The sequence below is a fragment of the Leiobunum rupestre genome, chromosome 2 (assembly GCF_980474605.1).
Source record: "Leiobunum rupestre chromosome 2, qqLeiRupe1.1.hap1, whole genome shotgun sequence".
Lineage (NCBI taxonomy): Eukaryota > Metazoa > Arthropoda > Arachnida > Opiliones > Sclerosomatidae > Leiobunum > Leiobunum rupestre.
In genome coordinates, this window is record NC_143385.1 from 59,365,781 (window position 1) to 59,509,959 (window position 144,179).

The 144,179-nt window shown below is 42.3% G+C and overlaps 3 protein-coding genes and 3 long non-coding RNA genes across 10 annotated transcripts; 1 reads left to right on the forward strand and 5 right to left on the reverse strand.

The window, feature by feature from the left end:
- Window positions 1-17,509: 17,509 nt before the first annotated feature.
- Window positions 17,510-78,506, reverse strand: LOC149958559 (uncharacterized). Of its 5 annotated transcripts, XM_090165919.1 has the most exons (9): window positions 24,385-24,478; window positions 24,057-24,143; window positions 22,010-23,397; window positions 21,100-21,138; window positions 20,969-21,039; window positions 19,342-19,480; window positions 19,202-19,279; window positions 18,681-18,754; window positions 17,510-18,460 (listed from the first exon to the last, which is right to left on the reverse strand). In XM_090165919.1, the coding sequence occupies exons 4-9, from the start codon at window positions 21,131-21,133 to the stop codon at window positions 17,882-17,884; spliced, it is 975 nt and encodes a 324-aa protein (XP_090022045.1). In that variant the 5' UTR covers window positions 21,134-21,138; window positions 22,010-23,397; window positions 24,057-24,143; window positions 24,385-24,478; the 3' UTR covers window positions 17,510-17,881. The 5 variants fall into 5 exon arrangements, with proteins under 5 accessions (XP_090022045.1, XP_090022042.1, XP_090022043.1 ...); XM_090165916.1 differs by lacking the exon at window positions 24,385-24,478 and adding an exon at window positions 78,486-78,506 and having other exon boundaries at window positions 20,969-23,397; XM_090165917.1 differs by having other exon boundaries at window positions 20,969-23,285.
- LOC149958560 (uncharacterized) lies at window positions 34,138-35,970 on the reverse strand. Its single transcript, XR_016478304.1, has 2 exons — window positions 35,717-35,970; window positions 34,138-34,350 (listed from the first exon to the last, which is right to left on the reverse strand). It is a non-coding gene; the product is annotated as an uncharacterized LOC149958560 (long non-coding RNA).
- Window positions 36,969-37,568, reverse strand: LOC149958561 (uncharacterized). The gene is made up of 2 exons (XR_016478305.1): window positions 37,394-37,568; window positions 36,969-37,154 (listed from the first exon to the last, which is right to left on the reverse strand). It is a non-coding gene; the product is annotated as an uncharacterized LOC149958561 (long non-coding RNA).
- LOC149958562 (uncharacterized protein F54H12.2-like) lies at window positions 59,756-61,048 on the reverse strand. The gene has a single exon (XM_090167217.1). It carries the CDS (start codon window positions 61,046-61,048, stop codon window positions 59,756-59,758), a length of 1,293 nt encoding a protein of 430 aa, XP_090023343.1.
- LOC149958563 (uncharacterized) lies at window positions 72,044-73,207 on the forward strand. Its single transcript, XM_090167218.1, has 6 exons — window positions 72,044-72,273; window positions 72,339-72,407; window positions 72,466-72,558; window positions 72,628-72,963; window positions 73,025-73,102; window positions 73,162-73,207. The coding sequence occupies exons 1-6, from the start codon at window positions 72,245-72,247 to the stop codon at window positions 73,205-73,207; spliced, it is 651 nt and encodes a 216-aa protein (XP_090023344.1). The 5' UTR covers window positions 72,044-72,244.
- A 4,701-nt stretch (window positions 78,507-83,207) lies between the features above and the next one.
- On the reverse strand, window positions 83,208-83,811 carry LOC149958564 (uncharacterized). The gene is made up of 2 exons (XR_016478306.1): window positions 83,608-83,811; window positions 83,208-83,399 (listed from the first exon to the last, which is right to left on the reverse strand). It is a non-coding gene; the product is annotated as an uncharacterized LOC149958564 (long non-coding RNA).
- Between the last annotated feature and the right edge of the window lie 60,368 nt (window positions 83,812-144,179).

Sequence of the window (144,179 nt, forward strand, 5' to 3'; positions counted from 1 at the left end):
CACCACCTAAATTAGAGCTTGCACCGGTTCAGTTCAAAAGTTACGGCGAAAACCAAACTGGGGGGCCAACTTCATAGCCAGCCCGCCAGTTACCCGATACGAAAAATTTAATTATTTTCTATACGCAACGAGCTTGCACCTGCTTGCACCACCTAAATTAGAGCTTGCACCGGTTCAGTTCAAAAGTTACAGCGAAAACCAAACTGGGGGGCCAACTTCATAGCCAGCCCCCCAGGTAACCAATACGAAAAATTTAATTATTTTCTATACGCACCGAGCTTGCACCTGCTTGCACCACCTAAATTAGAGCTTGCACCGGTTCAGTTCAAAAGTTACAGCGAAAACCAAACTGGGGGGCCGACTTCATAGCCAGCCCCCCAGGTACCCGATACGCAAAATTTAACTATTTTCTATACGCACTGAGCTTGCACCAGCTTGCACCACCTAAATTAGAGCTTGCACCGGTTCAATTCAAAAGTTACAGCGAAAACCAAACTGGGGGGGGGGGCAAATTCATAGCCAGCCCCGCAGGTACCCGATACGAAAAATTTAACTATTTTCTATACGCACCGAGCTTGCACCAGCTTGCATCACCTAAATTAGAGCTTGTACCGGTTCATTTCAAAATTTACAGCGAAAACCAAACTGGGGAGCCAACTTCATAGCCAGCCCCCAGGTACCCAATACGAAATATTTAACTATTTTCTATACGCACCGAGCTTGCACCAGTTTGCACCACCTAAATAAGAGCTTGCACCGGTTCAGTTCAAAAGTTACAGCGAAAACCAAACTGGGGGGCCAACTTCATAGCCAGCCCCCCAGGTACCCGATACGAAAAATTTAATTATTTTCTATACGCACCGAGCTTGCACCTACTTGCACCACCTAAATTAGAGCTTGCACCGGTTCAGTTCAAAAGTTACAGCGAAAACCAAATTGGGGGGCCAACTTCATAGCCAGCCCCCCAGGTACCCGATACGAAAAATTTTACTATTTTCTATACGCACCGAGCTTGCACCAGCTTGCACCACCTAAATTAGAGCTTGCACCGGTTCAGTTCAAAAGTTACAGCAAAACCAAACTGGGGAGACAACTTCATAGCCAGCCCCCCAGGTACCCGGTACGAAACATTTAACTATTTTCTATACGCACCGAGCTTGCACCAGCTTGCACCACCTAAATGAGAGCTTGCACCGGTTCTGTTCAAAAGTTACAGCGAAAACCAAACTGGGGGGTCAACTTCATAGCCAGCCCCCCAGGTACCCGATACGAAAAATTTAACTATTTTCTATACGCACCGAGCTTGCACCAGCTTGCACCACCTAAATTAGAGCTTGCACCGGTTCAGTTCAAAAGTTACGGCGAAAACCAAACTGGGGGGCCAACTTCATAGCCAGCCCGCCAGGTACCCGATACGAAAAATTTAATTATTTTCTATACGCAACGAGCTTGCACCTGCTTGCACCACCTAAATTAGAGCTTGCACCGGTTCAGTTAAAAAGTTACAGCGAAAACCAAACTGGGGGGCCAACTTCATAGCCAGCCCCCCAGGTAATTAATACGAAAAATTTAATTATTTTCTATACGCACCGAGCTTGCACCTGCTTGCCCCACCTAAATTAGAGCTTGCACCGGTTCAGTTCAAAAGTTACAGCGAAAACCAAACTGGGGGGCCAACTTCATAGCCAGCCCCCCAGGTACCCGATACGCAAAATTTAACTATTTCCTATACGCACTGAGCTTGCACCAGCTTGCACCACCTAAATTAGAGCTTGCACCGGTTCAGTTCAAAAGTTACAGCGAAAACCAAACTGGGGGGGGGCAAATTCATAGCCAGCCCCGCAGGTACCCGATACGAAAAATTTAACTATTTTCTATACGCACTGAGCTTGCACCAGCTTGCACCACCTAAATTAGACCTTGCACCGGTTCAGTTCAAAAGTTACAGCGAAAACCAAATTGGGGGGCCAACTTAATAGCCAGCCCCACAGGTAACCGATACGAAAAATTTAGCTATTTTCTATACGCACCGAGCTTGCACCATCTTACATCACCTAAATTAGAGCTTGCACCGGTTCCGTTCAAAATTTACAGCGAAAACCAAACTGGGGGGCCGACTTCATAGCCAGCCCCCCAGGTACCCGATACGAAAAATTTAATTATTTTCTATACGCACCGAGCTTGCACCTACTTGCACCACCTAAATTAGAGCTTGCACCGGTTCAGTTCAAAAGTTACAGCGAAAACCAAATTGGGGGGCCAACTTCATAGCCAGCCCCCCAGGTACCCGATACGAAAAATTTTACTATTTTCTATACGCACCGAGCTTGCACCAGCTTGCACCACCTAAATTAGAGCTTGCACCGGTTCAGTTCAAAAGTTACAGCAAAACCAAACTGGGGAGACAACTTCATAGCCAGCCCCCCAGGTACCGGGTACGAAACATTTAACTATTTTCTATACGCACCGAGCTTGCACCAGCTTGCACCACCTAAATGAGAGCTTGCACCGGTTCTGTTCAAAAGTTACAGCGAAAACCAAACTGGGGGGTCAACTTCATAGCCAGCCCCCCAGGTACCCGATACGAAAAATTTAACTATTTTCTATACGCACCGAGCTTGCACCAGCTTGCACCACCTAAATTAGAGCTTGCACCGGTTCAGTTCAAAAGTTACGGCGAAAACCAAACTGGGGGGCCAACTTCATAGCCAGCCCGCCAGGTACCCGATACGAAAAATTTAATTATTTTCTATACGCAACGAGCTTGCACCTGCTTGCACCACCTAAATTAGAGCTTGCACCGGTTCAGTTAAAAAGTTACAGCGAAAACCAAACTGGGGGGCCAACTTCATAGCCAGCCCCCCAGGTAATTAATACGAAAAATTTAATTATTTTCTATACGCACCGAGCTTGCACCTGCTTGCCCCACCTAAATTAGAGCTTGCACCGGTTCAGTTCAAAAGTTACAGCGAAAACCAAACTGGGGGGCCAACTTCATAGCCAGCCCCCCAGGTACCCGATACGCAAAATTTAACTATTTCCTATACGCACTGAGCTTGCACCAGCTTGCACCACCTAAATTAGAGCTTGCACCGGTTCAGTTCAAAAGTTACAGCGAAAACCAAACTGGGGGGGGGCAAATTCATAGCCAGCCCCGCAGGTACCCGATACGAAAAATTTAACTATTTTCTATACGCACTGAGCTTGCACCAGCTTGCACCACCTAAATTAGACCTTGCACCGGTTCAGTTCAAAAGTTACAGCGAAAACCAAATTGGGGGGCCAACTTAATAGCCAGCCCCACAGGTAACCGATACGAAAAATTTAGCTATTTTCTATACGCACCGAGCTTGCACCATCTTACATCACCTAAATTAGAGCTTGCACCGGTTCCGTTCAAAATTTACAGCGAAAACCAAACTGGGGGGCCGACTTCATAGCCAGCCCCCAGGTACCCGATACGAAATATTTAACTATTTTCTATACGCACCGATGTTGCACCAGCTTGCACCACCTAAATTAGAGCTTGCACCGGTTCAGTTCAAAATTTACAGCGAAAACCAAACTGGGGGGCCCCCAGGTACCCGATACGAAAAATTTAACTATTTTCTATACGCACCGAGCTTGCAACAGCTTGCACCACCTAAATTAGATTTTGCACCGGTTCAGTTCAAAAGTTACAGCGAAAACCAAACTGGGGGGCCAACTTCATAGCCAGCCCCCAGGTACCCGATACGAAAAGTTTAACTATTTTCTATACGCAACGAGCTTGCACCAGCTTGCACCACCTAAATTAGAGCTTGCACCGGTTCAGTTCAAAAGTTACAGCGAAAACCAAACTGGGGGGCCAACTTCATAGCCAGCCCCCAGGTACCCGATACGAAAAATTTAACTATTTTCTATACGCACCGAGCTTGCACCAGTTTGCACCACCTAAATAAGAGCTTGCACCGGTTCAGTTCAAAAGTTACGGCGAAAACCAAACTGGGGGGCCAACTTCATAGCCAGCCCGCCAGGTACCCGATACGAAAAATTTAATTATTTTCTATACGCAACGAGCTTGCACCTGCTTGCACCACCTAAATTAGAGCTTGCACCGGTTCAGTTAAAAAGTTACAGCGAAAACCAAACTGGGGGGCCAACTTCATAGCCAGCCCCCCAGGTACCCGATACGCAAAATTTAACTATTTTCTATACGCACTGAGCTTGCACCAGCTTGCACCACCTAAATTAGAGCTTGCACCGGTTCAGTTCAAAAGTTACAGCGAAAACCAAACTGGGGAGCCAACTTCATAGCCAGCCCCCCAGGTACCCGATACGAAAAGTTTAACTATTTTCTATACGCACTGAGCTTGCACCAGCTTGCACCACCTAAATTAGACCTTGCACGGGTACAGTTCAAAAGTTACAGCGAAAACCAAATTGGGGGGCCAACTTAATAGCCAGCCCCACAGGTAACCGATACGAAAAATTTAGCTATTTTCTATACGCACCGAGCTTGCACCAGCTTGCACCAACTAAATTAGAGCTTGCACCGGTTCAGTTCAAAAGTTACAGCAAAACCAAACTGGGGGGCCAACTTCATAGCCAGCCCCCCAGGTACCCGATACGAAAAATTTAACTATTTTCTGTACGCACCGAGCTTGCACCACCTAAATTAGAGCTTGCACCGGTTTAGTTCAAAAGTTACAGCGAAAACCAAACGGGGGGCCAACTTCATAGCCAGCCCCCCAGGTACCCGATACGAAAAATTTAACTATTTTCTATACGCACTGAGCTTGCACCAGCTTGCACCACCTAAATTAGAGCTTGCACCGGTTCAGTTCAAAAGTTACAGCGAAAACCAAACTGGGGAGCCAACTTCATAGCCAGCCCCCCAGGTACCCGATACGAAAAATTTAACTATTTTCTATACGCACCGAGCTTGCACTAGCTTGCACCAACTAAATTATAGCTTGCACCGGTTCATTTCAAAAGTTACAGCAAAACCAAACTGGGGGGCCAACTTCATAGCCAGCGCCCAGGTACCCGATACGAAAAGTTTAACTATTTTCTATACGCACCGAGCTTGCACCACCTTGCACCACCTAAATTAGAGCTTGCACCGGTTCAGTTCAAAAGTTACAGCGAAAACCAAACTGGGGGGCCAACTTCATAGCCAGCCCCCAGGTACCCGATACGAAATATTTAACTATTTTCTATACGCACCGAGCTTGCACCAGCTTGCACGACCTAAATTAGAGCTTGCACCGGTTCAGTTCAAAAGTTACAGCGAAAACCAAACTGGGGGGCCAACTTCATAGCCAGCGCCCAGGTACCCGATACGAAAAGTTTAACTATTTTCTATACGCACCGAGCTTGCACCACCTTGCACCACCTAAATTAGAGCTTGCACCGGTTCAGTTCAAAAGTTACAGCGAAAACCAAACTGGGGGGCCAACTTCATAGCCAGCCCCCAGGTACCCGATACGAAAAATTTAACTATTTTCTATACGCACCGCGCTTGCACCAGCTTGCACCACCTAAATTAGAGCTTGCACCGGTTCAGTTCAAAAGTTACAGCGAAAACCAAACTGGGGAGCCAACTTCATAGCCAGCCCCCCAGGTACCCGATACGAAAAATTTAACTATTTTCTATACGCACCGAGCTTGCACCAGCTTGCACCACTTAAATTAGAGCTTGCACCGGTTCAGTTCAAAAGTTACAGCGAAATCCAAACTGGGGGGTCAACTTCATAGCCAGCCCCCCAGGTACCCGATACGAAAAATTTAACTATTTTCTATACGCACTGAGCTTGCACCAGCTTGCACCACCTAAATTAGAGCTTGCACCGGTTCAGTTCAAAAGTTACAGAGAAAACCAAACTGGGGGGCCAACTTCATAGCCAGCCCCCCAGGTACCCGATACGAAAAATTTAATTATTTTCTATACGCACCGAGCTTGCACCTGCTTGCACCACCTAAATTAGAGCTTGCACCGGTTCAGTTCAAAAGTTACAGCGAAAACCAAACTGGGGGGCCAACTTCATAGCCAGCCCCCCAGGTACCCGATACGAAAAATTTAACTATTTTCTATACGCACTGAGCTTGCACCAGCTTGCACCACCTAAATTAGAGCTTGCACCGGTTCAGTTCAAAAGTTACAGTGAAAACCAAACTGGGGGGCCAACTTCATAGCCAGCCCCCCAGGTACCCGATACGAAAAATTTAACTATTTTCTATACGCACCGAGCTTGCACCATCTTACATCACCTAAATTAGAGCTTGCACCGGTTCCGTTCAAAATTTACAGCGAAAACCAAACTGGGGGGCCGACTTCATAGCCAGCCCCCCAGGTACCCGATACGAAAAATTTAACTATTTTCTATACGCACCGAGCTTGCACCATCTTACATCACCTAAATTAGAGCTTGCACCGGTTCCGTTCAAAATTTACAGCGAAAACCAAACTGGGGGGCCGACTTCATAGCCAGCCCCCCAGGTACCCGATACGAAAAATTTAACTATTTTCTATACGCACCGAGCTTGCACCAGCTTGCACCACCTAAATTAGAGCTTGCACCGGTTCAGTTCAAAAGTTACAGCGAAAACCAAACTGGGGGGTCAACTTCATAGCCAGCCCCCCAGGTACCCGATACGAAAAATTTAACTATTTTCTATACGCACTGAGCTTGCACCAGCTTGCACCACCTAAATTAGAGCTTGCACCGGTTCAGTTCAAAAGTTACAGTGAAAACCAAACTGGGGGGGGGGAAATTCATAGCCAGCCCCCCAGGTACCCGATACGAAAAATTTAACTATTTTCTATACGCACTGAGCTTGCACCAGCTTGTACCACCTAAATTAGAGCTTGCACCGGTTCAGTTCAAAAGTTACAGCAAAACCAAACTGGGGGGCCAACTTCATAGCCAGCCCCCCAGGTACCCGATACGAAAAATTTAACTATTTTCTGTACGCACCGAGCTTGCACCACCTAAATTAGAGCTTGCACCGGTTCAGTTCAAAAGTTACAGTGAAAACCAAACTGGGGGGGGGCAAATTCATAGCCAGCCCCCCAGGTACCCGATACGAAAAATTTAACTATTTTCTATACGCACCGAGCTTGCACCAGCTTGCACCAACTAAATTAGAGCTTGCACCGGTTCATTTCAAAAGTTACAGCAAAACCAAACTGGGGGGCCAACTTCATAGCCAGCCCCCCAGGTACCCGATACGAAAAATTTAACTATTTTCTATACGCACCGAGCTTGCACCATCTTACATCATCTAAATTAGAGCTTGCACCGGTTCCGTTCAAAATTTACAGCGAAAACCAAACTGGGGGGCCGACTTCATAGCCAGCCCCCAGGTACCCGATACGAAATATTTAACTATTTTCTATACGCACCGATCTTGAACCAGCTTGCACCACCTAAATTAGAGCTTGCACCGGTTCAGTTCAAAATTTACAGCGAAAACCAAACTGGGGGGCCCCAGGTACCCGATACGAAAAATTTAACTATTTTCTATACGCACCGAGCTTGCACCAGCTTGCACCACCTAAATTAGAGCTTGCACCGGTTCAGTTCAAAAGTTCCCGCGAAAACCAAATTGGGGGGCCAACTTAATAGCCAGCCCCACAGGTAACCAATACGAAAAATTTAGCTATTGTCTATACGCACCGAGCTTGCACTAGCTTGCACCAACTAAATTAGAGCTTGCACCGGTTCAGTTCAAAAGTTACAGCAAAACCAAACTGGGGGGCCAACTTCATAGCCAGCCCCCCAGGTACCCGATACGAAAAATTTAACTATTTTCTATACGCACCGAGCTTGCACCATCTTACATCACCTAAATTAGAGCTTGCACCGGTTCCGTTCAAAATTTACAGCGAAAACCAAACTGGGGGGCCGACTTCATAGCCAGCCCCCAGGTACCCGATACGAAATATTTAACTATTTTCTATACGCACCGATCTTGCACCAGCTTGCACCACCTAAATTAGAGCTTGCACCGGTTCAGTTCAAAATTTACAGCGAAAACCAAACTGGGGGCCCCCAGGTACCCGATACGAAAAATTTAACTATTTTCTATACGCACCGAGCTTGCACCAGCTTGCACCACCTAAATTAGAGCTTGCACCGGTTCAGTTCAAAAGTTACAGCGAAAACCAAACTGGGGGGGCCAACTTCATAGCCAGCCCCCAGGTACCCGATACGAAAATTTTAACTATTTTCTATACGCACCGAGCTTGCACCAGCTTGCACCACCTAAATTAGAGCTTGCACCGGTTCAGTTCAAAAGTTACAGCGAAAACCAAACTGGGGGGCCAACTTCATAGCCAGCCCCCCAGGTACCCGATACGAAAAATTTAATTATTTTCTATACCCAACGAGCTTGCAACTGCTTGCACCACCTAAATTAGAGCTTGCACCGGTTCAGTTCAAAAGTTACAGCGAAAACCAAACTGGGGGGCCAACTTCATAGCCAGCCCCCCAGGTACCCGATACGAAAAATTTAACTATTTTCTATACGCACTGAGCTTGCACCAGCTTGCACCACCTAAATTAGAGCTTGCACCGGTTCAGTTCAAAAGTTACAGCGAAAACCAAACTGGGGGGCCAACTTCATAGCCAGCCCCCCAGGTACCCGATACGAAAAATTTAACTATTTTCTGTACGCACCGAGCTTGCACCACCTAAATTAGAGCTTGCACCGGTTCAGTTCAAAAGTTACAGCGAAAACCAAACTGGGGGGCCAACTTCATAGCCAGCCCCCCAGGTACCCGATACGAAAAATTTAACTATTTTCTATACGCACTGAGCTTGCACCAGCTTGCACCACCTAAATTAGAGCTTGCACCGGTTCAGTTCAAAAGTTACAGTGAAAACCAAACTGGGGGGGGGGCAAATTCATAGCCAGCCCCCCAGGTACCCGATACAAAAAAAATTTAACTATTTTCTATACGCACTGAGCTTGCACCATCTTGTACCACCTAAATTAGACCTTGCACCGGTTCAGTTCAAAAGTTACCGCGAAAACCAAATTGGGGGTACAAATTAATAGCCAGCCCCACAGGTAACCCATACGAAAAATTTAACTATTTTCTATACGCACCGAGCTTGCACCATCTTACATCACCTAAATTAGAGCTTGCACCGGTTCCGTTCAAAATTTACAGCGAAAACCAAACTGGGGGGCCGACTTCATAGCCAGCCCCCAGGTACCCGATACGAAATATTTAACTATTTTCTATACGCACCGATCTTGAACCAGCTTGCACCACCTAAATTAGAGCTTACACCGGTTCAGTTCAAAATTTACAGCGAAAACCAAACTGGGGGGCCCCCAGGTACCCGATACGAAAAATTTAACTATTTTCTATACGCACCGAGCTTGCACCAGCTTGCACCACCTAAATTAGAGCTTGCACCGGTTCAGTTCAAAAGTTACAGCGAAAACCAAACTGGGGGGCCAACTTCATAGCCAGCCCCCAGGTACCCGATACGAAAATTTTAACTATTTTCTATACGCACCGAGCTTGCACCAGCTTGCACCACCTAAATTAGAGCTTGCACCGGTTCAGTTCAAAAGTTACAGCAAAAACCAAACTGGGGGGCCAACTTCATAGCCAGCCCCCAGGTACCCGATACGAAAATTTTAACTATTTTCTATACGCACCGAGCTTGCACCAGCTTGCACCACCTAAATTAGAGCTTGCACCGGTTCAGTTCAAAAGTTACAGCGAAAACCAAACTGGGGGGCCAACTTCATAGCCAGCCCCCCAGGTAACCGATACGAAAAATTTAATTATTTTCTATACGCAACGAGCTTGCAACTGCTTGCACCACCTAAATTAGAGCTTGCACCGGTTCAGTTCAAAAGTTACAGCGAAAACCAAACTGGGGGGCCAACTTCATAGCCAGCCCCCCAGGTACCCGATACGAAAAATTTAACTATTTTCTATACGCACTGAGCTTGCACCAGCTTGCACCACCTAAATTAGAGCTTGCACCGGTTCAGTTCAAAAGTTACAGCGAAAACCAAACTGGGGAGCCAACTTCATAGCCAGCCCCCAGGTACCCGATACGAAATATTTAACTATTTTCTATACGCACCGAGCTTGCACCAGCTTGCACGACCTAAATTAGAGCTTGCACCGGTTCAGTTCAAAAGTTACAGCGAAAACCAAACTGGGGGGCCAACTTCATAGCCAGCCCCCAGGTACCCGATACGAAAAATTTAACTATTTTCTATACGCACTGAGCTTGCACCAGCTTGCACCACCTAAATTAGAGCTTGCACCGGTTCAGTTCAAAAGTTACAGTGAAAACCAAACTGTGGGGGGGAATTCATAGCCAGCCCCCAGGTACCCGATACGAAAAATTTAACTATTTTCTATACGCACTGAGCTTGCACCAGCTTGCACCACCTAAATTAGACCTTGCACCGGTACAGTTCAAAAGTTACAGCGAAAACCAAATTGGGGGGCCAACTTAATAGCCAGCCCCACAGGTAACCGATACGAAAAATTTAGCTATTTTCTATACGCACCGAGCTTGCACCAGCTTGCACCAACTAAATTAGAGCTTGCACCGGTTCAGTTCAAAAGTTACAGCAAAACCAAACTGTGGGGGGGAATTCATAGCCAGCCCCCAGGTACCCGATACGAAAAATTTAACTATTTTCTATACGCACCGAGCTTGCACCAGCTTGCACCACCTAAATTAGAGCTTGCACCGGTTCAGTTCAAAAGTTACAGCGAAAACCAAACTGGGGGGTCAACTTCATAGCCAGCCCCCCAGGTACCCGATACGAAAAATTTAACTATTTTCTATACGCACCGAGCTTGCACCAGCTTGCACCACCTAAATTAGAGCTTGCACCGGTTCAGTTCAAAAGTTACAGAGAAAACCAAACTGGGGGGCCAACTTCATAGCCAGCCCCCCAGGTACCCGATACGAAAAATTTAATTATTTTCTATACGCACCGAGCTTGCACCAGCTTGCACCACCTAAATTAGAGCTTGCACCGGTTCAGTTCAAAAGTTACAACAAAACCAAACTGGGGAGACAACTTCATAGCCAGCCCCCCAGGTACCCGGTACGAAAAATTTAACTATTTTCTATACGCACCGAGCTTGCACCAGCTTGCACCACCTAAATTAGAGCTTGCACCGGTTCAGTTCAAAAGTTACAGCGAAAACCAAACTGGGGAGCCAACTTCATAGCCAGCCCCCCCGGTACCCGATACGAAAAATTTAACTATTTTCTATACGCACCGAGCTTGCACCAGCTTGCACCACCTTAATTAGAGCTTGCACCGGTTCAGTTCAAAAGTTACAGCGAAAACCAAACTGGGGGGTCAACTTCATAGCCAGCCCCCCAGGTACCCGATACGAAAAATTTAACTATTTTCTATACGCACCGAGCTTGCACCAGCTTGCACCACCTAAATTAGAGCTTGCACCGGTTCAGTTCAAAAGTTACAGTGAAAACCAAACTGGGGGGGGGCAAATTCATAGCCAGCCCCCCAGGTACCCGATACGAAAAATTTAACTATTTTCTATACGCACTGACCTTGCACCAGCTTGTACCACCTAAATTAGACCTTGCACCGGTTCAGTTCAAAAGTTACAGCGAAAACCAAATTGGGGGGCCAACTTAATAGCCAGCCCCACAGGTAACCGATACGAAAAATTTAGCTATTTTCTATACGCACCGAGCTTGCACCAGCTTGCAGCAACTAAATTAGAGCTTGCACCGGTTCAGTTCAAAAGTTACAGCAAAACCAAACTGGGGGGCCAACTTCATAGCCAGCCCCCCAGGTACCCGATACGAAAAATTTAACTATTTTCTGTACGCACCGAGCTTGCACCAGCTTGCACCACCTAAATTAAAGCTTGCACCGGTTCAGTTCGAAAGTTACAGCGAAAACCAAACTGGGGGGCCAACTTCATAGCCAGCCCCCCAGGTACCCGATACGAAAAATTAAACTATTTTCTATACGCACCGAGCTTGCACCAGCTTGCATCACCTAAATTAGAGCTTGCACCGGTTCAGTTCGAAAGTTACAGCGAAAACCAAACTGGGGGGCCAACTTCATAGCCAGCCCCCAGGTACCCGATACGAAATATTTAACTATTTTCTATACGCACCGATCTTGCACCAGCTTGCACCACCTAAATTAGAGCTTGCACCGGTTCAGTTCAAAATTTACAGCGAAAACCAAACTGGGGGGCCCCCAGTTACCCGATACGAAAAATTTAACTATTTTCTATACGCACCGCGCTTGCACCAGCTTACACCACCTAAATTAGAGCTTGCACCGGTTCAGTTCAAAAGTTACAGCGAAAACCAAACTGGGGGGCCAACTTCATAGCCAGCCCCTCAGGTGCCCGATACGAAAAACTTAACTATTTTCTATACGTACCGAGCTTGCACCACCTAAATTAGAGCTTGCACCGGTTCAGTTCAAAAGTTACAGCGAAAACCAAACTGGGGGCCAACTTCATAGCCAGCCCCCCAGGTACCCGATACAAAAAATTTAACTATTTTCTATACGCACCGAGCTTGCACTAGCTTGCACCACCTAAATTAGAGCTTGCACCGGTTCAGTTCAAAAGTTACAGCGAAAACCAAACTGAGGGGCCAACTTCATAGCCAGCCCCTCAGGTGCCCGATACGAAAAACTTAACTATTTTCTATACGTACCGAGCTTGCACCACCTAAATTAGAGCTTGCACCGGTTCAGTTCAAAAGTTACAGCGAAAACCAAACTGGGGGCCAACTTCATAGCCAGCCCCCCAGGTACCCGATACAAAAAATTTAACTATTTTCTATACGCACCGAGCTTGCACTAGCTTGCACCACCTAAATTAGAGCTTGCACCGGTTCAGTTCAAAAGTTACAGCGAAAACCAAACTGAGGGGCCAACTTCATAGCCAGCCCCCTAGGTACCCGATACGAAACACTTAACTATTTTCTATACGCACCGAGCTTGCACCACCTAAATTAGAGCTTGCACCGGTTCAGTTCAAAAGTTACAGCGAAAACCAAACTGGGGGGCCAACTTCATAGCCAGCCCCCAGGTACCCGATACGAAAAGTTTAATTATTTTCTATACGCAACGAGCTTGCACCTGCTTGCACCACCTAAATTAGAGCTTGCACCGGTTCAGTTCAAAAGTTACAGCGAAAACCAAACTGGGGGGCCAACTTCATAGCCAGCCCCCCAGGTACCCGATACGAAAAATTTAACTATTTTCTATACGCACCGAGCTTGCACCAGCTTGCACCACCTAAATTAGAGCTTGCACCGGTTCAGTTCAAAAGCTACAGCGAAAACCAAATTGGGGGGCCAACTTCATAGCCAGCCCCCCAGGTACCCGATACGAAAAATTTAACTATTTTCTATACGCACCGAGCTTGCACCAGCTTGCACCACCTAAATTAGAGCTTGCACCGGTTCCGTTCCAAAGTTACAGCGAAAACCAAACTGGGGGGCCAACTTCATAGCCAGCCCCCCAGGTACCGGATTTAATTCTGATAATAATCATCGACTATTAAGACCTTATTACTGCGTTATGTAGCGCAGGTCGATGGGTAGTGACCAGCCCTTCTAGCTCTGGGAGAAAACTGGCAATTCCTGGCCTTACATTGCCGTTAACCTCAGCAATTTTTTTATGTGAAAGGAAATATAATTATATTTTACATCAACTTTTTTACGAAGATATATTATAAGAAGGAGATCAGCTAGAAATCTGATAAATAATATTTCACATATAAACTGATAGAATGAATTGAAAAAATTGCATTATATTAATATTCATATAATATAAATTATCTAGGGCTCGGGTATTGGTAAACTTTTATCCATAAATAAAATTTTCCAGTTTATTCGATAAATTATTATTTGAATAAAGATTTTCTTCGTATTATTCGATTAATTTTATCCGAAAAAATTAACCGGTTCCTATTTTGATTAATTTTATCACCGTTTATTTATCGTTTAATACTTTTAATTACGAGTATAGAATTCCTTAGATAAACAAAAGTTATTTATGTCAATCTTATTTTTTACAGTTAATTTTTCAACCAAATAAAAACTAATGTGTACACTCATTTTATTTCGTTAATTAAATTAACTGTTTTATGATTTTCGGTCAAGTTCTTTATTTCGATAATATAGCTATTTTTCGATAAAGAGAAACGGCAATCGTACAAAAATTATATAAATTAGCTTTTGTCGGAAAAGGGACTTTTGAACTTTTGTTTCTTATAACCTTTCGAAAATCCGTAATTCGAACAATATAACTACATTTGTCAAACGCTAGAATTATTTAGTTTTCGGCAGTTAACTGCGCGTTACGATGGCGGAAGCTTCGGTACAAGATATAGATAAAGCTACCGAGGAACTGGCCGCAACCTGGTTTCTTCAACCGGTACAAGTACCACCTGGTTTCTTCAACCGGTACAAGTACCACCTGGTTTCTTCAACCGGTACAAGTACCACCTGGTTTCTTCAACCGGTACAAGTACCACTTGTTTCTTCAACCGGTACAAGTACCACTTGTTTCTTCAACCGGTACAAGAACCATCTGGTTTCTTCAACCGGTACAAGTACCATCTGGTTTCTTCAACCGGTACAAGAACCATCTGGTTTCTTCAACCGGTACAAGTACCACCTGGTTTCTTCAACCGGTACAAGTACCATCTGGTTTCTTCAACCGGTACAAGTACCACCTGGTTTCTTCAACCGGTACAAGTACCATCTGGTTTCTTCAACCGGTACAAGTACCACTTGTTTCTTCAACCGGTACAAGAACCACCTGGTTTCTTCAACCGGTACAAGTACCATCTGGTTTCTTCAACCGGTACAAGTACCACCTGGTTTCTTCAACCGGTACAAGTACCACCTGGTTTCTTCAACCGGTACAAGTACCACCTGGTTTCTTCAACCGGTACAAGAACCATCTGGTTTCTTCAACCGGTACAAGTACCACCTGGTTTCTTCAACCGGTACAAGTACCACCTGGTTTCTTCAACCGGTACAAGTACCACCTGGTTTCTTCAACCGGTACAAGTACCCCTGGTTTCTTCAACCGGTACAAGTACCACCTGGTTTCTTCAACCGGTACAAGTACCATCTGGTTTCTTCAACCGGTACAAGTACCACTTGTTTCTTCAACCGGTACAAGAACCACCTGGTTTCTTCAACCGGTACAAGTACCATCTGGTTTCTTCAACCGGTACAAGTACCACCTGGTTTCTTCAACCGGTACAAGTACCACCTGGTTTCTTCAACCGGTACAAGTACCACCTGGTTTCTTCAACCGGTACAAGAACCATCTGGTTTCTTCAACCGGTACAAGTACCACCTGGTTTCTTCAACCGGTACAAGTACCACCTGGTTTCTTCAACCGGTACAAGTACCATCTGGTTTCTTCAACCGGTACAAGTACCACCTGGTTTCTTCAACCGGTACAAGTACCCCTGGTTTCTTCAACCGGTACAAGTACCACCTGGTTTCTTCAACCGGTACAAGTACCATCTGGTTTCTTCAACCGGTACAAGTACAGATGCCCACACTCTCGATACATTTATATTTGACTCCAGGCCCTAGGATATGATAGGGTCTCTAATTTTCAGGTCTGCAGATCTTCCAGACCAGTTCAGCCCCTTTAGCCCGACACCTGCTTCATTAATTTGGTGGGTGTTCAGTTTTTAAAACTGTAGAAAGTTCTAATGTCTCCAAAGACTTTGTTTTCATAACCCAATATTTAAGGGGAATGTGTCAAAGTACATACATCTTATTTCATTTCTAGCCTTTCTAATTGGAATTTATGTTATTTGCTTTCAGCCGAAGAATATTGAATTTAGATTATTATTACCCGACTTATCCGATTTATTTGAAATAAATTTAGTCGAGTAATACAGAATTTGGATAATTACATATGTTTTGTTGTTCGTTTAAAATAGCTTTCTTTCTATTTGATTTGAAAAATATTTTTGATTAATTAATGACGGTAAAATTTGTTCAAAAAGACGATGTTTTATTTTCTCGAAAATATGTTCAATTTCTTCCTATTACGAACCTATAATCTGTTTGGTTATTTCTAAAAAATAAAATAATAGTTACAAAATTAAATATCTTAAGCTCTTCGTGGTTTTTCGGGTAAAATATATTTTCGAAAACATAGGAAATGATAAACTTATTATGTTTAAAAAACCAGTTATATTTATATACATAAAAACTTAATCAGCTAAACAATATGAAATTTATTTGAACTAAAATGTCATCGGAGAAACGTGCGAGACATTTATTCGGAAAATTATCTGTAAATTTTCCGATTATTTATAGTTCACTGAATTGATCAGAAAACCCCGAGCCCTAAAATTGTCAATATCTGTCCCTTCTTAGCCATAATATTTAAAAGAATAAACGGAGTTTTTTCAGTTCAAATAACTGTTTTTGATATTAATGTCGACTATTTGTTTATGTAATTGATTCATTCGTAGTCACGTAATGGAATGAGTCCTCTTTTACCGACTCCCTGTTATTCCTAAAAAAAGCCCCAAGTAGAGTGGAATTTATAGCCGTTATCAAAAAAAGGTCTATATTTATTCTAGTCTAACTACCAAAATAAGTTTCATCTCGACTCCTATTTTATTTCATTACCATTTTACTGAAGCCTTTATAATTATGTAATAATAATTAATGGAATTTTTCTTTGTTTTTATGGGCTGAAGTACGGGCCGGCGTGCTAAAAGCGAAAGGGCCCGAGCGGCCGATATTTTTCTCTCTTAGACAAGTATTCTCCTCCCCTTTCTCCCGTCCCGAAAGCTTCCTATCTCTCCAGCCGGTTGGTTTTGAAGCGAAGAAATTATTAACTAAATTTGTATTCGATTAGTTATTAAAATTAACTGGAATTAGCTTGAAATATAGCAAAGTCTGAGGATTAAAATGTCAGGATAAGTAGTGTTTTCTCTAGACCGTGCATAAAAAAGTGTCAAATGCGAGCTTTTCACAAATTCCAAATGTAAAATCGGGTCTTAGCGATAGAATATAGCCCAATGCTACACGAGAGGGTACGAGATAAACAGTCAATCAAGGATGGAATAGAAGGTAGGTGTCGAGGGTAAGAATAAACAGTAAACCAATCGGTTTACTTTAATATTCTAGAGCTTGAACCGCTTTACTTTATTTTTTATTTATAAATAATTAATGTATTTTTGCGCACAAATATTTCCAAGAAAAACAAAAGATTGATAAATGACAAAGTTTTTAATAACACAAGCATCTGAAAGCGTCTGATTTATATCAAAATTACTTAATAAAAGGTGATAAGTCAGAAATTAAAATTGCAAATAGTAAGCTTAAATTTTGAGCGAAAAAATGTCTACCGTTTAGAATTATGAAGCGATTCCCATTTTCGGTGTCTAAGGAGAAAGCTTTTACATAAAACTTCCGCAAAAAAAAGATTTTTTTTCGCGGATATACGACTAAACGATTCTTTATAACCAACAACACCTCTAAGTTTCATATTCAAATTTTTAATGTTTAATGAACCGGGAATGTCATTTAAAGTTAGATCAGTTAGATCATAATCGCCTTCGAAATCATCATCTTGAATATTATTTGTTAATTCGACTAGATTTGTTAACTCGATGAAAGTGTAATATTGCCAATTTGTGGTAGAAAATATTCTTTTCCCTCTGCATTTAGGACATTCTATTTGAACGTTATCAATATTTTTAGCAACTATATCCTGTAAGTATTGAATTTGATCGGGCGGACATTCAAGAGATAAAATTGCGTGATCTGTTTCAATTTTGGGCTGGGCGCAGGTAGTGTTGCAACAGAGGCTATGGGAAGTATAAATGGGATACTTTTGAAATATTTTACTTATTAATAAGGTCACCGAAACTTGACAATTGAAATATTTCAGTTTGTTGAATATCTGGTACAAATAACAGTGATAGAATTTCTGCCCTTTCTCTGTATGTATTCGCCTTTATCCCTTCGGTAACTATCGAATTGGATAAATCGAATATGGGAATGGTTTTGAGCTGCTCCAAGTTTTCTCTTATTTCGTGACTATCACAAATGGATGTTACTAAACATTGAACTACCGAATCGAAGGCGCAAGTGTTTGAAAAACTACAGCTTTCTCGTCGAATCTTCGGTGGTCGAAGTTCAGTTCGGTTAGCATTTTTCAACAACCCAATTGGCATTATTTTCTTCAGTGATGAAAAATCCGCAGTAGCCATTTCGCTAATTGGATTCAAGTAGGAATCACGACGTCTTTTTTTAGGAGGTAAATCGCCTAATCCTCTCCAATTTTCATTCGTAACCATTTCTACAGCTTGCAACTTTTCGTCGTTTGTAGCATTAAAACATTTGAGACAAAAACGTTTTTGTTCGTAGCCTTCTTCCTTGTCTGCCGGAATGGAAGAAACTGTAATTGCATGGACGCATTTCTATAAAAACAAATATGGGGTTTAAATAGTCCAGTACTTTCAGAGAGTGGTGTAGAGGTTAGCGACCAACGAGAATCGTTAAGCAAGTACATTCTTTACTGTGAAGAAATTTTGTGTAAGAGTTTGTATAATCTACTCCTTGGTTCTCTTTTTTTTTATCGAATTCAATTTCTAGTGACTAATTTCTTAACTTTTGATTTTAAATAAAATTGTATTATACCTTGCATATGACACATTTGTGAGCGCCAGAAGTCTCACTGCCACATGAAACGCAATTCATCACTTCGTTAGATCCTTAAAAATTCCCAAAATATAAATGGCAGTATACTCCAACCCTTACCTAGCTACTTAGTAAGTTTGAGGTTGTTCACAAACAACATAATGCAAAAAAAACGTTTTGACAATTTGAATTTAGTTAATAAACTCATATATAAAATTAAGTAACGATTGCCTGTAATAGACACGTTAAATAGGCACTAGAAGACGTTTATAGCAAGAGAGTAGACGTAGCTTTACCGTGCACACTCTTGGTCCTATGTGTTGTCTTGATATGGTTTTATCTATTCAATATTACTGGCTTTAATTTGCATTTCGTTAAAGTAATTGACACTATTAACCAAATTTCCACACGAGAACGAATTACACGCAAAGGATAGGAGGTGAGAGAAAAATAAAAAATGCTACGTGCTAAGGGTATTTCTGCCCATCCATTAACCGGTAAAAATAGAAAGCTTTGCATACCTGTACAAAGTTTAGTATCAAATGATGGCATAACGGGTGGCGTTAATGGGCCCTTATCGATTTCGTTAGTGTCACATTCTGTAAGAAGATAAATAGCATTATCAGTATGTTATTAAAATGGACGGCTTTTGAAAAAGTACCTTCGACTGCTTCAGATAAAGTACATGTACCTTGGACTGCTTCAGAAAATGCACTTTGGTGTACTTCTTTGGCAATGGCTTTTCTGGCCTTAGCGCAGTTCTTGCAAGCAGGTTCTTCACACGTTTCATCATCTTCGTCCTAAACACATACTCAATAATAAATAGCAGAATCTGATATTTTTCACGATCCGTGCATTTTTCTCAAAACCAATAGAAGTCTGATATTTCCAGGATACCAGAAGTTAATGAAAAAAGATATCGGATTCATTACTCGGATGGAGAGGGTCGAGTTTTACTGTGCTGTTTCATCTCCCACCCTTTCTTTCGCTAGGTGGTTCCTGCGCGTAAAACCTGGTTTTCACTTGGCGGAAAATCACCGACAGAAAGTTCGACGTCGGCGATATGGTTTTCGACGTTTCGCTCACTGTCGGCGTTTTAGCATTTTCAAAGAAATATGAGTTATGAAAAATCGGTTTGTGTGAAAGAAACATACTGGAAAAGAAGGCAACAAGGGTATCAAGAAAAAAAAACACGTTCAAAAAATTCACAGAAAAGCACGTGGCCGAGTTCCGGATGCAAGAGGCAGGAAATTAACCATCCCCCCTGACGTCACAGTCACCTTTCGAAAATGGTTTTGATTGGTTGAAAAAGAGCGATATCACCCAACTGAGCGAAAAAATAGAAATGAAAATCGCCACACAAAACCGAAAACCGACGGAATTTCCGCCCGGCGTCGACGGAAATTTTCGCCCATTTTCCGTCGACACCGGGCTTTTTCGCCCAAAAACCGCCAAGTGAAAACCATTCTTAAACCTTTCGCCGCTGACGGGTTTTTTCCGTCACCATTCTCTAATAGCACAGCACTTTAAGGTGAGAGTGGCGTAGCCAGAAATTCGTCAATGGGGGTTTAAGTATGTGAATGTTAAGAGGGGGTCAGAAGGGGGTTAAAATTTATTACAGGAAAAGGTGGACCCGGAACCCCCCTGGCTACGCCACTGTAAGGCGATGTTTTTCAGCTTTGGGTGCGGGGATTGAAACCGAGTGAGAGGGGGACGCGAAGAGAAATGCCCTTGATATTAAAGCTATTACTTTTCAATAACTTTGCATTCACTTCTGATTAAACATATTTAGTAAAAGAATCTTTAGCTTCAGAAATATACGATTTTATAACCTAAGGGTATTGAGCGTTCACTTCAGAGTAGTAGCAAATTTATTCCACTGATATAAGTATCGACCTACGTTCCAGAATAAGCTTTAGAACTCTTTCTTTGCTGGATTTTACCTGGCGCGTACCGGAAAAATAATTAGGTTTTCAAAATACTAATTTCCGATTTTTTACCCAAAAAAGTCAAATTTCCCATATTCAGTCTTTGTTTTTTATAGGAAATTCCTGCATCGAGAAAATTGGTACACCATATTTAGCTTATTTTTCATACATTCAAAATAAGAATAAGAAAGGTCCGACATTCGTAAAAATACGGTACACTCTACAGACGATTTTAGAAATCTACATGAAAATCCCAAAATCTCTAAAATCTGTACGGAAACCAAAGTTAAAATCTCGAAACCAGCGTGAAAAATCGTAGTGTCGGACCCTATTAAAAATATAAACCAAATATAAACTTACTAAATTCCATTCGCAGTAATGGCACTTTCGATTTACTTTTTCTTTTGGGGACACGTTTTCTGTTTTCGTTTCTATATTAAGGAAACTTATTAATAAAACGTTAATGGTAACTTTAAATAAATTGATTTTACCTGATAATGGTGTTGCATTTACAGCAAGTTTCATTGTACCTACAATAGATTTTATGTAGTCCTCGACAAATTCATCAACCCGTAGAGGTAGTTTTTTATGTCGAAATATAACGTGTTTAACATCGTTAAAAAAATGGTGTCAGAAATGGATCAAAATGGTCGAAACTCAAAATAAATCCCAGAAATGGATCAAAATGGTCGAAACTCAAAATAAATCCCAGAAATGGATCAAATTGGTCGAAACTCAAAATAAATCCCAGAAATGGATCAAAATTGTCGAAACTCAAAATAAATCCCAGAAATGGATCGAAATTGTCGAAACTCAAAATATATCCCAGTATTGGATCAAAATGGTTGAAACCTGACAGCTGAAGTAATTGTGGGCTGTTAATGGCCCCCGTGAAGAGTATGACCTCGACGTTGGCTTTGATACTACATCGCCATCTCTAGATTGGGTTTTAAACCCTCATTTAGAAAGTCTAATTAATAGTTCAGCAATGAATCTAGAGATCGGCAGTCCTATGACAAAGCATAGTATACGCCATTTATTTTGGAATTTGAGATAGCTAATTTTTTGTTTTGAGTGACGTGACTTCTAACGGTAATGTACGTTACTTACTGGTAAGTCTCTTCGAAGATTTTTTCGTGGGGTTGGAATTGTTTCAGTAGGTGTACAATTCGCATTTATTCTTAAGACTAACTCAAAATTTTCAAAATTAGCGTTTACTAGGATTGGCCATGAGACAGAGGGTCGTCGCTATGACGGGCAGTGAAATCATGTTGTAGACGCTTTTGTTTGCACTGGAAATCAGTTATTTGCTTAGAAATAACTTTTTTCATAAGTAACATAATATTATGAAACTTATGCTTGTTTAATAACTTAGCCAATAAGAATGTTAAAACAACTTACTCTCGTAGTGTCCATTTGGAGGAATAGTTCATGGAACACTTCAACGTATCTATTTATACGGCTTAACGGACACGTATTATTTTTAAGCATTGAATATCGCTTGATGACCAATTAACCGTTGCATTTATATCAAGGTGCAAACAATTGTAAATTAATTTCATTTTGAATTTTTCGCGAAATTGCCTCTCTTCCGTGTTGGAATTATAAATCAAATTGTTCTTCCTAATGGACCGATTGTATTTCAGGTGTGGCGATAAATCCTCGCTGTTTCAATTCACTCATTTGTTTCAAATCGAAATAAAGTTGAAGGTTTTAAGTGGGAATTCGATCAAATATTACGTATTTTGTTTTCAAATGTCGATATAATTGAATTTGGTCATTTGGCCATGAATCAGGGTCAGGGAAAGGTCAGGGAATTCAAAATTTCACTTGAAATGTTCCAAGAATTGTGAGAATTTATTTAAATTTAATGGATTCAATGTTATCTCGAAACATCTTCGAAATAAATTTTATTACAATTCTGTGCCAAATTATCTTATTTCTTTTAGTTTCATTCTTTAAACGTGGGAGTAAACTTTTTTGTTTAAACATAAATTATTTGATGATAATATGATGATAATTGTGTCCTTAAAAGGTCAGAGAAAATCTCCATAAATGGTCAGGGAATCTGAAAATGTTGTGGCATTTTGTTCTCGCTGGAAAAGCTTATCCTTTTGGCTAATACGTCACTTCCCACACAGCGATCTCAGTAACTATTTCGAGTAAGAGATGCACTTATGGAGCGTGATTATACACTTACGCTGGATAGATGAGCTCGTGGCATATTTAAATGCATTGTTTAGGTTGATTAGTTTCTGAGTTTATAATCCTCTCTAATAAAGGAACAATTTTTGTAACTGTAGTTTCGTTTGACACCATTGTCAAAGGTAAAACGCCCCTTCGATATCTGGAAACCCACTGGCAGGCTATAGAGGGAGAGTGTATGTAGAGCTATTCGGTGCGCTTCGTCGTTGTCTGTTCTAGGAATTAGTTGCCCCTCTACCTAATGTCACTGGAGGTTCAACTTCAAACGGTCATTTTAGATATAAATAAAAGTAAGTACTAAATTAGATTAAAGAATATTATTTTTATTCCATATATATTTCGTCATTACATTATTAATCGCGTATTCATTTTGGGGTTTATTTTTCATCATTTCCATGTAGCCAATAGGGATCCTGATGCCAATGAGAATCACCAGGGTCTCCATGCCTCCACGTCTTCCATACCATACGAACTAACATAAAAAACACAATACGACCATTCATATGGAACGTTCCGCAAATCCCGGCCGCTCTCATAGTTACAAATATAATTTTTTCCACAGTCACTGTCTTTTCTACATTTTACTACGTCAATGGTGTTTTGTCATTAGTATAAATTAAAATTATGGTTGAAAGATAACCGATATCGTTATGCGAATTAAATTAATGAACCGCTATTTTTAAAAGGAGCAATTTAGCGCTAAAACGTGGACCACGCCATTTCAAACCAAACATGATAGGCCCCACTGCTATAATTGTTGGTAATTTGTTAGTAAACAGTGTTATTTTATTTGCTTGTAGCAACGGTAAAAACAATCTTAACGTAATATTGCCTAGATATTTCTTCAATTCAGTAATTGTTTCGGTGAAAGCGAAGGTTATATACAACTCCGTAACCTAGTTTCGGGTTCAGAGAGCTTTCCGATTGGTGGTTTTGTAACGAAGCGCGTACCCACTACTGATACCTGACCTCCGAAAAATGGGCTTCGATCGCTGTTGACGAGGCAGGAGGCTGGGATTTCGAATCGAGGGCAATTTATTCTAAAGACTCAACCGTAAATAAAAGATATCTTTCTTAGATCAACGTTTGTTAAATTTATAGATAAAACCACGTGTTGGTTGAGCTATCGGTATCGGTTGAAATTCTGGACTATAGGTATCGGTTAGTTTATCGCCCGCCGGTTTTAGAGATAATCGGTTTATCGTTCAACCAAAAATATTGACCAATTGTAAAATATACTTACTATTCGGATTATCTGATGCCTGCACCATACTGTGACAGATGGCCAACAAAATCAAAGCATTAGCCACGACTGAAGATTTCATTGTATCTGAAACAATGGTTTGTTAAAGAAAATGATTATCCTGCCAACGTCCAAAATTGTGAATGGCAGACACATGCGTTTGTATTAAATAATTTTGATCAAATCAGGATCAAGTTTAATTTCGTAGCTTTCGAATATTTCACATTTTGGATTCCAATTCGATCCTCGCAATTCGTGATCCTCATAAGATTATGTTACTTATGCTTCTTGAATAACTAGGCCAATAAGAACGGAAAAAACAACTTACTCTCGTAGTGTCCAACTGGAGGAATAGTTCATGGAACATTTTAACATATCTTTTTATACGGCTTTAAGGACACGTATTATTTTTCAGCATTTAATATCGCTTGATGACAAATTTACCGTTGCATTCTTATCAAGTTGTAAACAATTGTAAATTAATTTCATTTTGAAGTTTTCGCGAAATTTATAATATTTTTCGAGATGGCTAAAGGAGGACTCGTGACGCTGGTTATTATAAATCAAACTGTTCTTCCTAATGGACCGATTGTATTTGAGGTTTGGGGATAATTATCGCTTTTTTTAATGCAATTGAAAAGGAGACCCATCTGTTTCAATTCAATAATTTGGATCAAATCGGAATAAATTATAAACTTTTACGTGGGAATAATAATCTTATACCCTTGGCACCACCTTAGGCCCAAGTCATCTAGCGACTTGTAATGCCTTTGAACTCGTGGCCGGGTTACAATGCGTAAGAGGGTGGTAGAAAGCCCTACATGCCACGCGAGCCAATAGCTCGCTACACTAACTATTACCGTTAACCTCTACAAGTTTTTATGGAAGGGGAATATTAACTATTTTGAATTCAAATGTCGATATAATTGAATTTGACCACGGGTCAGGGTCAGGGAATGGTCAGGGAATTTAAAATTACACTTGAAATGTCCAGATAACTCAAGGGATTCAATGTTATCTCGAAACATCTTTGAAAGAAATCGCACTATAGTTCTGTGCCCAATTCAGTTATTTCCTTTAGTTAAAAACTCGTTGTTCTTTAAACGTGGTAATATATTTTTTTGTTAAAACGTAACCTGTATACTAAAAACAAAGTTGAAGTTAATTTTTTATCCTCTAATAAAAGTAAAATATAAAATCAAAGGTTTTCTCATTTTTGGTCCTGAAAAGTTCAGAGAAAATCTGAATAAATGGTCAGGTAAAGTCAGGGAATTTGAATCTGAAAATGTTTGGCAACCCTGGCATGTGGTTCTCGTTGGGAAAGCATATACTTTTGGATATTACGTCACTTCTCACACAACGATTTCAGTAAATATTTCGAGTAACGGATGCACTTATGGAGCGTGATTATAGACCAGTGTTCAGCGATTTGGTATCTAGGTAAAAGATAAAAGATACTAGGTAAAAAGATATTTGTATCTAAGGTTAAAGTATCTAGCGTATCTGTTGATTGTTAGTGGAAAGATATGCTTATGGCATTGGGTGAAAACTCGGAACAACTCCTTCCGCGCCGGGAGTAGTGGCTCACTCCTGTAATCCCAGGCGTCCGGGAGGCAGAGTTTGTGGATGGCCGTATGAGGACGACCACCAATCCCCCAACGGGTGGTCGGAATACTTCCGCCACGGGTGTCCCCACCCCTGTCACCTCGTATCCCCCCGTTGGCGTGGCCGTTACACATATCTCGCCCTGATTAATCAGATGGTATCTTCGCCGGGCTCGCGGTCTTCTCAGACTCACTCAGCCCTTTCTTCTTTGAATAAAAAAAAACTCCTTCCGCGTATAGTTTGCAAGTTCTCTCCCCACTAGATAAAGGGGTTTTCCCCTGAGATCTTTGGTTTCCCCTTCCATAAAAACTTGTTGAGGTTAACGATAAAAAGTTAGTGTAGGGAGCTGTTGGCTCGAACGCGTGGCATGCAGGGCTAGTCACCACCCTCCTACGCATTGTAACCCGGCAACCTGAATTAATGGCTTCAAAAGTCGCTTGAAGACTTAGGCCTCAGGTGGTGCCTTGGGTATTAGCTTAGCTGATTATTATTATTATTATTATTATTATTAATATTATTTTATTTTTTTTAGATAGGAATTTATATCTTTATTATTATATTTATTTACATCATTATTATTATCTTTATTTATATCTTTTTTTTTTTTGGTTAAGACGTCTTTTATTTTACAATGAAGTTTTACAAATGGTGGAAGAAAGAAACATTATTATACGTGTGTGGTTTTTTTTTTTAAGGAATTTGAATCCGAATCTTTGGGTCATTTTTGACAATGGTAGCTTTTGGAAGCGGGGAAATTAACATTTTACAAGTTCAGAGAAGTATAAGATTTTACCTTGGAAATAGCTTGTTGCAATCTGGAAATTTTTTTAGTAAATTAGTATTCATATGGGTTATCAGCCTGGGTCAATATCACAGATGTTTACTTTATTCAGGGTATGCGCTATGTTTTTTAGGTTTAAGCCCTGTTTGCAGTTTTCAGTTAAGACAAATTGTTTGATTTTTTCATTGAATCGTTTTTTCAAAAAATTTAGAGGGTGTTGCAAAGCGTCGTGACACAGAGAGAGAGAATAAATTGATAATTTTGCTGTAGTTAGAATTAAACATTTGACAAAATAGAAATCATCTTTAGTTAGGTCTAGAACCCAATAATTTTTTATATTTAATGAGAAGGTTTTATCAAAGTCTCGAATAGTTTTTTCAATGAAATTTAGAAAAAGAATGACAGTGGGGCACGTGAAATATATGTGGGAAAAGTCTGCTGGGGAGGCATTACACAGGGGACAGTTTTTATTAAAATTTGGAAAAGCGTGGGAGGCCGAAGCTGGAGTTAGTATTTTACCGAAAAATAATCTATAAATTAAGTTGTTTTCCTGGGCGTTGAAGGTACTCGACCAGCAAAAGTTCCAATTTATACCGGACGAGTCCTCACATTGAATAATTTGAGGGATATTCTCGAGTGGGTTTACGCTCTTTGGGAATAACTTCGAAATTACATTTTTGGAGATGGTTTTTATTGGGACGATTTTTTTATTTTGAGTGTAGAATAGACGGTCTGTCATGTTAAAGGGGTTTGGGATAAGGGGGTGTCGTTTAAACAGCGTTCGAATATTGGGAAAAATTTTGGAGATTTGAGTAATGATATTATCTAATTGGTTTTTAGCGTGTCTGATTCTGGGTGCGTTATTAGGAAAGATTTCTTCTATTGTCTTAAAGTTTCGGTCAGTAGTGTTGATGATGTCTTTGACATATCGGAAATCCGCCAATTTCCAGTACGGTTCAAGGTGGGTGTTTATGAAGGGGTTGTCAAATAATGGTTCACTTAGTAGGTCTTTAAATGAGGACGGGGGCTCCATCTTGTGATCTAGAGAGTTCCAGGTCTCGAGAATGGAGCAATAAAATTGTTGCGTGTTAAGTTTGGTGTAGTTCATTTTATACGCGAGGGCCTCTAATCCGTAACAGTACGGGTTCGATCGTTTTATATTGTGAAGAAAGAATTCGGTTTCAGTTAAATTTTGGATGTTAGTAATTGTTTTGATGGTTTGAATGTGAAATTTTTTAAATTGAATGAGTGGATCGTATAGACCGATACCGCCGTTCTTGCACGAATTGAAAAGAATATCAAGTGGGAGCCAATGCTTTTTACTATTCCAAATGAATCGACTGCAGGTGGATTTAATTTTTTTAATGTAGTGGTCTGGTAAAGGTATGCATGGTAAGAAATACCACAATTTTGATAATTCATTGTTGCATAATAACGCTCTGCTCTTGTACGAAAGGGTCTCCAGGAAACTAGTCTTGGACGATAGAGTGATTTGGAAATTGTTTAAGAAAGTGTACAATAAGCGAGATTGCCAGTTCTCGTTAGGGGTGAAGTCGATGCCTAAAATTTTGATGCCGTCGCTTGACCATGACAGACCCAGAGGGGTGTCCGTTCTACCGGACCAAGCCCCAAGCCACAGCCCATTACTCTTGCTCATGTTGAATCGCGCGTTACTGACTTCGCAATAACGAGCTATTTCCACGGCAAGCAGCTCAAAGGCCTCGTTAGCCGACAGAAAGATGTTGAGATCGTCGGCAAAACAGAGGTAAATCAGAGCAGCGGTAAGTAGCGATGGCCTGAAGCTAACGTCCGTCAGGGCCACTCGACAGTGGCGAAGAAAGGGTTCTAAAGAAAGGATGAACAAAAGGCTGGATAAGGGGTCTCCCTGTCTTATCCCAGAGTTAACGGAAAATTTCGCGGAAAGGGTACCATTAATTTTAAGTCGAGCAGCGGCGTTATTGTAACTTAATTGAATGTACTGGAAAAGCTGACCTGATATACCGATATGTCGAAGTATATCAAGGAGGTAGCCATGGTCCACGCGATCGAAAGCTTTGGCCTGATCAAGTGATACTATCGCCAGCTCCTGGTCAGGGTGGTCCGATACGTAATCAAGGATGTCTCTTAGGGTGTTAATGTTGCTATGGATCGTTCTGCCCGGTAGGGAGTAAGTCTGGTTCTCATCAATTATAGATTGCAAAGCTGGGGATAATTTTAACGCGAAGCATTTAGATAGAAGTTTAGAGTCATTATTTTGTAGATAAATTGGACGAAAGTTTTGCAGGCAATGCGGATCGCCTTTCTTATAAATTAAAGTAATGATAGAAGTGGTGAAGCTATCGGGCAATTTATTGAACTTTATAGAGGATTTGTAGACAGTAAAGAAGAAAGTACGAATTTTGGGCCACATAAACTTTAGTAACTCGTTAGTTATACCGTCTGATCCGGGAGACTTATTGTTCTCCAGAGAAGCTATTACCTTGTCGATATCGGCTAACGTTAGGTCGCTGTTGCAAATGCTGTTGTTTGAGTTGTCTAATGTTGGTAAGATTTGGATGTATTCGGTTATCTTTTCCGGACTCGGTTTAGAGGTTTTAAAGAGGTCACTATAGAATTTTGAAGCTTCGCGTAAAATTTCTAAATGATTCGATGTTAATTCACCGTCAGATTTTCTAATAGTTTTAATGCAGTTAATGCTTTTTCTAGCGTATTCTAAATTAAATAGGTAGTGTGAGGCAGTATTAACGAGAGTTTGGTGATTAATTTTGCTACGCAGAAGAGCGGCTTCTGATTTTTTGGTCTCCAGGGAGTTTAGATGCGTCTTTATGGTGGAACGCTCTTCCTCGGTCTTATCGTGGTTTAATAGTTCGTTTTGTAGTTTGATAATTTCGTCGTTATCATTTTTGCTATTTTTAAATGAGAACTCTTTGACGAAGGTTTTAATTTTGGTTTTAAAAACGTCCCACCATTTGATGCTCTTCTCGCTTAAGCCAGGAAAGTCGCTCAACTGTGAAACTAAGAACTGGTTAAATAGATTATGAAAAGTTTTGTCAGCTAATAATGAATTGTTAAAAGCCCATAAGTCAGACACGTTTTTGAAAACTGGTGCGGTAAATGGGATTTTTAGATCTAGAATGACTGGTCTATGGTCAGAACTGGACCCACCGTCTAAGGTCCTCAGCCCATGTACGAGAGGTACAAGAGATGAAGACACATAGATACGGTCGAGTCGCGCCTGTTGGGACGCATTTGAGGAGCTTGTCCACGTCATATCCGACACCCCCTGTACGACCGAAGCGTCAAACAAGTTGAGGGCCATTAATAAGCTCTCCAATTCGCAAACAAGAGACGGACGGTGTTCTCTAGTGTTCTTCTGGTCATGTATGGGTAGCAACACGCAGTTAAAATCACCCAAAATCATAAAATCGCGGGTTTTGTTGGCCAAAACGTCAGATTTTATAGCGTATAGCGCATCTATGGCTCGTGAGTTAGACTGACTTACGTAAATGTTGAAAATGGTTAGAGATAAATTTGAATTTAAAAAAGATATTACGGATTTTTGAACATAACCACAGATTAAGTCGAGAACGGCTTTCACGGTGTATTGCTCGCTTCGCGTGGTATTAACGAAAGTCGAAACTCCAGCTTGGTGGTTGGAATTACAAGAATAGAAAGGGGTGAATGGGTGACTTAGATCCCTAAGGTTTTTACAGTTATTTGTTAAGTACGTTTCCTGGCACATGGCGATGTTAATTTTGTTTAATTTTAGGAAATTTATTTCTTTTATGTATTCGATCGGGGTACGCAATCCCCGTACGTTATGTGTGCAGAGACTAAAATTCATAATTCATTAAAATTTAGAAAGGGGGTAGAAAGAGGGAAAGTTTAATATTTACGTTTAATATTGTAGATCAGAGTAGTTAGTCGTCTCGACTCATAAGAAGAGACAACCTTTTGGCGCTCCATGATCTGGTTGACTAATCCAGGAATGTTCTGAGTGTAAGAGAGCGCAAAGTCGCGTATGTATTTTTTTCGCCTTTTCACAGACTCGAGGAAGTCCTCAAAGACGTCGTCTTCAAGGTCGTTCTTTTTTGATGGTGAGTTTTTCAGTGGTGATCCAATTTGCGTACCAACAGTGGGCTCTTCGGTAGGAGACACAGTTGTCTGTGGCTCGGGGAGTTGATTGTCAGTTGGTCGTGGCAAATTGGACGGCGAAGGATGCGGCGGGGATAGAGGGTTAGGCGTTGTTTCCTTTACGGAGGATAGGATCTCGTCGGAGGGCTTCGTAATAAGATCCCTCTTTCCTGTGATGCAATCCCCTGGCGGTAAAGTTTTACACGAAGGGTTCACAGGGGGGGCGGTTGACTGCGGTGGTGAAAGGCGGAGCTGGTTATTATCGTTAGAAGAAGTAGTGACTTGTTGATGAGAGTCCACTTGTAGGTTAGGTTTTTTGGCAGGTGAGCGAAGTGGTGTCGTCGCAGTAGAGATTAGTAAAGTATTCGGGGGGGCAGAGTTGCTAGTTGGCGCCGGTAGAACATGTATAGTTTCTTGGTGGTTGTCTTCCAAGTTAGAGAGCGGGCCAAAGGGGTTAAACGTTGGTTCATGTACGATAGTAGATTTGGTTGAGGATCGTGGGCTTTCACGCAGCGGAACAGTTATCCAGTCGGAACTGTCTCTAGTTTCATTATTGTGAGACTGTTGTTGTGTTTGGTGCGTGAAAGTTCCTGTTGAAGTGGTGAGAGGGATTTTAACATGGGTGGTATCGTCCTGGTGTTTTTCGTTATTTGAAGGTTGGGCATAGCAACGATCCGAGGTGTGGCCTTTTTGCTTACAGTTTTCGCATACTTCGTCTCCCACGAGAAGGAACATAGTATACGGGTTGTTGTCAAAGTCGAAGGATATTTGTGCAGGTAAAGGGTTGTCTTGATCCTGTATGAAGTAGGTTTGTCTCTTTCCATTGAAAAAATAGGAGCCTGACGTCTTGGATGTTATTGGAATGTAGGTAATATCTGAAGTTAGTTTACCATGGTTTTCTAGCATTGGCTTAATGAAGCTGTGCGGAACTTCGGGACAGAGACCCGAGATGGTAAGTTTCTCTGATGATCGAATTAGACTCCGACACGATGTGTGGATGCCGTTGATATCGAAACCGGCGGTTGTGAGATCATCAACCAGGCATTCACTAGATAAATAGGCCCAGATTTTGTTATGCGATTTTTTGTGAACGAAAACAGCGGCTCTATCTTGATGTAGGGCAGCGTCAATAGCACACCCGTAGTCAAAGCTGCTAATACCGGGAATCCCTTCAAAGACGACTGCTTGACGACGAGATACTGGTTCTGGTTGGGGAATTTTAGGTCTTGGGTTGATAATCTTGTTTACATATTTATTTGTGTGGCGTTGTTGGGGTTGTGGACGGTTTATATTGTGGTACCTTTGATTTATGTTGAAATTTGATGGAACCTGGTGGTGTTGGTTGCTGAAGTTTGGTGGAACTTGATGATGGTAGTTGTTGAAGTATGGCGGAACATTTTGGTTATGGTTGTTGAAGTGTGATGGAACTTTCTTGTTTATGATGGAGTGCGGAGAAATAGTAGGATTAAGTTGACAAAGTTGCGGTTGAGTTGATTCGGGGATAGTACCCGATGATTGAGCAGCGTCGGAATACGTAGCCATGATTGGAACGATTCGCAGCACTTCAGACTTGATATTGTTGTTGAGAATGAAGCATTTTAAGGTAGAGATATACGGCGTCGCGTATCCAGTAACACTTTTAAGATTTTAAGACGCGGACTTTGAGAATAAAACGACGTTTAGCGCGAGAATTTAAAAAAAAAAGAGAGAGAGAGAAACAGTTCTAAGCGCCCGCGCGCTCGCGAGATAAAAAAGACTTTTCAAAAGCCGTCGGGCCTAAATACCCGAAAAAAAGTAAAAACTAATAACTTTAAAGTTGATGATACTCGCTCAAGAACCAATGCACACGAAATAAAATGCACTCTCCGAAAGCACGGAAGTTTCCTCTTTCGAAAGATATAAAATTCAGTACTGTACACAGGAAAAATGCTAGGTAAAAGTGCAAGAAACGCGGAGCGAAGAAGCGACTTTATTATGCCACTTATCCTATTATAATTATAATTATTATTATTATTCAGAAAGTCCAACTTCCCAGTGGCGTAGCTAAGGGGGGCGGTCCACCCCAGGTGCCACCCGTTTGGGCGAGATTTGGGGGTGACACCCGACCGTGAAAACACAAACTATAGAGACTAGTAAGTAGCCCACCATGATATCCGCCCTAGGTGTCACCCATGCTAGCTACGCCACTGCAACTTCCCCCCTCAGGCCCGCCATTATAGAGAGTGCGGGGCCCTAAGTAGTGAGAAGGGGCCCCTTCTCTCAACGAAATTGAAGGAAAAAAGAGGGGGTGCACCAATAAGTGCCGCTAAGTACTGGGGGAACCAAAAACCCCCGCTAAGTGCGGGATACCAATAAGTGTAGCTAACTGCGGGATCTCAAAACATGTCGCTAAGTAAGAGCAAGTGGCGTAGACCAGGGGTGTTCCGGGTCCAGACTTCGGCCACCCCCGTTGATGGATTTATGCTGGCCCCCAATAAGTGCCGCTGAGTGCGGGGCTCTAGGCGGTCACGTTTGTCGCCATTCCCTAGCACCGGCCTTTTTTCCCTTACGTCATATCGTCGACTGCTACGTCGTCTTCCTTTATGATAGGATAGCCGAAAGATGGAGAAACACTGTACTCAGCGGTAGTCACCATACTTTCCGTATTAATAGTACCGACACATTTATGCGAAATACTAATTAAGTTACATTCATCACTGCAAACGACGATGTCCGTCATGTTAAGAGTAGGTGTTTCTTTTAAAGTCTGACCAGGGGCGGATTGGGCAGGTGGGCTGGTGAGCGTTATCTCACGGGGCCGCGACCAAAATTACCCATTAGTTCGACTTGGGACCGCAAGTCTTCAGTACCCACTTCACGAAAAAGACGCCTGTCCGCCCCTGAGTCTGACTCTTGTACGCTATAAACGTTAATAATGCTCAGTGTTTCTCTCAGAAACGTTTCCTCGGTTGAAGGTAACTAGGCTCAGGGTGGTTTTTACCAGACAAACGTGTGTGTGATGTCCATTGGCAAGCTCTTAACGCCCGGGAGGTAGACATTTCCCCCGGAGATATGCCTGAAAGAAACCTAGATAATGCTTATTCAAACTAAATACATAATTACCTTCGTTTTCACTCTTGGTACCTGGTATATCTTTTTATCGATGCTTTAAAATAGAACTACCAAAACAAGAAAGATACAGATAAGGAAAGACGCAGATATAGTCCCTCAAAAAAAAGAGATACCAAAGGGCAATAATTTAGATACATAAGATACATTATTTGCAAACAGATACGGAAAAAAAGGGTATGTGTAAGAGTTTTTTATTTATCTGTGTTTGCCTGAAAATTGGTAATATCTTTTACCCACAATTGTATCTTGTACCTAAAAAAAAGTACCTAAAAACGTAGCTAGATCCGTATCTAGATATCGTATATCTAGATATCGCTGAACACTGTTATAGACTTATGCTACGTAGATGAGCTCGTGGCGTAAACAATTGCATTGTTTAGGTTGATTAGTTACTGAGTTTATAATAAATTATATTTAATTTAATAACTTGAATAATTGAAAAAGGTCGCATCAATGCTACAAAATTTCTTTATTTAATAATTTGAAAAATTGGAAATAGTCATGAAGCTAATTTTTCCGGAACCAATTGAAGCGCATTTCCCTGGCCCTTCTCTTTGCTTCCATATCCGCTCTGTATTCTTCTTCGACGCATACGCAGCTGTGTTTTATCATGTGGCAGAAACAGAAATCATACGCAAAGTAATAGATACGGGCCGTCGCAAGCTAAATCAAGAGAAAACGAGATATGTTAGAGGGAGTATAAAGTATAGGATTTCCAAACAACGAATTTCGCTTATTTGCTACTAGAAGCCTTTTTTTACTTTTAAGATTTATTCACACACATGAATCAATATAATTGCCAAACATTGTTGGTGAGCTCGAGTCTGTGTGAATGGAATAAAAAATATTTCCACAACGTGTTGGCCAGGTTTTGAAGAAATACAGTTTCTTCTGTCCGAGGATTAGCGGCCAATATCTACCTTTATTTATAAATGGACATATTTTGTAGTAGAAGATACTCTGCAAATTGGAAATATAGGTGAAAAACCGCCAAATATTCCCACACAATAAGTCGGTGAAAATCTTCGAGGATGATAAGGGAAACCTGGAAAAATCGGTTAATTATTTTGGTGCCAAATAGGAAACCTTTACTAAAATGCCGGTTAAAAAATCTCTAGAGATGATCAGGGAAAACCGGGAAAAGTCAGGGAATTTGAATCTGAAAATAACTGTGGCGACCCTGAACAAATTTGGACAAAAATGTTGGCTCGTGTAAAAATAGGCCATTAGAGTCACAGCTTGGCATCTAATCTCGGCGCTTCGTGACTCCAATATCTTCATGGTTATTTCTAGAAATAACTAATTAGAACAATTTTTAAAAAATTTGCCGCGTGCGATAATTCCGAGTTCCGATTTCTATGGTATCGACTATCGATTGATCTGGCAACACTTGAACGTGGGCTTAATATTTCGTCGTCTTAAAGCAAAAACTACGTAACGTTAGCTTTTAATTAGTATAAAGTTACATGGTTTTCGCTTTCAGGTGACGTTTTTTTTTTAAATAGAGCTAATACTCTAGGCACCACCTTCGACCACATAAGCAATGCTGCTTGTGCGTATTATATTCATCGATGTGGAACTAAAAATTGGCTCAATAGAATCATTTTCCCGAACTACCAACACAAATAGCAATAGCCTTCCACTATAGCCATGACCACGTCACGAATATTGTCACTAATTAAATATAAACTTATTGGTCGAAATACTTCGATATTTCAAGTTTAGGGAAAGTGTTAGCTGATTAGATTGTGGGTTAATTAGTTCTTTTCTACGAAATAAAATCAATGGATTAAAAATATTTGGCAAAATAGATTTTAATCTGTACTTCATTCCGTAGCGACAGTAGATTGTATGTTTCCAACAGCTAATTAACTAAGAATTCCCTTATTAAACTATTCTTTATCCCAACTAATATTTGGTGTTGCACTGCTTGTGTCGTTTCTAGAGCAAGCTGGTTAATTTCTAAATAATTATCCGAAATAAATTATTTAATGCTGTGAAAAGTAAAAATTTGAAATTGGGTTCTTACGAAACGTAATCTCGAATGGAAGAGCACTTGAAAAATATCGAAGATTCTGAGCTGCCGTAGCTTGGTTGCGTACTGATTGTCTGGAGCCTGTTGATCACACGACTCGAATTATATGCCACGGAGAAACTGTAGTGACACCTCGCTATTTTATTTTATCATTCACATGTTTATTATTTTAGGGTTATTGTATTTTTGGACCGATTGAGTTGTGAAACGTTGCTTATTTTCAAACAATTGGTATTAGATACTGCACGTTAAGGGCGAATTGTTCACGCTTTGAATGGATCGTTTCTCTTTATGGCAACTTTATCGTTGTGTTCAAACCAACCAAGTACGAGTTAATTAATTTGAATATTAATTTTGTATCATGAGAAAAACTATAATCGTGTCATTCTCATTATTTCGACCGATTTCATTTATTCGGAATACAAGGAACCGTTTGAACAACTGAATATAATTGAAGACATTATTTGGTGGGTCTACGAAGTGTTTGGCCACTTGGAGCGCTGTTAAAGGGGTGAAACATCTTTAGCCGCCTCTTAGCTGTCTCGTCCCTTCTTAGTTAGGAAATGATAAGGGCGTGGTTTTTCATCGGTAAATCACCGCGTGCCAAGGGTTCTGCCTTTTAATTCTCAGTTGATGGAAGATGATTAGCTCAAAGATTGTTCTGCCAAACCACTCGTTGCGGAAACGTGCTTATAGAGTCAATAACGGGGTGCAGATTAGGCGCACTAGGAAATGAGGCTTTAATTAAATTTCCGCCCCCCACAGCTACTACCTCTAAATGTTCAGGACCCATGATAGACCCTTAGCACCGACGCGACCAAATTTCATTGGCTGCAGATAACGTAATCAGGACTCTGAAGTTCCCACGTAGTTTTGTTCGTGTTGTGTTTTAGAGAAGTTAGGATAGTTTCTCTTAGATTCTTAAACTGTTGAATTTGATGGTTAATTGTTTTATTTACTATTCGGAAATTGAGATTGAAATATTTGCTTTCAAGTCTTCTCTAAACCTGTCCAACGAAAGCCTGAATAACTAGTCTGTAACCCAGCTGGAAATTTTCCAGAACTTTTGTTTTCAAATGAAAGTCAGCTGTTCGTGTGAATAATTATCTTTTACTTGGAAAGTATGAAATTTAAAACCAATATTTGTGAACTTGTGGAGATAAAATCTAAAAATAGGTTCCAAGTGCAGAAGTTTCTACATTACCGAATAAAAAGATCTTAATTAAGTGAAATATACGAGTCTTGATTTCAGTAATTCAGTAAATTTTATTTCATCCTATGGTCATTTGTATTGTGCTATTGTTTAAGGCCAGCGACTCATCTTCCGCTTCAGTTCGGTTTCGGCAACTGCAGGACCAGGCACTATTTATTGTTCCGCAGATGCAGTACATACTTTCATCGAATTTCCAACACTCACTGGTATTTTTGCACTCTATTAAACGGAAAATGAATTAATTTAACTTGTTGGTTTATTTTTGTAAAACTGGGGTGGCGCCGTCTATTCAGCGAAATTGAAACTTAATAATTACAACTTGGAAAAGCAAATTCTAGATATACAAAAAATAATATATATGATATATATTTATGTATAAATTCATACATATATATTTCTAAATATAGATAAATAATAAATTATATTTTCATTATAAATATGTAACGAAGTATATTTACTTGTGCCAAATCCTTTTGGCATTTTTCCGTACGCATCAGGAATTATTTTACTGTAGGCAATGGTGGCCGAGGTAAGAGCGATTGCCAGACAGAACCAAATTCGCGAGTAGGGACTTTTATGTACGAGAAATTTAATTTTTTTTTTCAATAACGACAGTTGTAGTACCAATTAGAAATTTGAATGGTAAGGGGGCGTACAAACAAACCCTATTTATACGGATCGCCACGTGTTACTTCGAACAATCACTACATAAATAATCTTTTCAACTTGTGAATTCCACGTTATTACTTTTTCGCACCAAATTTAAGTTCGGATGAACTGTGTCGCGTCGATTGGTTTCAACCAAATTATAATGTCTGTGCAGCGTAGTTTAAGCGCTATATTCCTTAGAAATTGAGCAGAGATGTCGGCCATGGCTAGAAGGAAGGCCGTGAAAGGGGGGGGGAACTAAACTTGATTGAGAGGAAAATGTAAAACGTTAACGCTACATTAAGGTCCGGTTAGAAGGCTAATAATAATCAGTTAGGCTAACACCCTTGTCATCTAGATACTTTTAAAACCTTTAACACCCTTGGCACCACCACTGGCCCAATTCTTCTAGAGACTTTTAAAACCTTTAACACCCTTGGCACCAACACTGGCCCAAGTCATCTAGAGATTTTTAATACCTTTAACACCCTGGTCACCACCACTGGCCCAATTCTTCTAGAGACTTTTAAAACCTTTAACACCCTTGGCACCAACACTGGCCCGAGTCATCTAGAGACGTTTAATACCTTTAACACCCTTGGCACCACCACTGGCCCAATTCTTCTAGATACTTTTAAAACCTTTAACACCCTTGGCACCAACACTGGCCCGAGTCATCTAGAGACGTTTAATACCTTTAACACCCTTGGCACCACCACTGGCCCAATTCTTCTAGATACTTTTAAAACCTTTAACACCCTTGGCACCAACACTGGCCCAAGTCATCTAGAGACTTTTAATACCTTTAACACCCTGGTCACCACCACTGGCCCAATTCGTCTAGAGACTTTTAAAACCTTTAACACCCTTGGCACCAACACTGGCCCAAGTCATCTAGAGACTTTTAAAACCTTTAACACTCTTGGCACCACCACTGGCCCAAGTCCTTTAGAAACCTTTAATGCCTTTAAACAGGTGGCCGGGTTACAACGCGTATTAGGGTGGTGGCAAGCCCTTCATAACAAGTGTAGCAGCAGCTCCCTACCCTACACTCGCTAATAGCGTAGAGTCAGTTGAGGCGTGGTTTATTTTGTCGTCTGCTTATACAGAAAAGCAGAGACGATTTAGTTATTCTTGAGGGCTACTAGGGAATTTTTTCGGACGCCATTTTGAGCGCGTTTCTCGAATGGGTTACCATTAGAAAGCTGCTACGTCGAGTTTGTTTTAAAAGTAATGCCTTTAACCTGAATTGGACAAAATGATATTCTGCCAATCACAAAGCTGCCACATTAAAGAAAATCCCTAGAAGAAAATGGATTTGCCCGGATTGTGGTACGTGGAATGGAATTAAACAAGCTACGAAGAAAAATAGACTACAACTTTAGTTTTCTTTGAAATAAGTTTAATATCTTAGTTAAGGAATTAATTTTTGTTTTTAAAAATATGTCAGATTTTAAAGTTTGACAAAACAATAAAAATGTTATCGTAAAATTTAAATTTGATCGAGACCCCCTTGGGCTATACCATCTTTTATCCTCCCCCCCTCGACTACTACGTCACGAATGACGTTTCGATTTTTCTTTTGCAACTACTCTATAAGGTTCATTGTGTTTTGATGCATTAAACTTGGCTTTGTAAGACTAGAGATTATCGTGTTGGTGCACGGAAAGGATTTATTTGCTCGTCTTAAATTAAATCTGGAAGCTTAAACTCGCCTTTAGAAGTACTGGCGTTTCTATTTCTGGCAAATTTATCGTCGTGTTCTTTTAAAACCAAACGTTCGATATTTTAAATTTTCATTTTCGATTTGGACAAAGTTAATAATCGTTTTAATTCCACGTATTTGGATTGACATTATTTATTTGGAACGTAAATTAGTGTTAGAAAGCACCTCGTTTCGGCCTTTGCTAACAATTGAATTGTCAACGACTTGTTATTTCTATTTATTATGATTTTTTCATACTTAGAGTAATTTTATCGCGGATTTATCTTGAATTCAAAAGTTCGACACAGAATAAAGCTTTCTTTAGTTTTTAATTATCGTAAAAGCAAAACAATTTTTTTTAATCGGAGGCTTAAGCGAGGTCACATGGGACGGTTGAGAGGCTTAAGCGAGGTCACTGCCAGAGATACCTATCTATCTTTTTACCTCTCAAAATAGTCAAGATGGCGCCAATATCACTATCACGATCAAGTTTTTTAAAACCCCCAAAGTTGAAATATAATTTTCAAATCAAACATGAATAACTTTAATCGATGAATTGCTTTTCCTCTCAAATTTTATAATATAGCCAAGAATGTATTTATTTATACTCACGGATAATGAATATGTCGAGACTATTGACGGACACGTTGAGCCCCTAACCCGTCACGCAGAGGTGGGAACTTTCCTCTGTGAGTGCAATGTGCCAAAAGGCACTCTGGACGTCCAACACCGTAAAGACCTTTTTGCCACTCAAGGCTGCCAATATTTCTTGAGTGGTGGGAACAGGAAAAGGTTGGTGCTTGATTGACGCATTCAATGTTCGGGGATCTAAACCGATTCGTACCGATCCATCAGGCTTGGGGGTCACCACCATGGGGTGGACCCAATCGGATTGGCCAGTAACCGGAACAATGATGCCCAGTTTCTGCATTCTTGTAAGTTCAAGGCGAACCGGTTCCCGAAAAGCAAAGGGTACCTGATGTGCTGCGCTTATCACTGGGATAAGTTGTTCTTTCAGTTGTATATGGTGCTGACCTGGAAGACGCCCAACATGATCAAAGACGGTGTGAAACTGGGAAATTATGTCAGCAGGTGATTGCGTAAGTCGTGTAGCAGTAGGTGCGGAATATAGTACAGCGACAAGCTTAGGTGTAGGAGGAGGACCAAGCGGATGGTGATGATGTTGGATAATTCCCAGTTGAAGGGCGGCAGAAGCACCCAAGATGGGTGTGCGGTTATCAGTGGTGACATAGAAGGGAAATTTAGACGAAGCAGTGTAGGATGTGCATGGAGCATCAAGTACGCCTGCCATTGGCACAGGATGTCCAGAATAGGCCATGACTGTCTATATCGGCTTGCTCAACTTCGGCTTGGGAAGGAAAGAATTGTAAAGACATAGTGGTATAATGTTAACCTGGGCACCAGTATCAATTTTGAAACAGACAGGTTTGTCAAATAAATACACATTGTCATAAATTTCATCATCTTTATTGGAGGTAGTATGTAATTGGTTCAACTCACGGACAAGTGACAAACTGTAACAGGAATAATGTTGAGATGAGTCAGTGGTGTCATAAACCTGACCAGGTTCGTCAGAGTATCCAATTTTGTCAAAGTATCCAGGTTCAGCAGAATAAGCGTCATCATACTCCGAGGGAAAATAAAAATCATCCGTGTGAGGTGGGTCGTGAAAGCAGTCTAGTTCTTAGAGTGCATGGGCAGAACGACAGACGATAGCCCAATGACCGATACGGTGCCATTTGAGGCAGGTGGGAGAACGTGCCGGCCATGGTCGGGAAGTGTGAGGTGGGTGTCCACAATTAAGGCAAGAAGCCCCACGAGAGGCGACCGACAGTCGAGGAGACGATGGAGCAGAGAAACGAGTACCAGGTGCGTTATTATGTGGACGATACACAGGCAGCGAGTGATGGGTGGTATGGCAAGAAAACCACGGACGCGGTTGAAAGGGCTGCGGGGTTCCACGACGAAAAGCGTTAGGCGTAAACCGTGGACGGTGTGACGGCGGTACACGGGGCTGTAGCGGAGGACGTTGACGGTGTAGAACATTTAATGCCACGGCAGTAGATGAATTAGTCGAGGGTGCCTCTTGTTGTGGAGGAAGTAGGGACATAAGGTTATGTATTTGTACCCCGCCGTTCCGCTGGGCACTACGGCGGCACACAAGACAAAGAGTCATGCCGGGACAAAAATGCACTTTGCGAAACAAACGTTCGGCCAGTGAGACAGCCATAAAGACAGGCTCACATACGGCAAACAAACGCCGTTTTGTCTTGTGTGCCGCCGTAGTGCCCAGCGGAACGGCAGGGTACAAATACATAACCTTATGTTGTGGAGGAAGTTCACGAGAGATATTAGCAGCATGAATAGTAGAAGTCTCATCCGCTTGGCAACGGCGTTCAGCATCGTCAAGAGTTAGTGTAGGAATAGACAAAAGTTCCTTACGTCGTTTGTCGTGGCGAATTCCACACACTATTTGAGTAGAAATGAGCGAATCCAATAAAGGAGTAAATGCGCATTTTTGGGCCTTGGTCTTCAAGCTGGTGTAAAACTGATCAAACGTTTGGTGTGAAGTTTGTTTGGTTTGAAAAATGCGTAGTGAAGGTAGGTTAAGTTTTTATACGGAAGATAATAATTGTCAAAGAAGTGCAGATCACCTCAACAGTTCGAGCATCGTCGACGGCAACAATGGGAAGAGTCTTGTAAATAGCAAGCCCAGCAGGGCCTAAAATATGCAAAAATGTTGCACGTTGTTGGGCTATTGGCTTGGCTTGTAAATTTGCAGCAGCGGCGTAAATTTCATAGCCTTCTTCGTAAGCAGCCCACGAGGAGGCGGGATCATCCCCAGGAACAAAAGCAGGAGGGCTTTTGAAAGAAGTCGCCATCGTGTTGGCGACGAAACGCGAATAAAACGCAAAAACTAGTCTAAACTTTAAAATAATACCTTATAATTATAATTAGAACATTATAGAACATCCCGCCGCTGTCACCATGTTAAAAAGGGTTAAATAAAATGAGATGCCTTACGATTTAACATAGAGATTTATTCAGCATGACTATTCAAGCGTGCAGCCTTTAGAAAAGTGTCTGCTCTAGGGGCCCTGTCTCACATCCACCTCTAGGTGTATGTAACTAGCGCCACCTACAGATATTTTACATAATGAAGTTAACCCATATTATAACACCCTCCTCGGCCAGATGTCGAGTCTTTTCGATGGTAATGGGCCAATTGCACAGTTCCCATTAGCGCAGTTCCCATTTCCGCAAATGCAATTTCGCGGTTTTCCATTTGCGCAGTTTCCATTTGCGCAGTTTTCATTTGCGCAGTATCCCATTTCCGCAGTTTTCCATTAGCGCGTTTTTCATTTGCGCTTTTTCCGTAAGCGCAGTTTTCCACTTGCGCAGATATTTTCCATTTGCGCGGTTTATCATTTGCGCCGGTTTTTCATTTGCGCGGTTTTTCATTTGCGCAGGTTTGTCATTTGCGTGGTTTTACAATTGCGCAGATTTTCCATTTGCGCGGTTTCCCAATGGGGCTGTTTTCCATTTGCGCAGGTTTTTCTATTCCGCGGCTTCTCACGACCTGAATATTCTGTATTAAGCAATTTTCCTTGAAATAAGATTTTTTCAGATAGTTTATTTTTAACGTAACCTTGTTTACCATCCAACTGTGCTGCTGGTGTATTTTTAATTACCAGTCGCGCTGTCCATACCAATAATTTAAAGTTGTTTGAAGTTGACATATCGGTTGTTGAATTATTTTGTTGGGAATAAATCTTCGGTCGACCAGCGAATCATAGCTTCTCAGCCTTTGGCTAAAAGAAAATGTAGTATCTGTAACAATGAGGTTAGTATACTGGCTGCTATTTAAATTTGGTGTCTTCCACCAAAAATGCACCTTTTTAATTGCACTGCATGTTTCCTAGGGGTCAGAAAGAATATTTTTTAACGGTTAGGTTAGCCGGGCGCGCCGCAGGCGCGTAGGCACCGTTTTCATAAAGGAGGTGTTCTACGACAGAGGCCATTCTAACGAAATATCTTGGTATTGGCCTCTCCCATAGGACGTAACTGTCCTATGACAGAGGCCATTCCTTCGAAATACAGGACGCTTACTGTCCTATATTGGAGGCCATTTCAACGAAATAGTTTTTATATAGAGGTAGTTATATCAAGGCTAGCGCGCAACGGTTAGGTGAGCCGGGCGCGCCGCAGGCGCGTAGGCACCGTTTTCATATAGGAGGTGTTCTACGACAGAGGCCATTCTAACGAAGTATCTTGGTATTGGCCTCTCACATAGGACGTAACTGTCCTATGACAGAGGCCATTCCTACGAAATACAGGTCGCTTAATGTCCTATATTGGAGGCCATTTGAACGAAATAGTTTTTATATAGAGGTAGTTATATCAAGGCTAGCGCGCAACGTTTAGGTGAGCCGGGCGCGCCGCAGGCACGTAGGCAACGTTTTCATATAGGTGTTCTACTACAGCGGACGTATATTGTCCTACGACAGAAGCCATTTTAAAAGTGGTGCTAAGGTATTAGCAGCATTTTTATCTGAAATTGAAACATTTTTTAATTCCTGTTTATTTTAGATTTTAAACATCGTTTTTATTTTTCATCATTTTTTATTGTATCGTTTTTATTGTGCCGCCTACAGTTGTTTGAGAGGTATGGCCATCGTTAAAATCGTCCTTAAAGCTGGAACTGTCAGTAAACAGTTACTACACTATGATCTTAGCCTAAAGGCCGAGAAGCTTCGAGTCGCTGTTGGACTATACATATTTTCCCAAGAGACTAATTCAACGAATGCTATTTTAACTTAGAAAAACCTAATTTTTTTTGGTATTTACAGCCCAACCGGACATTAAACAAACACTAGCAGCGCAGCTGGATGGTAAACAAGGTAATATTAAAATTTACCTGCCAGAAATAACCCTTTTTCTAGGAAAAACGATTAATAGTGAATATTTAAGTCATAAAAATCCCCGCAAATGGGAAAACCGTTCAAATAACAAATCTGCGCAACAGGAAAATCGCGCAAACGGGAAACTGCGCAAACGGGGAAACTGCGCAAACGGGGAAACCGCGCAAACGGGAAACTGCGCAAACGAGAAAACCGCGCAAGCGGGAAACTGCGCAAGCGGGAAACTGCGCAATTGGGAACGTGCGCAAACGAAAACTGCGCAAGTGGACCCAAACCTTTTCGATACACTAGCTCTCTAGTCCACTCTAGAGTTAGTGGTTTTAAATATGATACATCCTTCTCCAAGTTATCTTGATCTCTGGTGGGTGACGTAATTTCTTCTTGATTACAATCCTGTACTTGTACCTCAGTTGCTGTGGCGGGCAGTAGTTCATCTTCTGAATCTTCCGGTTCAATCCGGCTGGCTTCGCTAACTAGACAAGACTGTTCCTCCAGGTCTTCGGAGTGTTCGTCTGGGCTATCCCAATCTTCTAGTGAAGCTGACAGCGTGTCATCGTAGGGGATATCATGGTCCTGCTCAATGAAGAATTTTAATTGGTGAACGTGCCATTTACCTATGTTTTTATTAGTTTTGACTTCTTGGAGTTCGTAGGTTCTTGATTATTCGGAACGGCCTTTATCACTTAGGGAGTAACTTTGCCATCACTCCAGCAGCGGTATTAGATTGTTCATGGTTTCTTTTCCACACCCACTGACCTGTCTCCAATTCTGACCCTTCATATTTCTGATCATAGTAATGTTTTTGCTTCTCTTGGGCATGATGAGCGAACCGTCTGGCATTATCCAATGCTGTATGGAGTTCCGACAGAGTTCTTTTTCCATACTCCTGGTATACGACGACGTGGTTTTCTTCTTCCCAAGGTAGTTGTGGTTCTCTTCCATAGGTCAGGAAAAAGGGCGATGTTTTTATTGTGCTGTGGAAAACGGAGTTAATGGCAAGTTGGTGAAAATCTAGGCCTAAGTCCCATTTGTTATGGGCATTTCCCACATACATACTTAATTGTTCACCAAGAACTCGATTGACTCTTTCGCTCAAATTCGTTTGTGGATGATAGGGCGTGGTTAAGTTTGGTGTAACTTTCATCAATCGGCACATTTCCGTTGTCTGATAGTATCCGTTCAGGGCATCCATGACGTGAAACATATTTCAGAAACACCTTGGCGACAGTATAGGCTGTAATAGTCTTGATTGGAAACAACTCCACATATTTTGTAAAATAGTCTACTATTATTTCGCTGTGCAGGTAAAAGTGGACCCATCATGTCAATTCCCACTAATTGCCCTGGGCCATTGGTAGAAGTATTTGAATTCATCTTTCCCATCGGTTTCGTATTACGGGCCTTATATTGTTGGCAAGTGCAACATTTCTTAACCCATGAATAGATTATCTTAGGGAATTTTGGATAGTAGTATTTGCTGGTTATTTTCTTCTCGGTTGCCATACTAACTCGATGCCCGGCTATAGGGTGATCATGGTACATTTCCATTAGGAGAGGATGAATAGTCTTGGGTACCACGACTTTAGCCGGACGGGAAGGAGTCGCTTTTCTATAAAGCAAATTATTTTTTAATTCGTACCGTTCATGACTATCCCCTTGTTTGAGAGCTGTCAGGATTGAATTCCATTCCTCGTCTTCCTGCTGGGCGTCTGAGATGTCCTTGGAGAGAACGGGATCCAAGACTTGGTTGCCTGTTACTAAGTAGATGGTTAGTAGTTGCTTCAGCGGAATGGTTTTGTCTTTATCCAAGCTCTCAATGGATCGGGACAAAGCATCTGCGACACGATTAGACTTCCCAGGGATATAAACCACGTCAAAGCTAAATTCTTGCAATAAAATGGCCCATCTAATTGGCTTGCTTTTAGGGTTTTTCAAGTTAAATAACCATGGGAGTGCCTTATGATCAGTTACCACTTTAAAATGTTGACCTTCTAAATGGTGGCAAAATTTCTCTATGGCAAAAACAATTGCCAAGCACTCCTTTTCAGGGATACTATAATTTACTTCGGCACCTCTAAATACTCGACTAGTATATGCCAGAGGAACCTCTATACCTTCCTGTATTTGTGAAAGCATAGCTCCGATGGCGTATTGGCTTGCATCGGTTGTTACGATAAATGGGGTGTCCGGCTTTGGCATATGTAGCATCACGGCATCTGCAATCCTTACCTTTATGGTGTGGAAAGCTTCCTTCTCCTTGTCAGTCCATCTCCAGTCAACACTCTTCTTTCGCAAGAACTGTAAAGGAGCTATTATATTAGCGAAGTTCGGCACAAATTTAGTGTGATATGTGACCATGCCTAGAAAAGTGGATAATTCATTTATATTCTTTGGGACGGCATAGTTTCGAATAGCTCTTACTTTTTCTTCACTAATACCCACTCCATGGGAGCTGACTATATGGCCCAATAACTCTACCTCACGGCAAGCAAAGGCACACTTAGAAATTTTCAGTGTTAGACCTGCTTTGTGTAGTTGTGACAAGACGAATCGTAATGCCTTAATGTGCTCTTCCCAGGTTTCGCTGGCTATGACAATATCATCCAGATACCAGTATACACCAAGCCGGTTGCCATTCTTCAGTAACCGGTCCATGAGTCTTTGAAATGTGGACGGACTCGTTTTCAGACCAAATGGCATAAATTTGAAATGATACTTTCCACTATCGACAATGAATCCAGTATACTGTTCGCTTTCAGGCTCCATGGGTACCTCCCAGAATCCAGCCCTAAGATCTAGTTTGGTTATATATTTTGGTTTAGCAATAGATTCAAAAATTTCATTTATACGTGGTAGACTGTTTGGGTCGTCTTCTATTAGGTTATTGACGGGTTTGTAGTTTACACAAACTCGTCTTCCACCATCTTTCTTCCCTACGATATGAATTTGGCGAGTCCAAGGTGTTGTGGAGGGAGCAATGACTCCATCTCTTAGCATTTTCTGAATTTCTTCGTCTACTACTTCCTGTTCCCTCTTTGAAAATCGACGAGGTTTTCTTTGAACCGGCTTCGACCCAGGTTTAATGTTAATGCCATGCTTGATCCAACCAGTGCATCCAACTTTGTCAGTTACTACAGTGGGAAATTCCTTTAACAATTTCAACAACTCACTTGTCTGCTGTGGTGTTGGAGGAATCGAGAACAGTGAGTACCTCTTGTATTATGTGATCATGCACTGTTGCAGCTTCCTTCTTCTCTTCACTATCCATTCGGTGGAGTTGTACTGCATTATTATCCCACTGCAACTGGTACTGTTGAAAGTTGACTATGGCTTTGATTCGGGTCAAGTAGGCAATTCTCCAGACAATAGGGCAAGGCAAGGAGCCAACGACATTGAAATCGGTACTCCCAGTATTGATGCCATTAACACTTGTCCATAGCGTAATATGTCCAAAGATTGGAATTGTCTCTCCGTTTGCCTGGAAACAAATCTCCTTTACTTTTTCCATTGAACTGGATAGACTCAAGGACTCCAAATATGGCATGGTCACAAAACTGACCTCGGCCCCAGTATCAATGCAGGCCAGATTAGTACTAGAATTTATTGTTAGATATATACCAAAATATTGTCGCAAATTCATACTTAAAAACGTTGCAGGTGGGTTATCGAAAGATTGAAGTCCTGCTTCATTCAACCTTCTTGTTAGTTTTCCTTCTTTTCCTTTCCGTCAGTAACTGGAGCGAAGTCCGGCTCTTCCGTCCTCTTGGCATAAAGGATTTGGATTTTTGGCCTCTGTTGTTACTGGTTCTTCCTCTCCCATAGGCGGTGCCGGTATTGCTGGCTGCCATTAGACACAGACTTGGAGGGTGTCCTGGCTGCCCACAGTGTTTACATAGCTGATTATACACGGTGTTCATCAAAGTCGGAGATTGTCCGGTACTAGTTCCAGGAACTATGTAGCCATATCCCATTAGCGACGGTTCCAGCATTCGCTCCATATTAACCAATGTTTGCCGAAATTCATCTAGGTCCTCTTTATCGTAGGTCATAAGATGCTGTTTATATATTAATAACACATTTTTAAGAGTTGCCACCAATTGCGCCTGTGACAATGGTTGCATTAATGACAAGTTCTTTTGGACAATTCGATCGATAAATGCACTAACAGGTTCATCGTACGTCTGCCTGGTGTTTTCTATTTCAAATCTCACGCTTTCTTCACGGCCCTTGGGTATGAATCTCTTCCCGAACGCTCGTTCAAACTCAGGCCAAGTCCAACTGTTGGGATGATTGGTGGCTTCATACCCCTCGTACCATATGCGAGCACTCCCAGTGAATATGGTCCTTGATAAGGCAGCTAAGTCACTTAATTCAAGCTGTTTAACTTGCATAAACAATTTTAGTTCTTTTAGAAATGCTCGGGGATTCTCATCGGAACCCGAAAAATTAGGAACTGGAATTTTTATAGTACTCACATTAGCACCAAAGGTAGATGTGTCAAAATGTGATCCCATGGACGACCTGCCAGGAGCGTTAGACCCAAAAGATAACCGATGTATCGCAGAAACCCCTCCTACATGTCCAGCCTGTCCCGGAATGTTTCCAAAATGCACCTGTCTTGAGGGTTTCTGTTGCGTAGATGCCGCCGATGGATTAGCAGGTGCCGGTACTGTAAATGGAATATAACTATTCCCTAAATTACGGTTAGTTGATTGTAAATTTACAGTTGGTGGGCTATTAGCCCTCGCCCGTAATCTTTGTAACCGATTAGGCAATCCAGTACCAGTCGGAGAAGCAGTAGGGGTACTTGGCCTTGGCTGCCTGTTCGGTGATGGAGGACTTATCACGTTTAAGGCATCCTGTAGTACCGTCATCAAGGAGGCCAAGGTAATAGGTTTTTGCGCCAACCCACTAGTGATTGTTCCGGAAGACATAGTGGCTATAGTAGGAACACTAGACAGAGATCCCGAGGCCATACTGGTATTGGTTAAGGTCGCTTGACCTGGAATATTTAAAGAGTTACTCTGCGGAGCTGGATTAATTACAACTGTTGCACTAGTCGGAAAGGGTTGTTTCGCCCACCCGCTAGTTGGAATTCCAGAAGGCGTCGAGGCTGTAGTAGGAATACTAGACGTAGGTCCCGAGGCTATACTTGTATTGGTTACAGTCACCTGACCTGGAATATTTAAAGAATTGCTCTGCGCTGCTTGATTAATTGGAGGATTATTTACAGCTGTGGTATTAGTGGAAGGAGAAATTAAAGGCTGTCCATTGGAATCCCTTTTCCATTTCCATGCTTCAGCATAAGTCCTCTCTAATTGTAATAATGCCAAGTCAAGAATAATATTATAATAGCACCAAAGGAAACAACCAACACCTTAGCACAACGACTTAATATACGACTGCTGGGAAAACAATATAGTATCCCAAAATGTAAAAGAGTAATGGCTGTAAACGCTCCAAGCACAAACTAGGCACCAAGGGTTAAATAAAATTTGGTAAATCATATTCCTCGTGTGGAACAATTTAATAAAATTTAAAATAATAATTATTAAATTAAAGTTAAAACGTTAATAGATACCAATAAATATTCAGCTGGGCTTACGATTTCAAAGCGTGGCCAACAAAGAGTCCGTTATTGTTGAGAAATCCGATACGACGATAATGGCGGCCGTTTGTTATCGAAAAATGAAACGACCACTTGGCCAGTCTTCTTCCCCAGGATTGTAGCACGTGTCAAATGTAGTGCCAAAAAATGGCGCGAAAACGACACAATATGGCGACGCCGTAACATGTATTTCTTGTTAGAAACTCGTAACGTGTGCTCACTCGGGGCACCATAAATTAGGTAACGAACTTATTTAAAATAAGTTGAGGACACGTTATTTAAGTAACTTCAATACTTAATTATTAATTTGAAAGATTTACAATCCCTAAGTCGAGTGGCGTAATCGGCTTCGAGGGACCTCTTGTTCAGCTATCCTCCTGTTCTATCTGCCAACCCCTTTCAGCTAGTCACGGCTATTTATATTCTTAACGTTGCCGGTGGCGCCCCCTTTATCCGGGTTTTGATATATCTTGTTTTTTTTCCATGTGACGTAACACAGGTCCCTACACTAATAAAAGCGTAATGAATAATGAAAGTGAAGTGGTAACTACAAGTTTAGTAGAAGTTATGTGTAAGAAAAAGGGCAAGAAAATAACCATAGGAACACAGTGGGAAGATCCAACATTGTTAGATCATGCCTACTCACAAATTCAACCAAGTAAACATCAGATTCGTAAGCACGACTTGGGCTTCCAGATTAATATGCACGACTACGAAGATCGACTCACCAACAGAGACTGCAAGTTTTATACTGGACTAGATTTGATACGTTTTACATATTTAGTCAATATTCTAACAAATATTTTCCAAAAACTTCCCTATACCATGAAAATCAGTGACCAAGTCCTAATGTTTTTAATGAAACTGCGACTCAACCTGCTGTTTCAGGATTTGGGTAGAAGGTCCCATATTTCAGGCTCATTGGCTGGGATAATTTTTAGATTTTGGTTAGATATTATGTACGAGCATCTTTCTGATTTACTATGTTGGTTACCCAGGGGTACTATTTCATCACGAGAGATTCCGGTCTTTTAAGTTTACTTCACCCTGGTGATGAGGTAATTTTAATTTTTAACTGAGGCATACATTCTTAGTACGCCAATGGTGTTTTTAAAATTCAGTAGTAAATAACTAATTACCCTAAATATAGTATAGGTGATGGCTGACCGCGGTTTCACTATATCAGTTGACTTGGATTTCATAAAAGTTAAACTGAACATTCCTGCATTTACGAATAAAAAACAACATTTGGAAGAAGGGGAAGTTACTAGAACGAGAAGAATCGCTACGGTTAGAATTGAAGTAGAAAGAGTAATTGGAAAACTAACAACCTTAAATACTTTAAGGGCAGTTTTGCCATTACATTTCTATAAAAAAGTCAATAAAATTGTTACACTTTATGCTGCTTTATGCAATTTATAGCCTTCTATAAGTAAAAAACAAGAAATTATTAATTAAATTTTTATTTTAAAACCATTTATTACCGGTATTGTTTAACAATAAAACTTTTTGATATTCAAATTTGTACTGAAATTTATTTAAAATATGCAGGGTTTCGAAACTTCCATTAACCTAAAATTAAGGAATAGAACTTAAAGAAATAATAAATAACTACTTGGGTTTGTTTCATTATAATGTCTTAAATGAACATCCCTAAGCTTGATAGGTGCCCCTATATCATTTATGTAACGAAAATAGCTAAGCCTTGGTATATCCAAATGATAATATTTAAATAAAACCATATCTAATTGGTATTAAATAAAATTTCAACTTACCACAAATTATTTATTCTTTTTCCATGTTTATTAAATATAGTTTTAACAAACTATGTATTGTTATGGTTTAACAAAACACAAAATTTTTTAAAACGTCGAACGAAACTATCTACTGAGAAAACGCGTTGAAAACGGATATTCGTCTGCAACTACACCGACATGCCATGTCGCCCGAAAATAAAATATGACGTCATACAAAAATGGGAGGTTACCTCATAGACATAGGAACTATACTTATACCTAGACAAACTGCTGGATCTACGAAATTGAGGCCGGTTTTGAGCAATGGCGCTTTCTTATGCGTGATATGGACAAAATTACGTGGCGCCCCCTACGGCGTCTACGCGCGGCTAACTATACCTAGACTATAGCCTTGACTATACTAAAAAAAGTAAGTCCGCTGTAAGATGTAAACAAAGGAAGTATGGAGGAATGTACCAATAAATTTCCAAATTATATAATGAAATGTTAGTAAATATTAATGATATTTATCTGTTAATGTAATACTTATGAATATATTAGTTTCAATATTAATATAAATAATAGCAGAAATACATGATAATAGGAATAAAAATAAACAGTGTCTGAGTATTTGGCTATTGACATTGCAATCAAAGGATGTAAAAGAGAGGTATAATTGTGGAAGGGATTCTACACACACTGATAAAGGATTAAAGAACTCTTATTGCCCTTGAAAAAGTATTAGCTTGGTGAGTCTTTTTCGAATAGCTTCTTTCTTCATTTGATTGTTTATGTCTCTGCTTATTTTCCTCAGCCTTATGTTAACGTACATTTCGATAATCTTTTTCATCAAAACATTAACGTGGTGTTGTGATCCAAGTTCGTCATCAAACATGTGTTCAGTAAGAGTTGGAAAAATATTGTCCGTTACTAACTGGCGCAGAACCAAACATTCTATTTTTAAGTCAATGTTTTTAGCCACAGTTTGAATTGATCCAAAGTATCTCACTGCCTTCTCGGTCAAGCTACATATCTTGAGAACACTAGCTGTCGGATGACATAATCCACCATTGTCCTTTAAAAGGAGAAGAAGTTTGGTTGGATCCCCCTTTACATAGCTATGACTTGATAGTGAGGAATGCCTTTCGTCTAAAGCGTGTAAACATGTTTCGGATTTTAATTCTTTTTGTAATTTCTTTACAACAAAACCAGCCATATAACGGATTATGTTTTCTCGTAAGATGTTGGATGTTGATGTTTCATCCGTAAGAAACATAATAAAGTCATCCATTTCTTCCTCTAGAGATTCTTCTTTAATAACTCTAAGTTCGTTGGTTGGAACTGTTACCATGCACAAATTTGGAACGTGAGTGTTGTCCAAAGCAATTAAGTGGCCACTTTTTTGATTTTCAATTTTAGTAACCAACGTGTTTTTGTATGCAGCAGTGAAGTTTCTACAAGTAGGATTGTGGTTCCAACCTCCTAGCTGACGAATTGTGTTAAAAACTTAAAATATAACTCTAAATGGTCCTGCGAAAGTTTTTAAGTTAAAAGGTACCTTAAAAAATAAACAATTGTTTGCAAAATCTGGTATTTTAAAAAATATACTTCAGTGGTCCATCAGGGGGAACAATGTACTTCTCTCCAATGTCCAAAACACTGTGAATTGTGACACCAAAACCAATAATGGCTGTCTTTCTTTGGCTTTAAAAAATCAAGTTGCCTTCCAGGTCTGTTAAATTGAATAGAAGTTCTTTAGTCTTCATTATGTAACATTTGGTTATTTCAAGGTTGGAAAGTCGAATTGGTGCCTTGTAACCTTTAGCCCATGGATTTCGAGAGTTCAATACCTCAAACAAACTGCAAGGGACAGTGAGGTAAGATACGGTGTCAAAATTGTGGAGAAAAGTTGCTTAAAAATTGTTTTTTTGTAGATACTGATCAATATTTGATATAAATTTAGATGTTGGCCCGCTTCCTTGAAACACTGGATCACCAGCCTCTTTCAAAAATTCTATGCTTTTTGCCACAGAACTGCTAACTGTTTGTGCGGCCAAGTTGACTTTCATTTTTTGAGTTTTAAACTGTATAGGAAATTTTGATAATTTGTTAGCCAACGTTAATCCTTCATATTCTTGATACCTCTGAAGGATGGCAATATATGCCCATTCGAATTTCTAAATATTTACATTAAATGTTGTTCAATTTCTTGATAACTTTTTAAGGTGAATGTTAGATCACTTTTTCCCCTCGCAAAAACCGAAGGAATTGAGTCTTCCTTAAGAATTCTCCGCGTGAGATCTTTCGCGTTTTTGCCAATATAATCAGCTAGGCTAATACCCAAGGCACCACCTTAGGCCTAAGTCGTCAAGCGACTTTTGAAGCCATTAATTCAGGTGGCCGGGTTACAATGCGATAATCTGATTCTTTAAAGTGTTTTCCACAAACAAAGTGATACTTTCCGGGTACTAAGTTCCATCGATTTATTGCCTTAAGATATTTTGAGCACAAGTTTAAGTTAGATTGAGGTAATCTTTATTGTGAAAAATGGACAATACAAGGTTTTAAACAAAGACCTGAAATTGTTATGATAAAAACAAGAAATACTTGTGAAATGGTATTTTTTCCTTTGGTGACCGACTTTGACGATTGGAAGCCACACAAGTTTGTACCATTTTCAATTGTTTGAAGTTTAAATTTACGTAAAATATTTTATTTCGCGTTGTATTTTACCAAAAACTAACTTTATTTTCGAAAATTAAACAATTTTTACAAGTCTCGGTAAGCAAATACGTTTTTGCGTCCAGCATTAGAATTTTCCGCTTTTTATAGTTTCTCCATTCTCCACCAAACGATTTGGTGGCGCCACGGAATTTTGTCCATATCACACATGAGACGCGCGTGGGACTGAAAACCGGGCACAAAAAGCTAGTGCCTTCAGAATCTGCAATACTCCGTCTAGGTATAAGTATAGTTCCTATGTCTATGGGTTACCTCGTAAATCCCGATATACCTTTCAAAAATTTTGAGTAAACACCACTATCAAATTCCTATCAATTTTTATCTAATGATTCAGTCTATATATCAAATCAAAATCAAATGAGTACTTTCTACCAGAACAATTTTGTTCCTTTAAAAAATCTTTACAAGGTACCTTTATTAAAATCTTATCAATTTTTCACTAAAGTCACTTAAGTTCATATATCAAATGAAAATCAAATAGGCACGTTTTTCTACGAATACCTTAAATGGAAATTTACAACGCTAATCCCTAATCCCCGGAATAATGTGAACTACGGTTTTGGTTTTAATTTTACTTTGCCAGCGCGTCATCAAAGTTGGCCGTGTTTTACCGCTGCCGAAAATAATTCATGGCACGAGAAATCACGTGACTCTCTTCAAAAGACATGTTTTAGGAAGCATGGACGAACTGCCGTATAAAAAAAAACAATGGTTTACCCCTCCCCCCCTTTTACGTAAGCAGGAAAATGAAAAAGACTGTTAGCAATCAACTTTTTGACCGAGAGCCGAAGATTATATTAAATTAAAATCAATATTTTAACTTAGTTTTTCGAAACTATCAAAAATTAAGTTTCACCTAACCTACGAAAATCAATCTCGTTTCAATTTTTTTTCAAAAGATGTCGACACGTGTCCTATCCCATTAAAATCAAATTTTCGTAATGATAAATATGCGGAATTAACTTTTTTACGGTATTCTGAAATCTTTCAAAATCAATTTTTCTTTGTATAGAATTTTTTGTGTTAAAAATCATATCAAAATTGGTAGAATTAAAAAAAAATTCTTAAATCGATCAAAAAAAGTATCAGATTCAATAAAGATATGATAGTGCCCATCTTTGGTCGACGCCCTTTTAAATACCAGCCAAGGACCATATAGAGAGTAGCTTGCACGTCCAAGATCCATGTATTACTAATCTGCGAATCGCTGAAAGAATTTTATCGAAGCATCGATTATCATTCGTTGGATCTGGTATTACGAAGATGAATTTCAAAATATGTCCCAGAAATGGATCAAAATGGTTGAAGCCTGATACTTGTCTAGAATATCATGAGAGAGAAATAGGCCTGGCCATAGATAAGCAAGATTATAGAGCGATTTTATAGATAAGCAGAATTATAGATAAGGTCTCGCATTTTTTATAGATAAGCAAAATTATGGAGCGATTTTTATAGAGCCACCGAATTTATAGATCCAAAATTATGGAGCGATTTTCATAGACTCACCGAATTTATAGATCCAAAATTATGGAGCCCTCTAACTTCACCTCATTTTATGGATACCTCCACTTACCTATCTTTTTTTACCTAAAATGTATTGGAAAAAAATAACGAGACGAATATTATACTAAATCATTTTTTATTACACTTTTCTGTACATGTTTTAATAAAATAGGCTGTAAAATATTATTAATTAGGGAGATTCTCCTTTTAAAATGGAAATTATTTAATAAGGAATAGTTAGTTCGATCTTCTACATCGAGGAAAAAGAAAGTTACGGGAACGAGATCAAATTTTACGCGATGTTGAGCATGAATGATTTTAAAAAGACGTTCCCGCAATAATAGTTTTTTGCAAATTTGCAATCGGGAAATAGTCTCCCGTGTTCCAGAAAGGCATCGTCTTCCGCACCCCAATCTCCGATCTCACCACCGCAGAAAAAACACTTCACGTAGTCCGTAAAGTTTGTGTAGAAAAAACCCGCGTTGGTGAGTTCCATATGGCACGGCTTCTCTAGCGGGAAACTGGTGAAAGTCTTCAACCGCTCGTCCGCATACCTCATAGGGCCTAGTTGGGCATCGTAGGTCTCCTGTAGCTTCGCGAACTCGAGCTTGGCGTACTCGCACTCGGGGAACAAGGCGGTGTGGCAATGTAAGGGGTTAGATCCCAGCTCCCAATCCCGCACCAGACCGTCGCACCAGAAGCAGATAGTGATATCCTTATGCCCTACGAAGAAGAAGCCCGCCTGAGCCAGTTCGAGAGTGTCCATATATTCCACCGGGAACTTTTTAAAACTAGCGACTCGTTTCGCCAGGGTATTCATTTTTTTAGAGGAAGTTAAAAATTTAGTCTGACACCTTCGTAAACTAGCGATCGAATGATTCCTACCGAACTAAAATCCAGGGAGAAATCTCTAACTAGGGGGGGAGAGACCCCGAATGAAGGAATTTCTCAAACCGTGAGAAAGTTGGGGAAAAGAGAGATTCACGCGGCCTCCAAAACCTATTATCCAATTATGCAAAAATGTTTGGTTTCCAGTCGTTTCCGTTTTTCACCCTCTAAAATGTCAACCACCTCTTTTAAAAAACAGTATACTATGGCTTTCTCGGCAGTCGAAGAATAAGGTGGCTGGTTAGTTTCTACAATATCCTCGTCAGCTATAAAATGAGCTACGTTTCCACATTCTTCCCCTAATAGAAATTTACAATGGGGGAAATATTTCCTATGCTCACCGAAAGGACTATCGCCTTTTTCCCAAGCCATAAGTTCACCCTCACACGCGAAGCATTTAACGGAATCTTTATAATTTAAATAATAAAACCCAGCCCGAGCTAAGGCTCTACCATCTACGATATTAACAGGGAATCCCTTGTTAAACGAACGAATTCTCTCAAGCTCATGGCGCATAGGATTTAGCTCCGTCTCATCCGTCTGCTCTTTATCGTCTATCGGCAGTGTTAGGACGGGGACATTCCCCGTATTCTCGTCATTTACGAATTTACATAAGCGATTCTGCTCGATATGTTTCAGCAACGGGACGTCATTAGTCATCCACCCCTTGACGACCCTCTCGCAAGAGAAGCACATGACGTTATCAGTGTGCCCGGTGTAGAAAAAACCAGCTTTCGCTAGCTCCCTCGCGTTTAGAAACTTACATGGAAACCCTCTGAAACTAGCGATTCTATTTTTCTCAAAATGCATCTTTTTTAACGGAAGCCGAGTAAAAATGGTGTCTATCACCTTCGTCCGCGACCGATCGAATGATCCTTAGAACTGAGGCGGGAGGGTAAATCCCTCTTTCCATCTCTCGCTGAGGGGTGAACGGCCCCCCCTAAAAATAGTCTATTATCACGCGGCCCCTCTCGAATTCCTCGGGATAAATCTATTTTTCCCCGGGCATGTCTAGACCTCGTCCTTCATCTAAGACTTCGACTATTTCGTTTAAAGAATCGTATATTAATCGTGATTCGGGGTAAGTCGAATAATTCAGCTGGTTGTCCTTTTCTACGATATCCTCAGCGGCTATTAAATGCTTTACATTTCCACTTCTTGCCCTCGAAATAAGAAATTTACAATGAGGAAAATTTTCCCAATGTTCCTCGAACGGACTATCTTCCTTATCCCAGTTCATTAGTTCCCCAGAACAGGAAAAGCATTTTACGCAATCTTTGAAATTCGTAAAAAAAAACCAGCTTTGGATAAATGCCTAGCTTCCCTTAAAGGATCAATCGGCAAACCTTCCTTATTATTAATATTATTCTTAATATAATTATTATTAAATCCTCTAGTAAAGGAACGAATTCGCGCGATCTCGTATCGCATCGGCTTTGACCCTTCAAGCTCCATCGACAGGGCTGGGACATCCCCCGAAAAATCATTTCTTATGAACGGACAAAAGTTACACTCTTTTTCGTGTCTTAGTAACGGGACGTCGTCGGCCGTCCAGTCCTTGACGACACGCTGACAGGAGAAACACATTACGCTGTCCCGGTGACCGACGTAGAAAAAACCCGCTTTCGCTAGCTCCCTCACGTTTAAAAACTTACAGGGAAAACTCTTGAAACTAGCGATTCTGTTTTTCTCAAAATTCATCTTAAGAAAAAAAGCGTCTACCTCTTACTTCTCCGACTTCGGGAATGACCCGGGGAATGATCCGGTACTAGACGACTAAAAAACCTCGACTTTCTCTTTCCCCCATCCCCCCTTACGAGTTTAGACGTGTATGTTGAAAAAATAAAAACATAAATTCGAACGAAACATTTATTAACGCAAAGGAAGATATTACAAAAAATGATAACACTGAATATAAGAAAAATGATACGAAATGAAAATACGCGCGCGAATTGAGAAAATTACGTAATGGTTTTTTAAAAACATAAGAGTTCGAAAAATAATTAATTGTTTTTTTATAAAGAAAAGTTTTAAAAGAATCCTTCGTCTTCCTCGAAGAGCGGCGAGGGAGCCGTCTGGTGATGGGTCTCCAACCACTTGGCGAAGCGGCAGGCCTTCTCCCGCGCACAGAGAAGCGTCGGGCTCCCTCGCCGATGAAACCGACACCGATAGTTCTGGCCGATGCTGATGTCCTTGGCCTTGGGGCAACCGATTTCCCCGAGTTCGATCACCTCTTGGGGGATGAGTTTCCTGAAAACGTGACATTTCTCCTCTCCCTTGCAGTAAACGAATTCGGAGTCCTCGGTTAAGGCCTTGAGCCGATGTTCTAGCTCGATGTAAGGGGTATCGCCGTGGTTCCAGAGGTAACCGTTGATATGGGTAAAGACCCATTGATTTTGCCGGGCTACGTGGTGAGAAAGACCGCTACCGTGGTACGGAGGTTTAACGAATAAACTTTTAACTAGGGGAAACTCCCCGACGAACGCGACGGCAACTTCTTTAACGACCGGTTCGTATTTCGCGCCGAGTAAGAATTCAAAATCGACAACTACCAGCGGTCTTTCCATGATGTTTCTGTTGGCTGATACCCCCTCTGACTCAAGGTAAGTTAAATCCGCTTCTTAAATAGGGTCTCCACGCGATTGTCATTACTCCATTGGTTCCTCGTGAACCTATCAGCGAAGGAGGTCAAACTCCGCCCCCTATAGCGATGTTCCAGATAGAGCACGCAGTATTGTCCGCAAACTTTGCTTCCCACGGCCTGTAGACGACGTCTATTGTAGAGTATTTTCGAGGAATTTTTTCTCAGGAACTTTTTTATCGTGGGGAGGGTCACCGGACGACCCGCCGAGTCAAAGTACCCGGCCCTCCTGAAAGCGTCTAGGTAAATAGCTACCCAATGAGTCCCGGGCCCGTCGTGAGGATCGAGGTTAACGACCAGGGAGGCGGGGAAGGAAGGGATATATTCGGGGAGTCTATCGGAAGCAAAGGCACCTTGATACCCGGGTAAATGCCCGAGGATCTCGTTTATTTCTAACGTGTTCATTTTAATAATCAATCACCACGTTGCGGTCTTTGTCTATTTGCATTAAACTATGAAATTCCCCGTAAATAACGACCGAAACCGATTCAGTGAGCGGGGTTTCGAATCCCAACTCGATACGTAACTGTCCCCGTCTTACGGGGTTCCAATGAGAGTTGTCACTCGCGGAAAGATCAGGCGTGATATCAAAGGCATATAGAGTATAGCCCCTCGGATATTCTGAGTGCGATATACTATTCCCATCATCTTTAAAATGTATATTAGTCCCCGTAAACAAGGTGTAATATTCACGGGCAAATTGATTCTGGGAAAACTTGGGCTGGAGAGGTTTGCTCGGAACCGCGTCCGAATCAACGTAGAGAGATAAGAAATTTAACCCGAATGGTTGAAAGTTATAAGGATTTTTATGAAAATCGCCCGCGCAAGCCGTATGCGAGACTAGGCCGATAATAACGCGTTGAGGGAGCGGTCCCAGCCACACATTGTCGAGACTCGTATTTGAAACGCCGGTGAGCAGTACGTGGCTTTTCACTTCGGTTCGGGTAAAAGGGTACTTCGCTGTGGCGCCTAAGAGAGCGTTTTCGTGAGCCAGAATGATTTGAGGACTTATCTTGCATTTCCGTATTTCCAAAGTAGCGTCCGTTATAGCGATCTTAAAATTCCCCACGTTTAACGAGGGGTCTCCCATAAGGACAAAGGCCGTTTTACTCCTTGAAAGTCGGACTTTAATTTCCACCCCGCTTAGAAGGTATTTCGGAATGTTGAAAAGGTCGGCGTATATTGCCCCTACTAAGGAAATTTCCTTTGAATCCTTAATAGCTGCTTGACGAATCTTGCTCCCCGAGTTGGTAATTATATCGTCAAACTTTCCGGCAGCGTCTTTGGCGTAGAGACACGAAGTCAGGTGAGAAGTTTTAGCCTCGCCAGAATAGTTCAAGAGCGATTCTAAATAGGCTCGGTATGAATATCGACTTGCCGAGGGCGTGATTAAATTGTCGTTCAAGTAGATTTCAATTTGATCGAAGAGACTATGCATTAGGTTATTACAAGTTGATAATTTAACGTCGGGGTCTAAATTAGCCCCATTCTCCCGCGTTACTTTACATTTAACGTGAAGGAGACTCATCGCGAGATCCGTATACTCGGGGCTTTTAGGGATACAAAATTCAATCTGGGAATCATCTCGTAGCGTAGAGATCGGTCGATAGAAAGTTGGAGTCGCGCTTTCGACGCTAGTTTGCACGGGGGTGACCGAGAACAGGTCCAATTCCGATTTCAAGGCTTCAACTTTGTACATTTTGGTTCTTTTTTAGTTGAGGGAAAAAATGTCACGAACGTGTTTCGTGGACTTCCGACGAGCTACTGCCCCGATTCTGCGTTTAACGGTCCTTTTTCTAGTTTTCCTCCTGCTCGTTGTTTTCTTCTTCTTGCTTCTCGTTTTAGTTCTCCTACGCTTTTTCCGCCCCGAACCGCTTTGTCCGGTTATCCCTTCTAGAGCTTCACCGAAACGTTTCCTCGCCGAAGATTTTATATTCTCACCCGCCACGGCGTCATTGAGAATTTTACTGCCGACCCCCAACGCTTGTTTTCCTATATACTTCGCCCCTCTAACTAAAAGAGGGGAGGCCCAGCGGAAGAGCCCCGAGAACAGACTTCCGAGACCGTGCCCTTTCTGATAAGCCGCTCCTTGATAGAAATTAGACCCCCCAGTTTGCGCTTGATTAAGATAATAATTTCTATAGGGACAGGACCCCCGCGCGTCGAGGACATCCGGCTTAGGCATCTTGTTTCCGTAGATGTAGTTTAACCGTCAGAGACCCGAAGGCAAATGGCGCCGGTTTCCCCTGAGGGTTCATTATATGTACTTGGATCGTGTCGAAATAGCGTTTGGAGACTCGCACGTAATGAGGCACGTCATAAATTTTCCCGACGTTATCTCCGAACGAGCCTTCTACGGGGACAATCCTAACGAGAGGAACGAGAGTGTCACCCACCATTTGATCTTCGACGATATTAGTATAAACGTAAAGTTGAGGGGGGATTTGAAAGCCTATAAGGGCCGGCCTAGCGCCCCGGTAACCCCTTTCCAAAGATTGAATCCCGGGATCGAAGCCCAATGTCATGGCTAGACCAAAATGAAATTGCACTAGTACGTTATGACGAAAGGGGCTTATTCGAACTCGGCGAGTGATCTCGTTATATTGAAGAGACGTCTTCATATCTTTAATAATTTCGTTTATTATCTTAATTAAATGTTCGATGGAAGAATAGTACCCTATGGGTACCCTATAAACGTGGGAGGTCCCCCTGGGTCTTCTAGGCTGAGCCGCGCATTCGGCGATCTGAGCTTCACCCGTAAGAGTTTCTCCGTTTTTGGCGACATCGAAAATCTGCTCAGTTTTTTTCCCTTTCGGATTTTTTTTCCCCGGCGTGGTAATTTTAAATGTTATTCCCAAACTAGGTTGATCGGCTTGAGGTGGCTCTAGGTTTTTTTCGATGCTAGTCTCCGGTTCATTTTGCTTGACTTCGATTGGAGACGGGTTACATTCGACAGGAGGGATTTCGTCGACAACCATGAAAACGATAGTGTTTTGTCCCTCGAGGACGTTGAAGAACGCGCTAGTGTAATTTATCTCAGCTAGCCCGCACTCCCAAGACCCCGCCAATTCGACAGGTTTCGGTAACGCTGAGGTATAGGACGCCATCGTATTGTCGGCGTAAACCCGCATGCTAGCGTTTGAAGGTAATGTCAGATACATCTTTTTTCTTGACCCACGAGTTCGCGTTCGACGGATATCCTACGAAACTGACAAAGTATTCGACCTGATTTTTGCGTTTCCGAGACTTGAGAATTTTATCGATCTTGTATAGTCGAGGTTTAGCGACTAATTGCAGTTCTTCCTGATAGTAACGTCCCTTTATTCCCTCCCCCGTTAAATCTTCGATCGTGTAAAGGGGCGGGTCTAAATTTACGAGGCGGGTGATTTTAAAGACTTCCTTTGACCAGGTACCGGGGTAGGCTTTATCAAAGACCCCCCTGTATTTGCTGATACGACAAAAGTCACCGACTTTAAGTTTAGGTTGACGTCGGCTTTTCACGGGGATTTCCTTGTAAATTGTTTTAAATACTTTCAGAATATTTTCCGGTTTCACGTCTAGAGGTGACATTTTTATAGTGGAATGTTTAGTGGTATTGTAGCTACGAATTAAATCAGGGAGGACGTCCAAGTATCGATAGGTGTTATTAGCAGTGAAATATTTATACATTTTAGCCTTTAGCGTACGATTTAGTCGCTCGACCATACACGCTTTGATTGTATCGTTTTCGCTAGTAAAGAATTTAACTTTTTTACTTTTAAGGAAATCCTGATATTTTTTCCCCGTGAACTCCCCCCCTTTATCGGTTTGAACTTTAAGAGGGGTGAGATCCTCGAATATTTTCTCGGTCGCGGCGATTACGTCTTCGGCTTTCTTACTTTTTAAAGGGACTGCCCACGCGCGTCGCGAGAATGTATCGATACATACTAGTAGGTAATTAAAGCCGGAATTGTGTTCGGAAATGTCTCTCATGTCCGCCAAGTCCATTTGAAACTGGTCGCCAATATTAGTTACAAAAACCTTGCTCCTTTTAAATTTCCGATAGGCGGTCTTATGTAACGTGTACGATTCTTGCTTCGTTAACCATTTTTCTACCGTTTCCCGGGGAATACCTCTGTCTTTCACGGCCTGATAAAGTTTTTCCAATCCGTCGAAACTCGCGGGATGTTTTGGATCGTAATAAATTTTTTTCAAGACTGCCTCGGGGTTAGAAACTCTTCCCATATTGGTTGTTCCGTTTTCCTTTTTTTCGCGCCTCTATTGATAACCCCTTTCGATAAGTCCCGGGGTTTAAATTGGAGCGGAGTCCGAACGACTGATGCTTTTCTAGGTTTCGCCGAAAATGTAATTTTTTTCTTCTTTTTCACTCGCGGGATGGTTTTCTTGAATGGTACCGTAGGCGTGAACAAGGCGTCGAACTCGTTCCAACCGGTGGGGGGAGGCGTTCGTTTTCTATTTATAGCCCCAACGGCGTAACTTACGAGCGTAGCGATATCTGACCCGGGCACGCGCGTTTGATCTATAAACAACTCGCCTTCACTCGACCACGAAACTTTATCGCCTAAGCTAATCAATCGGCTAATTAAGTCCTTCGCACTCGCTCTAAACTGAATCGGAACGAGATTTAAGAAGGCCGTGTCCTGCCCGGTTTCTTTTCTATTTTTTGGCTTCGTCGCTATATCCTTAATGTTTTGATATCGATGGAACATCTGCTCGAATAATTTAACTTTATCCCTAATGTCAAGATTGGAATTGAGTACGTCGGTCATGCTATTATTTAATTCACCCACGGAGGACCCTAACGGATGTGGAAACGAAAATTGGGGGGTATCTCGAGAGGGGATGAGAACATTTTTATTATTATTATTATTATTATTATTATTATTATTTTTTCCTAACGAGTCGAGGGGGACTAAGGCTAACTTTTGAGCGTACATTTTTTTTATTTCCTTAAGAACGACCTAAAATCCCACTGAGGGCTGAAATAACGGTGGGGATGAGAATACTTAGAATCCCGTGACCTTTTTGAACTAAAATTAATTTCTTCTTACGCCAGGCTACTTTTTTAGAGGCTACCTGTCTAATTAATTTCTTTTGTTTAGCTAGTTTTCGTTTCTGACAAGGGTTTAACTTTAAATTCCCTTTCAAAGTATTATCGCAGCATTCGGCAATAGCATCAATTAAGGGTTTTTTAGCGTGATGGAGAATAGCGCGTCGTTGTTTAAAATTTGATCTACCTAGGGCCGAGAGAAAATCTTTGTGTCCGGCAACCAGGGCCGGCATTTTCGAACTGGTTAGGGACTTCTTCCTCTCCGCTGACTTTATACTCCCTACTTTTTTTTCTTAGGGATATAGACCATTTCGGTTTCGTCGGGGAAAATATCCGTTCTTAAACGGAAGTCATCGGGGCACTCCTGCCTATTGTCGATAAGAATATAGCCGTGAGGGCGTTTGGTCGCGTCGAGATAGGCCTCGATAGCGAAGCGGTAATTGGCGCCTCTAAGTTGACGGAATAATATAGCGGGTTGAAGTTGGTCACGAGGGTTCTTGAACAAAACAATGTAATTCGCGTTCAGCGAAATTTCGCGCGCATCCTTTGTTTTTGGGAAAATGTTCTGGGTTATAAATACGAAGCTTATATTACGGTGGTGAACGCCTTTCGTGAAGAAAGCTCCGATTTGACCATTGTTCTCGTTCATTAAATCGTCGGCGATGAGGAGAATGTGTTCGCCTTCTTCACCAGGGTAATCATCGAGATTGGGGACTCCTTCTCGGAACACTACGGAGTCTTTTAAAGTGTCATAAAGTGTTTGCCACTCGCTATAATGCCAAAATATTTTTGTCGGCGGGGGGGAAATCATTTCATCTTTATTTTTTATAATTCGCGCCATCAAAACGGACTTCCCGCTACCGCTCGGCCCGCTCAGAAGAGCGGAGAAAGGACCATACAGTGGTAACATGCTTTTATTAAATGAGGTCTCTAAGTTAAACTACATCGATATTTAAGAAACAAACCGTTCGGGTAAAAATAAAAAATATGAGTTTAGCGGTGTTATTTACTTAATACTGATGCTGCCATTTTAAATGGGACTTATCGTCTAATACGGGTTACATTATAGGTTAATAGTTTTAAAGCCATAACGACTTATCTTTCGAATATGATGGATAAAAACAGTTAATACCGAAACTTCGCGTATAAGGGTAATTAACCAATAATTCCTTATACAGGCATTCTATAAACGGGTTATACCCGAATATTAGGATATGTTTTTTCATTCTGAACTAGTCATTTTTTTAAAATATTATTCTTTATATCCGAACGGTAATGTTTCGAAATTATCGATAACGCGTAATTTATTGACAACTGGCCTATATTTTTTAACTTGCTTTACAGTTACCACTGTATGATCATTTAACCGACAAATATGATGGGGGATTTCGATTTCTTTCTCGAGAGTGGGCGCGTCTACGTCGATTCCGAGCATCCCTTTCAACGAGTCCATAGAGATGGAATTTCTAGTGGAATAGTTCTGCCTGAGACCTTTAGCCTTGACGACCTCCTTAATTTCACCGGTATCGCGGTTGAGTACGCGGAAGGCGTAATTTTTCGGGCCGCCCGAGCAAAATTCGGTAATATGACAATTTGGACCAAATTCCGATAATTGATCCGTCATATTCCCAAGGAATGTTCCTTCCTGCACTAGCTTATTGCCATCGCGTGATCTATATATTAAACTATCAGTGTCGTGGTATAGTATACTATCCCCTAGAGCCTCTAGATGAGTATAGAGCCTCATTCGGGCAAAAGCGGTGGTATAACAGGCTAAAACTACGTTTACATGGGCCAAAGCCGGATCGATTTCTTTGAGGTGTTCCCATTTGACAAGCAACGTCTTATCGTTTATCGCCAAGACACTTTTCCTTTCGATATTCGGGTCGTTGAATAGTTTAAAGAATTGTTCTCGATCCTTAACGATCTCGGTTTTTACGAGGTTATTCCGTTGTCCCCACTTACCGTAAAAACTATTTAACATTAACTTCGCGACGGCACGTTTACCGGGGTTTAACACGATCTTCGCGGGATCGAGTTTAACGCCTTCGTGGTCCTCGAAATCCGAGACGTATTTGTTTTTTTCGTCGGGGGTTGTGATCCCCACTGGAAACCCCGAAGCCTCGGCCTTCATTTTGTACATGGTCTTGATGTAGTCCGAAAACAAGCCTCCCTCCTGGGTCTCCTTGTTATACTGCGTTGTTTGATAATGCCAAGCTTCGTACATTTCAAGCACTTTGTAACCTCTGGAAACGGCTAGTTTCAGTTCGTCGGAAACGAATGTCCCCACGAATGCCCGCTCGGGATCGCAATGAGGACACCGTCCTTGAAATCTTAGACGTGCACATGTACCACATAAAACGAAAAGAAGTCGCGAATTACAGTGCATGGGTAGGATAGGGTGAAAAAGTCTAGGAGGGGCGAGAACGCGGCACTGAATTAACCCGTCCAGCGAATCGAGATCTCGTAAATCATCAGCGTCTAGTAAAACTTTCGGGTGACCGACGGGTATTTTATCTAGAAGGTTGACAGTCGGGTAAAGTGAAAGCATGTCGACGTTAAACGCGCGTTCATCGCCTTTGGCCTTGTAGTAAAGGACTGTCGCGTTAACTCTCCCTCCGAAAAACGCGTCTCGAGGATTCAAGGGTGAAATTATCATGGCGCGTACTTTTTCGAAAAACGCCTTATCCTTCGCTTGACGGCGAAGTTGGTAAAAATCGCATTCCCAGATCTCTATAACGTTTTTCTTAAGTTTCCGGAGTTGAGCAACGACCCTGACTGTTTGTTGGTACCTGAGGTTAAAGGTTTGTGAGGGATCTGACCATAGAGGTCTGTCTCTTCCCACTACTTGACACCGTGGACACCCGTGAAAATAGCAGCCCTGGAACATGTAAACGTCATTTCCGTCAAGACCGTCCACTTTAAATTTACCTACCATAGCCTCCCGCCCCCGCATAGCTGACACTATTCTTATACCCCTGCGTTTTTCTTCCCAGGCGAGCCATTCAAAAGCCGCGGTTGATTGTCGGTCCCTATTTCTCATTCCTCCGGGGGGGAGTATCCCTATCGTGTCAGGAATGAGAAAGCGTTTCCTAAAGACGTAATTGCAGGCGCCAGGGAGTGTGATGGCAGCGCGGAAAGGGTCAGTGTCGCAGATTTCCATGAATTCACGTCTAAACGTTGCGCATCCCAGTCGGAGTATATTGACATCCGCCGTGCAATACGAAATCGCGTCTTTTAGAAAGTCAAAGTGACCGCCCGCGGCTATTTGCTCCCCGTGCCATTTAAGAAGGGCCGCTCTTTCCTTTACCCCTAGATAGTTAGCCCAGTACGCTTCGAGGGGGGGAAATTTATCCCCCTTCTCGGTCGAATAATTAGTGGTTAGGGGGTCAGCAGGATCGAAATTATTTTCGACAAAATTAAATAAAAGGTGAGGGAATCTACCCTTATCCATGGAAGGCCCTAGTCCAAACGTCTTCCTAAACGCGGCGAGTCCCATGGGGATGAACGAATAGGAATCGAGAAAATTGAAATTAAAACAGTTAAAGAAGAGAATTTTAGTCCCGTTTACTATCACGAAGGGCACAAAGGTCTCGTCGATTGAAAGAACGGCTTTGAAAACGAATTGGAGATCATAACATTTCGCGGCGTGAGCGAATAAGTAAATTTTTTTAATATCCGCTAAAGTTCTGATATAATCCACGAACTTTCCCACAACATTTCCTCCGTAAAATATTTTTTGTCGCGAGCTAAAGCGGATGCACACCTCGCAATCGAAGTTGGAGTCTCGCTCGTCGATGCACGCGGGGCATACAATTTGGGATATTAGAAGAAACGGCTCATGCTCGAACGCCCCCTTTTTATTTACGTGTTGTTTATTTTGAATCGACTCGATGTCATAAAACACAAACAAATACGAAGGGACGCCCCCTAGTGCTAATCTTCGTTTGGTCATGTCAGGCTCGGGGTGGTCTTTAATTCGTTGGACGAAGCAAAGGTGCGGATGCGGCGCGTGCTTTTTACAAATACGACAGAAAACTTCCGAACAAGAATGGATAGTTTCCCTAGAGCGATAGTCCACGTATTTGTAACAGTCTTTGCACACTTTAACCTGACTACAGAGGGAGGGAACCGATTCGCGATGGCTTTGGAAGCATTCCAGTCCCCGGAAGGAGCGAAAACAATCGGCGCATTTGACTAGCTCGCCGGAACATTTCTGATGTCTGAAACAGGATTTGCAGAAAATCGCGCATTTGTGGCGTTCCAATTTATCGTATCCGACCAAGCAGATGGAGCAGGCATAATTAGTGGCGAAGAACGACGTCAATTTCGCGATTACGTCATAATGTTTCTGATTATAAATTAAATAAAGTTTATTTTCGGAGTTCCCCCCTTCCCCTTGGAATAAAACCCTAGGTCTGTCGTTATAAACCTCAAAAACGATTATTTGATAATCAGAGAGAATAAATTGGAAATGCACTAAACTTGTGAAAGCCCCGCATTCGCGTTTCGAAACGCCCGCCTCGACGCGTAACTCTTCGGCTTTTTCCCTTTGTTTTCGCGAAGAGGCCTTGTACAAAGCCTTATACTCCTGGAAATATTCTTTATTTCCGGGGTTTCGCGTCTTCTTTAAATACGCGATAGCAATAATTAATGCTCGCGGGAGACACAATGAGTCTTTGTTTTGGACTGAGATAAAACTTCTTTTATCGCGTATGTAATCGATATGCTTTTTAAGCCCGCGTCGCCTCAGAGATCCTCCGTGAGGTAATCTTACCACGTTTAACGTGAATAAAATTGGCGAGTTCCAGAAATCATCCCGCTCATCCAGATAGATCTCGCCTTCGAGTAAATCGAAAACATCACCGGGCTGGAGTTGCGATTTCTGGCGGAAAGAAATTTCGAGCACACGCGCCGGGAAAACTTCCGAGGTACATGAAATTTGAACTTGGTCGTCATCGAGAAGTTGATCGAAAATAAAGGTCACGAACTGCGTAATCCCGAGCTCTACATCCGCGGTGAAGCGCACTTCAACGTATCTTCCAACGAGATTGAATAGCGGGTATTCTTTCGTTCCATCTTGAATAATTTCAAAATTCGCGGGTAGTTCCAGCTGAAGACCCTGGCCATCTTGTTGAACGGGCGGAGCCTCGATGACTTGAAGCGGAAGTGGCGGGAGCTGTAGATGATCCCCTTCTTGAAGAGCAGGAAGGTCTTCAGGTTGGGGTGCTTGAAGAGGCTGAGCGATATCCGGTTGATTACCTCCAACTTGAATCGGGAGTGGTTGGTCGATCTCTAGTTCATCGAGTTGAAATGCTTGAGGCGGTGGAACGTCATCATAATCGTCCGCGGGGAGAGGCGATAAAAGAGGCGGAATATCTTCGTTCGAATACCAGTTAAATGATGAAATCGAACTTTCGCTATCCCACTTCAAGATTTTATGTGATGGCCCCGCTTGATCTAGAAAAGGATCCGGGATCTTACGCGGTGAAGACGAAAACACCGGGCATGGAGAATCGCCGCGAGAAAAAGCGTCTCTAATCAATATCGCGTTAGTGGAAGTCCCGGGAACCGCTAAATTAAGTGGTAGAAGCTGCGAGGAAGATCTCCTTTTTCTAGAATGAACTAGGTTATTAACGATTGGCCCCTCGTGAAATTCTGGCGTAATATTCAAATCGAGGGGTGGGGTTTCTACTTCCGGATTCAGACATCTAATTTTACGAGTAACGGCGTGGGTATGCGAATCGCCGCGAGAAACAGTCTCTCTAAGAAATACCGCGTTAGTTTGAGGGAAAGTCCCGGGTCGGGGCGAATCTAACCCTAAATCCGCTTCAGGAACCGAGTTATTATGGGTTAGAAGTTGTGAAAAAGATCTCCTTTTTCTAGAAGGAATTAGGTTATTAACGCTTGAACCCTCGTGAAATTCCGGCGAAATATTTTTCAAGTCGAGAAAAGTATCTACTTCCGGATTTAAAATTTTATTTTCCTCCTTATTAAAATAGTTAGCGGCGTCGACGCCAGATGGCGATAGCGCTCCTATATTTGGCGAGGCAAGGAGCGACTCTCTCGTCTCCTCCTCGCGCGCGGAGGCTCCCGGAGAACCGCTCGATATAGCTAGGCCACGTGTCGCGGGGCTGTCAGCTGGAAGTTTTGACGTCTCGTTTAAAGGGAATTCCGCTAACCAATTTTCTTCTTCAGACGGTAAAAATAAGTCGTCATTAAGCGAGTCTAAATTGTTTTCCGGGGCCCCCGTTTCATCATTGTTTTTAAAAATATTCGTTCCTTCAAGTTCAGCCCCGAATGTTTCTCTAATAATATCTTCTAGTAGGGAAGTCTTTGAGGGTTTAAGGTCCCGCCTTGAAGGACATTTATCGGGTGCGCTAGGGATAATATTTTCGAGGTCTACCGAATGTCCGCTGGTTTCGGCTTTGCCGTTAATTAGTATTGCTTTTTCAAGCTGAGAAAATTGCGAGAATAGGCTGGAGTGCCCCCATTCTGGGCTTTTTTCCGGGGAAAGTCGAGTAATTTCTAGAGGGGGCGTCGCGGGACTCGACCTGATTAGTAAAGTTTTTTCAAATTGTGAATATTCCGCTGGGAGTGAAAAATCGTCCGTAAATGTTTCGGAATTCGTAATCTCTTTTTCGGAGGTATTTAATCCGGGTGATTTTTCCGAAGGGTTAAAACATTTTATGAATTTTATCTCGTCACTCGAAACGGAAGAGCTCTCGTTATCTGATATCTTTTCAACCGGGGACATCCATAAATTATTTGAGAACGGGAAATCGGCGTCTAACGAAATGTCATCAACGGGGGCGGGGTTAACCGGTAATTCACGTGGTTGAGTGACCGCTGGATCGTTTGATTGGTTAGACCAATTATAATCGAAGTCGACATATTCCTCGAATTCGTTTAATACATCGCGTTGTTTCTCGCATTCAGCTAAGAAGGTCGGGGTTTTAATCTCGGATGGGACATTATCGATTAGCGATTCCAATTCTCTTAGATTATTACAATTTCGCGGGGCTAGAGGTATAAGTTTAAGGTAGTCAATAAGTTCAATAAAAACGCGTACCAATTCCAAATCTTTCAAACATTTAGGTAATTCACGCGGTAATTCGTGAGGGCAAAGGGTTAACGAAGTCAAAAAGTAAAAGAACCGGTATAAGAAATCAAGGCTTACCGGGCGTGTATCAGATTTAAAATCGCGGAGTGCGTTAAGGAAATCTAGTTCCATATTTTTCGGTTAAAAAATTTCGAATGGGACTTTTTAATCGGGTCCCGGGTCTATTTATGGTCTCGCTTTTAAGACCCCCCTTCCCATCGGGGGATGGTATTCCAGACATGAAGGGGGGTGGAAAAATGAATCGTGTCTATCCAAGTCGTAATATTATTCAGGTAAAATATTTCCCACGGTTTTTTGAAAAACAAGGTCATTACTCAGAATTTGAACCGCTCGTATTACAGCCCTAGATTCATCGACTGCTTTTCTGATTCGTAAAATCTCGCTTTAGAAATAATAATCGTGACATTGTATAAAAAAAATAACATTCCTGTCTTTTGTATTTTTCCCCGTCCGCTAAAAAAAATTCCTCCTTTTATTGAAAGTTAACCTTAAGTCGTAAACTCTCCGGTTGTATTCAATAACTCGGAGGCGATTTTATTTGGTGAGGAAAACTGTCTAGATTTCGTGACAATCTCTAGCGGTAAATTAAGCGTGGGTCCAATGAAACTCCTTAGAGGGTTACCCCCAGAGGTCATCCGGGTTTCGACCCCGCCCCTTAAAATGACCGGTATATCTAGCCTCGCGAATTTACCGATAGTCAGAACAAGTCCAGTAAAAAAAATATGGCCTCCGGGAATTCCCGAAAACGCTGGTAAGTTTTTTTCAAATTTTATTTCACTTGGTTATTTTAATTCTAACTTTTTAAATTTTATCTAGTCGTTCACTCTCTTCATCATCCTCGAATTCCTCCTCTATGGAAGAGCTGGAGGCTCTTACCTCTATTTCGTGAGTTTTTTGATATTTTATATATTTTCGTTATTGTAATTTATATTTTTTTACCTAGTTATTCACCTGCAAGCCCCGTTCCTGGCTTTTCTCAATGGAACGACAACATTCTCCTTCCTTCGTCACCTGATGTGGTGATAATTTCTCCCGAGTAGGTTTTTTAAAAAATCTTTAACCCCTTTTTAAAAAAAATATCCTAAATCATTTTGTTTTTCTAAAGCCCGCTTTCATCATCTCCCTCATCGCCCCCGCTGGCTCTTTCACCACCGGCACTCCTTGCTCTCCCCGCCGTTATTCCGGGCGACCACCGTTATGTGGCGTCTTTAATCTCCTTGGCCGCCGTGTTACGCGGTGCATTTAATGCGACACGTAACATGGGCGACTCTCTTAGGCTTTTTTCGGTTGATCACCATGATCCGCCTTCCCTTCAAGCCACCGCTCTGGACTTCCAGGTGGTGGTCGATCTTGCCTGGGCGGCCCAGAACGCCGCGATTGCCCATGTCACCTCGGTGGTAGCGGGCGATTTCGCCGAGACGGCGTTCGCCGTGGACTTGGGGTATTTGATTTTAATTTTCAGATATAAATTAAGGGTTCTAACATTTTTTTTTCGAAATCAGTTTAATCGCGCCGCCGCCCATCCCTAATTTTCTTATCGACCCCGAAGTCGCCGTTCCTTCTCCTCCAATTATACCTTCGTAAGTTCGTTTTTTAGAAAAAGTATATTTTTTTAAAAAACTAAATGTTTTTTTTACAGCTCTGACCTCCTCAATTCACCGCCTGTTTCGCCTCCTTGGATTTAAAAAACTTTATATTTTCTTTATATTTTCTTGTAAATTGTTTTTCAATAAAAAATGTTTTTTCGAAAAAAGCGTCTTTTTAAATAAATCCTAGTAAGCTTATTTTTTGACATCTATTTCCACCATTTTACTCCTTTCTATGGAAAAAAAGTCGGGTATTGTCCCCTCGCCGTTTGGCCCGCGGCAGTTTCTACTTGCAGGTGTGGGTGATTCAACCCCTGCGGACACCCCCCTTCTCTCGACTTGCTCATTGTCATCTTTTTTTTGACCGCGAGTGCTAGAATTCTCTGGCTTCATTTCCAAAAATGTCATCCGATGAAGAGCAGCAAGAGTCAATGTAAGCTAAAATTTGGCCTATTTTTTATTTTACATTTCTTAAAAAATGATTTTCGTTAGTCCCGAAGCCGCGGAAAATAACGTCCCCCCTCCCCCCATTCCGGCGGCAGTGTAAGTTGAAATTGGTCAAATTTCTTTTACATTTCTTTAAAAAATATGTAAATATCATAGCCCCGCTGGAGGTCGAGGACGCCTCCAGATAATGCAACGAATGCTGGCGCGTAGACTAGCTAATGGCCCCATCGGAGAAGCGTGAGTCGCATTTGGTCTAATTTTTCTACATTTCTTAAAAAATATGATTTTCATTAGTCGAGGACCACCCCCGCGAATTCCGGGGTACGGGCATGGTCGTCCTGTCCCGGTGAACGGGCCTGCCCTCCCCGTGCCGGGGTACGGGCGTGGCCGCCCCGTCATACCCGACCCGTAAGTTATTATCCTTTTAAAATTTCGGTTATTTTTTTAAATATATTTTTATCGTTAGCGGCTGTCAACTCCCCGGTGGGCGGGGCATCTTTCAATATCGTCGTTGCGTAAGAAGAAATTTAACTAATCTAAAATATTAATATTAATAATGAAAATAATATTTCTTTAGCCTACCGCGGAGTTACCGGACGTGGTCCTCGACGCGGTCCAGGCCATTCTAGCCGCGGCGCTGGTCAATGGGGCCGATTAATGTCTTGAGTATGTCTTACTTTTTAATCGGTGCTCCGGAAATTTTATTAAAACCTATTTCTTTTTTCCAGGTAAATTTTTTAAAAAATCAAATACTCGTTCTTATTCCACCTATAATTTTTTTGAAACAATCAGTGATGGAAGGGTAAAAAAGAAGCCCCCTAATATAGTTAGAAACCCCTTTAGTACTTCTTCTTTTTTTGAAATTTCAGCAGTATATTTCGGAATTTACTTAATAAAAAATCTTGCCCGGGCGCGATATATTTTTTTCCCCGGGGTGCATGAGTCATCCGAGAGATATTAATACCGGGGGGAGCTCCCGGGTTTGCGTCATTTCGTATTCGGGTTTCGAAGCGTTAAGATGTCTTACGATTTGGGTAGCAGGAAACAAGATGCTAACTTTCAGCGGAAAATCAATTTTCGCTGGCGTTTAGGAAAAAATTCGTGTCTATCAATTGGCTTAAAAGGTGAGGACCTGGAAATATTCTTTTTCAACGACGTTACTTTCCAATCCTCGATATGCCTCCCGCCTGTAGCTTTTAATAAGATGTATCAAAATTGGTATCTCATTGAATCACATACTAGAGAAGTTGAGAAAAATAAATTTAGTCTCGAGCTTGCCAAAATTGGGGGTCGTACTTTTGAACTTTTAGCTAGTAAAGGAAACGTTACTCTTTTGGCTTATAAAAGTTTCGGGAAAAAAGAGGAATTCCAACTTGGGGAAGCGGGTATCCTAGCTTTAAATTTATGTATCCACGCCGTCGACAAACATTTGACTGAAATTGAGAAGGAGAGGCCCTGTATTGAAGCGATGTTCGAAGTTCTCAAACTTCACGTTCAACGAGTTGCCGGCTACCCTGACAGCGAAGATTTTGAAGAGATCCATTTCGGCCAAGGAGATTCTGATATATTTCCAGACGTAATGCGTAAATTTGGTTGTTATTCGAGTCCGTTCAATATTATAAGCGATTATACTAATCTAATTGAGAGGCGTAACCTGTCATCTGCTCTTCAAGCGTATAACTTGTTCTTCTTGTGTTTTACTCAGCTACCTAGCCTGGTGTATTATCAAAATTAAAAAATTAAAAAAATATATGTCTTGTTATTCAACTAATATTAGGCAATTGAATGCGCGTCGACTTATTCCTACAAAAAAGAGCAACATTCTTGGCTTGCTATTGTCGGAAAAAAAAGAGGGGGACCCCTGGCGCGTAGAAGTCAGCGGCTTTAACGGTCATTGTAAGTATCCATAAAAGGACGGGTGGTGAACGAGGCTCTGGCGCGTCGACTTATTCCTACAAAAAAAAAGCAACATTCTTGGCTTGCTATTGTCGGAAAAAAAGAGGGGGACCCATTGTAAGTATCCATAAAAGGACGGGTGGTGAACGAGACTCTGTAAAAACGCCGGAGGCAAGGAAAAAAGGCGAGGTTAAGTACAGTGGATCTATAAAAATCGCTCCATAATTTTGGTATCTATAAAAAATGGTATTATGGATAAAGGACCTTATCTATAATTCTGCTTATCTATAAAATCGCTCTATAATCTTGCTTATCTATGGCCAGGCCTATTTCTCTCATGAGGTCCTTTTCCAGACAGCTGAAGTAATTGTGGGCTGTTAATGGCACCCGTGAAGAGTATGACCTCGACGTTGGCTTTGATACTACATCGCCTTCTCTAGATTGGTTTCTAAACCACCATTTAGAAAGTCCAATTAATAGTTCAGCAATGAATCTAGAGATCGGCAGTCCTATGACGAAGCATAGTAACCGCCATTTATTTTGGAATTTGAGATAGTTAATTTTTTGTTTTGAGTGACGTGACTTCTTACGGTAATGTAAGTTACTTAGTACTTACTAGTAACTCTCTTCGAAGATTTGTTTCGTGAAGTTGGAATTTTTTCAGTAGGTGTACAATTCGCATTTATTCTTACAACTAACTCTAAATTTTCAAAATGGCGTTTATTAGGTTTTGCCATGAGACAGAGGGTCATCGCTATGACGGGCAGTGGAATCATGTTGTAGAAGCTTGTGTTCGCACTGGAAATCAGTTATTTGCTTAGAAATAACTTTTTTCATAAGTAACATCCCCTGCAGCACAAATGAATTGTTTCAGAGTCGGGTCGACGTCGACGAATTATTAAAAATCTATTATCGGCCGACCGTACTATTTTGAGTCGAAATGTCCTACCCGAAAAAGGGTCGGCCTACCTTTAACGTTTGACTGTATGCCAACTTAAAAAAGTAATCCCCTGTAGCAATTTGAGGTCGGGCCGACGTCGACAAAAAAGGTCGATCAGCATGGTCGGCCGACAGTTGGCCGACCTTCCTTTTTTTTAGTCGAAATGTCCTAGCCGCATATGGGGCCGACAAATATTGGCCTAGTAGAATAATGGTCGGCCAACCGTTGATCGACTAGAAAATTTTACTTAATGACTATTGGCCGATTCTGAAATAACTCTAATCTGACTTCCAGTAGACAGTTTAGCGACTCTGAAACGACGTTGGGCCGACGACCAATTTAACCGTATTTCCGACTCGGACAAAAAAAAATACCAATTTGATTTCCTAAAAGATATTTAGCTGTGTTTGTATAGGTAACATTTTTTTATAAGATTGTAAACATGAATCAACGACTTATCGTAATTTCAGATTCAATCCAAGCAGTTTAAGAGGCAGAAAATGTTTTTGTAGTGCTTGCAGAACATTCCCTCGATTTGAATTAACAATATATTTCCCTTAAATATTTAATTACACGAATATGACCTCTTTGAGTTAAGAGATTTTTGAAAAAGCAAACATTTTCAGGCTGAATATAGGATCTTTTTCGACAAAATAGAGTAAAGAAAAGAAATTATTTAAAAAACTGTTTTAATTTGTTTTATTAAATCGCTAATTTTCACAGTTCTGCGCGATTAATTTAAAAATAAACTGTTGGATATAAGTCGACCATTAGTCGTGTTATAAATGTGCAATGGCTTTTTCAAATCACGATAGCAATTACAATTTAAGGTCCACGTTCGGACTCTAATTAATAGTTATATTGATAAGACTTATTGGGTCGGTAAGTGGTCCAATCTATTAGGTCACCATACCGACTTTAAAAGGGATAAAAAACGTACTTACCTGCAATTATCGCAAAAACGGTTACGACCTTTGGAGTCGGCATCTGGACTAGGACCGAAAAGCGACTTTACGACCAAAGCCCGAGCCTAAATCAACTCTCTGTAATTAAGGCGCGGCGTTACAGGGTTAACAGACTTACCAAAGATTGTCAAAACACGTGGAATAAAAGCGACTACTCATATTTTATTCTACGTGTTGGTTGGGTTCGAGTAACCATCTTTTAAACATTGGCGGATTTTTTCCAAGATGGCGGACAATCCTACTAGAATTGATTCCGGTGTCTTGGTTTTTCGTATAAACCCTCTAGCATCAGAATCGATACGCAATTGAAATACGCAATTTTAGGCAGTCGGCCCGACGAAGTTTTGGAGTCGGTTAACCATCACATTAATAGTCGTTATAGAGTCACGGTTTGAAATTGGACCGACTGTGGCCCAACCAGGCTTGGAAAAAAGGTTTATTTCTAAACTGGTCTATTTGGCCAGTGACTCCCAACTCTGGAATTATTTAAGTAGTCACGTAGACCAGTTGGTTAATATTACGGTATTAATTAATAAACTAGACACTGGACCAGTGAACCCCTAGCTTTTGAATAAAACAAAGTGGTCCGAGCAATTAATAAACTGACCCAGTGACCACCGCTTATTTCCAAGCCTGAGCCCAACGTCGTTTTGGAGTAAGAAACAGGTAAATTTTTAGTCGGCACAGAGTCATGCTTTAAAGGCCGGACGACCATAACTCCCTAGGGCATTTCGACTGAAAGACCAAAGGTCGGCCGACCGTCGGCCAGCCTAGCCATTTGAGGGCTTTGCTACAGGGCATAATAAGAAAGTTTGTTTCTTATTTACTATCTGAATTTCGTTACTCTTATAAATTAATACGTAACTTAGTAAGGTCGTTGTTGAGTCGGCAAGTAGTCCAAAATATTAGGTCACCATACCGACCTTAAAAGGGATCAAAAACGTACTTACGCGAAATTATCTCAAAAAGGTTAAAGACTTTTAGAGTCGGCATTTGGACCAGAACCGAAAAGCGACTATTCGACGAAAGCCCGACCCTAAATCGACTCTTTGTGCTACAGGGGATAACATTATGAAACTTATGCTTGTTTAATAACTAAGCCAATAAGAATGAAAAAAAAACAACTTACTCTCGTAGTGTCCATTTGGAGGAATAGTTCATGGAACACTTCAACATATCTATTTATATCAAAATAGATATGTTGAAGTATTATTTTTAAGCATTTAATATCGCTTGATGACCAATTAACAGTTGCATTCTTATCCAGGTGCAAACAATTGTTAATTAATTTCATTTTGAATTTTTCGCGAAATTTATCATCTCTTCCGTGTTGGGTGAAGGAAGATTCGTGATGCAGTTTTTATTAATCAAATTGTTCTTCCTAATGAGCCGATTGTAACTCAGGTTTGGCGATAATTGCTCGCTGTTTTAATGCAATTGCAAAGAAGACCCATCTGTTTCAATTCAATCATTTGTTTCAATCGGAATAAAGTTGAATTTTTTAAGTGGGAATTAGATCAAATATTACCTATTTTGTATTCAAATGTCGATATAATTCAATTTGGCCATGGGCCAGGGAAAAGGTCAGGGAATTCAAAATGACGCTTGAAATGTTCCAAGAGTTGTGAGAATTTATACAAATTTAATGGATTCAATGTTATCTCGAAACATCTTTGAAATAAATTTTATTACAATTTTGTGCCAAATTATCTTATTTCTTTTAGTTAATGCTTTAAACGTGGGAGTAAACGTTTTTGGTTTAAACATAACCTGTTCATTTAAAACCGAGTTGAAGAAAATTTGATTACCTTTGATTAAAAAAAATTATTTGATGATAATATGATGATAATTGTATCCTTAAAAGGTCAGAGAATATTTTGAAATAGTCATGAAGCTAATTTTTTCGGAACCAATTGAAGTGTTTTTCCCTGGCCCTTCTCTTTGCTTCCATATCCGCTCTGTATTCTTCTTCGACGCATACGCAGCTGTGTTTTATCATGTGGCAGAAACAGAAATCACCGCAATGTAATAGATACGGGCCGTCGCAAGCTAAAAAAAGAGAAAACGAGATATGTTAGAGGGAGTATAAAGTATAGGATTTCCAAACAACGAATTTCACTTATTTGCTACTAGAAGCTGTATTGTTAATAGAAAAAATAGATTGAGTTTTTTCACTTAATCATAGACAATAAGTTATCTCTATAAAAAAGTATTCCCGCGATAACGATCGTATATATATATATTGAAACATTTTATTGTACACACGCAGTATGAGTTCCTTGATCACTTAATAAACTTAGTTATGATTTTAACGAGTGTTTTCCATCAACCCACTATTAAGTAGTTAGAATAAGGTTAGGATAAGAGAAAACAAAACATGGTGTCAGAATCGTGAACCACCTCTCAACACGTCCGGCACTCTTGTCACTCATCGATGAACGGACTCAAAGCACCTCCGGAACTTCACTTCTCGGGGAACGTAGAACAGGCATGGCACGTATTTCTTCAAAGGTATGAACTCTTTGAATCGGCGACAGCGTCTGGAGACGGCAGAACTGATGCACAGAATCTATCCCTACTCCTGCATGCGGCTGGACAAGAAGCGATCGATGTCTATAACACCTTCGTCTTTACGACCGCAGTTCCAAAGACATACGATAATACAGTGGCAAAGTTTACGGCATACTGTACACCCAAGAAGAACGAAACATATGAACGATTCATCTTCCGGGGTCGTATGCAGAAGAAAGGAGAGGGAATCGAGCAGTACGTCGTCGATCTCCGACTTAAAGCCAAGACCTGTGGATTTGGTGACCTAGAGGACTCGCTCATTAGAGATCAAATTGTGCATGGCGTGCTGGATCAGAAGGTACGCCGAACGCTTCTTGCTGAAGAAAACCTTACGTTGAAACGGGCGGTACAACTTTGCCAAGCAACAGAGACAATGCTACAGCAAATGCAGAACTGGACCGGGAGTGCCACGAATCTCGAAAAGGTCGATGCCATAACAAGCGAAGGTTCCAGATACAGAGGGAAAGATGACTCGAGGCATCAGCGAAATTCGAGCTCCGGTCAGTTCGGGAAGAAAAATCGACAACGCCATATCAAGCCGTCGCAGCCGAGTAATTCCAACACGGGATTTGTCAGAGACTGCAGTCGATGCAAGGGGTCGCACGACCATAAGAAATGCCCAGCGTACGGGAAGACCTGCAGGAAGTGTAACGGAAAGAATCATTTCGCCAACAGTTGTAAAAGAGTCAAGGTTGACGCAATTCAACAATATGAGAGCGATGACGAGTTCATCATCGATGCCGTAGAAGTCCGGGAGAAGGAAGACTGGGTAATTTCAATACAAGTCAATGACATTACTGTTCCATTTAAACTAGACACAGGAGCCCAAGCCAACCTGCTGCCGCTGGACTACTACGAGACGATGGTACCTAGACCCAAACTTAATAAGACTGTGGGTTTATCTGCTTATGGGGGAAGCAAAATCACGACTTTCGGTGAGATTGACGTCACGACGAAAGTCAAAACGGCAACAGTGAACACCAAAATAGTCCTCGTCGAACAGGGAGGAAGACCAATTCTGGGACGTGAAACATGCGTCCACCTGGGTTTGGTGAAGCTGATTTACGAAGTCGACTTGCAGAAAATGGCCACCGAAGAAACTGGAGAGGCTCAATTTCCAGGAGAAGGTAAACAAGAATTTAGAGACAAAATAATTCAAGAATTTCCGGAAGTCTTTAAAGGAATCGGACGGTTAAGAACAGCGTGCCGAATTCAACTGCGAAACGATGCCGTTCCGGTTATAGTGGCTCCTCGGCGCATACCGTACTCGTTACGAGGGAGGTTGAGCGCCGAGTTGGACAGGTTGCAAGGCCAAGGAATTATCCATAAGGTAAATGAACCAACGCCCTGGGTCAGTCCATTGGTGATACGAGAGAAGAAAGACGGATCTCTACGGTTATGTTTGGATCCGAAGACGCTAAACGAAAACATACGACGGGAGCATCATCAACTGCCGACTAAAGAAGAAATTGAAGCAGAACTGGCAGGGGCGAAGTACTTTTCCAAGCTGGACGCGGCATCTGGCTTTTACCAAATTCCACTTGACAAGGAGAGTCAGTTGCTTACGACCTTCAACACTCCGTTTGGCAGATACTGCTTCGAAAGGCTACCGTTCGGAATTGCTTCAGCGCCGGAAATTTTCTTCAAACACTTTAGCCAAATCTTTGACTCCGCAACCGGTGCAAGGCCGCTACACGACGATGTTCTGGTTTGGGGAAAAACGTCGATGGAGCATGACAACAATCTCAGAATGGCGCTCTCAAAGCTCAAGGAAGCAAGAGCGACCCTGAATGTGAAGAAGTGTGTTTTCAAAGCAGCCGGCGTCACATACATGGGAGAAATCATCTCGAGGAAGGGAGTAGCGCCGGACCCCAGGAAAATCGCAGCGATACTGGAGATGCCGACGCCAGCGTCCAAGGCAGAGGTTCAGCGTGCACTTGGTGTTGTCAATTTTGTGGGGAAGTTCATCCCAAACCTATCAGCACACACGACGCATTTACGCAGCCTCAAGAACAAGTAATCTCGACTGGAAGAGCACTTGAAAAATATCGAAGATTCTGAGCTGTTGCGTACTGATGGTCTGGAGCCTGTTGACCACACGACTCGAATGATATGGCACAGAGGAACTGTAGTGACACCTCGCTATTTTATTTTATCATTCACATGTTTATTATTTTAGGGTTATTGTATTTTTGGACCGATTGAGTTGTGAAACGTTGCTTATTTTCAAAAAATTGGTAATATATTTACTCGTTATATTAGATACTGCACGTTAAGGGCGAATTGTTCACGCTTTGAATAGATCGTTTCTCTTTATGGCAACTTTATCGTTGTGTTCAAACCAACCAAGTACGAGTTAATTAACTTGAATATTAATTTTGCATCACGAGAAAAACTATAATCGTGCCGTCCTCAGTATTTCCGCCGACTTCATTTATTTCGAGTAAAAGGAACCGTTTGAACATCTGAAGATAATTGGAGACATTATTTGGTGGGTCTACGAAGTATTTGGCCACTTGAAGGGCTGTTGAAAGGGTGAAACAACTGAGCCGCCTCTTAGCTGTCTCATCCCCCGTTAGTTAGTTAAATATAAGGGCGTGGTTTATCATGGGTAAATCACCGGGTGCCAAGGGTTCTGCCTTTTAATTATCAGTTGCTGGAAGATGATTGGCTCAAAGATTGTTCTGTAAAACCACTCGTTGCGGAAACGTCAATAACGGGGTGCAGATAAGGCGCACTCTGAAATGAGGTTATTAATTAAATTCCCGCCCCCCACAGCTACTACCTCTAAATGTTCAGGACCCATGATAGACCCTTTAAGATTTATTCGCCACGACGCGACCAAATGCTTCTCAATTTTATTGGCTGCAGATTACGTAATCAGGACTCTGAAGTTCCCACGAAGTTTTGTTCGCGTTGTGTTTTAGAGAAGTTAGGATATTTTCTCTTAGATTCTTAAACTGTTGAATTTGATGGTTAATTGTTTTATTTACTATTCGGAAATTGAGATTGAAATATTTGCTTTCAAGTCTTCTCTAAACCAGTCCAACGTAAGCCTGAATAGCTAGTCTGGAACCCAGCGGCAAATTTTCCAGAACTTTTGTTTTCAAATGAAAGTCAACTGTGCGCGTGAATAATTTTCTTTTACTTGCAAAGTATGAAATCTCAAACCAATTTTTGTGAAATTGTGGAGATAAAATCTAAAAATAGGTTCCAAGTGCAGAAGTTTCTACATTACCGAATAAAAAGATCTTAGTTAAGTGAAATATACGAGTCTTAATTTCAGTAATTCAGTAAATTTTATTTCAACCTATGGCCAAAGGTATATGTGTTGTGATATTGTTTAAGGCCAGCCACTCATCTTCCGTTTCTGTTCGGTTTCGGCAACTGCAGGACCAGGCACTATTTATTGTTTCGCAGATGCAGCCCATACTTTCATCGAATTTCCAACAATCACCGGTAATTTTGCACTCTATTAAACGGAAAATGAATTAATTTAACTTGTTGGTTTATTTTTGTAAAACTGAGGTGGGGCCATCTATTCAGCGAAATTGAAACTTAATAATTACAACTTGAAAAAGCAAATTCTAGATATACAAAAAAATAATATATGTGATATATATGTATGTATAAATACATACATATATATTATAAATATATAACGAAGTATATTTACTTACTGATGCCAAATCCTTTTGGCATTTTTCCGTATGCATCAGGAATTAGTTTACTGTAGACAACGGTGGCTGAGATCAGAGCGATTGCCAGACAGAACCAAATTCGCGAGTAGGGACTCATTGCTCTTACGTACGCGACAATTATTATTTTTTTCAATAACGACTGTTGTAGTTCCAATTGCAAATTGTGAATGGTAAGGGGACGTACAAACAAACCCTATTTATAAGGATCGACACGTCTTACTTCGGACAATCACTACATAAATTATCTTTTCAATTTGAGAATTCCACGTTATTACTTTTTCGCAACAAATTTATGTTCGGATGAGCTGTGTCGCGTCGATTGGTTTCAACCAAATTATAATGTCTGTGCAGGGTAGTTTAAGCGCTATATTCCCGAGGAATTGAGCAGAGATGTCGGCCATGGCTAGAAGGAAGGGGGGGGGAACTAAACTTGATAGAGAGGAAAATGTAAAACGCTAACGGTACATTAAGGTCCGGTTAGAAGGCTAATAATAAGCAGTTCGGCTAACACCCTTGTCATCTAGATACTCTTAAAACCTTTAACACCCTTGGCACCACCACTGACCCAAGTCATCTAGAGACTTTTAAAACCTTTAACACCCTTGGCACAAACACTGACCCAAGTCATCTAGAGACTTTTAATACCTTTAACACCCTTGTCACCACCGCTGACCCAATTCTTTTAGAGACTTTTAAAACCTTTAACACCCTTGGCACCACCGCTGGCCCGAGTCATCTAGAGACTTTTAAAACCTTTAACATCCTTGGCACCACCGCTGGCCCAAGTCATCTAGAGACTCTTAAAACCTTTAACACCCTGGGCACCACCACTGACCCAAGTCATCTAGAGACTTTTAAAACCTTTAACACCCTTGGCACCACCACTGGCCCGAGTCATCTAGAGACTTTTAATAACTTTAACACCCTTGGCACCACCACTGGCCCAAGTCATCTAGAGACTTTTTAAACCTTTAACACCCTTTTCACCACCACTGGCCCAATTCATCTAGAGACTTTTTAAACCTTTAACACCCTTGGCACAAACACTGACCCAAGTCATCTAGAGACTTTTAATAACTCTAACACCCTTGGAACCACCACTGGCCCAAGTCATCTAGAGACTTTTAAAACCTTTAACACCCTTGTCACCACCGCTGGCCCGAGTCATCTAGAGACTTTTAAAACCTTAAACATCGTGGTCACCACCACTGGCCCAAGTCATCTAGAGACTTTTAATATCTTTAACACCCTTGACACCACCACTCCCCCAGGTCATCTAGAGACTTTTTAAACCTTTAACACCCTTGTCACCACCACTGGCCCAATTCATCTAGATACTTTTAAAACCTTTACACCCTTGGCACAAACACTGACCCAAGCCATCTAGATACTTTTAATACCTTTAACACCCTTGGAACCACCACTGGCCCAAGTCATCAAGAGACTTTTAAAACCTTTAACACCCTGGTCACCACCGATGGCCCAAGTCATCTAGAGACTTTTAAAACCTTAAACATCCTGGTCACCACCGCTGGCCTAAGTCATCTATAGACTTTTAATACCTTTAACACCCTTGGCACCACCACTAGCCCAAGTCATCTAGATACTTTTAATAACTTTAACACCCTTGGCACCACTACTGGCCCAAGTCATCTAGAGACTTTTTTTAACCTTTAACACCCTGGTCACCACCACTTGCCCAAGTCATCTAGGGACTTATAAAACCTTTAACACCCTGGTCACCACCGCTGGCCCAAGTCATCTAGAGACTTTAAATACCTTTAACACCCTTGGAACCACCACTGGCCCAAGTCATCTAGAGACTTTTAAAACCTTTAACACCCTGGTCACCACCGCTGGCCCAAGTCATCTAGAGACTTTAAATACCTTTAACATCCTTGTCACCACCACTGGCCCAAGTCATCTAGAGACTTTTAAAACCTTTAACACCCTGGTCACCACCACTGGCCCAAGTCATCTAGATACTTTTAATACCTTTAACACCCTTGGCACCACCACTGGCCCAAGTCATCTAGAGACTTTTAAAACCTTTAACACCCTGGTCACCACCACTGGCCCAAGTCATCTTGAGACTTTTAATATCTTTAACATCCTGAGACTTTTAAAACCTTTAACATCCTGGTCACCACCGCTGGCCCAAGTCATCTAGAGACTTTTAATACCTTTAACACCCTTGTCACCACCGCTGGCCCGAGTCATCTAGAGACTTTTAAAACCTTAAACATCCTGGTCACCACCACTGGCCCAAGTCATCTAGAGACTTTTAATATCTTTAATACCCTTGACACCACCACTGGCCCAAGTCATCTAGAGACTTTTTAAACCTTTAACACCCTTGTCACCACCACTGGCCCAAGTCATCTAGATACTTTTAAAACCTTTACACCCTTGGCACAAACACTGACCCAAGTCATCTAGATACTTTTAATACCTCTAACACCCTTGGAACCACCACTGGCCCAAGTCATCTAGATACTTTTAAAACCTTTAACACCCTTGGCACCACCACTGGCCCGAGTCATCTAGAGACTTTTAATAACTTTAACACCCTTGGCACCACCACTGGCCCAAGTCATCTAGAGACTTTTTAAACCTTTAACACCCTTTTCACCACCACTGGCCCAATTCATCTAGAGACTTTTTAAACCTTTAACACCCTTGGCACAAACACTGACCCAAGTCATCTAGAGACTTTTAATAACTCTAACACCCTTGGAACCACCACTGGCCCAAGTCATCTAGAGACTTTTAAAACCTTTAACACCCTTGTCACCACCGCTGGCCCGAGTCATCTAGAGACTTTTAAAACCTTAAACATCGTGGTCACCACCACTGGCCCAAGTCATCTAGAGACTTTTAATATCTTTAACACCCTTCACACCACCACTCCCCCAGGTCATCTAGAGACTTTTTAAACCTTTAACACCCTTGTCACCACCACTGGCCCAATTCATCTAGATACTTTTAAAACCTTTACACCCTTGGCACAAACACTGACCCAAGCCATCTAGAAACTTTTAATACCTTTAACACCCTTGGAACCACCACTGGCCCAAGTCATCAAGCGACTTTTAAAACCTTTAACACCCTGGTCACCACCGATGGCCCAAGTCATCTAGAGACTTTTAAAACCTTAAACATCCTGGTCACCACCGCTGGCCTAAGTCATCTAGAGACTTTTAATACCTTTAACACCCTTGGCACCACCACTGGCCCAAGTCATCTAGATACTTTTAATAACTTTAACACCCTTGGCACCACTACTGGCCCAAGTCATCTAGAGACTTTTTTAACCTTTAACACCCTGGTCACCACCACTTGCCCAAGTCATCTAGGGACTTATAAAACCTTTAACACCCTGGTCACCACCGCTGGCCCAAGTCATCTAGAGACTTTAAATACCTTTAACACCCTTGGAACCACCACTGGCCCAAGTCATCTAGAGACTTTTAAAACCTTTAACACCCTGGTCACCACCGCTGGCCCAAGTCATCTAGAGACTTTAAATACCTTTAACATCCTTGTCACCACCACTGGCCCAAGTCATCTAGAGACTTTTAAAACCTTTAACACCCTGGTCACCACCACTGGCCCAAGTCATCTAGATACTTTTAATACCTTTAACACCCTTGTCACCACCGCTGGCCCGAGTCATCTAGATACTTTTAAAACCTTAAACATCCTGGTCACCACCACTGGCCCAAGTCATCTAGAGACTTTTAATATCTTTAATACCCTTGACACCACCACTGGCCCAAGTCATCTAGAGACTTTTTAAACCTTTAACACCCTTGTCACCACCACTGGCCCAAGTCATCTAGATACTTTTAAAACCTTTACACCCTTGGCACAAACACTGACCCAAGTCATCTAGATACTTTTAATACCTCTAACACCCTTGGAACCAACACTGGCCCAAGTCATCTAGAGACTTTTAAAACCTTTAACACCCTGGTCACCACCGCTGGCCCAAGTCATCTAGAGACTTTTTAAACCTTTAACACCCTTGGCACAAACACTGACCCTAGTCATCTAGAGACTTTTAATACCTTTAACACCCTTGGCACCACCACTGGCCCAAGTCATCTAGAGACTTTTAAAACCTTTAACACCCTGGTCACCACCACTGGCCCAAGTCATCTTGAGACTTTTAATATCTTTAACATCCTGAGACTTTTAAAACCTTTAACACCCTTTTCACCACCACTGGCCCAATTCATCTAGAGACTTTTTAAACCTTTAACACCCTTGGCACAAACACTGACCCAAGTCATCTAGAGACTTTTAATAACTCTAACACCCTTGGAACCACCACTGGCCCAAGTCATCTAGAGACTTTTAAAACCTTTAACACCCTTGTCACCACCGCTGGCCCGAGTCATCTAGAGACTTTTAAAACCTTAAACATCGTGGTCACCACCACTGGCCCAAGTCATCTAGAGACTTTTAATATCTTTAACACCCTTCACACCACCACTCCCCCAGGTCATCTAGAGACTTTTTAAACCTTTAACACCCTTGTCACCACCACTGGCCCAATTCATCTAGATACTTTTAAAACCTTTACACCCTTGGCACAAACACTGACCCAAGCCATCTAGAAACTTTTAATACCTTTAACACCCTTGGAACCACCACTGGCCCAAGTCATCAAGCGACTTTTAAAACCTTTAACACCCTGGTCACCACCGATGGCCCAAGTCATCTAGAGACTTTTAAAACCTTAAACATCCTGGTCACCACCGCTGGCCTAAGTCATCTAGAGACTTTTAATACCTTTAACACCCTTGGCACCACCACTGGCCCAAGTCATCTAGATACTTTTAATAACTTTAACACCCTTGGCACCACTACTGGCCCAAGTCATCTAGAGACTTTTTTAACCTTTAACACCCTGGTCACCACCACTTGCCCAAGTCATCTAGGGACTTATAAAACCTTTAACACCCTGGTCACCACCGCTGGCCCAAGTCATCTAGAGACTTTAAATACCTTTAACACCCTTGGAACCACCACTGGCCCAAGTCATCTAGAGACTTTTAAAACCTTTAACACCCTGGTCACCACCGCTGGCCCAAGTCATCTAGAGACTTTAAATACCTTTAACATCCTTGTCACCACCACTGGCCCAAGTCATCTAGAGACTTTTAAAACCTTTAACACCCTGGTCACCACCACTGGCCCAAGTCATCTAGATACTTTTAATACCTTTAACACCCTTGTCACCACCGCTGGCCCGAGTCATCTAGATACTTTTAAAACCTTAAACATCCTGGTCACCACCACTGGCCCAAGTCATCTAGAGACTTTTAATATCTTTAATACCCTTGACACCACCACTGGCCCAAGTCATCTAGAGACTTTTTAAACCTTTAACACCCTTGTCACCACCACTGGCCCAAGTCATCTAGATACTTTTAAAACCTTTACACCCTTGGCACAAACACTGACCCAAGTCATCTAGATACTTTTAATACCTCTAACACCCTTGGAACCACCACTGGCCCAAGTCATCTAGAGACTTTTAAAACCTTTAACACCCTGGTCACCACCGCTGGCCCAAGTCATCTAGAGACTTTTTAAACCTTTAACACCCTTGGCACAAACACTGACCCTAGTCATCTAGAGACTTTTAATACCTTTAACACCCTTGGCACCACCACTGGCCCAAGTCATCTAGAGACTTTTAAAACCTTTAACACCCTGGTCACCACCACTGGCCCAAGTCATCTTGAGACTTTTAATATCTTTAACATCCTGAGACTTTTAAAACCTTTAACATCCTGGTCACCACCGCTGGCCCAAGTCATCTAGAGACTTTTAATACCTTTAACACCCTTGTCACCACCGCTGGCCCGAGTCATCTAGAGACTTTTAAAACCTTAAACATCCTGGTCACCACCACTGGCCCAAGTCATCTAGAGACTTTTAATATCTTTAACACCCTTGACACCACCACTGGCCCAAGTCATCTAGAGACTTTTAATATCTTTAACACCCTTGACACCACCACTGGCCCAAGTCATCTAGAGACTTTTAAACCTTTAACACCCTTGTCACCACTACTGGCCCAAGTCATCTAGAGACTTTTAAAAGCTTTACACCCTTGGCACAAACACTGACCCAAGTCATCTAGATACTTTTAATACCTCTAACACCCTTGGAACCACCACTGGCCCAAGTCATCTAGAGTATTTAAAACCTTTAACACCCTGGTCACCACCGCTGGCCCAAGTCATCTAGAGACTCTTAAAACCTTTAACACCCTGGTCACCACCGCTGGCCCAAGTCATCTAGAGACTCTTAAAACCTTTAACATCCTGGTCACCACCACTGGCCCAAGTCATCTAGAGACTTTTAATACCTTTAACACCTTTGGCACCACCACTGGCCCAAGTCATCTAGAGACTTTTAAAACCTTTAACACCCTGGTCACCACCGCTGGCCCAAGTCATCTAGAGACTTTTAATACCTTAAACATCGTGGTCACCACCACTGGCCCAAGTCATCTAGAGACTTTTAATATCTTTAACACCCTTGGCACCACCACTGGCCCAAGTCATCTAGAGACTTTTAAAACCTTTAACACCCTGGTCACCACGACTGGCCCAAGTCATCTTGAGACTTTTAATATCTTTAATATCCTGAGACTTTTAAAACCTTTAACATCCTGGTCACCACCGCTGGCCCAAGTCATCTAGAGACTTTTAATAACATTAACACCCTTGGAACCACCACTGGCCCAAGTCATCTAGAGACTTTTAAAACCTTTAACACCCTGGTCACCACCGCTGGCCCAAGTCATCTAGAGACTTTAAATACCTTTAACATCCTTGTCACCACCACTGGCCCAAGTAATCTAGAGACTTTTAAAACCTTTAACACCCTGGTCACCACCACTGGCCCAAGTCATCTAGATAATTTTAATACCTTTAACACCCTTGGCACCACCACTGGCCCAAGTCATCTAGAAACTTTTAAAACCTTTAACACCCTGGTCACCACCACTGGCCCAAGTCATCTTGAGACTTTTAATATCTTTAACATCCTGAGACTTTTAAAACCTTTAACATCCTGGTCACCACCGCTGGCCCAAGTCATCTAGAGACTTTTAATACCTTTAACACCCTTGTCACCACCGCTGGCCCGAGTCATCTAGAGACTTTTAAAACCTTTAACACCCTGGTCACCACCGCTGGCCCAAGTCATCTAGATACTCTTAAAACCTTTAACACCCTGGTCACCACCGCTGGCCCAAGTCTTCTAGAGACTCTTAAAACCTTTAACATCCTGGTCACCACCACTGGCCCAAGTCATCTAGAGACTTTTAATACCTTTAACACCCTTGGCACCACCACTGGCCCAAGTCATCTAGAGACTTTTAAAACCTTTAACACCCTGGTCACCACCGCTGGCCCAAGTCATCTAGAGACTTTTAATACCTTAAACATCGTGGTCACCACCACTGGCCCAAGTCATCTAGAGACTTTTAATATCTTTAACACCCTTGGCACCACCACTGGCCTAAGTCATCTAGAGACTTTTAAAACCTTTAACACCCTGGTCACCACCACTGGCCCAAGTCATCTTGAGACTTTTAATATCTTTAACATCCTGAGACTTTTAAAACCTTTAACATCCTGGTCACCACCGCTGGCCCAAGTCATCTAGAGACTTTTAATAACATTAACACCCTTGGAACCACCACTGGCCCAAGTCATCTAGAGACTTTTAAAACCTTTAACACCCTGGTCACCACCGCTGGCCCAAGTCATCTAGAGACTTTAAATACCTTTAACATCCTTGTCACCACCACTGGCCCAAGTCATCTAGAGACTTTTAAAACCTTTAACACCCTGGTCACCACCACTGGCCCAAGTCATCTAGATACTTTTAATACCTTTAACACCCTTGGCACCACCACTGGCCCAAGTCATCTAGAGACTTTTAAAACCTTTAACACCCTGGTCACCACCACTGGCCCAAGTCATCTTGAGACTTTTAATATCTTTAACATCCTGAGACTTTTAAAACCTTTAACATCCTGGTCACCACCGCAGGCCCAAGTCATCTAGAGACTTTTAATACCTTTAACACCCTTGTCACCACCGCTGGCCCGAGTCATCTAGAGACTTTTAAAACCTTAAACATCCTGGTCACCACCACTGGCCCAAGTCATCTAGAGACTTTTAATATCTTTAACACCCTTGACACCACCACTGGCCCAAGTCATCTAGAGACTTTTTAAACCTTTAACACCCTTGTCACCACCACTGGCCCAAGTCATCTAGATACTTTTAAAACCTTTACACCCTTGGCACAAACACTGACCCAAGTCATCTAGATACTTTTAATACCTCTAACACCCTTGGAACCACCACTGGCCCAAGTCATCTAGAGACTTTTAAAACCTTTAACACCCTGGTCACCACCGCTGGCCCAAGTCATCTAGAGACTTTTTAAACCTTTAACACGCTTGGCACAAACACTGACCCTAGTCATCTAGAGACTTTTAATACCTTTAACACCCTTGGCACCACCACTGGCCCAAGTCTTCTAGAGACTTTTAAAACCTTTAACACCCTGGTCACCACCACTGGCCCAAGTCATCTTGAGACTTTTAATATCTTTAACATCCTGAGACTTTTAAAACCTTTAACATCCTGGTCACCACCGCTGGCCCAAGTCATCTAGAGACTTTTAATACCTTTAACACCCTTGTCACCACCGCTGGCCCAAGTCATCTAGAGACTTTTAATATCTTTAACACCCTTGACACCACCACTGGCCCAAGTCATCTAGAGACTCTTAAAACCTTTAACATCCTGGTCACCACCACTGGCCCAAGTCATCTAGAGACTTTTAAAAGCTTTACACCCTTGGCACAAACACTGACCCAAGTCATCTAGATACTTTTAATACCTCTAACACCCTTGGAACCACCACTGGCCCAAGTCATCTAGAGACTTTTAAAACCTTTAACACCCTGGTCACCACCGTTGGCCCAAGTCATCTAGAGACTCTTAAAACCTTTAACATCCTGGTCACCACCACTGGCCCAAGTCATCTAGAGACTTTTAATACCTTTAACACCCTTGGCAACACCACTGGCCCAAGTCATCTAGAGACTTTTAAAACCTTTAACACCCTGGTCACCACCACTGGCCCAAGTCATCTTGAGACTTTTAATATCTTTAACATCCTGAGACTTTTAAAACCTTTAACATCATGGTCACCACCGCTGGCCCAAGTCATCTAGAGACTTTTAATACCTTTAACACCCTTGGCACCACCACTGGCCCGAGTCATCTAGAGACTTTTAATACCTTTAACACACTTGGCACCACCACTGGCCCAAGTCATCTAGAGACTTTTTAAACCTTTAACACCCTTTTCACCACCACTGGCCCAAGTCATCTAGAGACTTTTTAAACCTTTAACACCCTTGGCACAAACACTGACCCTAGTCATCTAGAGCCTTTTAATAATTTTAACACCCTTGGAACCACCACTGGCCCAAGTCATCTAGAGACTTTTAAAACCTTTAACACCCTTGTCACCACCGCTGGCCCGAGTCATCTAGACACTTTTAAAACCTTAAACATCCTGGTCACCACCACTGGCCCAACTCATCTAGAGACTTTTAATATCCTTAACACCCTTGACACCACCACTGGCCCAAGTCATATAGAGACTTTTTAAACATTTAACACCCTTGTCACCACCACTGGCCCAAGTCATCTAGAGACTTTTAAAACCTTTACACCCTTGGCACAAACACTGACCCAAGTCATCTAGATACTTTTAATACCTCTAACACCCTTGGAACCACCACTGGCCCAAGTCATCAAGATACTTTTAAAACCTTTAACACCCTGGTCACCACCGATGGCCCAAGTCATCTAGATAATTTTAAAACCTTAAACATCCTGGTCACCACCGCTGGCCCAAGTCATCTAGAGACTTTTAATACCTTTAACACCCTTGGCACCACCACTGGCCCAAGTCATCTAGATACTATTAATACCTTTAACACCCTTGGCACCACTACTGGCCCAAGTAATCTAGAGACTTTTTTAACCTTTAACACCCTGGTCACCACCACTGGCCCAAGTCATCTAGAGACTTTTAAAACCTTTAACACCCTTGGCACAAAAACTGACCCAAGTCATCTAGAGACTTTTAATACCTCTAACACCCCTGGAACCACCACTGGCCCAAGTCATCTAGAGACTTTTAAAACCTTTAACACCCTGGTCACCACCGCTGGCCCAAGTCATCTAGAGACTTTAAATACCTTTAACATCCTTGTCACCACCACTGGCCCAAGTCATCTAGAGACTTTTAAAACCTATAACACCCTGTTTACCACCACTGGCCCAAGTCATCAAGAGACTTTTAATACTTTTAACATCCTGAGACTTTTAAAACCTTTAACAACCTGGTCACCACCGCTGGCCCAAGTCATCTAGAGACTTTTAAAACCTTTAACACCCTTGTCACCACCGCTGGCCCGAGTCATCTAGAGACTTTTAAAACCTTAAACATCGTGGTCACCACCACTGGCCCAAGTCATCTAGAGACTTTTAATATCTTTAACACCCTTCACACCACCACTCCCCCAGGTCATCTAGAGACTTTTTAAACCTTTAACACCCTTGTCACCACCACTGGCCCAATTCATCTAGATACTTTTAAAACCTTTACACCCTTGGCACAAACACTGACCCAAGCCATCTAGAAACTTTTAATACCTTTAACACCCTTGGAACCACCACTGGCCCAAGTCATCAAGCGACTTTTAAAACCTTTAACACCCTGGTCACCACCGATGGCCCAAGTCATCTAGAGACTTTTAAAACCTTAAACATCCTGGTCACCACCGCTGGCCTAAGTCATCTAGAGACTTTTAATACCTTTAACACCCTTGGCACCACCACTGGCCCAAGTCATCTAGATACTTTTAATAACTTTAACACCCTTGGCACCACTACTGGCCCAAGTCATCTAGAGACTTTTTTAACCTTTAACACCCTGGTCACCACCACTTGCCCAAGTCATCTAGGGACTTATAAAACCTTTAACACCCTGGTCACCACCGCTGGCCCAAGTCATCTAGAGACTTTAAATACCTTTAACACCCTTGGAACCACCACTGGCCCAAGTCATCTAGAGACTTTTAAAACCTTTAACACCCTGGTCACCACCGCTGGCCCAAGTCATCTAGAGACTTTAAATACCTTTAACATCCTTGTCACCACCACTGGCCCAAGTCATCTAGAGACTTTTAAAACCTTTAACACCCTGGTCACCACCACTGGCCCAAGTCATCTAGATACTTTTAATACCTTTAACACCCTTGTCACCACTGCTGGCCCGAGTCATCTAGATACTTTTAAAACCTTAAACATCCTGGTCACCACCACTGGCCCAAGTCATCTAGAGACTTTTAATATCTTTAATACCCTTGACACCACCACTGGCCCAAGTCATCTAGAGACTTTTTAAACCTTTAACACCCTTGTCACCACCACTGGCCCAAGTCATCTAGATACTTTTAAAACCTTTACACCCTTGGCACAAACACTGACCCAAGTCATCTAGATACTTTTAATACCTCTAACACCCTTGGAACCACCACTGGCCCAAGTCATCTAGAGACTTTTAAAACCTTTAACACCCTGGTCACCACCGCTGGCCCAAGTCATCTAGAGACTTTTTAAACCTTTAACACCCTTGGCACAAACACTGACCCTAGTCATCTAGAGACTTTTAATACCTTTAACACCCTTGGCACCACCACTGGCCCAAGTCATCTAGAGACTTTTAAAACCTTTAACACCCTGGTCACCACCACTGGCCCAAGTCATCTTGAGACTTTTAATATCTTTAACATCCTGAGACTTTTAAAACCTTTAACATCCTGGTCACCACCGCTGGCCCAAGTCATCTAGAGACTTTTAATACCTTTAACACCCTTGTCACCACCGCTGGCCCGAGTCATCTAGAGACTTTTAAAACCTTAAACATCCTGGTCACCACCACTGGCCCAAGTCATCTAGAGACTTTTAATATCTTTAACACCCTTGACACCACCACTGGCCCAAGTCATCTAGAGACTTTTAATATCTTTAACACCCTTGACACCACCACTGGCCCAAGTCATCTAGAGACTTTTAAACCTTTAACACCCTTGTCACCACTACTGGCCCAAGTCATCTAGAGACTTTTAAAAGCTTTACACCCTTGGCACAAACACTGACCCAAGTCATCTAGATACTTTTAATACCTCTAACACCCTTGGAACCACCACTGGCCCAAGTCATCAAGCGACTTTTAAAACCTTTAACACCCTGGTCACCACCGATGGCCCAAGTCATCTAGAGACTTTTAAAACCTTAAACATCCTGGTCACCACCGCTGGCCTAAGTCATCTAGAGACTTTTAATACCTTTAACACCCTTGGCACCACCACTGGCCCAAGTCATCTAGATACTTTTAATAACTTTAACACCCTTGGCACCACTACTGGCCCAAGTCATCTATAGACTTTTTTAACCTTTAACACCCTGGTCACCACCACTTGCCCAAGTCATCTAGGGACTTATAAAACCTTTAACACCCTGGTCACCACCGCTGGCCCAAGTCATCTAGAGACTTTAAATACCTTTAACACCCTTGGAACCACCACTGGCCCAAGTCATCTAGAGACTTTTAAAACCTTTAACACCCTGGTCACCACCGCTGGCCCAAGTCATCTAGAGACTTTAAATACCTTTAACATCCTTGTCACCACCACTGGCCCAAGTCATCTAGAGACTTTTAAAACCTTTAACACCCTGGTCACCACCACTGGCCCAAGTCATCTAGATACTTTTAATACCTTTAACACCCTTGTCACCACTGCTGGCCCGAGTCATCTAGATACTTTTAAAACCTTAAACATCCTGGTCACCACCACTGGCCCAAGTCATCTAGAGACTTTTAATATCTTTAATACCCTTGACACCACCACTGGCCCAAGTCATCTAGAGACTTTTTAAACCTTTAACACCCTTGTCACCACCACTGGCCCAAGTCATCTAGATACTTTTAAAACCTTTACACCCTTGGCACAAACACTGACCCAAGTCATCTAGATACTTTTAATACCTCTAACACCCTTGGAACCACCACTGGCCCAAGTCATCTAGAGACTTTTAAAACCTTTAACACCCTGGTCACCACCGCTGGCCCAAGTCATCTAGAGACTTTTTAAACCTTTAACACCCTTGGCACAAACACTGACCCTAGTCATCTAGAGACTTTTAATACCTTTAACACCCTTGGCACCACCACTGGCCCAAGTCATCTAGAGACTTTTAAAACCTTTAACACCCTGGTCACCACCACTGGCCCAAGTCATCTTGAGACTTTTAATATCTTTAACATCCTGAGACTTTTAAAACCTTTAACATCCTGGTCACCACCGCTGGCCCAAGTCATCTAGAGACTTTTAATACCTTTAACACCCTTGTCACCACCGCTGGCCCGAGTCATCTAGAGACTTTTAAAACCTTAAACATCCTGGTCACCACCACTGGCCCAAGTCATCTAGAGACTTTTAATATCTTTAACACCCTTGACACCACCACTGGCCCAAGTCATCTAGAGACTTTTAATATCTTTAACACCCTTGACACCACCACTGGCCCAAGTCATCTAGAGACTTTTAAACCTTTAACACCCTTGTCACCACTACTGGCCCAAGTCATCTAGAGACTTTTAAAAGCTTTACACCCTTGGCACAAACACTGACCCAAGTCATCTAGATACTTTTAATACCTCTAACACCCTTGGAACCACCACTGGCCCAAGTCATCTAGAGACTTTTAAAACCTTTAACACCCTGGTCACCACCGCTGGCCCAAGTCATCTAGAGACTCTTAAAACCTTTAACACCCTGGTCACCACCGCTGGCCCAAGTCATCTAGAGACTCTTAAAAACTTTAACATCCTGGTCACCACCACTGGCCCAAGTCATCTAGAGACTTTTAATACCTTTAACACCTTTGGCACCACCACTGGCCCAAGTCATCTAGAGACTTTTAAAACCTTTAACACCCTGGTCACCACCGCTGGCCCAAGTCATCTAGAGACTTTTAATACCTTAAACATCGTGGTCACCACCACTGGCCCAAGTCATCTAGAGACTTTTAATATCTTTAACACCCTTGGCACCACCACTGGCCCAAGTCATCTAGAGACTTTTAAAACCTTTAACACCCTGGTCACCACGACTGGCCCAAGTCATCTTGAGACTTTTAATATCTTTAACATCCTGAGACTTTTAAAACCTTTAACATCCTGGTCACCACCGCTGGCCCAAGTCATCTAGAGACTTTTAATAACATTAACACCCTTGGAACCACCACTGGCCCAAGTCATCTAGAGACTTTTAAAACCTTTAACACCCTGGTCACCACCGCTGGCCCAAGTCATCTAGAGACTTTTAATACCTTTAACACACTTGGCACCACCACTGGCCCAAGTCATCTAGAGACTTTTTAAACCTTTAACACCCTTTTCACCACCACTGGCCCAAGTCATCTAGAGACTTTTTAAACCTTTAACACCCTTGGCACAAACACTGACCCTAGTCATCTAGAGCCTTTTAATAACTTTAACAGCCTTGGAACCACCACTGGCCCAAGTCATCTAGAGACTTTTAAAACCTTTAACACCCTTGTCACCACCGCTGGCCCGAGTCATCTAGACACTTTTAAAACCTTAAACATCCTGGTCACCACCACTGGCCCAACTCATCTAGAGACTTTTAATATCCTTAACACCCTTGACACCACCACTGGCCCAAGTCATATAGAGACTTTTTAAACATTTAACACCCTTGTCACCACCACTGGCCCAAGTCATCTAGAGACTTTTAAAACCTTTACACCCTTGGCACAAACACTGACCCAAGTCATCTAGATACTTTTAATACCTCTAACACCCTTGGAACCACCACTGGCCCAAGTCATCAAGATACTTTTAAAACCTTTAACACCCTGGTCACCACCGATGGCCCAAGTCATCTAGATAATTTTAAAACCTTAAACATCCTGGTCACCACCGCTGGCCCAAGTCATCTAGAGACTTTTAATACCTTTAACACCCTAGGCACCACCACTGGCCCAAGTCATCTAGATACTATTAATACCTTTAACACCCTTGGCACCACTACTGGCCCAAGTAATCTAGAGACTTTTTTAACCTTTAACACCCTGGTCACCACCACTGGCCCAAGTCATCTAGAGACTTTTAAAACCTTTAACACCCTTGGCACAAAAACTGACCCAAGTCATCTAGAGACTTTTAATACCTCTAACACCCCTGGAACCACCACTGGCCCAAGTCATCTAGAGACTTTTAAAACCTTTAACACCCTGGTCACCACCGCTGGCCCAAGTCATCTAGAGACTTTAAATACCTTTAACATCCTTGTCACCACCACTGGCCCAAGTCATCTAGAGACTTTTAAAACCTATAACACCCTGTTTACCACCACTGGCCCAAGTCATCAAGAGACTTTTAATACTTTTAACATCCTGAGACTTTTAAAACCTTTAACAACCTGGTCACCACCGCTGGCCCAAGTCATCTAGAGACTTTTAAAACCTTTAACACCCTTGTCACCACCGCTGGCCCGAGTCATCTAGAGACTTTTAAAACCTTAAACATCGTGGTCACCACCACTGGCCCAAGTCATCTAGAGACTTTTAATATCTTTAACACCCTTCACACCACCACTCCCCCAGGTCATCTAGAGACTTTTTAAACCTTTAACACCCTTGTCACCACCACTGGCCCAATTCATCTAGATACTTTTAAAACCTTTACACCCTTGGCACAAACACTGACCCAAGCCATCTAGAAACTTTTAATACCTTTAACACCCTTGGAACCACCACTGGCCCAAGTCATCAAGCGACTTTTAAAACCTTTAACACCCTGGTCACCACCGATGGCCCAAGTCATCTAGAGACTTTTAAAACCTTAAACATCCTGGTCACCACCGCTGGCCTAAGTCATCTAGAGACTTTTAATACCTTTAACACCCTTGGCACCACCACTGGCCCAAGTCATCTAGATACTTTTAATAACTTTAACACCCTTGGCACCACTACTGGCCCAAGTCATCTAGAGACTTTTTTAACCTTTAACACCCTGGTCACCACCACTTGCCCAAGTCATCTAGGGACTTATAAAACCTTTAACACCCTGGTCACCACCGCTGGCCCAAGTCATCTAGAGACTTTAAATACCTTTAACACCCTTGGAACCACCACTGGCCCAAGTCATCTAGAGACTTTTAAAACCTTTAACACCCTGGTCACCACCGCTGGCCCAAGTCATCTAGAGACTTTAAATACCTTTAACATCCTTGTCACCACCACTGGCCCAAGTCATCTAGAGACTTTTAAAACCTTTAACACCCTGGTCACCACCACTGGCCCAAGTCATCTAGATACTTTTAATACCTTTAACACCCTTGTCACCACTGCTGGCCCGAGTCATCTAGATACTTTTAAAACCTTAAACATCCTGGTCACCACCACTGGCCCAAGTCATCTAGAGACTTTTTAAACCTTTAACACCCTTGTCACCACCACTGGCCCAAGTCATCTAGATACTTTTAAAACCTTTACACCCTTGGCACAAACACTGACCCAAGTCATCTAGATACTTTTAATACCTCTAACACCCTTGGAACCACCACTGGCCCAAGTCATCTAGAGACTTTTAAAACCTTTAACACCCTGGTCACCACCGCTGGCCCAAGTCATCTAGAGACTTTTTAAACCTTTAACACCCTTGGCACAAACACTGACCCTAGTCATCTAGAGACTTTTAATACCTTTAACACCCTTGGCACCACCACTGGCCCAAGTCATCTAGAGACTTTTAAAACCTTTAACACCCTGGTCACCACCACTGGCCCAAGTCATCTTGAGACTTTTAATATCTTTAACATCCTGAGACTTTTAAAACCTTTAACATCCTGGTCACCACCGCTGGCCCAAGTCATCTAGAGACTTTTAATACCTTTAACACCCTTGTCACCACCGCTGGCCCGAGTCATCTAGAGACTTTTAAAACCTTAAACATCCTGGTCACCACCACTGGCCCAAGTCATCTAGAGACTTTTAATATCTTTAACACCCTTGACACCACCACTGGCCCAAGTCATCTAGAGACTTTTAATATCTTTAACACCCTTGACACCACCACTGGCCCAAGTCATCTAGAGACTTTTAAACCTTTAACACCCTTGTCACCACTACTGGCCCAAGTCATCTAGAGACTTTTAAAAGCTTTACACCCTTGGCACAAACACTGACCCAAGTCATCTAGATACTTTTAATACCTCTAACACCCTTGGAACCACCACTGGCCCAAGTCATCTAGAGACTTTTAAAACCTTTAACACCCTGGTCACCACCGCTGGCCCAAGTCATCTAGAGACTCTTAAAACCTTTAACACCCTGGTCACCACCGCTGGCCCAAGTCATCTAGAGACTCTTAAAACCTTTAACATCCTGGTCACCACCACTGGCCCAAGTCATCTAGAGACTTTTAATACCTTTAACACCTTTGGCACCACCACTGGCCCAAGTCATCTAGAGACTTTTAAAACCTTTAACACCCTGGTCACCACCGCTGGCCCAAGTCATCTAGAGACTTTTAATACCTTAAACATCGTGGTCACCACGACTGGCCCAAGTCATCTAGAGACTTTTAATATCTTTAACATCCTGAGACTTTTAAAACCTTTAACATCCTGGTCACCACCGCTGGCCCAAGTCATCTAGAGACTTTTAATAACATTAACACCCTTGGAACCACCACTGGCCCAAGTCATCTAGAGACTTTTAAAACCTTTAACACCCTGGTCACCACCGCTGGTCCAAGTCATCTAGAGACTTTAAATACCTTTAACATCCTTGTCACCACCACTGGCCCAAGTAATCTAGAGACTTTTAAAACCTTTAACACCCTGGTCACCACCACTGGCCCAAGTCATCTAGATACTTTTAATACCTTTAACACCCTTGGCACCACCACTGGCCCAAGTCATCTAGAAACTTTTAAAACCTTTAACACCCTGGTCACCACCACTGGCCCAAGTCATCTTGAGACTTTTAATATCTTTAACATCCTGAGACTTTTAAAACCTTTAACATCCTGGTCACCACCGCTGGCCCAAGTCATCTAGAGACTTTTAATACCTTTAACACCCTTGTCACCACCGCTGGCCCGAGTCATCTAGAGACTTTTAAAACCTTTAACACCCTGGTCACCACCGCTGGCCCAAGTCATCTAGATACTCTTAAAACCTTTAACACCCTGGTCACCACCGCTGGCCCAAGTCATCTAGAGACTCTTAAAACCTTTAACATCCTGGTCACCACCACTGGCCCAAGTCATCTAGAGACTTTTAATACCTTTAACACCCTTGGCACCACCACTGGCCCAAGTCATCTAGAGACTTTTAAAACCTTTAACACCCTGGTCACCACCGCTGGCCCAAGTCATCTAGAGACTTTTAATACCTTAAACATCGTGGTCACCACCACTGGCCCAAGTCATCTAGAGACTTTTAATATCTTTAACACCCTTGGCACCACCACTGGCCCAAGTCATCTAGAGACTTTTAAAACCTTTAACACCCTGGTCACCACCACTGGCCCAAGTCATCTTGAGACTTTTAATATCTTTAACATCCTGAGACTTTTTAAACCTTTAACATCCTGGTCACCACCACTGGCCCAAGTCATCTAGAGACTTTTAGTAACATTAACACCCTTGGAACCACCACTGGCCCAAGTCATCTAGAGACTTTTAAAACCTTTAACACCCTGGTCACCACCGCTGGCCCAAGTCATCTAGAGACTTTAAATACCTTTAACATCCTTGTCACCACCACTGGCCCAAGTCATCTAGAGACTTTTAAAACCTTTAACACCCTGGTCACCACCACTGGCCCAAGTCATCTAGATACTTTTAATACCTTTAACACCCTTGGCACCACCACTGGCCCAAGTCATCTAGAGACTTTTAAAACCTTTAACACCCTGGTCACCACCACTGGCCCAAGTCATCTTGAGACTTTTAATATCTTTAACATCCTGAGACTTTTAAAACCTTTAACATCCTGGTCACCACCGCAGGCCCAAGTCATCTAGAGACTTTTAATACCTTTAACACCCTTGTCACCACCGCTGGCCCGAGTCATCTAGAGACTTTTAAAACCTTAAACATCCTGGTCACCACCACTGGCCCAAGTCATCTAGAGACTTTTAATATCTTTAACACCCTTGACACCACCACTGGCCCAAGTCATCTAGAGACTTTTTAAACCTTTAACACCCTTGTCACCACCACTGGCCCAAGTCATCTAGATACTTTTAAAACCTTTACACCCTTGGCACAAACACTGACCCAAGTCATCTAGATACTTTTAATACCTCTAACACCCTTGGAACCACCACTGGCCCAAGTCATCTAGAGACTTTTAAAACCTTTAACACCCTGGTCACCACCGCTGGCCCAAGTCATCTAGAGACTTTTTAAACCTTTAACACGCTTGGCACAAACACTGACCCTAGTCATCTAGAGACTTTTAATACCTTTAACACCCTTGGCACCACCACTGGCCCAAGTCTTCTAGAGACTTTTAAAACCTTTAACACCCTGGTCACCACCACTGGCCCAAGTCATCTTGAGACTTTTAATATCTTTAACATCCTGAGACTTTTAAAACCTTTAACATCCTGGTCACCACCGCTGGCCCAAGTCATCTAGAGACTTTTAATACCTTTAACACCCTTGTCACCACCGCTGGCCCAAGTCATCTAGAGACTTTTAATATCTTTAACACCCTTGACACCACCACTGGCCCAAGTCATCTAGAGACTCTTAAAACCTTTAACATCCTGGTCACCACCACTGGCCCAAGTCATCTAGAGACTTTTAAAAGCTTTACACCCTTGGCACAAACACTGACCCAAGTCATCTAGATACTTTTAATACCTCTAACACCCTTGGAACCACCACTGGCCCAAGTCATCTAGAGACTTTTAAAACCTTTAACACCCTGGTCACCACCGTTGGCCCAAGTCATCTAGAGACTCTTAAAACCTTTAACATCCTGGTCACCACCACTGGCCCAAGTCATCTAGAGACTTTTAATACCTTTAACACCCTTGGCAACACCACTGGCCCAAGTCATCTAGAGACTTTTAAAACCTTTAACACCCTGGTCACCACCACTGGCCCAAGTCATCTTGAGACTTTTAATATCTTTAACATCCTGAGACTTTTAAAACCTTTAACATCATGGTCACCACCGCTGGCCCAAGTCATCTAGAGACTTTTAATACCTTTAACACCCTTGGCACCACCACTGGCCCGAGTCATCTAGAGACTTTTAATACCTTTAACACACTTGGCACCACCACTGGCCCAAGTCATCTAGAGACTTTTTAAACCTTTAACACCCTTTTCACCACCACTGGCCCAAGTCATCTAGAGACTTTTTAAACCTTTAACACCCTTGGCACAAACACTGACCCTAGTCATCTAGAGCCTTTTAATAACTTTAACACCCTTGGAACCACCACTGGCCCAAGTCATCTAGAGACTTTTAAAACCTTTAACACCCTTGTCACCACCGCTGGCCCGAGTCATCTAGACACTTTTAAAACCTTAAACATCCTGGTCACCACCACTGGCCCAACTCATCTAGAGACTTTTAATATCCTTAACACCCTTGACACCACCACTGGCCCAAGTCATATAGAGACTTTTTAAACATTTAACACCCTTGTCACCACCACTGGCCCAAGTCATCTAGAGACTTTTAAAACCTTTACACCCTTGGCACAAACACTGACCCAAGTCATCTAGATACTTTTAATACCTCTAACACCCTTGGAACCACCACTGGCCCAAGTCATCAAGATACTTTTAAAACCTTTAACACCCTGGTCACCACCGATGGCCCAAGTCATCTAGATAATTTTAAAACCTTAAACATCCTGGTCACCACCGCTGGCCCAAGTCATCTAGAGACTTTTAATACCTTTAACACCCTTGGCACCACCACTGGCCCAAGTCATCTAGATACTATTAATACCTTTAACACCCTTGGCACCACTACTGGCCCAAGTAATCTAGAGACTTTTTTAACCTTTAACACCCTGGTCACCACCACTGGCCCAAGTCATCTAGAGACTTTTAAAACCTTTAACACCCTTGGCACAAAAACTGACCCAAGTCATCTAGAGACTTTTAATACCTCTAACACCCCTGGAACCACCACTGGCCCAAGTCATCTAGAGACTTTTAAAACCTTTAACACCCTGGTCACCACCGCTGGCCCAAGTCATCTAGAGACTTTAAATACCTTTAACATCCTTGTCACCACCACTGGCCCAAGTCATCTAGAGACTTTTAAAACCTATAACACCCTGTTTACCACCACTGGCCCAAGTCATCAAGAGACTTTTAATACTTTTAACATCCTGAGACTTTTAAAACCTTTAACAACCTGGTCACCACCGCTGGCCCAAGTCATCTAGAGACTTTTAATACCTTTAACACCCTTGGCACCACCACTGGCCCAAGTCATCTAGAGACTTTTCATACCTTTAACACCCTTGGCACCACCACTGGCCCAAGTCATCTAGAGACTTTTTAAACCTTTAACACCCTGGTCACCACCACTGGCCCAAGTCATCTTGAGACTTTTAAAACCTTTAACACCCTGGTCACCACCACTGGCCCAAGTCATCTTGAGGCTTTTAATATCTTTAACATCCTGAGACTTTTAAAACCTTTAACATCATGGTCACCACCGCTGGCCCAAGTAATCTAGAGACTTTTAATACCTTTAACACCCATGGCACCACCACTGGCCCGAGTCATCTAGAGACTTTTAATACCTTTAACACCCTTGGCACCACCACTGGCCCAAGTCATCTAGAGACTTTTTAAACCTTTAACACCCTGGTCACCACCGCTGGCCCAAGTCATCTAGAGACTCTTAAAACCTTTAACACCCTGGTCACCACCGCTGGCCCAAGTCATCTAGAGACTCTTAAAACCTTTAACACCCTTGGCACCACCACTGGCCCGAGTCATCTAGAGACTTTTTATACCTTTAACACCCTTGGCACCACCACTGGCCCAAGTCATCTTGAGACTTTTAATATCTTTAACATCCTGAGACTTTTAAAACCTTTAACACCCTTGTCACAACCGCTGGCCCGAGTCATCTAGACACTTTTAAAACCTTAAACATCCTTGTGACCACCACTGGCCCAACTCATCTAGATACTTTTAATATCTTTAACACCCTTGACACCACCACTGGCCCAAGTCATATAGAGACTTTTTAAACCTTTAACACCCTTGTCACCACCACTGGCCCAAGTCATCTAGATACTATTAATACCTTTAACACCCTTGGCACCACTACTGGCCCAAGTCATCTAGAGACTTTTTTAACCTTTAACACCCTGGTCACCACCACTGGCCCAAGTCATCTAGAGACTTTTAAAACCTTTAACACCCTTGGCACAAAAACTGACCCAAGTCATCTAGAGACTTTTAATACCTTTAACACCCTTGGAACCACCACTGGCCCAAGTCATCTAGAGACTTTTAAAACCTTTAACACCCTGGTCACCACCGCTGGCCCAAGTCATCTAGAGACTTTAAATACCTTTAACATCCTTGTCACCACCACTGGCCCAAGTCATCTAGAGACTTTTAAAACCTTTAACGCCCTGGTCACCACCACTGGCCCAAGTCATCAAGAGACTTTTAATACCTTTAACATCCTGAGACTTTTAAAACCTTTAACAACCTGGTCACCACCGCTGGCCCAAGTCATCTAGAGACTTTTAATACCTTTAACACCCTTGGCACCACCACTGGCCCAAGTCATCTAGAGACTTTTCATACCTTTAACACCCTTTGCACCACCACTGGCCCAAGTCATCTAGAGACTTTTTAAACCTTTAACACCCTGGTCACCACCACTGGCCAAAGTCATCTTGAGACTTTTAATATCTTTAACATCCTGAGACTTTTAAAACCTTTAACATCATGGTCACCACCGCTGGCCCAAGTCATCTAGAGACTTTTAATACCTTTAACACCCTGGTCACCACCGCTGGCCCAAGTCATCTAGAGACTTTTAAAACCTTAAACATCCTGGTCACCACCACTGGCCCAAGTCATCTAGAGACTTTTCATACCTTTAACACCCTTTGCACCACCACTGGCCCAAGTCATCTAGAGACTTTTTAAACCTTTAACACCCTGGTCACCACCACTGGCCCAAGTCATCTTGAGACTTTTAATATCTTTAACATCCTGAGACTTTTAAAACCTTTAACATCCTGGTCACCACCGCTGGCCCAAGTCATCTAGAGACTTTTAATACCTTTAACACCCTTGGCACCACCACTGGCCCGAGTCATCTAGAGACTTTTAATACCTTTAACGCCCTTGGCACCACCACTGGCCCAAGTCCTCTAGAGACTTTTTAAACCTTTAACACCCTTTTCACCACCACTGGCCCAAGTCATCTAGAGACTTTTTAAACCTTAAACACCCTTGGCACAAACACTGATCCAAGTCATTTAGAGACTTTTAATTACTTTAACACCCTTGGAACCACCACTGGCCCAAGTCCTCTAGAGACTTTTAAAACCTTTAACACCCTTGTCACCACCGCTGGCCCGAGTCATCTAGAGACTTTTAAAACCTTAAACATCCTGGTCACCACCACTGGCCCAAGTCATCTAGAGACTTTAAATACCTTTAACATCCTTGTCACCACCACTGGCCCAAGTCATCTAGAGACTTTTAAAACCTTTAACACCCTGGTCACCACCACTGGCCCAAGTCATCTAGATACTTTTAATACCTTTAACACCCTTGGCACCACCACTGGCCCAAGTCATCTAGAGACTTTTAAAACCTTTAACACCCTGGTCACCACCACTGGCCCAAGTCATCTTGAGACTTTTAATATCTTTAACATCCTGAGACTTTTAAAACCTTTAACATCCTGGTCACCACCGCAGGCCCAAGTCATCTAGAGACTTTTAATACCTTTAACACCCTTGTCACCACCGCTGGCCCGAGTCATCTAGAGACTTTTAAAACCTTAAACATCCTGGTCACCACCACTGGCCCAAGTCATCTAGAGACTTTTAATATCTTTAACACCCTTGACACCACCACTGGCCCAAGTCATCTAGAGACTTTTTAAACCTTTAACACCCTTGTCACCACCACTGGCCCAAGTCATCTAGATACTTTTAAAACCTTTACACCCTTTGCACAAACACTGACCCAAGTCATCTAGATACTTTTAATACCTCTAACACCCTTGGAACCACCACTGGCCCAAGTCATCTAGAGACTTTTAAAACCTTTAACACCCTGGTCACCACCGCTGGCCCAAGTCATCTAGAGACTTTTTAAACCTTTAACACGCTTGGCACAAACACTGACCCTAGTCATCTAGAGACTTTTAATACCTTTAACACCCTTGGCACCACCACTGGCCCAAGTCTTCTAGAGACTTTTAAAACCTTTAACACCCTGGTCACCACCACTGGCCCAAGTCATCTTGAGACTTTTAATATCTTTAACATCCTGAGACTTTTAAAACCTTTAACATCCTGGTCACCACCGCTGGCCCAAGTCATCTAGAGACTTTTAATACCTTTAACACCCTTGTCACCACCGCTGGCCCAAGTCATCTAGAGACTTTTAATATCTTTAACACCCTTGACACCACCACTGGCCCAAGTCATCTAGAGACTTTTTAAACCTTTAACACCCTTGTCACCACCACTGGCCCAAGTCATCTAGAGACTTTTAAAAGCTTTACACCCTTGGCACAAACACTGACCCAAGTCATCTAGATACTTTTAATACCTCTAACACCCTTGGAACCACCACTGGCCCAAGTCATCTAGAGACTTTTAAAACCTTTAACACCCTGGTCACCACCGCTGGCCCAAGTCATCTAGAGACTCTTAAAACCTTTAACACCCTGGTCACCACCGCTGGCCCAAGTCATCTAGAGACTCTTAAAACCTTTAACATCCTGGTCACCACCACTGGCCCAAGTCATCTAGAGACTTTTAATACCTTTAACACCCTTGGCACCACCACTGGCCCAAGTCATCTAGAGACTTTTAAAACCTTTAACACCCTGGTCACCACCGCTGGCCCAAGTCATCTAGAGACTTTTAATACCTTTAACACCCTTGGCACCACCACTGGCCCAAGTCATCTAGATACTTTTAATAACTTTAACACCCTTGGCACCACTACTGGCCCAAGTCATCTAGAGACTTTTTTAACCTTTAACACCCTGGTCACCACCACTGGCCCAAGTCATCTAGAGACTTTTAAAACCTTTAACACCCTGGTCACCACCGCTGGCCCAAGTCATCTAGAGACTTTTTAAACCTTTAACACCCTTGGCACAAACACTGACCCTAGTCATCTAGAGACTTTTAATACCTTTAACACCCTTGGCACCACCACTGGCCCAAGTCATCTAGAGACTTTTAAAACCTTTAACACCCTGGTCACCACCACTGGCCCAAAGTCATCTTGAGACTTTTAATATCTTTAACATCCTGAGACTTTTAAAACCTTTAACATCCTGGTCACCACCGCTAACCCAAGTCATCTAGAGACTTTTAATACCTTTAACACCCTTGTCACCACCGCTGGCCCGAGTCATCTAGAGACTTTTAAAACCTTAAACATCCTGGTCACCACCACTGGCCCAAGTCATCTAGAGACTCTTAAAACCTTTAACATCCTGGTCACCACCACTGGCCCAAGTCATCTAGAGACTTTTAAAAGCTTTACACCCTTGGCACAAACACTGACCCAAGTCATCTAGATACTTTTAATACCTCTAACACCCTTGGAACCACCACTGGCCCAAGTCATCTAGAGACTTTTAAAACCTTTAACACCCTGGTCAACACCGTTGGCCCAAGTCATCTAGAGACTCTTAAAACCTTTAACATCCTGGTCACCACCACTGGCCCAAGTCATCTAGAGACTTTTAATACCTTTAACACCCTTGGCAACACCACTGGCCCAAGTCATCTAGAGACTTTTAAAACCTTTAACACCCTGGTCACCACCACTGGCCCAAGTCATCTTGAGACTTTTAATATCTTTAACATCCTGAGACTTTTAAAACCTTTAACATCATGGTCACCACCGCTGGCCCAAGTCATCTAGAGACTTTTAATACCTTTAACACCCTTGGCACCACCACTGGCCCGAGTCATCTAGAGACTTTTAATACCTTTAACACACTTGGCACCACCACTGGCCCAAGTCATCTAGAGACTTTTTAAACCTTTAACACCCTTTTCACCACCACTGGCCCAAGTCATCTAGAGACTTTTTAAACCTTTAACACCCTTGGCACAAACACTGACCCTAGTCATCTAGAGCCTTTTAATAACTTTAACACCCTTGGAACCACCACTGGCCCAAGTCATCTAGAGACTTTTAAAACCTTTAACACCCTTGTCACCACCGCTGGCCCGAGTCATCTAGACACTTTTAAAACCTTAAACATCCTGGTCACCACCACTGGCCCAACTCATCTAGATACTTTTTATATCCTTAACACCCTTGACACCACCACTGGCCCAAGTCATATAGAGACTTTTTAAACATTTAACACCCTTGTCACCACCACTGGCCCAAGTCATCTAGAGACTTTTAAAACCTTTACACCCTTGGCACAAACACTGACCCAAGTCATCTAGATACTTTTAATACCTCTAACACCCTTGGAACCACCACTGGCCCAAGTCATCAAGATACTTTTAAAACCTTTAACACCCTGGTCACCACCGATGGCCCAAGTCATCTAGATAATTTTAAAACCTTAAACATCCTGGTCACCACCGCTGGCCCAAGTCATCTAGAGACTTTTTTAACCTTTAACACCCTGGTCACCACCACTGGCCCAAGTCATCTAGAGACTTTTAAAACCTTTAACACCCTTGGCACAAAAACTGACCCAAGTCATCTAGAGACTTTTAATACCTTTAACACCCCTGGAACCACCACTGGCCCAAGTCATCTAGAGACTTTTAAAACCTTTAACACCCTGGTCACCACCGCTGGCCCAAGTCATCTAGAGACTTTAAATACCTTTAACATCCTTGTCACCACCACTGGCCCAAGTCATCTAGAGACTTTTAAAACCTATAACACCCTGTTTACCACCACTGGCCCAAGTCATCAAGAGACTTTTAATACTTTTAACATCCTGAGACTTTTAAAACCTTTAACAACCTGGTCACCACCGCTGGCCCAAGTCATCTAGAGACTTTTAATACCTTTAACACCCTTGGCACCACCACTGGCCCAAGTCATCTAGAGACTTTTCATACCTTTAACACCCTTGGCACCACCACTGGCCCAAGTCATCTAGAGACTTTTTAAACCTTTAACACCCTGGTCACCACCACTGGCCCAAGTCATCTTGAGACTTTTAAAACCTTTAACACCCTGGTCACCACCACTGGCCCAATTCATCTTGAGACTTTTAATATCTTTAACATCCTGAGACTTTTAAAACCTTTAACATCATGGTCACCACCGCTGGCCCAAGTAATCTAGAGACTTTTAATACCTTTAACACCCATGGCACCACCACTGGCCCGAGTCATCTAGAGACTTTTAATACCTTTAACACCCTTGGCACCACCACTGGCCCAAGTCATCTAGAGACTTTTTAAACCTTTAACACCCTTTTCACCACCACTGGCCCAAGTCATCTAGTGACTTTTTAAACCTTTAACACCCGTGGCACAAACACTGACCCTAGTCATCTAGATACTTTTAATACCTCTAACACCCTTGGAACCACCACTGGCCCAAGTCATCTAGAGACTTTTAAAACCTTTAACACCCTGGTCACCACCGCTGGCCCAAGTCATCTAGAGACTCTTAAAACCTTTAACACCCTGGTCACCACCGCTGGCCCAAGTCATCTAGAGACTCTTAAAACCTTTAACACCCTTGGCACCACCACTGGCCCGAGTCATCTAGAGACTTTTTATACCTTTAACACCCTTGGCACCACCACTGGCCCAAGTCATCTTGAGACTTTTAATATCTTTAACATCCTGAGACTTTTAAAACCTTTAACACCCTTGTCACAACCGCTGGCCCGAGTCATCTAGACACTTTTAAAACCTTAAACATCCTTGTGACCACCACTGGCCCAACTCATCTAGATACTTTTAATATCTTTAACACCCTTGACACCACCACTGGCCCAAGTCATATAGAGACTTTTTAAACCTTTAACACCCTTGTCACCACCACTGGCCCAAGTCATCTAGATACTATTAATACCTTTAACACCCTTGGCACCACTACTGGCCCAAGTCATCTAGAGACTTTTTTAACCTTTAACACCCTGGTCACCACCACTGGCCCAAGTCATCTAGAGACTTTTAAAACCTTTAACACCCTTGGCACAAAAACTGACCCAAGTCATCTAGAGACTTTTAATACCTTTAACACCCTTGGAACCACCACTTGCCCAAGTCATCTAGAGACTTTTAAAACCTTTAACACCCTGGTCACCACCGCTGGCCCAAGTCATCTAGAGACTTTAAATACCTTTAACATCCTTGTCACCACCACTGGCCCAAGTCATCTAGAGACTTTTAAAACCTTTAACACCCTGGTCACCACCACTGGCCCAAGTCATCAAGAGACTTTTAATACCTTTAACATCCTGAGACTTTTAAAACCTTTAACAACCTGGTCACCACCGCTGGCCCAAGTCATCTAGAGACTTTTAATACCTTTAACACCCTTGGCACCACCACTGGCCCAAGTCATCTAGAGACTTTTCATACCTTTAACACCCTTTGCACCACCACTGGCCCAAGTCATCTAGAGACTTTTTAAACCTTTAACACCCTGGTCACCACCACTGGCCAAAATCATCTTGAGACTTTTAATATCTTTAACATCCTGAGACTTTTAAAACCTTTAACATCATGGTCACCACCGCTGGCCCAAGTCATCTAGAGACTTTTAATACCTTTAACACCCTGGTCACCACCGCTGGCCCAAGTCATCTAGAGACTTTTAAAACCTTAAACATCCTGGTCACCACCACTGGCCCAAGTCATCTAGAGACTTTTCATACCTTTAACACCCTTTGCACCACCACTGGCCCAAGTCATCTAGAGACTTTTTAAACCTTTAACACCCTGGTCACCACCACTGGCCCAAGTCATCTTGAGACTTTTAATATCTTTAACATCCTGAGACTTTTAAAACCTTTAACATCCTGGTCACCACCGCTGGCCCAAGTCATCTAGAGACTTTTAATACCTTTAACACCCTTGGCACCACCACTGGCCCGAGTCATCTAGAGACTTTTAATACCTTTAACGCCCTTGGCACCACCACTGGCCCAAGTCCTCTAGAGACTTTTTAAACCTTTAACACCCTTTTCACCACCACTGGCCCAAGTCATCTAGAGACTTTTTAAACCTTAAACACCCTTGGCACAAACACTGATCCAAGTCATTTAGAGACTTTTAATTACTTTAACACCCTTGGAACCACCACTGGCCCAAGTCCTCTAGAGACTTTTAAAACCTTTAACACCCTTGTCACCACCGCTGGCCCGAGTCATCTAGAGACTTTTAAAACCTTAAACATCCTGGTCACCACCACTGGCCCAAGTCATCTAGAGACTTTTAATATCTTTAACTCCCTTGACACCACCACTGGCCCAAGTCATCTCGAGACTTTTTAAACCTTTAACACCCTTGTCACCACCACTGGCCCAAGTCATCTAGAGATTTTTAAAACCTTAACACCCTTGGCACAAACACTGACCCAAGTCATCTAGATACTTTTAATACCTTTAACACCCTTGGAACCACCACTGGCCCAAGTCATCAAGAGACTTTTAAAACATTTAACACCCTGGTCACCACCGCTGGCCCAAGTCATCTAGAGACTTTTAAAACCTTAAACATCCTGGTCACCACCGCTGGCCCAAGTCATCTAGAGACTTTTAATACCTTTAACACCCTTGGCACCACCACTGGCCCAAGTCATCTAGATACTTTTAATACCTTTAACAATCTTGGCACCACTACTGGCCCAAGTCATCTAGAGATTTTTTAAACCTTTAACACCCTTTTCACCACCACTGGCTCAAGTCATCTAGAGATTTTTAAAACCTTAACACCCTTGGCACAAACACTGACCCAAGTCATCTAGATACTTTTAATACCTTTAACACCCTTGTCACCACCACTGGCCCAAGTCATCTAGAGATTTTTAAAACCTTAACACCCTTGGCACAAACACTGACCCAAGTCATCTAGATACTTTTAATACCTTTAACACCCTTGGAACCACCACTGGCCCAAGTCATCTAGAGACTTTTAATACCTTTAACACCCTTGGCACCACCACTGGCCCAAGTCATCTAGAGACTTTTAAAACCTTTAACACCCTGGTCACCACCACTGGCCCAAGTCATCTTGAGACTTTTAATATCTTTAACATCCTGAGACTTTTAAAACCTTTAACATCATGGTCACCACCGCTGGCCCAAGTCATCTAGAGACTTTTAATACCTTTAACACCCTTGGCACCACCACTGGCCCGAGTCATCTAGAGACTTTTAATACCTTTAACACCCTTGGCACCACCACTGGCCCAAGTCATCTTGAGACTTTTAATATCTTTAACATCCTGAGACTTTTAAAACCTTTAACACCCTTGTCACAACCGCTGGCCCGAGTCATCTAGACACTTTTAAAACCTTAAACATCCTTGTGACCACCACTGGCCCAACTCATCTAGATAATTTTAATATCTTTAACACCCTTGACACCACCACTGGCCCAAGTCATATAGAGACTTTTTAAACCTTTAACACCCTTGTCACCACCACTGGCCCAAGTCATCTAGATACTATTAATACCTTTAACACCCTTGGCACCACTACTGGCCCAAGTCATCTAGAGACTTTTTTAACCTTTAACACCCTGGTCACCACCACTGGCCCAAGTCATCTAGAGACTTTTAAAACCTTTAACACCCTTGGCACAAAAACTGACCCAAGTCATCTAGAGACTTTTAATACCTTTAACACCCTTGGAACCACCACTGGCCCAAGTCATCTAGAGACTTTTAAAACCTTTAACACCCTGGTCACCACCGCTGGCCCAAGTCATCTAGAGACTTTAAATACCTTTAACATCCTTGTCACCACCACTGGCCCAAGTCATCTAGAGACTTTTAAAACCTTTAACACCCTGGTCACCACCACTGGCCCAAGTCATCAAGAGACTTTTAATACCTTTAACATCCTGAGACTTTTAAAACCTTTAACAACCTGGTCACCACCGCTGGCCCAAGTCATCTAGAGACTTTTAATACCTTTAACACCCTTGGCACCACCACTGGCCCAAGTCATCTAGAGACTTTTCATACCTTTAACACCCTTTGCACCACCACTGGCCCAAGTCATCTAGAGACTTTTTAAACCTTTAACACCCTGGTCACCACCACTGGCCAAAGTCATCTTGAGACTTTTAATACCTTTAACACCCTGGTCACCACCACTGGCCCAAGTCATCTAGAGACTTTTAAAACCTTAAACATCCTGGTCACCACCACTGGCCCAAGTCATCTAGAGACTTTTCATACCTTTAACACCCTTTGCACCACCACTGGCCCAAGTCATCTAGAGACTTTTTAAACCTTTAACACCCTGGTCACCACCACTGGCCCAAGTCATCTTGAGACTTTTAATATCTTTAACATCCTGAGACTTTTAAAACCTTTAACATCCTGGTCACCACCGCTGGCCCAAGTCATCTAGAGACTTTTAATACCTTTAACACCCTTGGCACCACCACTGGCCCGAGTCATCTAGAGACTTTTAATACCTTTAACGCCCTTGGCACCACCACTGACCCAAGTCCTCTAGAGACTTTTTAAACCTTTAACACCCTTTTCACCACCACTGGCCCAAGTCATCTAGAGACTTTTTAAACCTTAAACACCCTTGGCACAAACACTGATCCAAGTCATTTAGAGACTTTTAATTACTATAACACCCTTGGAACCACCACTGGCCCAAGTCTACTAGAGACTTTTAAAACCTTTAACACCCTTGTCACCACCGCTGGCCCGAGTCATCTAGAGACTTTTAAAACCTTAAACATCCTGGTCACCACCACTGGCCCAAGTCATCTAGAGACTTTTAATATCTTTAACTCCCTTGACACCACCACTGGCCCAAGTCATCTCGAGACTTTTTAAACCTTTAACACCCTTGTCACCACCACTGGCCCAAGTCATCTAGAGATTTTTAAAACCTTAACACCCTTGGCACAAACACTGACCCAAGTCATCTAGATACTTTTAATACCTTTAACACCCTTGGAACCACCACTGGCCCAAGTCATCAAGAGACTTTTAAAACATTTAACACCCTGTTCACCACCGCTGGCCCAAGTCATCTAGAGACTTTTAAAACCTTAAACATCCTGGTCACCACCGCTGGCCCAAGTCATCTAGAGACTTTTAATACCTTTAACACCCTTGGCACCACCACTGGCCCAAGTCATCTAGATACTTTTAATACCTTTAACAATCTTGGCACCACTACTGGCCCAAGTCATCTAGAGATTTTTTAAACCTTTAACACCCTTTTCACCACCACTGGCCCAAGTCATCTAGAGATTTTTAAAACCTTAACACCCTTGGCACAAACACTGACCCAAGTCATCTAGATACTTTTAATACCTTTAACACCCTTGTCACCACCACTGGCCCAAGTCATCTAGAGATTTTTAAAACCTTAACACCCTTGGCACAAACACTGACCCAAGTCATCTAGATACTTTTAATACCTTTAACACCCTTGGAACCACCACTGGCCCAAGTCATCTAGAGACTTTTAATACCTTTAACACCCTTGGCACCACCACTGGCCCAAGTCATCTAGAGACTTTTAAAACCTTTAACACCCTGGTCACCACCACTGGCCCAAGTCATCTTGAGACTTTTAATATCTTTAACATCCTGAGACTTTTAAAACCTTTAACACCCTTGTCACCACCGTTGGCCCGAGTCATCTAGAGACTTTTAAAACCTTAAACATCCTGGTCACCACCACTGGCCCAAGTCATCTAGAGACTTTTAATATCTTTAACTCCCTTGACACCACCACTGGCCCAAGTCATCTCGAGACTTTTTAAACCTTTAACACCCTTGTCACCACCACTGGCCCAAGTCATCTAGAGATTTTTAAAACCTTAACACCCTTGGCACAAACACTGACCCAAGTCATCTAGATACTTTTAATACCTTTAACACCCTTGGAACCACCACTGGCCCAAGTCATCAAGAGACTTTTAAAACATTTAACACCCTGGTCACCACCGCTGGCCCAAGTCATCTAGAGACTTTTAAAACCTTAAACATCCTGGTCACCACCGCTGGCCCAAGTCATCTAGAGACTTTTAATACCTTTAACACCCTTGGCACCACCACTGGCCCAAGTCATCTAGATACTTTTAATACCTTTAACAATCTTGGCACCACTACTTGCCCAAGTCATCTAGAGATTTTTTAAACCTTTAACACCCTTTTCACCACCACTGGCCCAAGTCATCTAGAGATTTTTAAAACCTTAACACCCTTGGCACAAACACTGACCCAAGTCATCTAGATACTTTTAATACCTTTAACACCCTTGTCACCACCGCTGGCCCAAGTCATCTAGAGACTTTTAATACCTTTAACACCCTTGGCACCACCACTGGCCCAAGTCATCTAGAGACTTTTCATACCTTTAACACCCTTTGCACCACCACTGGCCCAAGTCATCTAGAGACTTTTTAAACCTTTAACACCCTGGTCACCACCACTGGCCAAAGTCATCTTGAGACTTTTAATATCTTTAACATCCTGAGACTTTTAAAACCTTTAACATCATGGTCACCACCGCTGGCCCAAGTCATCTAGAGACTTTTAATACCTTTAACACCCTGGTCACCACCGCTGGCCCAAGTCATCTAGAGACTTTTAAAACCTTAAACATCCTGGTCACCACCACTGGCCCAAGTCATCTAGAGACTTTTCATACCTTTAACACCCTTTGCACCACCACTGGCCCAAGTCATCTAGAGACTTTTTAAACCTTTAACACCCTGGTCACCACCACTGGCCCAAGTCATCTTGAGACTTTTAATATCTTTAACATCCTGAGACTTTTAAAACCTTTAACATCCTGGTCACCACCGCTGGCCCAAGTCATCTAGAGACTTTTAATACCTTTAACACCCTTGGCACCACCACTGCCCCGAGTCATCTAGAGACTTTTAATACCTTTAACGCCCTTGGCACCACCACTGGCCCAAGTCCTCTAGAGACTTTTTAAACCTTTAACACCCTTTTCACCACCACTGGCCCAAGTCATCTAGAGACTTTTTAAACCTTAAACACCCTTGGCACAAACACTGATCCAAGTCATTTAGAGACTTTTAATTACTTTAACACCCTTGGAACCACTACTGGCCCAAGTCCTCTAGAGACTTTTAAAACCTTTAACACCCTTGTCACCACCGCTGGCCCGAGTCATCTAGAGACTTTTAAAACCTTAAACATCCTGGTCACCACCACTGGCCCAAGTCATCTAGAGACTTTTAATATCTTTAACTCCCTTGACACCACCACTGACCCAAGTCATTTCGAGACTTTTTAAACCTTTAACACCCTTGTCACCACCACTGGCCCAAGTCATCTAGAGATTTTTAAAACCTTAACACCCTTGGCACAAACACTGACCCAAGTCATCTAGATACTTTTAATACCTTTAACACCCTTGGAACCACCACTGGCCCAAGTCATCAAGAGACTTTTAAAACATTTAACACCCTGGACACCACCGCTGGCCCAAGTCATCTAGAGACTTTTAAAACCTTAAACATCCTGGTCACCACCGCTGGCCCAAGTCATCTAGAGACTTTTAATACCTTTAACACCCTTGGTACCACCACTGGCCCAAGTCATCTAGATACTTTTAATACCTTTAACAATCTTGGCACCACTACTGGCCCAAGTCATCTAGAGATTTTTTAAACCTTTAACACCCTTTTCACCACCACTGGCCCAAGTCATCTAGAGATTTTTAAAACCTTAACACCCTTGGCACAAACACTGACCCAAGTCATCTAGATACTTTTAATACCTTTAACACCCTTGTCACCACCACTGGCCCAAGTCATCTAGAGATTTTTAAAACCTTAACACCCTTGGCACAAACACTGACCCAAGTCATCTAGATACTTTTAATACCTTTAACACCCTTGGAACCACCACTGGCCCAAGTCATCTAGAGACTTTTAATACCTTTAACACCCTTGGCACCACCACTGGCCCAAGTCATCTAGAGACTTTTAAAACCTTTAACACCCTGGTCACCACCACTGGCCCCAGTCATCTTGAGACTTTTAATATCTTTAACATCCTGAGACTTTTAAAACCTTTAACATCATGGTCACCACCGCTGGCCCAAGTCATCTAGAGACTTTTAATACCTTTAACACCCTTGGAACCACCACTGGCCCGAGTCATCTAGAGACTTTTAATACCTTTAACACCCTTGGCACCACCACTGGCCCAAGTCATCTTGAGACTTTTAATATCTTTAACATCCTGAGACTTTTAAAACCTTTAACACCCTTGTCACAACCGCTGGCCCGAGTCATCTAGACACTTTTAAAACCTTAAACATCCTTGTGACCACCACTGGCCCAACTCATCTAGATACTTTTAATATCTTTAACACCCTTGACACCACCACTGGCCCAAGTCATATAGAGACTTTTTAAACCTTTAACACCCTTGTCACCACCACTGGCCCAAGTCATCTAGATACTATTAATACCTTTAACACCCTTGGCACCACTACTGGCCCAAGTCATCTAGAGACTTTTTTAACCTTTAACACCCTGGTCACCACCACTGGCCCAAGTCATCTAGAGACTTTTAAAACCTTTAACACCCTTGGCACAAAAACTGACCCAAGTCATCTAGAGACTTTTAATACCTTTAACACCCTTGGAACCACCACTGGCCCAAGTCATCTAGAGACTTTTAAAACCTTTAACACCCTGGTCACCACCGCTGGCCCAAGTCATCTAGAGACTTTAAATACCTTTAACATCCTTGTCACCACCACTGGCCCAAGTCATCTAGAGACTTTTAAAACCTTTAACACCCTGGTCACCACCACTGGCCCAAGTCATCAAGAGACTTTTAATACCTTTAACATCCTGAGACTTTTAAAACCTTTAACAACCTGGTCACCACCGCTGGCCCAAGTCATCTAGAGACTTTTAATACCTTTAACACCCTTGGCACCACCACTGGCCCAAGTCATCTAGAGACTTTTCATACCTTTAACACCCTTTGCACCACCACTGGCCCAAGTCATCTAGAGACTTTTTAAACCTTTAACACCCTGGTCACCACCACTGGCCAAAGTCATCTTGAGACTTTTAATATCTTTAACATCCTGAGACTTTTAAAACCTTTAACATCATGGTCACCACCGCTGGCCCAAGTCATCTAGAGACTTTTAATACCTTTAACACCCTGGTCACCACCACTGGCCAAAGTCATCTTGAGACTTTTAATATCTTTAACATCCTGAGACTTTTAAAACCTTTAACATCATGGTCACCACCGCTGGCCCAAGTCATCTAGAGACTTTTAATACCTTTAACACCCTGGTCACCACCGCTGGCCCAAGTCATCTAGAGACTTTTAAAACCTTAAACATCCTGGTCACCACCACTGGCCCAAGTCATCTAGAGACTTTTCATACCTTTAACACCCTTTGCACCACCACTGGCCCAAGTCATCTAGAGACTTTTTAAACCTTTAACACCCTGGTCACCACCACTGGCCCAAGTCATCTTGAGACTTTTAATATCTTTAACATCCTGAGACTTTTAAAACCTTTAACATCCTGGTCACCACCGCTGGCCCAAGTCATCTAGAGACTTTTAATACCTTTAACACCCTTGGCACCACCACTGGCCCGAGTCATCTAGAGACTTTTAATACCTTTAACGCCCTTGGCACCACCACTGGCCCAAGTCCTCTAGAGACTTTTTAAACCTTTAACACCCTTTTCACCACCACTGGCCCAAGTCATCTAGAGACTTTTTAAACCTTAAACACCCTTGGCACAAACACTGATCCAAGTCATTTAGAGACTTTTAATTACTTTAACACCCTTGGAACCACCACTGGCCCAAGTCCTCTAGAGACTTTTAAAACCTTTAACACCCTTGTCACCACCGCTGGCCCAAGTCATCTAGAGACTTTTAATATCTTTAACTCCCTTGACACCACCACTGGCCCAAGTCATCTCGAGACTTTTTAAACCTTTAACACCCTTGTCACCACCACTGGCCCAAGTCATCTAGAGATTTTTAAAACCTTAACACCCTTGGCACAAACACTGACCCAAGTCATCTAGATACTTTTAATACCTTTAACACCCTTGGAACCACCACTGGCCCAAGTCATCAAGAGACTTTTAAAACATTTAACACCCTGGTCACCACCGCTGGCCCAAGTCATCTAGAGACTTTTAAAACCTTAAACATCCTGGTCACCACCGCTGGCCCAAGTCATCTAGAGACTTTTAATACCTTTAACACCCTTGGCACCACCACTGGCCCAAGTCATCTAGATACTTTTAATACCTTTAACAATCTTGGCACCACTACTGGCCCAAGTCATCTAGAGATTTTTTAAACCTTTAACACCCTTTACACCACCACTGGCCCAAGTCATCTAGAGATTTTTAAAACCTTAACACCCTTGGCACAAACACTGACCCAAGTCATCTAGATACTTTTAATACCTTTAACACCCTTGTCACCACCACTGGCCCAAGTCATCTAGAGATTTTTAAAATCTTAACACCCTTGGCAGAAACACTGACCCAAGTCATCTAGATACTTTTAATACCTTTAACACCCTTGGAACCACCACTGGCCCAAGTCATCTAGAGACTTTTAATACCTTTAACACCCTTGGCACCACCACTGGCCCAAGTCATCTAGAGACTTTTAAAACCTTTAACACCCTGGTCACCACCACTGGCCCAAGTCATCTTGAGACTTTTAATATCTTTAACATCCTGAGACTTTTAAAACCTTTAACACCCTTGTCACCACCGCTGGCCCGAGTCATCTAGAGACTTTTAAAACCTTAAACATCCTGGTCACCACCACTGGCCCAAGTCATCTAGAGACTTTTAATATCTTTAACTCCCTTGACACCACCACTGGCCCAAGTCATCTCGAGACTTTTTAAACCTTTAACACCCTTGTCACCACCACTGGCCCAAGTCATCTAGAGATTTTTAAAACCTTAACACCCTTGGCACAAACACTGACCCAAGTCATCTAGATACTTTTAATACCTTTAACACCCTTGGAACCACCACTGGCCCAAGTCATCAAGAGACTTTTAAAACATTTAACACCCTGGTCACCACCGCTGGCCCAAGTCATCTAGAGACTTTTAAAACCTTAAACATCCTGGTCACCACCGCTGGCCCAAGTCATCTAGAGACTTTTAATACCTTTAACACCCTTGGCACCACCACTGGCCCAAGTCATCTAGATACTTTTAATACCTTTAACAATCTTGGCACCACTACTGTCCCAAGTCATCTAGAGATTTTTTAAACCTTTAACACCCTTTTCACCACCACTGGCCCAAATCATCTAGAGATTTTTAAAACCTTAACACCCTTGGCACAAACACTAACCCAAGTCATCTAGATACTTTTAATACCTTTAACACCCTTGTCACCACCACTGGCCCAAGTCATCTAGAGATTTTTAAAACCTTAACACCCTTGGCACAAACACTGACCCAAGTCATCTAGATACTTTTAATACCTTTAACACCCTTGGAACCACCACTGGCCCAAGTCATCTAGAGACTTTTAATACCTTTAACACCCTTGGCACCACCACTGGCCCAAGTCATCTAGAGACTTTTAAAACCTTTAACACCCTGGTCACCACCACTGGCCCAAGTCATCTTGAGACTTTTAATATCTTTAACATCCTGAGACTTTTAAAACCTTTAACATCATGGTCACCACCGCTGGCCCAAGTCATCTAGAGACTTTTAATACCTTTAACACCCTTGGCACCACCACTGGCCCGAGTCATCTAGAGACTTTTAATACCTTTAACACCCTTGGCACCACCACTGGCCCAAGTCATCTTGAGACTTTTAATATCTTTAACATCCTGAGACTTTTAAAACCTTTAACACCCTTGTCACAACCGCTGGCCCGAGTCATCTAGACACTTTTAAAACCTTAAACATCCTTGTGACCACCACTGGCCCAACTCATCTAGATACTTTTAATATCTTTAACACCCTTGACACCACCACTGGCCCAAGTCATATAGAGACTTTTTTAACCTTTAACACCCTTGTCACCACCACTGGCCCAAGTCATCTAGATACTATTAATACCTTTAACACCCTTGGCACCACTACTGGCCCAAGTCATCTAGAGACTTTTTTAACCTTTAACACCCTGGTCACCACCACTGGCCCAAGTCATCTAGAGACTTTTAAAACCTTTAACACCCTTGGCACAAAAACTGACCCAAGTCATCTAGAGTCTTTTAATACCTTTAACACCCTTGGAACCACCACTGGCCCAAGTCATCTAGAGACTTTTAAAACCTTTAACACCCTGGTCACCACCGCTGGCCCAAGTCATCTAGAGACTTTAAATACTTTTAACATCCTTGTCACCACCACTGGCCCAAGTCATCTAGAGACTTTTAAAACCTTTAACACCCTGGTCACCACCACTGGCCCAAGTCATCAAGAGACTTTTAATACCTTTAACATCCTGAGACTTTTAAAACCTTTAACAACCTGGTCACCACCGCTGGCCCAAGTCATCTAGAGACTTTTAATACCTTTAACACCCTTGGCACCACCACTGGCCCAAGTCATCTAGAGACTTTTCATACCTTTAACACCCTTTGCACCACCACTGGCCCAAGTCATCTAGAGACTTTTTAAACCTTTAACACCCTGGTCACCACCACTGGCCAAAGTCATCTTGAGACTTTTAATACCTTTAACACCCTGGTCACCACCGCTGGCCCAAGTCATCTAGAGACTTTTAAAACCTTAAACATCCTGGTCACCACCACTGGCCCAAGTCATCTAGAGACTTTTCATACCTTTAACACCCTTTGCACCACCACTGGCCCAAGTCATCTAGAGACTTTTTAAACCTTTAACACCCTGGTCACCACCACTGGCCCAAGTCATCTTGAGACTTTTAATATCTTTAACATCCTGAGACTTTTAAAACCTTTAACATCCTGGTCACCACCGCTGGCCCAAGTCATCTAGAGACTTTTAATACCTTTAACACCCTTGGCACCACCACTGGCCCGAGTCATCTAGAGACTTTTAATACCTTTAACGCCCTTGGCACCACCACTGGCCCAAGTCCTCTAGAGACTTTTTAAACCTTTAACACCCTTTTCACCACCACTGGTCCAAGTCATCTAGAGACTTTTTAAACCTTAAACACCCTTGGCACAAACACTGATCCAAGTCATTTAGAGACTTTTAATTACTTTAACACCCTTGGAACCACCACTGGCCCAAGTCCTCTAGAGACTTTTAAAACCTTTAACACCCTTGTCACCACCGCTGGCCCGAGTCATCTAGAGACTTTTAAAACCTTAAACATCCTGGTCACCACCACTGGCCCAAGTCATCTAGAGACTTTTAATATCTTTAACTCCCTTGACACCACCACTGGCCCAAGTCATCTCGAGACTTTTTAAACCTTTAACACCCTTGTCACCACCACTGGCCCAAGTCATCTAGAGATTTTTAAAACCTTAACACCCTTGGCACAAACACTGACCCAAGTCATCTAGATACTTTTAATACCTTTAACACCCTTGGAACCACCACTGGCCCAAGTCATCAAGAGACTTTTAAAACATTTAACACCCTGGTCACCACCGCTGGCCCAAGTCATCTAGAGACTTTTAAAACCTTAAACATCCTGGTCACCACCGCTGGCCCAAGTCATCTAGAGACTTTTAATACCTTTAACACCCTTGGCACCACCACTGGCCCAAGTCATCTAGATACTTTTAATACCTTTAACAATCTTGGCACCACTAATGGCCCAAGTCATCTAGAGATTTTTTAAACCTTTAACACCCTTTTCACCACCACTGGCCCAAGTCATCTAGAGATTTTTAAAACCTTAACACCCTTGGCACAAACACTGACCCAAGTCATCTAGATACTTTTAATACCTTTAACACCCTTGTCACCACCACTGGCCCAAGTCATCTAGAGATTTTTAAAACCTTAACACCCTTGGCACAAACACTGACCCAAGTCATCTAGATACTTTTAATACCTTTAACACCCTTGGAACCACCACTGGCCCAAGTCATCTAGAGACTTTTAATACCTTTAACACCCTTGGCACCACCACTGGCCCAAGTCATCTAGAGACTTTTAAAACCTTTAACACCCTGGTCACCACCACTGGCCCAAGTCATCTTGAGACTTTTAATATCTTTAACATCCTGAGACTTTTAAAACCTTTAACACCCTTGTCACCACCGCTGGCCCGAGTCATCTAGAGACTTTTAAAACCTTAAACATCCTGGTCACCACCACTGGCCCAAGTCATCTAGAGACTTTTAATATCTTTAACTCCCTTGACACCACCACTGGCCCAAATCATCTCGAGACTTTTTAAACCTTTAACACCCTTGTCACCACCACTGGCCCAAGTCATCTAGAGATTTTTAAAACCTTAACACCCTTGGCACAAACACTGACCCAAGTCATCTAGATACTTTTAATACCTTTAACACCCTTGGAACCACCACTGGCCCAAGTCATCAAGAGACTTTTAAAACATTTAACACCCTGGTCACCACCGCTGGCCCAAGTCATCTAGAGACTTTTAAAACCTTAAACATCCTGGTCACCACCGCTGGCCCAAGTCATCTAGAGACTTTTAATACCTTTAACACCCTTGGCACCACCACTGGCCCAAGTCATCTAGATACTTTTAATACCTTTAACAATCTTGGCACCACTACTGGCCCAAGTCATCTAGAGATTTTTTAAACCTTTAACACCCTTTTCACCACCACTGGCCCAAGTCATCTAGAGATTTTTAAAACCTTAACACCCTTGGCACAAACACTGACCCAAGTCATCTAGATACTTTTAATACCTTTAACACCCTTGTCACCACCACTGGCCCAAGTCATCTAGAGATTTTTAAAACCTTAACACCCTTGGCACAAACACTGACCCAAGTCATCTAGATACTTTTAATACCTTTAACACCCTTGGAACCACCACTGGCCCAAGTCATCTAGAGACTTTTAATACCTTTAACACCCTTGGCACCACCACTGGCCCAAGTCATCTAGAGACTTTTAAAACCTTTAACACCCTGGTCACCACCACTGGCCCAAGTCATCTTGAGACTTTTAATATCTTTAACATCCTGAGACTTTTAAAACCTTTAACATCATGGTCACCACCGCTGGCCCAAGTCATCTAGAGACTTTTAATACCTTTAACACCCTTGGCACCACCACTGGCCCGAGTCATCTAGAGACTTTTAATACCTTTAACACCCTTGGCACCACCACTGGCCCAAGTCATCTTGAGACTTTTAATATCTTTAACATCCTGAGACTTTTAAAACCTTTAACACCCTTGTCACAACCGCTGGCCCGAGTCATCTAGACACTTTTAAAACCTTAAACATCCTTGTGACCACCACTGGCCCAACTCATCTAGATACTTTTAATATCTTTAACACCCTTGACACCACCACTGGCCCAAGTCATATAGAGACTTTTTAAACCTTTAACACCCTTGTCACCACCACTGGCCCAAGTCATCTAGATACTATTAATACCTTTAACACCCTTGGCACCACTACTGGCCCAAGTCATCTAGAGACTTTTTTAACCTTTAACACCCTGGTCACCACCACTGGTCCAAGTCATCTAGAGACTTTTAAAACCTTTAACACCCTTGGCACAAAAACTGACCCAAGTCATCTAGAGACTTTTAATACCTTTAACACCCTTGGAACCACCACTGGCCCAAGTCATCTAGAGACTTTTAAAACCTTTAACACCCTGGTCACCACCGCTGGCCCAAGTCATCTAGAGACTTTAAATACCTTTAACATCCTTGTCACCACCACTGGCCCAAGTCATCTAGAGACTTTTAAAACCTTTAACACCCTGGTCACCACCACTGGCCCAAGTCATCAAGAGACTTTTAATACCTTTAACATCCTGAGACTTTTAAAACCTTTAACAACCTGGTCACCACCGCTGGCCCAAGTCATCTAGAGACTTTTAATACCTTTAACACCCTTGGCACCACCACTGGCCCAAGTCATCTAGAGACTTTTCATACCTTTAACACCCTTTGCACCACCACTGGCCCAAGTCATCTAGAGACTTTTTAAACCTTTAACACCCTGGTCACCACCACTGGCCAAAGTCATCTTGAGACTTTTAATATCTTTAACATCCTGAGACTTTTAAAACCTTTAACATCATGGTCACCACCGCTGGCCCAAGTCATCTAGAGACTTTTAATACCTTTAACACCCTGGTCACCACCACTGGCCAAAGTCATCTTGAGACTTTTAATATCTTTAACATCCTGAGACTTTTAAAACCTTTAACATCATGGTCACCACCGCTGGCCCAAGTCATCTAGAGACTTTTAATACCTTTAACACCCTGGTCACCACCGCTGGCCCAAGTCATCTAGAGACTTTTAAAACCTTAAACATCCTGGTCACCACCACTGGCCCAAGTCATCTAGAGACTTTTCATACCTTTAACACCCTTTGCACCACCACTGGCCCAAGTCATCTAGAGACTTTTTAAACCTTTAACACCCTGGTCACCACCACTGGCCCAAGTCATCTTGAGACTTTTAATATCTTTAACATCCTGAGACTTTTAAAACCTTTAACATCCTGGTCACCACCGCTGGCCCAAGTCATCTAGAGACTTTTAATACCTTTAACACCCTTGGCACCACCACTGGCCCGAGTCATCTAGAGACTTTTAATACCTTTAACGCCCTTGGCACCACCACTGGCCCAAGTCCTCTAGAGACTTTTTAAACCTTTAACACCCTTTTCACCACCACTGGCCCAAGTCATCTAGAGACTTTTTAAACCTTAAACACCCTTGGCACAAACACTGATCCAAGTCATTTAGAGACTTTTAATTACTTTAACACCCTTGGAACCACCACTGGCCCAAGTCCTCTAGAGACTTTTAAAACCTTTAACACCCTTGTCACCACCGCTGGCCCGAGTCATCTAGAGACTTTTAAAACCTTAAACATCCTGGTCACCACCACTGGCCCAAGTCATCTAGAGACTTTTAATATCTTTAACTCCCTTGACACCACCACTGGCCCAAGTCATCTCGAGACTTTTTAAACCTTTAACACCCTTGTCACCACCACTGGCCCAAGTCATCTAGAGATTTTTAAAACCTTAACACCCTTGGCACAAACACTGACCCAAGTCATCTAGATACTTTTAATACCTTTAACACCCTTGGAACCACCACTGGCCCAAGTCATCAAGAGACTTTTAAAACATTTAACACCCTGGTCACCACCGCTGGCCCAAGTCATCTAGAGACTTTTAAAACCTTAAACATCCTGGTCACCACCGCTGGCCCAAGTCATCTAGAGACTTTTAATACCTTTAACACCCTTGGCACCACCACTGGCCCAAGTCATCTAGATACTTTTAATACCTTTAACAATCTTGGCACCACTACTGGCCCAAGTCATCTAGAGATTTTTTAAACCTTTAACACCCTTTTCACCACCACTGGCCCAAGTCATCTAGAGATTTTTAAAACCTTAACACCCTTGGCACAAACACTGACCCAAGTCATCTAGATACTTTTAATACCTTTAACACCCTTGTCACCACCACTGGCCCAAGTCATCTAGAGATTTTTAAAACCTTAACACCCTTGGCAGAAACACTGACCCAAGTCATCTAGATACTTTTAATACCTTTAACACCCTTGGAACCACCACTGGCCCAAGTCATCTAGAGACTTTTAATACCTTTAACACCCTTGGCACCACCACTGGCCCAAGTCATCTAGAGACTTTTAAAACCTTTAACACCCTGGTCACCACCACTGGCCCAAGTCATCTTGAGACTTTTAATATCTTTAACATCCTGAGACTTTTAAAACCTTTAACACCCTTGTCACCACCGCTGGCCCGAGTCATCTAGAGACTTTTAAAACCTTAAACATCCTGGTCACCACCACTGGCCCAAGTCATCTAGAGACTTTTAATATCTTTAACTCCCTTGACACCACCACTGGCCCAAGTCATCTCGAGACTTTTTAAACCTTTAACACCCTTGTCACCACCACTGGCCCAAGTCATCTAGAGATTTTTAAAACCTTAACACCCTTGGCACAAACACTGACCCAAGTCATCTAGATACTTTTAATACCTTTAACACCCTTGGAACCACCACTGGCCCAAGTCATCAAGAGACTTTTAAAACATTTAACACCCTGGTCACCCGCTGGCCCAAGTCATCTAGAGACTTTTAAAACCTTAAACATCCTGGTCACCATCGCTGGCCCAAGTCATCTAGAGACTTTTAATACCTTTAACACCCTTGGCACCACCACTGGCCCAAGTCATCTAGATACTTTTAATACCTTTAACAATCTTGGCACCACTACTGTCCCAAGTCATCTAGAGATTTTTTAAACCTTTAACACCCTTTTCACCACCACTGGCCCAAGTCATCTAGAGATTTTTAAAACCTTAACACCCTTGGCACAAACACTGACCCAAGTCATCTAGATACTTTTAATACCTTTAACACCCTTGTCACCACCACTGGCCCAAGTCATCTAGAGATTTTTAAAACCTTAACACCCTTGGCACAAACACTGACCCAAGTCATCTAGATACTTTTAATACGTTTAACACCCTTGGAACCACCACTGGCCCAAGTCATCTAGAGACTTTTAATACCTTTAACACCCTTGGCACCACCACTGGCCCAAGTCATCTAGAGACTTTTAAAACCTTTCACACCCTGGTCACCACCACTGGCCCAAGTCATCTTGAGACTTTTAATATCTTTAACATCCTGAGACTTTTAAAACCTTTAACATCATGGTCACCACCGCTGGCCCAAGTCATCTAGAGACTTTTAATACCTTTAACACCCTTGGCACCACCACTGGCCCGAGTCATCTAGAGACTTTTAATACCTTTAACACCCTTGGCACCACCACTGGCCCAAGTCATCTTGAGACTTTTAATATCTTTAACATCCTGAGACTTTTAAAACCTTTAAAACCCTTGTCACAACCGCTGGCCCGAGTCATCTAGACACTTTTAAAACCTTAAACATCCTTGTGACCACCACTGGCCCAACTCATCTAGATACTTTTAATATCTTTAACACCCTTGACACCACCACTGGCCCAAGTCATATAGAGACTTTTTAAACCTTTAACACCCTTGTCACCACCACTGGCCCAAGTCATCTAGATACTATTAATACCTTTAACACCCTTGGCACCACTACTGGCCCAAGTCATCTAGAGACTTTTTTAACCTTTAACACCCTGGTCATCACCACTGGCCCAAGTCATCTAGAGACTTTTAAAACCTTTAACACCCTTGGCACAAAAACTGACCCAAGTCATCTAGAGACTTTTAATACCTTTAACACCCTTGGAACCACCACTGGCCCAAGTCATCTAGAGACTTTTAAAACCTTTAACACCCTGGTCACCACCGCTGGCCCAAGTCATCTAGAGACTTTAAATACCTTTAACATCCTTGTCACCACCACTGGCCCAAGTCATCTAGAGACTTTTAAAACCTTTAACACCCTGGTCACCACCACTGGCCCAAGTCATCAAGAGACTTTTAATACCTTTAACATCCTGAGACTTTTAAAACCTTTAACAACCTGGTCACCACCGCTGGCCCAAGTCATCTAGAGACTTTTAATACCTTTAACACCCTTGGCACCACCACTGGCCCAAGTCATCTAGAGACTTTTCATACCTTTAACACCCTTTGCACCACCACTGGCCCAAGTCATCTAGAGACTTTTTAAACCTTTAACACCCTGGTCACCACCACTGGCCAAAGTCATCTTGAGACTTTTAATATCTTTAACATCCTGAGACTTTTAAAACCTTTAACATCATGGTCACCACCGCTGGCCCAAGTCATCTAGAGACTTTTAATACCTTTAACACCCTTGGCACCACCACTGGCCCGAGTCATCTAGAGACTTTTAATACCTTTAACACCCTTGGCACCACCACTGGCCCAAGTCATCTAGAGACTTTTTAAACCTTTAACACCCTTTTCACCACCACTGGCCCAAGTCATCTAGAGACTTTTTAAACCTTTAACACCCTTGGCACAAACACTGACCCTAGTCATCTAGATACTTTTAATACCTCTAACACTGTTGGAACCACCACTGGCCCAAGTCATCTAGAGACTTTTAAAACCTTTAACACCCTGGTCACCACCGCTGGTCCAAGTCATCTAGAGACTTTTAAAACCTTTAACACCCTGGTCACCACCACTGGCCCAAGTCATCAAGAGACTTTTAATACCTTTAACATCCTGAGACTTTTAAAACCTTTAACAACCTGGTCACCACCGCTGGCCCAACTCATCTAGAGACTTTTAATACCTTTAACACCCTTGGCACCACCACTGGCCCAAGTCATCTAGAGACTTTTCATACCTTTAACACCCTTTGCACCACCACTGGCCCAAGTCATCTAGAGACTTTTTAAACCTTTAACACCCTGGTCACCACCACTGGCCAAAGTCATCTTGAGACTTTTAATATCTTTAACATCCTGAGACTTTTAAAACCTTTAACATCATGGTCACCACCACTGGCCCAAGTCATCTAGAGACTTTTAATACCTTTAACACCCTGGTCACCACCACTGGCCAAAGTCATCTTGAGACTTTTAATATCTTTAACATCCTGAGACTTTTAAAACCTTTAACATCATGGTCACCACCGCTGGCCCAAGTCATCTAGAGACTTTTAATACCTTTAACACCCTGGTCACCACCGCTGGCCCAAGTCATCTAGAGACTTTTAAAACCTTAAACATCCTGGTCACCACCACTGGCCCAAGTCATCTAGAGACTTTTCATACCTTTAACACCCTTTGCACCACCACTGGCCCAAGTCATCTAGAGACTTTTTAAACCTTTAACACCCTGGTCACCACCACTGGCCCAAGTCATCTTGAGACTTTTAATATCTTTAACATCCTGAGACTTTTAAAACCTTTAACATCCTGGTCACCACCGCTGGCCCAAGTCATCTAGAGACTTTTAATACCTTTAACACCCTTGGCACCACCACTGGCCCGAGTCATCTAGAGACTTTTAATACCTTTAACGCCCTTGGCACCACCACTGGCCCAAGTCCTCTAGAGACTTTTTAAACCTTTAACACCCTTTTCACCACCACTGGCCCAAGTCATCTAGAGACTTTTTAAACCTTAAACACCCTTGGCACAAACACTGATCCAAGTCATTTAGAGACTTTTAATTACTTTAACACCCTTGGAACCACCACTGGCCCAAGTCCTCTAGAGACTTTTAAAACCTTTAACACCCTTGTCACCACCGCTGGCCCGAGTCATCTAGAGACTTTTAAAACCTTAAACATCCTGGTCACCACCACTGGCCCAAGTCATCTAGAGACTTTTAATATCTTTAACTCCCTTGACACCACCACTGGCCCAAGTCATCTCGAGACTTTTTAAACCTTTAACACCCTTGTCACCACCACTGGCCCAAGTCATCTAGAGATTTTTAAAACCTTAACACCCTTGGCACAAACACTGACCCAAGTCATCTAGATACTTTTAATACCTTTAACACCCTTGGAACCACCACTGGCCCAAGTCATCAAGAGACTTTTAAAACATTTAACACCCTGGTCACCACCGCTGGCCCAAGTCATCTAGAGACTTTTAAAACCTTAAACATCCTGGTCACCACCGCTGGCCCAAGTCATCTAGAGACTTTTAATACCTTTAACACCCTTGGCACCACCACTGGCCCAAGTCATCTAGATACTTTTAATACCTTTAACAATCTTGGCACCACTACTGGCCCAAGTCATCTAGAGATTTTTTAAACCTTTAACACCCTTTTCACCACCACTGGCCCAAGTCATCTAGAGATTTTTAAAACCTTAACACCCTTGGCACAAACACTGACCCAAGTCATCTAGATACTTTTAATACCTTTAACACCCTTGTCACCACCACTGGCCCAAGTCATCTAGAGATTTTTAAAACCTTAACACCCTTGGCAGAAACACTGACCCAAGTCATCTAGATACTTTTAATACCTTTAACACCCTTGGAACCACCACTGGCCCAAGTCATCTAGAGACTTTTAATACCTTTAACACCCTTGGCACCACCACTGGCCCAAGTCATCTAGAGACTTTTAAAACCTTTAACACCCTGGTCACCACCACTGGCCCAAGTCATCTTGAGACTTTTAATATCTTTAACATCCTGAGACTTTTAAAACCTTTAACACCCTTGTCACCACCGCTGGCCCGAGTCATCTAGAGACTTTTAAAACCTTAAACATCCTGGTCACCACCACTGGCCCAAGTCATCTAGAGACTTTTAATATCTTTAACTCCCTTGACACCACCACTGGCCCAAGTCATCTCGAGACTTTTTAAACCTTTAACACCCTTGTCACCACCACTGGCCCAAGTCATCTAGAGATTTTTAAAACCTTAACACCCTTGGCACAAACACTGACCCAAGTCATCTAGATACTTTTAATACCTTTAACACCCTTGGAACCACCACTGGCCCAAGTCATCAAGAGACTTTTAAAACATTTAACACCCTGGTCACCCGCTGGCCCAAGTCATCTAGAGACTTTTAAAACCTTAAACATCCTGGTCACCATCGCTGGCCCAAGTCATCTAGAGACTTTTAATACCTTTAACACCCTTGGCACCACCACTGGCCCAAGTCATCTAGATACTTTTAATACCTTTAACAATCTTGGCACCACTACTGTCCCAAGTCATCTAGAGATTTTTTAAACCTTTAACACCCTTTTCACCACCACTGGCCCAAGTCATCTAGAGATTTTTAAAACCTTAACACCCTTGGCACAAACACTGACCCAAGTCATCTAGATACTTTTAATACCTTTAACACCCTTGTCACCACCACTGGCCCAAGTCATCTAGAGATTTTTAAAACCTTAACACCCTTGGCACAAACACTGACCCAAGTCATCTAGATACTTTTAATACGTTTAACACCCTTGGAACCACTACTGGCCCAAGTCATCTAGAGACTTTTAATACCTTTAACACCCTTGGCACCACCACTGGCCCAAGTCATCTATAGACTTTTAAAACCTTTAACACCCTGGTCACCACCACTGGCCCAAGTCATCTTGAGACTTTTAATATCTTTAACATCCTGAGACTTTTAAAACCTTTAACATCGTGGTCACCACCGCTGGCCCAAGTCATCTAGAGACTTTTAATACCTTTAACACCCTTGGCACCACCACTGGCCCGAGTCATCTAGAGACTTTTAATACCTTTAACACCCTTGGCACCACCACTGGCCCAAGTCATCTTGAGACTTTTAATATCTTTAACATCCTGAGACTTTTAAAACCTTTAAAACCCTTGTCACAACCGCTGGCCCGAGTCATCTAGACACTTTTAAAACCTTAAACATCCTTGTGACCACCACTGGCCCAACTCATCTAGATACTTTTAATATCTTTAACACCCTTGACACCACCACTGGCCCAAGTCATATAGAGACTTTTTAAACCTTTAACACCCTTGTCACCACCACTGGCCCAAGTCATCTAGATACTATTAATACCTTTAACACCCTTGGCACCACTACTGGCCCAAGTCATCTAGAGACTTTTTTAACCTTTAACACCCTGGTCACCACCACTGGCCCAAGTCATCTAGAGACTTTTAAAACCTTTAACACCCTTGGCACAAAAACTGACCCAAGTCATCTAGAGACTTTTAATACCTTTAACACCCTTGGAACCACCACTGGCCCAAGTCATCTAGAGACTTTTAAAACCTTTAACACCCTGGTCACCACCGCTGGCCCAAGTCATCTAGAGACTTTAAATACCTTTAACATCCTTGTCACCACCACTGGCCCAAGTCATCTAGAGACTTTTAAAACCTTTAACACCCTGGTCACCACCACTGGCCCAAGTCATCAAGAGACTTTTAATACCTTTAACATCCTGAGACTTTTAAAACCTTTAACAACCTGGTCACCACCGCTGGCCCAAGTCATCTAGAGACTTTTAATACCTTTAACACCCTTGGCACCACCACTGGCCCAAGTCATCTAGAGACTTTTCATACCTTTAACACCCTTTGCACCACCACTGGCCCAAGTCATCTAGAGACTTTTTAAACCTTTAACACCCTGGTCACCACCACTGGCCAAAGTCATCTTGAGACTTTTAATATCTTTAACATCCTGAGACTTTTAAAACCTTTAACATCATGGTCACCACCGCTGGCCCAAGTCATCTAGAGACTTTTAATACCTTTAACACCCTTGGCACCACCACTGGCCCGAGTCATCTAGAGACTTTTAATACCTTTAACACCCTTGGCACCACCACTGGCCCAAGTCATCTAGAGACTTTTTAAACCTTTAACACCCTTTTCACCACCACTGGCCCAAGTCATCTAGAGACTTTTTAAACCTTTAACACCCTTGGCACAAACACTGACCCTAGTCATCTAGATACTTTTAATACCTCTAACACTGTTGGAACCACCACTGGCCCAAGTCATCTAGAGACTTTTAAAACCTTTAACACCCTGGTCACCACCGCTGGTCCAAGTCATCTAGAGACTCTTAAAACCTTTAACACCCTGATCACCACCGCTGGCCCAAGTCATCTAGAGACTCTTAAAACCTTTAACATCCTGGTCACCACCACTGGCCCAAGTCATCTAGAGACTTTTAATACCTTTAACACCCTTGGCACGACCACTGGCCCAAGTCATCTAGAGACTGTTAAAACTTTTAACACCCTGGTCACCACCACTGGCCCAAGTCATCTTGAGACTTTTAATATCTTTAACATCCTGAGGTTTTAAAACCTTTAACATCATGGTCACCACCGCTGGCCCAAGTCATCTAGAGACTTTTGATACCTTTAACACCCTTGGCACCACCACTGGCCCGAGTCATCTAGAGCCTTTTAATAACTTTAACACCCTTGGAACCACCACTGGCCCAAGTCATCTAGAGACTTTTAAAACCTTTAAAACCCTTGTCACCACCGCTGGCCCGAGTCATCTAGACACTTTTAAAACCTTAAACATCCTGGTCACCACCACTGGCCCAACTCATCTAGAGACTTTTAATATCCTTAACACCCTTGACACCACCACTGGCCCAAGTCATATAGAGACTTTTTAAACATTTAACACCCTTGTCACCACCACTGGCCCAAGTCATCTAGAGACTTTTAAAACCTTTACACCCTTGGCACAAACACTGACCCAAGTCATCTAGATACTTTTAATACCTCTAACACCCTTGGAACCACCACTGGCCCAAGTCATCAAGATACTTTTAAAACCTTTAACACCCTGGTCACCACCGATGGCCCGAGTCATCTAGACACTTTTAAAACCTTAAACATCCTGGTCACCACCACTGGCCCAACTCATCTAGAGACTTTTAATATCTTTAACACCCTTGACACCACCACTGGCCCAAGTCATATAGAGACTTTTTAAACCTTTAACACCCTTGTCACCACCACTGGCCCAAGTCATCTAGATACTTTAAAAACCTTTACACCCTTGGCACAAACACTGACCCAAGTCATCTAGATACTTTTAATAACTCTAGCACCCTTGGAACCACCACTGGCCCAAGTCATCAAGATACTTTTAAAACCTTTAACACCCTGGTCACCACCGATGGCCCAAGTCATCTAGATAATTTTAAAACCTTAAACATCCTTGTCACCACCGCTGGCCCAAGTCATTTAGAGACTTTTAATACCTTTAACACCCTTGGCACCACCACTGGCCCAAGTCATCTAGATACTATTAATACCTTTAACACCCTTGGCACCACTACTGGCCCAAGTCATCTAGAGACTTTTTTAACCTTTAACACCCTGGCACCACCACTGGCCCAAGTCATCTAGAGACTTTTAAAACCTTTAACACCCTTGGCACAAAAACTGACCCAAGTCATCTAGAGACTTTTAATACCTTTAACACCCTTGGAACCACCACTGGCCCAAGTCAAATAGAGACTTTTAAAACCTTTAACACCCTGATCACCACCACTGGCCCAAGTCATCAAGAGACTTTTAATACCTTTAACATCCTGAGACTTTTAAAACCTTTAATAACCTGGTCACCACCGCTGGCCCAAGTCATCTAGAGACTTTTAATACCTTTAACACCCTTGGCACCACCACTGGCCCAAGTTATCTAGATACTTTTCATACCTTTAACACCCTTGGCACCACCACTGGCCCAAGTCATCTAGAGACTTTTTAAACCTTTAACACCCTTTTCACCTTCACTGGCCCAAGTCATCTAAAGACTTTTTAAACCTTTAACACCCTTGGCACAAACACTGACCCAAGTCATCTAGAGACTTTTAATAACTTTAACACCCTTGGAACCACCACTGGCCCTAGTCATCTAGAGACTTTTAAAACCTTTAACACCCTTGGCACCACCACTGGCCCAAGTCATCTAGAGACTTTTAAAACCTTTAACACCCTGGTCACCACCACTGGCCCAAGTCATCTTGAGACTTTTAATATCTTTAACATCCTGAGACTTTTAAAACCTTTAACATCCTGGTCACCACCGCTGGCCCAAGTCATCTAGAGACTTTTAATACATTTAACACCCTTGGCACCACCACTGACCCGAGTCATCTAGAGACTTTTAATACCTTTAACGCCCTTGGCACCATCACTGGCCCAAGTCCTCTAGAGACTTTTTAAACCTTTAACACCCTTTTCACCACCACTGGCCCAAGTCATCTAGAGACTTTTTAAACCTTAAACACCCTTGGCACAAACACTGATCCAAGTCATTTAGAGACTTTTAAAACCTTAAACATCCTGGTCACCACCACTGGCCCAAGTCATCTAGAGACTTTTAATATCTTTAACTCCCTTTTCACCACCACTGGCCCAAGTCCTCTAGAGACTTTTTAAACCTTTAACACCCTTGTCACCACCGCTGGCCCGAGTCATCTAGAGACTTTTAAAACCTTAAACATCCTGGTCACCACCACTGGCCCAAGTCATCTAGAGACTTTTAATATCTTTAACTCCCTTGACACCACCACTGGCCCAAGTCATCTCGAGACTTTTTAAACCTTAAACACCCTTGTCACCACCACTGGCCCAAGTCATCTAGAGATTTTTAAAACCTTAACACCCTTGGCACAAACACTGACCCAACGCATCTAGATACTTTTAATACCTTTAACACCCTTGGAACCACCACTGGCCCAAGTCATCTAGATAATTTTAAAACCTTAAACATCCTGGTCACCACCGCTGGCCTAAGTCATCTAGAGACTTTTAATACCTTTAACACCCTTGGCACCACCACTGGCCCAAGTCATCTAGATACTATTAATACCTTTAACACCCTTGGCACAACTACTTACCCAAGTAATCTAGAGACTTTTTTAACCTTTAACACCCTGGTCACCACCACTGGCCCAAGTCATCTAGAGACTTTTAAAACCTTTATCACCCTTGGCACAAAAACTGGCCCAAGTCATCTAGAGACTTTTAATACCTTTAACACCCTTGGAACCACCACTGGCCCAAGTCATCTAGAGACTTTTAAAACCTTTAACACCCTGGTCACCACCGCTGGCCCAAGTCATCTAGAGACTTTAAATACCTTTAACATCCTTGTCACCACCACTGGCCCAAGTCATCTAGAGACTTTTAAAACCTATAACACCCTGTTTACCATCACTGGCCCAAGTCATCAAGAGACTTTTAATACTTTTAACATCCTGAGACTTTTAAAACCTTTAACAACCTGGTCACCACCGCTGGCCCAAGTCATCTAGAGACTTTTAATACCTTTAACACCCTTGGCACCACCACTGGCCCAAGTCATCTAGAGACTTTTCATACCTTTAACACCCTTGGCACCACCACTGGCCCAAGTCATCTAGAGACTTTTTAAACCTTTAACACCCTGGTCACCACCACTGGCCCAAGTCATCTTGAGACTTTTAAAACCTTTAACACCCTGGTCACCACCACTGGCCCAAGTCATCTTGAGACTTTTAATATCTTTAACATCCTGAGACTTTTAAAACCTTTAACATCATGGTCACCACCGCTGGCCCAAGTAATCTAGAGACTTTTAATACCTTTAACACCCTTGGCACCACCACTGGCCCGAGTCATCTAGAGACTTTTAATACCTTTAACACCCTTGGCACCACCACTGGCCCAAGTCATCTAGAGACTTTTTAAACCTTTAACACCCTTTTCACCACCACTGGTCCAAGTCATCTAGTGACTTTTTAAACCTTTAACACCTTTGGCACAAACACTGACCCTAGTCATCTAGATACTTTTAATACCTCTAACACCCTTGGAACCACCACTGGCCCAAGTCATCTAGAGACTTTTAAAACCTTTAACACCCTGGTCACCACCGCTGGCCCAAGTCATCTAGAGACTCTTAAAACCTTTAACACCCTGGTCACCACCGCTGGCCCAAGTCCTCTAGAGACTCTTAAAACCTTTAACATCCTGGTCACCACCACTGGCCCAAGTCATCTAGAGACTTTTAATACCTTTAACACCCTTGGCACCACCACTGGCCCAAGTCATCTAGAGACTTTTAAAACCTTTAACACCCTGGTCACCACCACTGGCCCAAGTCATCTTGAGACTTTTAATATCTTTAACATCCTGAGACTTTTAAAACCTTTAACATCATGGTCACCACCGCTGGCCCAAGTCATCTAGAGACTTTTAATACCTTTAACACCCTTGGCACCACCACTGGCCCGAGTCATCTAGAGACTTTTAATACCTTTAACACCCTTGGCACCACCACTGGCCCAAGCCATCTAGAGACTTTTTAAACCTTTAACACCCTTTTCACCACCACTGGCCCAAGTCATCTAGAGACTTTTTAAACCTTTAACACCCTTGGCACAAACACTGACCCTAGTCATCTAGAGACTTTTAATAACTTTAACACCCTTGGAACCACCACTGGCCCAAGTCATCTAGAGACTTTTAAAACCTTTAACACCCTTGTCACCACCGCTGGCCCGAGTCATCTAGAAACTTTTAAAACCTTAAACATCCTTGTGACCACCACTGGCCCAACTCATCTAGAGTATTTAATATCTTTAACACCCTTGACACCACCACTGGCCCAAGTCATATAGAGACTTTTTAAACCTTTAACACCCTTGTCACCACCACTGGCCCAAGTCATCTAGATACTATTAATACCTTTAACACCCTTGGCACCACTACTGGCCCAAGTCATCTAGAGACTTTTTTAACCTTTAACACCCTGGTCACCACCACTGGCCCAAGTCATCTAGAGACTTTTAAAACCTTTAACACCCTTGGCACAAAAACTGACCCAAGTCATCTAGAGACTTTTAATACCTTTAACACCCTTGGAACCACCACTGGCCCAAGTCATCTAGAGACTTTTAAAACCTTTAACACCCTGGTCACCACCGCTGGCCCAAGTCATATAGAGACTTTAAATACCTTTAACATCCTTGTCACCACCACTGGCCCAAGTCATCTAGAGACTTTTAAAACCTTTAACACCCTGGTCACCACCACTGGCCCAAGTCATCAAGAGACTTTTAATACCTTTAACATCCTGAGACTTTTAAAACCTTTAACAACCTGGTCACCACCGCTGGCCCAAGTCATCTAGAGACTTTTAATACCTTTAACACCCTTGGCACCACCACTGGCCCAAGTCATCTAGAGACTTTTCATACCTTTAACACCCTTTGCACCACCACTGGCCCAAGTCATCTAGAGACTTTTTAAACCTTTAACACCCTGGTCACCACCACTGGCCCAAGTCATCTTGAGACTTTTAATATCTTTAACATCCTGAGACTTTTAAAACCTTTAACATCATGGTCACCACCGCTGGCCCAAGTCATCTAGAGACTTTTAATACCTTTAACACCCTTGGCACCACCACTGGCCCGAGTCATCTAGAGACTTTTAATACCTTTAACACCCTTGGCACCACCACTGGCCCAAGTCATCTAGAGACTTTTTAAACCTTTAACACCCTTTTCACCACCACTGGCCCAAGTCATCTAGAGACTTTTTAAACCTTTAACACCCTTGGCACAAACACTGACCCTAGTCATCTAGATACTTTTAATACCTCTAACACTGTTGGAACCACCACTGGCCCAAGTCATCTAGAGACTTTTAAAACCTTTAACACCCTGGTCACCACCGCTGGTCCAAGTCATCTAGAGACTCTTAAAACCTTTAACACCCTGATCACCACCGCTGGCCCAAGTCATCTAGACACTCTTAAAACCTTTAACATCCTGGTCACCACCACTGGCCCAAGTCATCTAGAGACTTTTAATACCTTTAACACCCTTGGCACCACCAGTGGTTCAAGTCATCTAGAGACTGTTAAAACCTTTAACACCCTGGTCACCACCACTGGCCCAAGTCATCTTGAGACTTTTAATATCTTTAACATCCTGAGACTTTTAAAACCTTTAACATCATGGTCACCACCGCTGGCCCAAGTCATCTAGAGACTTTTGATACCTTTAACACCCTTCGCACCACCACTGGCCCGAGTCATCTAGAGACTTTTAATACCTTTAACACCCTTGGCACCACCACTGGCCCAAGTCATCTAGAGACTTTTTAAACCTGTAACACCCTTTTCACCACCACTGGCCCAAGTCATCTAGAGACTTTTTAAACCTTTAACACCCTTGGCACAAACACTGACCCTAGTCATCTAGAGACTTTTAATAACTTTAACACCCTTGGAACCACCACTGGCCCAAGTCATCTAGAGACTTTTAAAACCTTTAACATCCTTGTCACCACCGCTGGCCCGAGTCATCTAGACACTTTTAAAACCTTAAACATCCTGGTCACCACCACTGGCCCAACTCATCTAGAGACTTTTAATATCTTTAACACCCTTGACACCACCACTGGCCCAAGTCATCAAGAGACTTTTAATACCTTTAACATCCTGAGACTTTTAAAACCTTTAACAACCTGGTCACCACCGCTGGCCCAAGTCATCTAGAGACTTTTAATACCTTTAACACCCTTGGCACCACCACTGGCCCAAGTCATCTAGAGACTTTTCATACCTTTAACACCCTTTGCACCACCACTGGCCCAAGTCATCTAGAGACTTTTTAAACCTTTAACACCCTGGTCACCACCACTGGCCCAAGTCATCTTGAGACTTTTAATATCTTTAACATCCTGAGACTTTTAAAACCTTTAACATCATGGTCACCACCGCTGGCCCAAGTCATCTAGAGACTTTTAATACCTTTAACACCCTTGGCACCACCACTGGCCCGAGTCATCTAGAGACTTTTAATACCTTTAACACCCTTGGCACCACCACTGGCCCAAGTCATCTAGAGACTTTTTAAACCTTTAACACCCTTTTCACCACCACTGGCCCAAGTCATCTAGAGACTTTTTAAACCTTTAACACCCTTGGCACAAACACTGACCCTAGTCATCTAGATACTTTTAATACCTCTAACACTGTTGGAACCACCACTGGCCCAAGTCATCTAGAGACTTTTAAAACCTTTAACACCCTGGTCACCACCGCTGGTCCAAGTCATCTAGAGACTCTTAAAACCTTTAACACCCTGATCACCACCGCTGGCCCAAGTCATCTAGACACTCTTAAAACCTTTAACATCCTGGTCACCACCACTGGCCCAAGTCATCTAGAGACTTTTAATACCTTTAACACCCTTGGCACCACCAGTGGTTCAAGTCATCTAGAGACTGTTAAAACCTTTAACACCCTGGTCACCACCACTGGCCCAAGTCATCTTGAGACTTTTAATATCTTTAACATCCTGAGACTTTTAAAACCTTTAACATCATGGTCACCACCGCTGGCCCAAGTCATCTAGAGACTTTTGATACCTTTAACACCCTTGGCACCACCACTGGCCCGAGTCATCTAGAGACTTTTAATACCTTTAACACCCTTGGCACCACCACTGGCCCAAGTCATCTAGAGACTTTTTAAACCTGTAACACCCTTTTCACCACCACTGGCCCAAGTCATCTAGAGACTTTTTAAACCTTTAACACCCTTGGCACAAACACTGACCCTAGTCATCTAGAGACTTTTAATAACTTTAACACCCTTGGAACCACCACTGGCCCAAGTCATCTAGAGACTTTTAAAACCTTTAACATCCTTGTCACCACCGCTGGCCCGAGTCATCTAGACACTTTTAAAACCTTAAACATCCTGGTCACCACCACTGGCCCAACTCATCTAGAGACTTTTAATATCTTTAACACCCTTGACACCACCACTGGCCCAAGTCATATAGAGACTTTTTAAACCTTTAACACCCTTGTCACCACCACTGGCCCAAGTCATCTAGAGACTTTAAAAACCTTTACACCCTTGGCACAAACACTGACCCAAGTCATCTAGATACTTTTAATAACTCTAGCACCCTTGGAACCACCACTGGCCCAAGTTATCAAGATACTTTTAAAACCTTTAACACCCTGGTCACCACCGATGGCCCAAGTCATCTAGATAATTTTAAAACCTTAAACATCCTTGTCACCACCGCTGGCCCAAGTCATTTAGAGACTTTTAATACCTTTAACACCCTTGGCACCACCACTGGCCCAAGTCATCTAGATACTATTAATACCTTTAACACCCTTGGCACCACTACTGGCCCAAGTCATCTAGAGACTTTTTTAACCTTTAACACCCTGGCACCACCACTGGCCCAAGTCATCTAGAGACTTTTAAAACCTTTAACACCCTTGGCACAAAAACTGACCCAAGTCATCTAGAGACTTTTAATACCTTTAACACCCTTGGAACCACC

Excerpts from the sequence above, each read along its gene's own strand:
- LOC149958562 (XM_090167217.1), bottom strand. The coding sequence starts at position 61,048 with ATGTACAAAGTTGAAGCCTTGAAATCGGAATTGGACCTGTTCTCGGTC.
- LOC149958563 (XM_090167218.1), top strand. The coding sequence starts at position 72,245 with ATGGCCTCCGGGAATTCCCGAAAACGCTG. Across the intron at positions 72,274-72,338 it reads GGGAATTCCCGAAAACGCTG|TCGTTCACTCTCTTCATCAT; the intron begins GTAAGTTTTTTT and ends AATTTTATCTAG. Across the intron at positions 72,559-72,627 it reads GTGGTGATAATTTCTCCCGA|CCCGCTTTCATCATCTCCCT; the intron begins GTAGGTTTTTTA and ends GTTTTTCTAAAG.
- LOC149958559 (XM_090165916.1), bottom strand. The coding sequence starts at position 21,133 with ATGAAACTTGCTGTAAATGCAACACCATTATCAGGTAAAATCAATTTA. Across the intron at positions 19,481-20,968 it reads ATTACTGCGAATGGAATTTA|GACGAAGATGATGAAACGTG; the intron begins GTAAGTTTATAT and ends GTATGTGTTTAG. Across the intron at positions 18,755-19,201 it reads TGATACTAAACTTTGTACAG|GATCTAACGAAGTGATGAAT; the intron begins GTATGCAAAGCT and ends GGAATTTTTAAG.